Here is a 144,179-nt window from a genome sequence, read left to right as displayed (position 1 = left end):
CAACATGTCCGAGACCGTATTAGTAAACACAAATCCACTATTAGGTGTAAACAGATGATGCTCCCTATCCCGTATCATTTCATTACATATGGTCACACGATCGCGCAATTGAAGTACCAGATACTGGAACATGTACCCATACCTAGAAGGGGTGGTAACAGAATACGTACCCTAAAGGAAAGGGAATCCTATTGGATATTTACCCTGAATACGCTGGAACCAAGAGGTCTTAATAGGGAACACGATATGTGCATTTAATGAAGTTTACTGTTCGATAGTTTACGTTACCTTGAATATTTATTATATTAATTGAGTTTGGTCGACTTTAGTTGCTTTTCAGCCTCTGAGTGGTCATCTACAATATGATTGTCAAAAACCCAGTATAAGGATAAGTGAGAATATCATTCTACTACACATAGTGACATGTATTTCTCCCTAAATTGTTTTTTCTTTGTTCCAGGCTCCACCTCCTACTTGATTTCTTCACCGTCCTTGCACCAATCTTGTGTCATCATCACAACTACGCTCAGCTTTAAGGGACCATCACCAAGATTCTCTGTTATTGTGCACTCTGTATAATGTCGTCTTTTGGTATGTTTTACTGACTTGTGCTCTGTACCTGGCTCATGCGTTGGTGTAGATGGCCCGACACTGCGCATTTGCCATGCGCAATTCACAGGCCAGCACACCGTAATCCTTTATATTAGGATCTCACACATTCACATATCTAGTTGTTAGACTTTGCATGTCATTTCCTCTGTCCTGTTTTGTGCCACTCTGGCGCACTGTGCCAATGAATGGGCGCTGTGTGCTTGCTGGGCACAGCTATTCAGCATTTTCACCTTGCTGTCACTCACTTTGGCCTGTGTTCCGTGCTGGGCGCGCGTGCTGGGCCACTAGGTGGCGCTGTGCGCGCTCTCGGTGCGATTCACAGGCCAATCCCTGGTTCCCACACACTTACACACCTCCCCTGTCACATCTTCTCCCATTGGGCTGATGCTTCGCTTCGGGCGCATGCGCGGTGCGGCGCGCCGCACTGCGCATGCGCGGCGTGCGCTCCACCGGCCCACACTGCGTTCCACCATCCAGGAAGCAGGATGGTGGACGCTGCACTGCTCCCACTATATAAGGACACACCACCACCGCACAGTGCACGTCTCCCTGGGGCCCATACCCTATATCACCAACGCAAGGTATGTGTACGTCTTTTCCTGAGCCTTTAACATGATGGAACAGCATTATTTATGCACTCTCCATATTTGTATTTAGATACGTGACACCATATATGGCTCAATAGCTCTTCCCTGCTTCTAATACCTTGAATACCTCAGGTATGTGTCTATATCAGCCCACCATTTTTGTCACGTATACTATTTGATACTTAAATGTATACATTTTCCATAGGGTCTCTTTGAGAACCCCACAAGGAGTCCTCTTTGTTATATGATCCCATACATGTTCACCTTTTTGGAACAATATTAAGGTAATTTGGGTACTTTTTTATCCTACAACATGTACCTTATACTGGTTTTTCCTATTCTACTTGTAACTCCTGATTTTCACATATTATGTCCATAGCACTGATGTTACCCTGAGGCCGTTGTGAATTCCTCAGTGCAAGTATTAGTATACTATCTCTGCATTTTTCAGGTAGTTTTTGCCTTCTTACCATATGTTATGTAATACACAGAAGTCATTGTATATGTGTCTTCTCCCTACTTTATGCGGTAATGCAAGTATATGTGACTCTCTTGCTCAGAATATTCCCCTTCTTCTGAGGCAACTGAGGAACCATCAGTGAAGGAAACACGAAACTTTCCCTGATGCTCTCAGGTATCTACCTTTGACAGCGAAATAGTTTATCCAGGTATACTACTCTCCTTCAGGATGCATTAGTTCACTTTAATCATATGGTTAAAATAATCTATATATTATTTTAATGCGCATATCTATATCCACTTGCATTTAGAATTATCTATATCCCATTCCCTCTGAAAAGGGTCACCACTACTGATCATCAATTTGCTCCAGTGCATAAGGTATAAATGGGGAAAGACACATCTGTAGACAGTTATTGCCGAAGAATGAAACTCTTCTTATCTGCATGGTTATATGTCATGTACACGATACTTATCTGTTTTTGTCTCCCACATAGGATCACATCTTTATCCATCTCTTTGATTGCATTATGATGTCTTCATAGTCTTGAATATATACCATACAGTTGATCATTTAGGTGGGTCACTACTGCCCTCATTTGCCGAATGATAAGTGTACCTTTCATGAGCTTTTGTTCCTTTATTAGGTTTCTATTTTCACTGTTTTTCAGCACATGGATTTTATAAGTATATGTATGTCTTTATTTGGTTATGTGCTATCATGATGTTATCAGAGACTGCTGTTATAATGAATGCCATAATCATGTTTTGTTTTCATGCACTAATGGTGCGTATGTTTTTGTTACATTAGATAAATTTGTCCTTGATAAAGACCTCAAATGGTCGAAACGTTGGATGGATGAATTATCATCAACTTCTTTTTTGATCTATGCACAAAATAAAACCATTTAAGCATTTCAAGATTTTCTCCTCTTCATATTGTCTCCAAGTGTGCCAGAATTATTTTCTATTAGACTTGCTGCTTTTTCTGAGCACCTAAATTTAACGCTGTGAGCCAGGAATAATCGTTTTGCAGTCCATGTGTGGGGAGGCAGGGTCGGTGAGGTTCAGGGTTGCAGGGACAGCGCGGTGCGGTGCCGGATGGCACGGGTGTACTCACTCAGCAAAAGATGCACAAAGTCTCAGGTAAACCAAACGGCTGGATGGACGGGTCCCGCAGCCGGCTACAGTGTCTCTCCCCGGACAGGTGATGGTGGCTGTCTCTCCCTGCACCTTTGTGTACTGAGTTGACTCCAATGGCTTCCCAACAGTAGTCCGCTCCCCGGTGTATAGATACCGGAGGAGCACGTTTTGCCCGCAGGCGCTGGTCCTTGGATTTCTAGCTGGTGGCGGTGGCTGTGTATCCTCACGGTGTGAGTGGTTGCCTTCAATCAGGACTTGGTTGTTAGGGAACCCCGGGGGTTCCTGTCACATGCGGATTTGACTATTGACGGCGGCTCCAAGCCTGGTCGGGTCCGATGGCCCTGCCTGTGTGCTTAGCTTCACTCCGTTCCTGGGTCCGGTACCGGTGGGCCACCACCCAGCCCCGGTCCTTACGGCTCTGCGGAGTTCCGCCAACTCCTGCAGACGGCCACCACCATCTGCCAACCTTGCTGTCAGTGCCTGGGCTCCTACCCAGACACCTGCAGTACGTGACCTCTCACTGTCACCTCCTGAACTGAACTCCTCCAAACTCTAACTAACTGCTTTTCCCGCCTCCAGGCCTGTGAACTCCTCGGTGGGTGGGGCCAACTGCCTGGCTCCGCCCCAACTGGTGTGGACATCAGGCCGTGGAGGGAGGCAACAAGGGTTTTGTGTCTGACTAATGTAACTGTCTGGGGGTGGGGGTGTGGGGGTGTTTTGTCTGTGGCTACCTGGCTAGTCCAGGGTGCCACACCTGCCCTCCATGTGTAGTGAAGGGTCTGTAACTCTCTACCTGCCCTCCATGTGTAGTTTGGGGCCCCTCACTCTCTACCTACTCTCCATGTCTAGTAATGGCTCTGTTATGCTCTACCTGCCCTCCATGTGTAGTGAACAGTCTGTCACTCTGGACGTACCCTCCATGTGTAGTGAAGGGTCTGTCGCTCTGGACTTACCCTTCATGTGTAGTTCGGGTCCCCTCACTCTCTACCTGCTCTCCATGTCTAGTATGTGCTCTGTTATACTCTATCTGTCCTCCATGAATATTTTGTGGTCTTGTCACTCTCTACCTGCCCTCCTTGAGTAGTGCGGAGTCTGTCACTTGCTTAGTGTCCCCCATGTCTATGGCATAGTCTGTAATTCTCTTCCTAACCTCTTATGTATGGCAGGATCTGTCATTCTCCTCCTAGCCTCCATGTATAGTGTGGGGTCTGTCACTTTGTACCTGACTTCCATGTGCAGTGTGTAGTCTGTCACTCTCTACCTCCTCTCCATGTGCGGTGTGGGGTCTTTCACTCTCTACGTACCCTCCATGTGAAATTTGGGGATTGTCACTTTACTTGCTCTACATGTTTAGTGTGGGCTCTGTCACTCTCTACCTATCCTCAATGTGTAATTTACTTGTGACTTCATGTAAAGTATTAGCCCTGTTACTCTCTACCAGCCCTCTATGTGTAATGTGGGGTCTGTCACTCTCCACCTGACCTCCATGTGTATTATGGTGTCTGTCGCCCTCTTCCTGCCCTCAATGTGTAGGATTAGTATCTGGCAATATCCAGCATCCCTCCATGTGTAGTTTAGGGTCTGTTCCTTTCTACCTGATATCCATGTGTAGTGTGGAGTCAGTCACTCTCTATCTGCTCTCCATGTGTATGGCAAGGTTTGACACTCTTTCTGCCTATAATGTGTAGTGTTGGAGTCTATCAATCTCCAGCATCCCTCTATTTCTATTGTGGGGTATAGCACTCTCTACCTGCTTTCCATGTGTACAATGAGGTCTGTCACTTTCTTCCTGATCTCCAGGTGTACAGCAGGGTCTGTCACACTCTACCTGCTTTCCTTGGGTCTGTTATTCTTTTCCTGCCCTCCATGTGTATTGTCGGGTCACCTTCCCCCACCTCTCCATGTAGTGTGGGGTCTTTCAATCTATATCTGCTCTCTATGTACAGAATGGGACCTGTCACTCTCTATTGATTTGTCGCGGGCGGGGGCGCAGACCATGTCAGGGGGGGCTACTCGAGGCGCTCGGATCCAGGATCGTGGCTGTGGCTCTAGTGGCAGCCGGATCCGGGGCTCGTGCAGCAGCCCGTCGCCCACAACTTAATAAAGGGGGTATTTACAGGCGAAGAGTTTGTCAGTGACACCACCCGTGGGTTGCAGTGATAGTTTGGTGACACCCCTGCTGCCTTGGTATGGGGGCATCTGGGGCTGATGGAGCGGGGCAGCAGGATGGTATCCCCTCCACGGGTACGGGAGGTGTTGTCCCGGGGCCCAGGTGTAGATGGTGTGCAGTGCTGGTGCGCCATCTGCAGGCTGGACCAGATGACACCAGTGTACTCATTATTCAGAACTAAATCACTCAAACACCAAGTAGTAAACAAAGTGCCGGATACCGGTAGCCTCCGGAGTGGTGTGCTCGGGTCCCACACACCGGTTGACAGGACAGGGGCCCTTCCTCCTGCACTTCAGTGTTTTGTCTTGTGTGTTGACTAGTCTGCATGAAACGGGAAAGGTCCGCTCCTGGTGTCTTTGCTGTGGGAGCTGTTGCCCGCGAGATCTGACCCTTGGGATTTTTGCAGGCACTTGCAGACGCCCTATCCCACGCGTTGTGCTTCCGTCTCGCTCGATCTAGGCTCACTGGTGGGACAAGACGTGGAATCTTATCCCCTGCTGGCTAATTGACAAGTGCCTTGAAGCTGTCCTCGCCCTAGGGTCCAGGCACCCCGACTGTGCACGGCCTCCGGACCAGATTCCTGCTGTCAGCACCGGCAGGCTACAACCCTGCCATGGTCCACTTAAGGTCTCCCGTGACCGGATCTCCGTCACCTGTGGTCCTGATCTGCCGTCTGCCAACTAGTCAGCTCAGGTAGTCCGGTAGTCCGGGAGCTATAACCCCCGACTACCACTTCACTCGTCACACTTCCTCTGTCAGCACTAAACTGTTGTGTTCCCTCCCCTGAGACCTCAGGACCCATAGGTGGGCATCACCATCTGCCTGGCCCCGCCCACTGGTGTGTCCCTATTGTACTGGGGGGGTGACTAGGCTTTGTGGCTGGTGTTTGTACCTGTGTGTGGGGTTGTTGGTAGGACAAGGAGGTGGGGATCCTGCATCTAGAAGATGGATGCAGTCTCCCGTGACAAACTAGTTTTGCCAGGGCGTCACAAATCCTCCATATGTAATGTGGAGTCAGTCACTTTCTATCTGCCTTCCATGTGTGGCGTGGTCTGTTACCCTCTATCTGCCCTCAATGTGTACAGTGAGTTCTATCGCTCTCTACCTCCTCTCCATATGTACAGCAAGGCCTGACACTCTCTTTTTGTCCTTAATGTGTAGTTCGAGGGTTTATCAATCTCCAGCATTCTTCCATTTGCAGTGTGAGGTCTGTCACTCTTTACTTGCTCTCTATGTGTAGTATGGGGTCTATCACTCTCTACCTACTCCCCATGTGTAGTATGGGGTCTGTTACTCTCTACCTACTCCCCATGTGTAATATGGGGTCTTTCACTCTCTCTACCTGATCTCCATGTGTAGTATGGGGTCTGTCATGCTCTAACTACTCTCCATGTGTAGTTTGGGTCTATCACTCTCTACCTACTCCACATGTGTAGTTTGGGGTCTGCCACTCTCTACCTGCTCTCCATGTGTAGTCTGGCGTTTGTCACTCTTCCTGCCCTCCACATGTAGTGAGAAGTCTGCCACTTTCTACCGTTTGTCCATGTATATGCAGAAAAAGCAGAGAGGATATTTCAGCTCACCGTATCAGCTGATTACTTCCTGGTCCTGTTCATCAGCATGGATCGTGTGACGCCCTGGACCCCCAGGGGTCACAGTACAGTAAAGGGGGCTTTACACGCTACGACATCGCTAATGCGGAGTCGTTGGGGTCACGGATTTTGTGACGCACATCCGGCCGCATTAGCGATGTTGTTGCGTGTGACACCGATGAGCGATTCTGCCTCATCGCAAAAACGTGCAAAATCGCTCATCGGTGACACGAGGGTCCATTCTCGATTATCGTTACTGCAGCAGTAACGAAGTTGTTCGTCGCTCCTCCGGCAGCACACATCGCTATGTGTGACGCCGCAGGAACGAGGAAGCTCTCCTACCTGCCTCCCGGCTGCTATGCGAAGGGAAGGAGGTGGGCGGGATGTTACCTCCCGCTCATCTCCGCCCCTCCGCTTCTATTGGGCGGCAGATCAGTGACGCAGCTGTGACGTCGCTGTGACGCTGAACGAACCGCCCCCTTAGAAAGGAGGCGGTTCGACGGTCACAGCGACGTCGCCGGGCGGGTAAGTATGTGTGACGGCTCTGGGCGATGTTGTGCAACACGGGCAGCGATTTGCCGTGTCGCACGACCGATGGGGGTGGGTGCCCACGCTAGTGATATCGGGACCGATATCGCAGAGTGTAAAGTAGCCTTAACACCACACACAGACACCCCTTCCCCTGGGTAGGTGACACCAGTCAAACAGAAATCCTTGTTGCCACCCTCCAGGCTTGATGTCCACACCAGGTGGGGCGGAGCCAGGCGGTTGACCCCACCCACCGAGGAGTTCACAGGCCTGGAGGTGGGAAAAGTAGTCAGTTTTAGTTGAGTTCAGGAGTTGAGAGTGGAAGTGAGAGGAGTAAAAACTGTGTGTGTCTGGGTTGGAGCCCAGGCACGATCAGGAAGGTCGGCAGACGGTGGTGGCCATCTACAGGAGTTGGTGGAGGTCAGCGGGACCGTAGGACCGGGGTCGGGCGGTGGCCCGCCGGTACCGAACCGGGGAGCAGATTGAAGCCAAGCACCAAGGCAGGGTACTCAGACCCCGACTAGGCTAGGAGCCGCCGTAAAGGTCAAATTATCTGATTGCGGTCTGGACCTCAAAGGTTCATTCCCACCCAATTCCCATCAGAAGGCAACAGCCCAACCCATCCGGATAAGAGCCACTGCCAAGGGCCAGAGATCCAAGGGCCAGCGCCTGCGGGCAACCGGGCTCTCCCGACACGTACACGCCGGGGAGCGGACTACCCGTGGGAAGCCATAGGAGTCAAATACACATACACAGGTGCAGGAAAACGACAGCCACCATCAACCCATCCGGGGAGACTGAGAACACCGCAGCCGGCTGTGGGCCCCGTCCATCTAGCCGTTTGGTTTACTAGACACTCTGTCCTTCTGTGTTTGAGTGAGTACAACAGTGCCATCCGGCACCGCGCTGCACCGCAACGTTGCACCCGTGCCCACGCTGCCTCCCCGCATCGGCACCTGCACCTATACCCTCCTCCCTACTCCCCAACCGGGGCCCCGGGACCAACAGCCCCTACCCACGGAGGGGTCATCACCTCAGCTGCTCTCCACCATCGCTCCCGGGATCCCCCTTCACCAGCAGCGGTGGTGCCCACCATCACCACAACCCATGGCTGGCGTCACGACCGACATCCCACCACAAACCTCCCCTTTTCACTCGTGGGCGAGGAGGTGCCGCTCGAGCCCCGGGTCCGGCCCCGTGCTCGAGCCACCGAGGAGCAGAAGCACTGGACCCGAGCGCCAGCAATTCCCAGACAAGCGGCGTTCCCACTCCTCCGCCCGCGACAATGGCACCTTGGCAGAGCGCGGACAATGAAACAAACATGAGGAATCCAGTGATGCAAGGTCTGGTAACATGCAAAAAAACAGATTTAGAAAAAATAAATAAAAATATCACATTTATTGCAAAAAATTAAACTGTTGTTTACATGGCAATATGACAGGTGTAAAAATACCGTGATAGAAAAAGGAACGCGTTTCGGCTATGCCTTAATCATGGTTCCTGGTCCTGCATCGCTGGGGTTCCTCGTGTTTTTTTGTTGCCCATGTATGATGTAACTTCTGTCATCCTCTACCTGCTTTCCCTGTGTTGTGTGGGGTATGTGACTCTGGTCCTGTTCTCCATTTGTAGTGCGGATCTTGTCATCCCTACTTGTCTTCACATCCAGAAAATTGAAAAAAGTTCTTCAACATTGGTGGTGGTGGTGGTTGAAATATTGAAAGGCAGTATATTGTGTCATACGGGACACCCTGTGCCACCGGACAGTAGAGAAACCATGTGCATGAAGTCTACGGCAAAGCGTCGATGTATCAATCTTATATTTTTTTTCTTCCCTTTTGCACTGAAAACTGCTTTATGAAGAACTAGATAACAGGGGCGGACATGTCATTGGTGTAACCCGTAAAGCTGCACGGGGCCAAAAAGGTAAGAGGGCCCATTTCTACCTTCAAAATAAGTGGAATTGTGCATTATGAGGAGCCATTGGACTGCAAAGGGCCCATTTATTATTCTTGCACAGAGGTTATTTTCTGTCTGTGTGTGTCAGTGCTAGATAATACTGTAAAAGCTGAATATCAAGAGTATAGGCTATGCTTACATATCACAAAAGGGATCATACAACCTGACGTACTGAGATAAAACCTCTAAATTCTCCTGTGCTACACTGTAACAAGCATCATAATAATGGAGGTGAAGAAAAGGGAAAATAAAGGGTATTTAGAGTTATGTAAAATAGATTTGATGGAGTTGCTAATAGCAGGACGTCTTAACAGAATTAGGGGCCTCTGGACAAATCGGCGTGCTAATAAATTTTATTAAATTACTTTTAATAAAAAGTAAATGGATGATGGTATTAAACATAAATTTATTTTGTAGGCACTTTAAGGAAACTGATGTTAAAACATTAAAAGCATACTGTACAGCTTGTGAGACGGAGGGAGCTGGAATCTTATGTGGCCTCTGCTAGCTAAGATAAAAATCTCTTCTTTTTCAGGCTATATTTTGCTAGTTTTATGGGCGAAGGAGGCAGCGCACTACTAGGTCACCAGCATGAAAATGCTCCCTTACACATGGCCTTTCTTTTGTTGTAAAGTTGTCTGAAAGTATAGATACACTTTAACATACACAGATTAGCATAGGCCCCTATGTTTATGGTACCCCCTGCAAGTGCTGATCAGTCCCATGCACTAAGTCCCATGCTCTCTTATTGCTACAGTAATGAAATTTTGCATCCTAATTTTAGTTGTATTGTTTTACTTATCACTCTATAACATTTTTGCAAAATACTTTTCTTCTTGTAATATCTATGAGTCAACAAATTTTACGTATAGAGTTAAGTATTAATGTATGATGAATTGAAAGAATAGAGCCTGAAAGGGAGTTTTCTTTTTCACCTTTCTGTATGTCTCTGCATTTTGCTGTTAGACTGTTGTGACTGGTTTTGACTCAATTTATTTATTCATTTATTAATTGAGGAGGTGTACGGTCGCAACACAGGTACTCCAATGGAGATGAAGAATCAGGAATGATATTTCCAGAGGGTATCCTGTGTGTCAATAATTTTGGAGGTTGGGGTAGATCTGTAAAGGGGCAGGAAGGAGAAGAAGAGGTGAATGCTGAATGTGTGCCGCCCCCGTGCCAGCAGCCGGGCTGCTCGGATCCGGATCCGCGGTGGCTCGAGGGTCGCCGGACCCGGGGGTTGTGCAGCCACTCAAATGAAGAGGGGTATTTACAGGGGATGTATCAGAGTTCATGACGCCACCCATGGTATGTGGTAATTAGGAGTACCACCGCTGCAGTTGGGAGTACCCGGGGATGATGGAATGGGGCAGCCAGGTGTTGTGACCCTCCATGGGTAGAGGGAATACCCTGGGGCTCGGTGATGGAAGGGGAATGCCGTTGGATGCAAAGGGGTTACTTGCATACTCACTCAGTCCATTAAGCTGACACCGACAACTGGACAAACCAAAGTTCTGGATACCGCTGCCGCTCAGGGGAGCTTAGTTCGAGTCTCGTCCCCAATGGGGCTGCCTGGTGATCCGTGACCTTCCTCCTGGCACTAAGTTTACTTCTCTGTTGGTCCCTGTAGTATGAAACCTGCTGGGTCCCGCTCCCCACTATGGCTAAGTAAGGGAGCTTGCTCTCAGAGTTCACGCTTGGGATTTTCTGGACCGTTTTGAGTGGAAAGTCCTATCCCCCTCGTTGCACTAGTACCCCAATTTTGGAGCGGGTGGAGAGCGGATCTTGAAGGCTCCGTTCTCCTCAGGTAAATTGTTGGGTTGCCTGAAGCTACTCCCTAGGGTCCACGTACCCCGTCGAGCCTTGGTTCCAGCCCGGTGATGGTGCAAGGCCGCCGGCTGTCCTCCTCGACAGATCCGTGCGCCTTACCACGATCCCCTGCAACCGGGGGTCCAGCTCCTCTAGGCCCAGACCACTGTCTGCCACCTAGATTGCTTCCCAGGAGCCCTGCTCCTGACCTCCTCTCACTTTCGCTTCTCAGACCCAACTCTTTCCTTCTGACACTTCTGACCTCTCCTTTCCAACCACCCAGGTGGGTGACTCTATTCCACTCAAGCCGTCCACTGGTGTGTTTGGTGGGTGTGGTGCAGGGTGTATCTAGGATTTGATTAACTGATGTAGGCAACACCATATAGTTAGGGACCCTAAACCAAGAAGGAGGTGGATACTGCACGTGAGGGCAGATTGTGCAATACTCTATGACGACCTGATAGTCCAGGGGCATCACAAATGCAAGGGGACAATATGAGGAGAAGTAGAAATGTGTGAGAAGACAGTATTGGGAGGAGTGATCTGTGAAGAGACATTATAGGGAGGTGGAATGTGTGAGGAGACAGTATTGTGTGAGGTGATGTGTGAAGAAACAATATGGGGAATGGGGACTCTTTGCGGAGACATTTAGTGCCTTGCGAAAGTATTCAGCTCCCTTGAATTTTTCAACCTTTTCCCACATTTCAGGCTTCAAACATAAAGATAAAAATTTTCATGTTAAGGTGAAGAATCAACAACAAGTGAGAAACAATTGTGAATTTGAACGAAATTTATTGCTTATTTTAAACATTTTTTTAATAAATAAATAACTGAAAAGTGGGGCGTGCAATATTATTCGTCCCCTTTAAGTTAATACTTTATAGCGCCACCTTTTGCGGCGATTACAGCTTTAAGTCGCTTGGGGTATGTGTCTATCACTTTTGCACATCGAGAGACTGAAATTCTTGCCCATTCTTCCTTTACAAACAGCTCGAGTTGAGTGAGGTTGGATGGAGAGCGTTTGTGAACAGCAGTTTTCAGCTCTTTCCACAGATTCTCGATTGAATTCAGGTCTGCACTTTGACTTGGCCATTCTAACACCTGGATATGTTTATTTGTGAACCATTCCATTGTAAATTTTGCTTTATGTTTGGGATCCTTGTTTTGTTGGAAAACAAATCACCGTCCCAGTCTCTGGTCTTTTGCAGACTCCAACAGGTTTTCTTCAAGAATGGTCCTGAATTTGGCTCCATCCATCTTCCCATCAATATTAACCATCTTCCCTGTCCCTGCTGAAGAAAAGCAGGCCCAAACCATGATGCTGCCACCACCATGTTTGACAGTGGGGATGGTGTGTTCAGGGTGATGAGCTGTGTTGCTTTTACACCAAACATATCGTTTGGCATTGTGCTCAAATAGTTCGATTTTGGTTTCATCTGACCAGGGCACCTTCTTCCACATGTTTGGTGTGTCTCCCAGGTGGTTTGTGGCAAACTTTAAACAACACTTTTTATGAGAAATGGTTTTCTCCTTGCCACTCTTCCATAAAGGCCAGATTTGTGCAGTTTACGACTGATTGCTGTCCAATGGACAGACTCTCCCACCTCAGCTGTAGATCTCTGCAGTTCATCCATAGTGATCATGAGCCTCTTGGCTGCATCTCTGATCAGTCTTTTCCTTGTTTGAGATGAAAGTTTGGATGGACGGCCGGGTCTTGGTAGATTTGCAATCGTATGAGACTCCTTCCATTTCAATATGATCGCTTGCACAATCCTCTTTGTGATGTTTAAAGTTTTGGAGATTTTTTTTTAACCAAATCTGGCTTTAAACTTCTCCACAACATTATCACGGACCTGCCCATTGTGTTCCGTGGTCTTCATGATGCTATCAGCGCTTTAAACAGAACACTGAGACTATCACAGAGCAGGTGCATACAGAGACTTGATTACACACAGGTGGCTTATATTTATCATCATCAGTCATTTAGGACAACATTGGATCATACAAAGATGATCCTCAATGAACTGGAGTGAGTTTGCTGCACTGAAAGTAAAGGGATGAATAATATTGCACGCCCCACTTTTCAGTTATTTATTTTTTTAAAAAAGTTTAAAATAAGCAATAACTTTTGTTCAACTTCACAATTGTGTCTCACTTGTTGTTGATTCTTCACCATAACATTAAAATTTTTAATTTTATGTTTGAAGCCTGAAATGTGGGAAAAGGTTGAAAAATTCAAGGGAGCCGAATACTTTCACAAGGCACTGTACATTCCTGACACATCCCCCAATCTATCTGTGCAGTATATATATACATGGCCGGCTTTAGGCATGTGCGACTTGTGCGGTCGCACAGGGCGCCAATGGCCATGCTTCTGGGGGGACGCCGCAGAGAGGTAAGAAGTAAATTTCCTGCTTCCTCCGGTCCCAGCACTGCATTTTTATTGTAACTGCGCGGGCAGAAGGCTTTAATGGGAGGAGCCGCAGGGAGACCTTTTGTGTGAAGCTAAACGTACTGTCTCCAGCGGCGCCTCTCCATCCCTTTCTTGAAGCCTGGCAACCGGGCGCCCGCACGTGCATACAAACGGTGTGATTGGCGCGAAGACATAAAGATGAGTTTCATCTACTGCCCCTGCTCCAATCAGTGAACGTGCACATCCAGTCGCTCTCCCGCCTAGCTCCACGGGCTCACCTCATCTCACATCCCCAGACCTCCACAGCAGAGAGAAGATCATGCCCTGTATGTGACCGCAGCGCAGGTGCAGTTTATTGCAGGCAGTCCTACCAGGTGTAGAATTGGCACGGTAGCTGTCTGTGCAGACGGGCGGCTGGGTGCCTGCCTCTCTGTGCGGGCGGCCGACTGCCTGCCTCTCCGTGCGGGTGGTCGGCCGGTTGCCTGTGTCTCTGTGCGTCTGGCCAGCTGCCTGCCTTTGTGCGGGCGGCCGGCTGCTTGCCTCTGTGCGGGCGGCCGGCTGCTTGCCTCTGTGCGGGCGGCCGGCTGCCTGCCTCTGTGCGGGCAGTTGGGTGCCTGCGCCTCTATGTGGGTGGGTGGGTGCCTGCGCCTCTGTGTGGGCGGACGGGTGCCTGCACCTCTGTACGGGCGGGCGGGTGCATGTGCCTCTGTGCGGGCCTCTGCCGGCTGCCTGCCTCTGAGCGGGCAGCCGGGTGCCTGCGCCTCTGTGCGGGTGGCCGGCTGCCTGCGCCTCTGTGCGGGTAGCGGGGTGCCTGCGCCTTTTTGCGGGCGGTCAGGTTCCTGCGCCTCTGTGTGGATGGCCAGCTGCCTGCCTCTGTGTGGGCCTCTGACGGCTGGATATCTGTCTGTGCGGTAGTGATGTGTCGGTCACGAACGATCCGACACAAAGATCCGGCTCCCTGCTGTGACCGACAGGAGCTGGATCAGCAGTGTGAGCCACTAAAATCTGTTAACGGCTCTTTTCGCTGGTGAAACCACGCCCACCCGCAGCTAGACTCTGCCTACTTAGCAATCTAATTGGTCACTTGTAAGTGGGTGGGGCTTAGCCACGGGTGGGTGGGTTTTGGCAGCGTTACTATAATCTTAAATATGTGTTCACTTGGGGTGAACATATATTTAATAAGGAGCCGAGAACGATCTGAAAGATCTGTCTCTTTTTGGTGAGCGGAGCCATGGGAACCGGATCACCAAAAAGAGCTGGACTGCCCATCACTACTGTGCGGGCAGCGGTGGCTATGTGGAGCAGGGCAGTGTGGCTGATGTCCCAGATGCTCTGGGTTCAAATGATGGCGTCCGGGGCGGCGCGTGTGCAGATGGAGCCCTCAGCTCAAGATGTTGTCAGAGCCGCCCTGGATGCTATTTGTTTGAAGCCCGCACCGCTGACAGAGCATCTGGGAGACCTGCCGCACCGGCCTGCTCCACACTGCCAGCACAGCATCCGCTGCCAGCACATCCCCCACTGCTGCCAGCACAGCCCCACTGCTGCCAGCACAGCCCACACTGTTCACACCGCAGTGCCTGCCTCCTGTTATTCTGCTCCCCATCCAGTAAGACAACAATGGAGTACAAGACGGACCCCATTTTTTTTACCTTTTTTATCTATAAATATGGGGTGCATCTTATAATACGGTACATCTTATCAAACAAAAAATATGGTATGTTCTATTGTTACCATCAAGGATATGTGATTGTGTTCCTGGAGTGGGCATCATTTTCATGCAAGGGGTGTTGTGTGTGTGTGTGTGTGTGTGTGTGTGTGTGTGTGCGTGCGTGTGTCCTTACATAGCAGTATATTAATATGCACCCATTATTGTAAAATGGCACCTCCTTGAAGCATAACCACATACACCCTTTGTAATAAAATGATGCCCCACTTCAGTCCATAAAAGGGAACTCCACTACTTGGACAACCCCTTCTCATTCCCCTTGTTTGCCCCAGAAAAATAATGAAAGCTATACGCCCTCCGGTGCAGCATCGGTTCCAGCGATGTCTAAAACTGCACTCCAGGGGCATCTGTGACATTGTTATGAGACACAAGCCCCAAAAGTAATCAGCGCCGGCTTTCTTCCTTCTTCCTTTCGGCAGAAATTCAGTGTAGCGCTGACATCCTGCTCAAATGTCTGAAGGCGGAGAGAGAGACACTGGGCGCTGTTTGGTCAAGGGGCCTCATGGAACGCAGCTTTAGACATCGCTGGAACCGAGGCCATACCGGAGGGGAGTGTAGCTTTATTTTTTTTTCTGGGGCAAACAAGGGGAATGAGAAGGGGTTGTTGACATCCCTTTTATGGATTGAATAGGGGCATCATTTTATTACAAAGGGTGTATATGGTTATGCTTCAGCAAATGGAATGAATAGGGGTTGTCAAATTTAGTGGACAGCCCTTTTAAAGGGGCTGTTCTTTTAGTAAATGTCTAGCCTAAGGTGTAGGTTATTCTAAAGAAATTATTATGCTGTTACGCAAACACAGTAACAAAAAAAAGAAAACTGGGAAAAATCACTCCAAAAATGTTTTTTAGTCTTACTGAAAACACAAAAATTGAATAAAAAGCCAACAAAAGTCATATGTGAAGAAATAAGCCCTAAAAGCTCTTTTGAACAAAAAAATGAAAAAAGTTACAGCTCTCAGAATATGGCGATGCAAAAAGAAATTAATTTTTGTAAAATATTGCTTTTAGTGTGCAAAAGTCGCAAAGTAAAAAAAATTATATAAATCTGGTATAGTGTAATCGTTCTGACCAGGAGAATAAATCAGTCATCACTTTTATCGCATGGTGAGCTGAGCAAAAAAGTGAAAAGAATAAGCGAATAGCTGGTTTTCCCTCATTTTGCTTCTGAAAAATCTGAATAAATAGCAATTAAGAAATGTTATGTACCCTATAATAGTACCAAAAATCCTTCAGCTTATTGTGCAAAAAAATAAGCTTCCACACAGCCCTGTTCGCTCCAAAAAGAAAAAAGTTACAATTCTCACAATATGGCGATGAAAAAACTTTTTTTTTATAAAAAAAAAGCGTTTTCACTGTGTGATAGAAGCTGAACAATATACAGTCATATGAAAAAGTTTGGGCACCCCTATTAATGTTAACCTTTTTTCTTTATAACAATTTGGGTTTTTGCAACAGCTATTTCAGTTTCATATATGTAATAACTGATGGACTGAGTAATATTTCTGGATTGAAATGAGGTTTATTGTACTAATAGAAAATGTGCAATCCGCATTTAACAAAATTTGACCGGTGCAAAAGTATGGGCACCCTTATCAATTTCTTGATTTGAATACTCCTAACTACTTTTTACTGACTTACTGAAGCACTAAATTGGTTTTGTAACCTCATTGAGCTTTGAACTTCATAGGCAGGTGTATCCAATCATGAGAAAAGGTATTTAAGGTGGCCACTTGCAAGTTGTTCTCCTATTTGAATCTCCTATGAAGAGTGGCATCATGGGCTCCTCAAAACAACTCTCAAATGATCTGAAAACAAAGATTATTCAACATAGTTGTTCAGGGGAAGGATACAAAAAGTTGTCTCAGAGATTTAAACTGTCAGTTTCCACTGTGAGGAACATAGTAAAGAAATGGAAGAACACAGGTACAGTTCTTGTTAAGCCCAGAAGTGGCAGGCCAGGAAAAATATCAGAAAGGCAGAGAAGAAGAATGGTGAGAACAGTCAAGGACAATCCACAGACCACCTCCAAAGACCTGCAGCTTCATCTTGCTGCAGATGGTGTCAATGTGCTTCGGTCAACAATACAGCGCACATTGCACAAGGAGAAGCTGTATGGGAGAGTGATGCAAAAGAAGCCGTTTCTGCAAGCACGCCATAAACAGAGTCGCCTGAGGTATGCAAAAGCACATTTGGTCAAGCCAGTTACATTTTGGAAGAAGGTCCTGTGGACTGATGAAACAAAGATTGAGTTGTTTGGTCATACAAAAAGGCGTTATGCATGGAGGCAAAAAACATGGCATTCCAAGAAAAGCACTTGCTACCCACAGTAAAATTTGGTGGAGGTTCCATCATGCTTTGGGGCTGTGTGGCCAATGCCGGCACCGGGAATCTTGTTAAAGTTGAGGGTCGCATGGATTCAACTCAGTATCAGCAGATTCTTGACAATAATGTGCAAGAATCAGTGACGAAGTTGAAGTTACGCAGGGGATGGATATTTCAGCAAGACAATGATCCAAAACACCGCTCCAAATATTCTCAGGCATTCATGCAGAGGAACAATTACAATGTTCTGAAATGGCCATCCCAGTCCCCAGACCTGAATATCATTGAACATCTGTGGGATGATTTGAAGCGTGCTTTCCATGCTCGGCGACCATCAAACTTAACTGAACTGGAATTGTTTTGTAAACAGGAATTGTCAAATATACTTTCATCCAGGATTCAGGAACTCATTAAAAGCTACAGGAAGTGACTAGAGGCTGTTATTTTTGCAAAAGGAGGATCTACAAAAATATCATTGTCACTTTTATATTGAGGTGCCCATACTTTTGCACTGGTCAAATTTTGTTTAAATGCTCCGTCATTTTCTGTTTCTTCTCAAGTCTATAATGGAGTGGTATATGATATGATACGAGATGTGCACTGGTCAATTATTTATATATGTCTATGCAATGACTGTATTATGTGTCCTTTAAGGATATAGAGCGAGTGGCTTCTTCCAATTTTAGCCGCCCCAATAATGAGAAGGTTACTTCTTTTAGCCGTTTCATGATATAATCAGCCAATGGTATTGGATGCACCAAGCTAAAATCTCTATTGGATTTTTATAGCGGTTGGAGGCTCCTCTTTTTTGTCAGCCATATATATATATATATATATATATATATATATATAGAGAGAGAGAGAGAGAGAGAGAGAGAGAGAGAGAGAGAGACCCCCTTTCCAGGACTTCCCATTTTTCTTGTGTTGGTTGCCTGGGCCCCCCATTAACGTGTGGGTTTTCACCCATTATAACATCTAGCACTATCATATTTTAATTTTGAAAAATTGGATATATTTTTAGAAATTTGTACTCAATAAAGTGGATATTTTTATAATAAGCCCTAAATGCTCCATCATTTTCTGTCTCTTCTCAAGTTATTGCATAGACACCAGAAATGAAGCCAGTAATAACGGCGCATACATATAGACTTTCAGGATGTTTTTTGCAAATGATTTTTTCATTTTTTTTAAATAACTAAATTGTAGTATGCTTAGGGTGAGGCTTTTTTTGTCATTTTACTGTACACGAAAAAAACAAACGCAGCAGAAAAGCAATATAACTGGGCACCGAGGTCTTGTGATCTGCAGCCAATCAGCGGCTGCTTCACTATCCCTCTTTCAAAACTGTAATCCAGAAGAAATGAGAGCTGCTGCTGTTTTATGACTTCCTCTAGATGTCAGTTTTATCTAAAGGACGAGAGAGTAAACCAGCTGCTGATTGGCTGCAGGTCGACTGTGACATGGTCTGGGGGAACCACAGGTTAATTTGGCACAGGGCGCCATTTAGCCTAAGGCCAGTTCTGTATATATATATATATATATATATACTAGAAGGTGACCCGATTCTACGCATCGGGTATTCTAGAAATTACGTATTGTGTAGTTCATGTATGATTTTTGTTAAATATATATATATATATAGATGTTGTTGTGTGTAGTTACCAAGTGTTTAAGTGTTTATGTAGGGCGCTGTACATGTTCTGGGTGTGGTGGGGGGTGAGAGCGGTGTTGTATGTGTGTTGCGTGTGTTGCGTTGTTTGTGGAGCGCTGTGTGTCTCTAGCGTTGTGTCTGTGTGTGTTGCGCGGTTTGTGTGGGTGTGGTGTGTTTTGGGGGGAGGTATGTTTTGTGCAATGTGTGTTTCGTGCGGTATGTGCGTATATTTATGTATGCCGCGGTGTTTGTGTGTTGGGTGTTGTGTGTGTGCAGCGTTGTCTGTGTGTGTGGGTGTCTGTGTATGGCGGTGTTTGTGGTTCCCAGTGTGTGTGTGGTGTGTTGTGTGTGTGTGTGTGTTGGGGGGAGGTGTGCACCTCCCATCGTGCTCCATCCCCCATGCTGCGCACCCCCCATCCTGCCCCATCCCCCATGCTGCGCACCCCCCATCGTGCTCCATCCCCCATGCTGCCCACCCCCCATCGTGCTCCATCCCCTATGCTGCGCATTCCCCATCGTGCTCCATCCCCCATGCTGCGCACCCACCATCGTGCTCCATCCCCCATGCTGCGCACTCCCCATCGTGCTCCATCCCCCATGCTGCGCACTCCCCATCGTGCTCCATCCTCCATGCTGCGCACTCCCCATCGTGCTCCATCCCCCATGCTGCGCACTCCCCATCGTAATATACATCCCCCATGCTGCGCACTCCCCATCGTGCTATATCCCCCATGCTGCGCCCCCCCATCGTGCTCCATCCGCCATGCTGCGCACTCCCCATCGTGCTACATCCCCCATGCTGCGCACTTCCCATCGTGCTACATCCCCCATGCTGCACACTCCCCATCGTGCTACATCCCCCATGCTGCGCACTCCCCATCGTGCTACATCCCCCATGCTGCGCACCCCCCATCGTGCTACATCCCCCATCGTGCTACATCCCCCATGCTATAATAGTTATCCTATTATACTCAGAGAGGAGTATAATAGGAGGACTATAATAGGAGGAGTAGTCCTGGGGGAGAGGAGTATAATGCCGGCTCCCTGCACATATGTACCGGGAGCTGGTGTACGCTGGTAACTATGATACACATCGGGTAACTAAGGGACCTTAGTTACCCGATGTGTATAATGGTTACCAGCGTTCACGGGCTCCGTCAAGATCCCAGCATCGCAAGGTTATGTCTGGTGCTGCTGGGATCGTGACGGAGCCGGTGTACACTGGTAACTATGATACACATCGGGTAACCAAGGGACCTTAGTTACCCGATGTGTATAATGGTTACCAGCGTTCACTGGCTCCGTCAAGATCCCAGCAGCGCAAGGTTATGTCTGGCGCTGCTGGAATCGTGACTGACCCGGTGTACACTGGTAACTATGATACACATCGGGTAACCAAGGGACCTTAGTTACCCGATGTGTATAATGGTTACCAGCGTTCACCAGCTCCGTCACGATCCCAGCAGCGCAAGGTTATGTCTGGTGATGCGTGCTGAGGGCCGGGGCGAGCAGCCAATCCATGCGGAGGGCGGGGCCAGGCCGAGGCGAGCGACCAATCCGTGGGGGGCGGAGCCGAGGCGAGGCGAGCGGCCAATCCGTGCGGGGGGGCGGGGCCATGGCGAGCCCAGCGGCCAATCAGCTTTGTGTCACCGTAAGGACACAATTTTGGAGCAAGACAGACAGACAGACAGAATAAGGCAATTATATATATAGATATATATATATATATATATATATATAGGTTGTCCACAGTAATGTCTGAATGTATACTGTATATTGGCCCCAGTAATGTAAAAGCAGTATATGTGAAGCATCACTTAAATTAAATGGAACAATCTCACCTCTTATTTATGGTGACTTGACATGATCCCCCATCTCACTAATACTGGAAACAAAGTATGTGGGGGGCTTTCAAATACTTCAGCCACCCATTACACCAAGGTGCAGCAGTCTTTGATGGCATGCTATGAGATACTCCTGACACGTTTTATCAGTGGACTCATTAGTGGAGCAGGAGGGAGGCCAAGAGGCTTAAACAACACTGTTTTTGTTGCACTCTAATAGCAGCATCTATACTTAACAAAAAGCACCTCTGTGTTCAGCTTTGTTGTGTCTGTTTTATGACCAAGAACTTTCTTAGATATTATTTACCCTACGAAAGGAGTTTTAATTCTGATCTACCCTGCTGCTATATGATAACCCATTGTTTGGTAGTACTTGTGTGGCGCCCTGGACAAGCCAGGTCGTCACAGAACAACACCAACACACCCCACACCCCGGTTAGGCACACCTAAGCCAAACACAAAATCCTTGTTGCCTCCCTCCATGGGCTGATGTCCACACCAGGGGGTGGGCCAGGCGGTTGGCCGCGCCCACTGAGGAGTTCACAGTCCTGGAGGCGGGAAAACAGATGAGTTCGGGAGTTGAGAGTTGGAAGTGGAAGTGAGAGGAAGTAAAGTGGTAGAGGAGCAGTCTGAAATCGGCCCGGGTGTATGGCCCGGACGGTACAGCAAGGTTGGCAGACGGTGGTGACCGTCTGCAGGAGAGGCCGATTGGAGTGAGCCGTAAGGACCGTGGACGGGCGGTGGCCCGGCGGTACCGGACCGGTGAACAAAGAGAAGCCAGCACCATCCGGCAGGGCTTACGGACCCCGACAAAGCTAGGAGTCGCCGTTGAATTTGTCAAATCCGTTAGCGAAGGGAGCCTCCTGAGTTTCCCAGCAGTCAAGTCCCGATAGAAGGTGACAGCTCAAACCGTGAAGGGAAACACAGTCACCGCCAAGGCTAAAGTTCCCAGGGCCAGAGCCTGCAGGCAAAAGGGGCTCCTCCAGCACCCATGCAAGCTGGGGAGCGGGTTACCGGTGGGAACCCATTGGAACCGTAAACACTACCCAGGTGCAGGGAAAGGCAGTCACCATCAACCTACCGGGAGCAGAAACCACCACAGCCGTCAGTGGGTCCCGTCCATCCAGCCGTGTGTTTTACCAAGAACTGTGTCTTCGTGATTGGCTGAGTGAGTACTACCGTGCCGTGTGGCACAGCGCTGCCCCCGCGACCCTGCACCTCACCAGGCCCCGCAACCCGCCTGCCATCCATCCCTACACCTCACCGGGTCCCGGGACAACCAACCCCCCTACCCACGGAGGGGAGAACCAACATCCAAACTGCTCCCTGTCATCGCTCCCGGGATCCCCGTCCAGAGTAGCGGTGGTGTCACAACCTCACCACAACCGTGGGTGGCGTCACAGACAATATAAATCCCCAAAACCAATCCCCTATTCACTCACGGGCGAGGAGCGCTGCTCGAGTCCCCGGGATCCGGTCCACCGCTCGAGCCACCACCGAGCAGCAGGAACAGTAGCAGCAGCCGGACCCGAGCAGTGGGAGAGCGTAGCGTCCCCTCCTCCGCCCGCGACAACTTGGTGTTACGAACAGGATCTTACCGCTCTGCCATCTGGTAGAGGTGCGCCTTGTGACCGCCGGAGGTGTCCGGCAGAAAAATTCCCGCTCGAGCGTCTCCTCGAGCAGTGGAGGCGCGAAGGCCTAAACCCCGCCCCTGTAGAGGAGGAGCCAGAAAGAGACTAAGGGGGACGGAAACAAGATGTCTGCTCCCGACGGAGCCGCTGGAGGAGCGGTGGTCGCAGCCGCATGTCACTAGCGCTGCAGCATGCTGGGACGCCAGGACTCTGCTGAAACATGTTCCTGGATCCAGAAGTAAGATGTGCCAGGAGCTCCTGGCCCAAGTCTACTTCATGCTGGTGAAGTGGACGTCGGAGATGAAGGGCCTGGCCACAACCGTTTGGGCATCCGAAGTGGAGGTAGTCTCAGAGGAGCGGGTAAGCGACCCACGCCCCTATGTTCCCGAGGGATCGGTCAATACGGCTGAGGGGCCCGGCCTGCTGCCGTCCACCACGCTACCTCCCTCACTGCCCATGCCCGCGGCCAATGCCCCGACCGACCCGTTACCCCTGCCACCGGTAGCGGAGCCCGCAGCATCTGTGGGAGAGGGCCCAGACCTGCAGCCCCCGGGCCCTACCTTTACCACCGCCCTGGCACCCGTCCTGGCTTCCATCCCGGCCGCAACGGAGGCGACCCTTGCCCAGAAGCCAGCACCGCAAGTCCCGCTGACCGCTCCCAGACACCCGGCCTCGGCTGAGGCACGGCGGGGATGCAGTTGCTAGGAGGCAGGGCAGGCCATGTCACAGCGGGGTCCCTCGCTGCTGAAGGTACCGGTCGTAGCCAGCACAGAGGGCCTCTGGCTGGGCCCATCCCACACACCGCCTGAATTGGAGCAAGCAGAAAGTGCTCCGCACCGGGAGCGGCAGCAAAGGCAGCTGCGCCGCGGGATTGCTGAGTAAGAAAAGTTAAAGCATGGTAGCGGTTCCTGGTTACCTTGATGTAGGTCCCCATTGTAACTCTACTGACGTTCCAGACGGCCCTCAAGGCTAAGGAGTCCGGTTGGAGGAGCAGTCGTACCCGCATCATCGGCAGCTGAAAATGGAGTCCTGTGGGACAGTGTCACCCCTGTGTGAGGGTGGCGTTGGGGGCTCGTGCTGTTCGATGGTGGACTGTGGGAAAGCTGCAGGAGGAAGCTGTACCGGAGCCAAGTGCTGTGGATGGCCCCTGGGACCCAGCTGACAGTCCCCGTCGGGACTCTACGGCAAGTCTCCGTTGGGACCCTACAGTTTTGTTTGTGGTAGCCAATTGGCTACGAAGCACTGTTGTCCCTGTGGGGACTGTTTGCAACCATGCGTAGATACTGCTACGGACAAGCCCGGGAACTTGCAGGGCAACCATGAACTTGTGGTATGTAAATAAAAATATTTGTTGGCTAAAACTGTGACCGCCTCCAGAGAGGCAGATTGGAGGAAGGGCCTGCAGTGGAGTAGGCTGGGGCCCAGCCACCACCGGAACCGGTGGTGATCCTCCGGGGGTTCAGGGGTCCCCGAGGACGCGGGTCCCCTGAAAGGGACAGAACCCGCTCGGGCAACTTGGTGCTGGACTGGGGTCAAAGGGTGCTGCCCATTTGCTTAGGGGCAGCATCAGGGCCAGGTTGTTTGGGTGGGAGAGAGCGGAATCCGTAACCGTTATTTATTAAAATGTTAGTAACGCTTAAGTATGTGCCTCCCGTTATGGGAAGATTGAAGAATGCATATGTTTTTACATGTTTACCATTTTATCTTTTTGCAGTTAACAAAAATAAAACCGGTGATGGACGGGCAGCCCGCGGACGGTCTGCATTTTACTAAGGGGGAATGTGGCGCCCTGGACAAGCCAAGTCGTCACAGAACAACACCAACACACCCCACACCCCGGTTAGGCACACCTAAGCCAAACACAAAATCCTTGTTGCCTCCCTCCACGGGCTGATGTCCACACCAGGGGGAGGGCCAGGCGGTTGGCCCCGCCCACCGAGGAGTTTACAGTCCTGGAGGTGGGAAAACAGATGAGTTCGGGAGTTGAGAGTTGGAAGTGGAAGTGAGAGGAAGTAAAGTGGTAGAGGAGCAGTCTGAAGTCGGCCCGGGTGTGTGGCCCGGACGGTACAGCAAGGTTGGCAGGCGGTGGTGACCGTCTGCAGGAGAGGCCGATTGGAGTGAGCCGTAAGGACCGTGGACGGGCGGTGGCCCGGCGGTACCGGACCGGTGAACAAAGAGAAGCCAGCACCATCCGGCAGGGCTTACGGACCCCGACAAAGCTAGGAGTCGCCGTTGAATTTGTCAAATCCGTTAGCGAAGGGAGCCTCCTGAGTTTCCCAGCAGTCAAGTCCCGATAGAAGGTGACAGCTCAAACCGTGAAGGGAAACACAGTCACCGCCAAGGCTAAAGTTCCCAGGGCCAGAGCCTGCAGGCAAAAGGGGCTCCTCCAGCACCCATGCAAGCTGGGGAGCGGGTTACCGGTGGGAACCCATTGGAACCGTAAACACTACCCAGGTGCAGGGAAAGGCAGTCACCATCAACCTACCGGGAGCAGAAACCACCACAGCCGTCAGTGGGTCCCATCCATCCAGCCGTGTGTTTTACCAAGAACTGTGTCTTCGTGATTGGCTGAGTGAGTACTACCGTGCCGTGTGGCACAGCGCTGCCCCCGCGACCCTGCACATCACCAGGCCCCGCAACCCGCCTGCCATCCATCCCTACACCTCACCGGGTCCCGGGACAACCAACCCCCCTACCCACGGAGGGGAGAACCAACATCCAAACTGCTCCCTGTCATCGCTCCCGGGATCCCCGTCCAGAGTAGCGGTGGTGTCACAACCTCACCACAACCGTGGGTGGCGTCACGGACAATATAAATCCCCAAAACCAATCCCCTATTCACTCACGGGCGAGGAGCGCTGCTCGAGTCCCCGGGATCCGGTCCACCGCTCGAGCCACCACCGAGCAGCAGGAACAGTAGCAGCAGCCGGACCCGAGCAGTGGGAGAGCGTAGCGTCCCCTCCTCCGCCCGCGACAACTTGGTGTTACGAACAGGATCTTACCGCTCTGCCATCTGGTAGAGGTGCGCCTTGTGACCGCCGGAGGTGTCCGGCAGAAAAATTCCCGCTCGAGCGTCTCCTCGAGCAGTGGAGGCGCGAAGGCCTAAACCCCGCCCCTGTAGAGGAGGAGCCAGAAAGAGACTAAGGGGGACGGAAACAAGATGTCTGCTCCCGACGGAGCCGCTGGAGGAGCGGTGGTCGCAGCCGCATGTCACTAGCGCTGCAGCATGCTGGGACGCCAGGACTCTGCTGAAACATGTTCCTGGATCCAGAAGTAAGATGTGCCAGGAGCTCCTGGCCCAAGTCTACTTCATGCTGGCGAAGTGGACGTCGGAGATGAAGGGCATGGCCACAACCGTTTGGGCATCCGAAGTGGAGGTAGTCTCAGAGGAGCGGGTAAGCGACCCACGCCCCTATGTCCCCGAGGGATCGGTCAATACGGCTGAGGGGCCCGGCCTGCTGCCGTCCACCACGCTACCTCCCTCACTGCCCATGCCCGCGGCCAATGCCCCGACCGACCCGTTACCCCTGCCACCGGTAGCGGAGCCCGCAGCATCTGTGGGAGAGGGCCCAGACCTGCAGCCCCCGGGCCCTACCTTTACCACCGCCCTGGCACCCGTCCTGGCTTCCATCCCGGCCGCAACGGAGGCGACCCTTGCCCAGAAGCCAGCACCGCAAGTCCCGCTGACCGCTCCCAGACACCCGGCCTCGGCTGAGGCACGGCGGGGATGCAGTTGCTAGGAGGCAGGGCAGGCCATGTCACAGCGGGGTCCCTCGTTGCTGAAGGTACCGGTCGTAGCCAGCACAGAGGGCCTCTGGCTGGGCCCATCCCAAACACCGCCTGAACCGGAGCAAGCAGAAAGTGCTCCGCACCGGGAGCGGCAGCAAAGGCAGCTGCGCCGCGGGATTGCTGAGTAAGAAAAGTTAAAGCATGGTAGCGGTTCCTGGTTACCTTGATGTAGGTCCCCATTGTAACTCTACTGACGTTCCAGACGGCCCTCAAGGCTAAGGAGTCCGGTTGGAGGAGCAGTCGTACCCGCATCATCGGCAGCTGAAAATGGAGTCCTGTGGGACAGTGTCACCCCTGTGTGAGGGTGGCGTTGGGGGCTCGTGCTGTTCGATGGTGGACTGTGGGAAAGCTGCAGGAGGAAGCTGTACCGGAGCCAAGTGCTGTGGATGGCCCCTGGGACCCAGCTGACAGTCCCCGTCGGGACTCTACGGCAAGTCTCCGTTGGGACCCTACAGTTTTGTTTGTGGTAGCCAATTGGCTACGAAGCACTGTTGTCCCTGTGGGGACTGTTTGCAACCATGCGTAGATACTGCTACGGACAAGCCCGGGAACTTGCAGGGCAACCATGAACTTGTGGTATGTAAATAAAAATATTTGTTGGCTAAAACTGTGACCGCCTCCAGAGAGGCAGATTGGAGGAAGGGCCTGCAGTGGAGTAGGCTGGGGCCCAGCCACCACCGGAACCGGTGGTGATCCTCCGGGGGTTCAGGGGTCCCCGAGGACGCGGGTCCCCTGAAAGGGACAGAACCCGCTCGGGCAACTTGGTGCTGGACTGGGGTCAAAGGGTGCTGCCCATTTGCTTAGGGGCAGCATCAGGGCCAGGTTGTTTGGGTGGGAGAGAGCGGAATCCGTAACCGTTATTTATTAAAATGTTAGTAACGTTTAAGTATGTGCCTCCCGTTATGGGAAGATTGAAGAATGCATATGTTTTTACATGTTTACCATTTTATCTTTTTGCAGTTAACAAAAATAAAACCGGTGATGGACGGGCAGCCCGCGGACGGTCTGCATTTTACTAAGGGGGAATGTGGCGCCCTGGACAAGCCAAGTCGTCACAGAACAACACCAACACACCCCACACCCCGGTTAGGCACACCTAAGCCAAACACAAAATCCTTGTTGCCTCCCTCCACGGGCTGATGTCCACACCAGGGGGAGGGCCAGGCGGTTGGCCCCGCCCACCGAGGAGTTTACAGTCCTGGAGGTGGGAAAACAGATGAGTTCGGGAGTTGAGAGTTGGAAGTGGAAGTGAGAGGAAGTAAAGTGGTAGAGGAGCAGTCTGAAGTCGGCCCGGGTGTGTGGCCCGGACGGTACAGCAAGGTTGGCAGGCGGTGGTGACCGTCTGCAGGAGAGGCCGATTGGAGTGAGCCGTAAGGACCGTGGACGGGCGGTGGCCCGGCGGTACCGGACCGGTGAACAAAGAGAAGCCAGCACCATCCGGCAGGGCTTACGGACCCCGAGAAGGCTAGGAGTCGCCGTTGAATTTGTCAAATCCGTTAGCGAAGGGAGCCTCCTGGGTTTCCCAGCAGTCAAGTCCCGATAGAAGGTGACAGCTCAAACCGTGAAGGGAAACACAGTCACCGCCAAGGCTAAAGTTCCCAGGGCCAGAGCCTGCGGGCAAAAGGGGCTCCTCCAGCACCCATCCAAGCTGGGGAGTGGGTTACCGGTGGGAACCCATTGGAACCGTAAACACTACCCAGGTGCAGGTAAAGGCAGTCACCATCAACCTACCGGGAGCAGAAACCACCACAGCCGTCAGTGGGTCCCGTCCATCCAGCCGTCTGTTTTACCAAGAACTGTGTCTTCGTGATTGGCTGAGTGAGTATTACCGTGCCGTGTGGCACAGCGCTGCCCCCGCGACCCTGCACCTCACCAGGCCCCGCAACCCGCCTGCCATCCATGCCTACCCCTCACCGGGCCCCGGGACAACCAACCCCCCTACCCACGGAGGGGAGAACCAACATCCAAGCTGCTCCCTGTCATCGCTCCCGGGATCCCCGTCCAGAGCAGCAGTGGTGTCACAACCTCACCACAACCGTGTGTGGCGTCACAGACAATATAAATCCCCAAAACCAATCTCCTTTTCACTCACGGGCGAGGAGCGCCGCTCGAGGCCCCGGGATCCGGTCCACCGCTCGAGCTACCACCGAGCAGCAGCAACAGTAGCAGCAGCCGGACCCGAGCAGTGGGAGAGCGTAGCGTCCCTTCCTCTGCCCACGACACTTGATGTACTCTTTTTGTTTGCTGTGCACAATTTCAGATAGTATATAGTATATAGACATACACATATACCTTTCAATACCTTCCAGATGGAGACTCTAGTTGTCTTGAAAGCGCACAGAACATTTCCTTCTTCCCTGTTATGCGGAAAATATTTCTGAGTGAAGGCATTGTAATATTTCATCCTAATTGACATTAACTCTGCCAAAATAAAACTGTTCTGCACAATGTAGTTGTTGTGTAATTATATAAAGAAAAAGCTTTCACTTGTCATGAAAACAATAGTCTGTGGGGAAAGTACAAGTAGAAAAAAAGGTATGTTTAATTAATCCTTTCCGAATCCTCCCTGTGTGACGGTTGACTGTTTACATAATAACCAGGTTCATCTTCTCAGTCCAAATTTGTGAAGCTGCATTGAAGACAAAAGAGGTTTCTACCTATCTTGACCAATCAAAGCCGGGTTCTGCTTAATTTTCAGGGATCTCCTGGACCAAACAAGGTGATATAGAAGTTAGTTTTTGGATGTTGTTTCATACTAGTTGCTTTATACAAACATGTAACTGCCAGTTAGAGGTTATTTGTCTATTATTTTACTGTAATTTTCAAGATTTCATGATGTCTCCTGCTGATGAAGATTATTATTCATTAGGAATGTAATCTGTGCAGTCATACAGCATTTTTATCCCATCCATGCAGATTGGGTCAACATTCATGTCTTCATCTGAAGGTCGTGGCCATTGGGAACCAATATATTTTGGATAGCACTATTGTGAAAACATTGTATGATGTTTGCCTCATTGAATGACACTATTTAGGCCACTGTGCAGCAGTGTTATTGATCATTTAACACTATTGTTTGGTAAACATGCTGCATTATTCTGGCAGTTATGTGTTATATGGTATGTTTTTATGTGCACTGTAGGACGGTACAGCCTGTATGAAAGGAATATCTGGTACAGCAAAGAATACCATGTATCACAAAGGCAGCCCTGTTCTTATGGCTCCTGACTTCCATGGGCAATAGACACAGTCAGTAATACGTTCTTTTGTATTCAGATGACCCCCACAAGAACAAGCTTCCATAATTGAAAGTTCGATAAAGGACAGCGTATGAGTCTATGAATGACTTTACCCAGCAGGTGAGTGCACTTGTGACTGTAAGAGACACTGAAAAACATTCAGTTATACATGGAAGAAATAAATGAATGAATTCATGAGTAAATACAGTGTATGTTCATAGATCAGAATACGTGCTGCAGAACAAGGCTTAATAATTTCATAGAGCCATAAAATCTACGTTTTGTATTTTATAGTAAAATATGTGAATTTACTATTTTATAAGTTTTCATTGGCGAGCTATAAATGGATACTTGCCAAAGTTAGGGCATCGTTTTACTTTAGTTCTATATAAATATAAAAATATATGATCATATTGATATCAAAATGTCTTATTATTGTTGTTATTATTATTATTATTATTATATTTTAGTATGTTAATTTATTGGGCTTTTCAGTTTGTAAAGAATGGTTCAGAAAACCTTTGTTTAACGGAGTTTTCTCAAATTCTTTTCTGGGAAAAATTGCAAAGTGATTGTAAAAAACAAGCAACCTTACATTTCAGCCCTGATAATAAATGTTTTCTGTCTTTAAAAATTAAAAAAAATATAATTTTATACTTTACTGTTTGTTTCGTAAGTTTGCCGGCTACCTCTACAGTGTATTAGTGGTGGTAGGTCTCTTAGGCAACAAGATGTAAGCAAAACCCAAGCACTCAAATGACAAAAAGAGGGATAGTTTATGCAAGTGTTTTTTATTGACAAACTGCAAAAAAACATGTGAACCCAACAGAAGCAACACCGATGTTTCGGTTGTGACACCTTTATCAAGGTTGTTGCTTAGTGGAAAGATGCTATGAATCACGGGTCACCTGCAAAACCATCACTGAAGTTTAGATTGAGGGTATCACATTTTGCAGTAAATGTCAAAGGAGTGATGCACCACCATTGCTGTTCCAGCTCATTCAGGACCCCCACCAGGCGTCTTCTCCCCTTTCCCTCCGCTCTGTCACAGCCTCCCATCACTCCATTGACATTTACTGCAAAATGTGTTGCTTCTGTTGGGTTCACATGTTTTTTTGCAGTTTGTCAATAAAATATACTTGCATAAACTATTCCTTTTTTTGTCATTCGAGTGCTTGGGTTTTGCTTACATTTTATACTACTATTTACCAAGAGCACCTAGTCTATAGTTGCTGAGACAGACTTTATCCCTTGTATCTTAGCCAACAAGTGCTTAAGAGTAGAGATGAACGATTTCATTGAGGTTCGGTTCACCGGCAGCAAACGAGCCTAGCTCCACAGGCTGCAGCTTGACCCGAACCCCGGATCAAGTCACTGATTGACAGTTTTAGTCTCCGCTTACATGCAGGCAGTCATAAACAGATCACTTCCGATGGAGGTGGGCTGGTTTTTTCAAGCTTATTTATTATTTTTTTTTTTGTTGCACACTACGTCCGATCACCGTTGTTACCCCTAGTGTGCGCCGGTCTAACATTGCACACGGCTCACACAGGGCTGAACACCAAATGTACATGAGCCCAGCTTTGTTCGTGTGAGTTTTAAAGCGCACAATCCACGGACCTGAACCTTGATTTTAAATTTGGTGTTCAGTTCGAAAACAACCTCAGATTCGCTCATCTCTACTTATGAGCCGGCAAGTGCTGCACTGAAACTGAACAAAGTGGTACATCTGATCAGCGTCAGATTTCCTGCCCTCTACCGATGCTGCAGAGGCATAGCTTCTTCTGTTAGCAGCAAGGGACAACACATGGCTCAGACAAGTGCCTTGTCTATTCCTCGTGTCCAAAATGTCAATCTTCAGGAGCTCACTGCAATTACTAGCAAACTAGTCAAAAGGTGGGAGAAATTTGTGCTCCTGAAGATAAAAGATTAGATAACCCCTTCAAAAAGAATTCTACTTTCTACAAACTTTGCATAAGTAAAGAATATAAGAAACTTTCTAATATGTTTTAAAAGCAAAACTGCTCAACAATGTCTGTCTCAAGACAAGGCAGACTGCCAGCACAGTGAGGTGTCAATATAAACCTTCCATTATACTCTATTACAGTGGAGGGAGGGAGAGGAGCAGAATGGAAAACCAGTCAGACGGAGACACCAAAATATAGTGCCAAGCTTTATATCAAGTGTTTTCATCCAAGAGCCGTATTCCCACCTACACTGCTCACTACTGCTCTCTAATGTACTTTTTACCTTTACTACATCTATTCTTTCCTACTAATCAATTAATAGCAGGAATCCCTATTTGTGTCCTGAATTTTATATGGAATATCTCACCAGTTCGTTTTTTCTCACCAGCTCAGAGTTAATCTATATATATAATTGCCTTATTCTGTCTGTCGTCTGTCTGTCTGTCTGTCTGTCTGTCTGTCTTGCTCCAAAATTGTGTCCTTACGGTGACACAAAACTGATTGGCCGCTGGGCTCGCCATGGCCCCGCCCCCCCGCACGGATTGGCCGCTCGCCCAGGCTGCGCCCCCACACGGATTGGCCGGCCACTCGCCCAGGCTCCGCACCCCCACAGATTGGCCTCTCGCCCCGGCACCCTGCAGGCATTGGCAACTCGGCCACGCCCCGCCCCCCTCACGCAATGTACGCTAGCTCTGGCCCCGCCCCCCCACGCATTCCCCGAACCGACACGGTCACGGAGCCACGACTCCCAGGTGAGTACTGTACCCCCGGGAGCCCACATCAGCGTATGCCGCCAAACCAGCCGACACATACCCTCGCATTGCTGGGGCTGGCCGGCGTATGCTGGTGTGGGCTCCCGTGCGAGCGGGGGACGAGATACGCTGGTAACCATGGTAGCATAGTTACCAGCACATCAAGGTCCTGCAGCGGCGGAACATACACACACGCACACACATAACAGCACACACACACACACACACATCAGATCACACTCACTCTCACACACACCTCACACACACATCACATCGCATCCACACACTCACAACATCCTGGGATATCGCTTGCTTCTCGGCGGCGATACTGTGCTGTGAGCTTCCAGGACCTGCCGGAGGATCACATGGCCAGAAGCATGTGGTATCTCCGGATGTTGTGAGTGTGAGCGCGTATGTGTAATATCGTCAATGTGTGTGTGCGTGAGTGTATGCGATCAGGTGTGTGTGAGTGTATGCGATCGGGTGTGTGTGTGTGTGTGTGAGTGTATGCGATCGGATCTATGAGTGTCGGCAGAGGAGCACGGCGTGCTGGAGGAGGCTGGGAGGAGAGAGGCTGATCCTGGGATAGGCTGGGATGGGGAGGCTGAGAGAAGAGAGGCTGATGCTGGGGGAGGCTGAGGCTGGGGTAGGCTGGGAGGAGAGAGGCTGATGCTGGGGGACCGAAAAGGCTGATGCTGGGAGGAGAGAGGCTGATACTGGGGGAGGCTGAGGCTGCGGTAGGCTGGGAGGAGAGAGGCTGATGCTGGGAGGAGAGAGGCTGATGCTGGGAGGAGAGAGGCTGATGCTGGGGGAGGCTGAGGCTGGGGTAGGCTGGGAGGAGAGAGGCTGATGCTGGGAAGAGAGAGGCTGATGCTGGGAGGAGAGAGGCTGATGCTGGGGGAGGCTGATGCTGGGGGAGGCTGAGGCTGGGGTAGGCTGGGAGGAGAGAGGCTGATGCTGGGGACAGAAAAGGCTGATGCTGGGAGGAGAGAGGCTAATGCTGGGAGGAGAGAGGCTGATGCTGGGAGGAGAGAGGCTGATGCTGGGAGGAGAGAGGCTGATGCTAGGGACAGAAAAGGCTGATGCTGGGAGGAGAGAGGCTGATGCTGGGGACAGAAAAGGCTGATGCTGGGAGGAGAGAGGCTGATGCTGGGATGAGAGAGGCTGATGCTGGGGACAGAGAGGCTGATGCTGGGGACAGAGAGGCTGATGCTGGGAGGAGAGAGGCTGATGCTGCGGGTAGAGAGGCTGATGCTGGCAGGAGAGAGGCTGATGCTGGGAGGAGAGAGGCTGATGCTGGGAGGAGAGAGGCTGATGCTGGGGGAGGCTGAGGCTGGGGTAGGCTGGGAGGAGAGAGGCTGATGCTGGGAGGAGAGAGGCTGATGCTAGGGACAGAAAAGGCTGATGCTGGGAGGAGAGAGGCTGATACTGGGGACAGAAAAGGCTGATGCTGGGAGGAGAGAGGCTGATGCTGGGATGAGAGAGGCTGATGCTGGGAGAAGAGAGGCTGATGCTGCGGGTAGAGAGGCTGATGCTGGGAGGAGAGAGGCTGATGCTAGGGACAGAAAAGGCTGATGCTGGGAGGAGAGAGGCTGATGCTGGGGACAGAAAAGGCTGATGCTGGGAGGAGAGAGGCTGATGCTGGGATGAGAGAGGCTGATGCTGGGGACAGAGAGGCTGATGCTGGGGACAGAGAGGCTGATGCTGGGAGGAGAGAGGCTGATGCTGCGGGTAGAGAGGCTGATGCTGGGAGGAGAGAGGCTGATGCTGGGAGGAGAGAGGCTGATGCTGGGAGGAGAGAGGCTGATGCTGGGGGAGGCTGAGGCTGGGGTAGGCTGGGAGGAGAGAGGCTGATGCTGGGAGGAGAGAGGCTGATGCTGGGAGGAGAGAGGCTAATGCTAGGGACAGAAAAGGCTGATGCTGGGAGGAGAGAGGCTGATACTGGGGACAGAAAAGGCTGATGCTGGGAGGAGAGAGGCTGATGCTGGGATGAGAGAGGCTGATGCTGGGAGAAGAGAGGCTGATGCTGCGGGTAGAGAGGCTGATGCTGGGAGGAGAGAGGCTGATGCTGCGGGCAGAGAGGCTGATGCTACGGGTAGAGAGGCTGATGCTGGTGCAGCATGGGGGATGGAGCACGATGGGGGGTGCGCAGCATGGGGAATGGAGCACGTTTGGGAGTGCGCAGCATGGCGGATGGACCACGTTTGGGAGTGCGCAGCATGGCGGATGGAGCACGTTTGGGAGTGCGCAGCATGGCGGATGGACCACGTTTGGGAGTGCGCAGCATGGCGGATGGAGCACGTTTGGGAGTGCGCAGCATGGCGGATGGACCACGTTTGGGAGTGTGCAGCATGGCGGATGGAGCACGTTTGGGAGTGCGCAGCATGGCGGATGGAGCACGTTTGGGAGTGCGCAGCATAGGGGATGCAGCACGATGGGGAGTACGGAGTATGGCGGATGGAGCACGATTGGGAGTGCGCAGCATGGCGGATGGACCACGTTTGGGAGTGCGCAGCATGGCGGATGGAGCACGTTTGGGAGTGCGCAGCATGGCGGATGGAGCACGTTTGGGAGTGCGCAGCATGGGAGATGGAGCACGATGGGGGTGCGCAGCATAGGGGATGGAGCACGATGGGGAGTGCGCTGCATGGGGGATGGAGCACGATGGGGAGTGCGGAGTATGGCGGATGGAGCACGTTTGGGAGTGCGCAGCATGGCGGATGGAGCACGTTTGGGAGTGCACAGCATGGCGGATGGAGCACGTTTGGGAGTGCGCAGCATGGCGGATGGAGCACGTTTGGGAGTGCGCAGCATGGGAGATGGAGCACGATGGGGGGTGCGCAGCATAGGGGATGGAGCACGATGGGGAGTGCGCTGCCTGGGGGATGGAGCACGATGGGGAGTGTGCTGCATGGGCGATGGAGCACGATGGGAAGTGCACACCTTCCCCCAACACACAAACACACGCGCGCGCGCACTGCACAACACACCACACACACACACTGGGAACCACAAACAACTGCCCTACACAGACACCCACACACACAGACAACGCTGCACACACACAACACCCAACACACAAACACCGCGGCACACACAAATATCCGCACATACCGCACAACACACATTGCACAAAACATACCTCCCCCCAAAACACACCACACACACACAAACCGCGCAACACACACACACACAACGCTACAGACACACAGCGCTCCACAAACAACGCAGCACACGCAACACACATACAACACCACTCTCACCCCCCGTCACACCCAGACAACACCCAGAACATGTACAGCGCCCTACACAAACACTTGGTAACTACACACAACAACATCTATATATATATATATATATATATATATATATATAACAAAAATCATACATGAATTACACAATACGTAAATTCTAGAATACCCGATGCGTAGAATCGGGCCACCTTCTAGTTACAAATAAACACCTAGAGCCTGCCGAGAGAAAGATTGGGAAATGCCAGATGTAAGTCATTGGTAACCAAAGATAGTTTTAATCCTCATGTACTCAGGGACCGCTTATTCTAAGAAATTACCTTTATAAGGGGACTATTATAATTCAGCAGGTTTTTGCGATGTAATATGGGAGCACTATGATTAAGAGCAGAGAACCTGATTCCAAAAATTTGTCACTTACTGGACTGCTTGGTGCAGTTTTTGTAAAACCCCTGCTAAATCTGTATACCGTAGGCCTCCAACACACATTCGTTAAAAACGTGCGTATTTTGTCCGTTTCCGTATATACTGCAAACACGGACAAACGTGCACCAATGTTAATCTGTTTGTGGTCAAACTTGCGTTTTTCATCATGTCCGTGTGTCCGTGTCCGTAATCCGTATGTGTTTCCATTTTTAACGGCAGCATGTCCGTTTCCTGCACGGAACACGCACACACGGACACCCTGAAAGTCAATGGTTTGGTGCACACAAGCACGTGACATGGATGCATCTCTGTATGCTCCGTGAACGTTTTGTGCTTTTTTGTAGTGATGTCGGCTATTCTTTCTTTTTCTGTCTATGTCGGTCAATCTCCCTTAGTCCGTCGGTCGGTCTCTCTCTGTCTGTCTTGTCTGTCTCTCTCTCTGTCTTGTATGTCCCTCTCTCTGTCTGTCAGTCTCCCCCCTCTCTCATACTTACCGATCCCCGATCACCGGTGCGGCGATGCACGGTGTTCCCACTGCTCCGGCGGCTTTTACTATTTTGAAAAAGCCGGCCACTCATTAATCAATCTCGTATTCCCTGCTTTCCACACCCACCGGCGCCTATGATTGGTTGCAGTTAGACACGCCCACACGCTGAGTGACAGCTGTCTCACTGCAACCAATCACAGCCACCGGTGGGCGGGTCTATACTGTGCAGTAAAAAAATAAATAAATAATTAAAAAAAACGACGTGCGGTCCCCCCCCATTTTGATACCAGCCAGGGTAAAGCCACACGGCTGAAGGCTGGTATTCTCAGGATGGGAAGCTCCACGTTATGGGGAGCCCCCCAGCCTAACAATATCAGCCAGCAGCCGCCCAGAAATGCGTCAGTCCCGGGACTTTACCTGGCTCATCCTAAATTGTCCTGGTGTGGTGGCAAACAGGGTAATAAGGAGTTAATGGCAGCAGTCCATAGCTGCCAATAAGTCCTAAATTAATCATGGCAGGCGTCTCACCGAGATACCTTCCATGATTAATCTGTAAGTTACAGTAAATAAACACACACAACGAAAAATCCTTTATTTGAAATAATAAACACTAAAAAAATCCCTCGTTCACCAATTTATTATGCCCCAAATACCGATCCATGTCCGGCGTAATCCATGGAGGTCCCGCGTCGCTTCCAGCTCTGCTACATGAAGGTGACAGGAGCGGCAGAAGAACCTCCTGCCAGATCCACACAGCAACTGAGCTGAGCCGCGCGATCAGCTGTGCTGTCACTCAGGTAACTCGCGGCCACCGCTGGATCCTCCAACTGTGACAGTAAGTCGCCCGAATGACAGCGATGAAGTCACAGGTGAGTTGCGGTCACGGGGAGTGGACTCAAGCTAGCCGCAGGTAACTTGAGTGACAGCAGCGGTAATTGCGCTGCTCACTTCAGTCACTCAGGGGATCACCGGTCACCGCTGAGTCCTTCACGGGTGACCGCTAATCAGGATGCGACACAGACACAGCCGCGGAATGACAATGAAGTCGGGTGAAGTTCACCCGAGTTCCTTCTCAGCGTGCAACTCTGTCTGCTGTCAGCGGGTAATCAAACACAACATTTTACATTAAACACGGAACATTTCACACGGAAAAAACATTCACACGTCAGTTACAAATCACACGCACACACGGCATTACACACGCACACACGACTAGCATACGCCGGTCATACAAAGGCCACACGGACCATAAAAACGGACAAAAAAAACGGATCACGGACCTGAAAAACGGCCCGTATTACACGTGCGTGGTTTTAACGGATGTGTGTCGGAGGCCGTAGATGTAGTAGTGCTATGACTGCTGAGCTATGCATAGCCCCACCCACACCTCTGACTGGCAACTTCCTGTGTACATTGTACATTATCAGAAAGCTGCCAATCATCGGTGGGAGCGGGGTTGCACAGATTACCTGGGCTTTCTGACACACCAAGTCCTGCAGTGATAATCTCCCGCTAATAAAACGCTGATTATGATGGAGACTACAGGAAGCTTACAATAGTCACACATCACTGGAATCAGCAACTCCACCTCTTCATTCAAAAACCTGCTGAAAGATTCCTTTTAAAGGTTATGCACACTTTTTACATGGAAAAAAATGAGGTTTTACTTATATTAATGGGCACTTTTAGTTCAAAAACATTGCACTAAGGGGTACTTTGCATGCTGCGACATCGCTAGCCGATTGTAACGATGCCTAGCATGATAGTCCCCCCCTGTCGCAGATGTGATATCTTGTGATAGCTGCCGTAGCGATAATGTTCGCTTCATACGCACTTACCTGCCCTGCGACGTCGCTCTGGCCACGACCCGCCTCCTTCCTAAGGGGGCGGGTCATGCGGCGTCACAGCAACGTCACACGGCAGGCGGCCAATAGAAGCGGAGGGGCGGAGATGATTGGGATGTAAACATCCCGCCCACCTCCTTCCTGTCTCATTGCAGGCAGGACGCAGGTAAGGAGATGTTCCTCGCTCCTGCGGCTTCATACACAGCGATGTGTGCTGCCACAGGAACGAGGAACAACATCTTACCTGTTGCTGCAGCGAAATTATGGAACTGACCGACACTACACAGATCCCCGATTTTCGATGCTTTTGCGATCGTTTATCAGTGGTTCTAGGCTTTACACGTTGCGACGTCGTTACCGGTGCCGGATGTGCGTCACTTTCGTTTTGACCCCGACGAGATCGCAGTAGCAATGTCGCAACGTCCAAAGTACCCCTAAGTTTCAGTTTGCAATCTGCTATCTCTTTCATCCATTTTCAGACCCTTGATATGCAGTGTGAAGCCTGATCTAAGTTTCAGAACTTTCTCTTGTAGGAGTACTCCTCTGAGTAATGTAGGCTGGATGTGAAATTTGTGTATCCAGTCTGCTTCTAGTTTCACTAGGTGATATATCAGCACAGGTTTTATACAATATGTATTGCACTTCAATTGCTTTTGTCCTTGTTATTACTTTTTCTTTGCCAATCTAGAAACAGTTTTAATAAAGACTATTTAGAAGGTTGCCTAACTTTGCATTTACTGATCAAACAGACAATAAAATATAGCAAACATTGTGTGGCGCCCCTGACCTGGTCAGGCGCCACTGAGTACTACACCCATGCTGGGATAGTACTTCCAGGTAAATCCAAAGGCCTGAATAGAGTGTGTATGCACAGACACATAGCAACCAGGTCTCCCACACCTTAGACGCTCATTAAACCTGCAGTGGCGGTCACCCATAACCCTGACCGCAAACCGTGAGTGGCGTCACGACTCCCATGTAAATAAACCTGACATACCTGTGGCCAGAGATACCAAAGTGGTGACCCTGTGGCATCCCCTGAGGTGGAGTGGTGTCCCTGGGCCAACCGCTGAAAGTGGGCGACACATTTCTGGCGTCACGAACAGGATCAAGGACTAGACCTGTTTAGACAAGTGACAGTGCGCCTTAGCGGTCCGATCAGAAAATTTGAACCGCCGCCATTTTGTTGCTGTTAAAAGCGCGCAATTTAAGAAGCTGCAGCCCGCGCAGAAGAAAAGGTAACCACCCACGAAGAGGAGTGGCTGTCCCAGCTTGGAGGGGGCACTCTGACGGAGTGAACAGAGAAGATGAGGGCGGATCTGTCCCCGGACTGCGGGGACGTCCCAGTCCAAAGGGAGGAGAACAACCAGAAATGAAAATATGACTGCAGCATGACCAGAACCTGATGAGCAACGACAGAGATAAGATGGCATCTGCAGGAGGTGACCAGGGAGAGCAGGGTTGGACCAGGCCCATGACTGCAGAGGAGTTGGAGGCAGAAGTGGGAAGAATTGCCGACGGTATGGAAGAGCAGAGCAGGCAAGAGATAGTCGCTTGGAAGAAAAAGATGATAATGGCAATTAGAAACCTGCGGTTGTCGGTGCAGTGAAGCCCACCTGGAGGCACCGCCCACGCTCAACTGGCGTCGTCGTCGGTAGTGGTGACCATGCTGCGGGATATCTCCAGTGCGGATTTGAGTGAGTGCAAAACCGCCCCTGTTCCACCTGGAATGCTGACCCCACCTGCATTAGTATCGGACGCCGGTGCGATGCCTGATGCGATGCCTGATGCGATGCCTGATGCGACGCCTGATGTGATGCCTGATGCGATGCCTGATGCAATGCCTGGTGCAATGCCTGATGCGATGTCCAGTGCGATATCCAGTGCAGTGCCCGATGCGACATCTGGTGAGATGTCCGGTGTGATGCCCGATGCGACGTCTGGTGAGATGTCCGGTGTGACGCCTGATGCGACGTCCCGTGCGACCCCCGATGCAACACCAGATGCGACACCCACGGCCAGACCAGACCAGGCCGCAACGCCTCCTGTCCTAGTTGCCCGACCAGAGGTGGTCACAGCGCCCAAGTTGCTTACTGAGGAACCAGCACCTGCGCTCCGACCTGAAGTAGACACAGTACCCCCTCAGCCAGAGAGAGAATCGAAGCCTTTGCCCTGGGCTGACCTGTTTGCCAAGTGCCTGGGCCACAAGCTGTCATCCCGACCAGAAGCGGTCACAGCACCCTCTCCGCTGGAGAGGGATTCCTCATCCTACCTGGCAACTGAAGGCTCATCCCCAGAGCTGCTACCCAACCGACCGGATGAGGTCGCAGCACCCTTTGAGAGAAAGGGAGGCCCTGAGGTCACGCTGCTGTTCCCCTAATGACCGGAAGAGGTCGCAGCACCCCCTGCCAGGGAGGAAAACCTGGTTGCATATAGCCCTGGCATGTATGTGACCTGGTTACCTGCTGATGACCAGGTGATGGCAATGCGGAGACCAGCCCGCAGAGAGCGGTGGTGAAAATGTCTTTGAGGAGAACCTGTTTAGTTAGAGAATGTTTAACATGTTGAAAGTTAAAGTAACGTTAAAGAGATTGTGCCCGCAAGGACTGTTGCGAGAATCTTTTATTCCTTAGCACCAGGTTATGTGCACTTTAAAAATGGACCACAGGCTATGAACTGGCTATAGCCACAAACTCTCACATTGTAAAAAGTTACCTCAGTGGTACCAACCCTCAGAGTGTGCCTGTTCATGGGGCCTGGCTCTGCAACACCAAGGGAGCACGCCTGTTTATGGGGCCTACCCTACACCACCCTCCTCAGGAGAAGAAGATTGGAGGAAAGGTCTGGGATACAGATGGCCCAGACCTGGTCACCAAAGGGACCGATGACCTGCCTCCTGGAAGTTTCTGGGTGGGACCAGGACTTGTGGGTGGTGGGTGGTGGTGGAATGGTACCTGGTATGTTTTAAATGTAAATATATCCCCTGTGTGGGAAAAGTTTGTATTTAATCTTTTATTGTCTTTGCAGCCCGAGGACGAGCTGTTGATAACCAAGGGGCAATGTGGCACCCCTGACCTGGTCAGGCGCCACTGAGTACTGCACCCATGCTGGGATAGTACTTCCAGGTAAATCCAAAGGCCAGAATAGGGTGTGTACGCACAGAGACATAGCAACCAGGTCTCCCACATCTTAGAGGGGACCCTTGGGCAGACCCAAGAGGGGGTTTTCCTCCACATCTCATCTAGGGGTGTAGGGGAGGGGCTGGAAGCTAAGGTGGCATTGGCTGTAAGGAACTTAGGAGGAGTTAGTCAGTCTGGTAGCAGAAGGCGCAAAAGGAGGGTTGCTGAAGGAGAGATGTGCGCTTACACGCTAGTCAGACCCTGCACGTGTAGTAGCCGTTGGCGGGGAAGAACGGTTACCAGCAAATCTGACAGAAAAACGCTGAGGAAGTCAGCTAGTCGTGTATGGAGACTCTGGTGACTAGGCATCCACGGGGAACAGGTTCCTAGAGTAGACTTCCATTTACTGATCTGCTAAACCTGCAGGTGGGGGGAAGCACAGGTCCCACACCAAACAGCTAGAGTCCAAGCCTCAGCAGCAACGAGGGGGCCCATAAGGAGGATCGAGCCTGGAGCCATCTTCCTTGGTTCACGCTGCCGGCAAATGGGCCAAAAAGGGGAGAAAAGGCAGTAGCGACTTCCCTGGATGAATCCCATGGAACTTCAAGTCAGGGGTTATCCGAAACAAAAAGTTTTAGGAAGGCGAGTTAACAGTTACCCTTAGACCAGCCTAAAGGATACCTGATTCCACCTAGTTTATCTCAGCATCGCCCGGGTTACCTCACAAAAACATCTGAAAGTGAGTAAACAAGTTGAAAGACTTCCTGGACTGCGACTGAGTTATTCTGGGACCTGTTGTTCCATACACCCGAGCCCCTGGGGCCAGCCTCACTCACGGGAGGCCACACCACCAGACTGCAGACTCCATCAGCCCCAGACGCTCGTTAAACCTGCAGTGGCGGTCACCCATAACCGTGACTGCAAACCGTGAGTGGCTTCACGACTCCCATGTAAATAAACCTGACATACCTGTGGCCAGAGATACCAAAGTGGCGACCCTGTGGCGTCCCCTGAGGTGGAGTGGTGTCCCTGGGCCGACCGCTGCAGGTGGGCAACACATTTCCATTGAGGATAAAAATGAACAACAAATAAAATTCTGTGCTAAGGTTTATACAGTTTGTCATATTAGGAATTTCTGAGTTAACGAGGAGATCTCATTTTGGGACCTCCAACAAATAGCATGACTGGAAATCAAACGCGAAGGGCATCTCTGTACCTTTAGGTCCCAGCATGTCTATGGCTCACATATTTGAATTGGCACCATGTAATATTCCATGTAATGTTTCATTTTTTCATACTGGGACAGGATACAAAATATTGACAAGCACCTTCTCGCAAGGTGAAACAAATGTACAGGTGCTGGTTGATGTGACTGCATTGCACTACCATACAAATAAACAAGCAAATACAGCTGATCACTGAGCACATTAAGGTACACTGCAAGTAAAAGGGTAACAATGTTTTGAATTTTTTACTTTCAGGCTCTATATCTCACCATCTACTACAGCTTTCAGCATGAGACTACCTATTGTATTGACAATAATCTTGGCCATCTCACACATACATTTGACTTGCAACTATTTAGCATGTGATTAGTTATCCAGATTTCTCTCATGTCACTGTTTTGCTCTGAAAAATTTTAATTTGTATTTTGTTAGTATTTTGTAAATCTGCATAAGGCTTTATCACTGTCTGAACATGTCTGGGCATGCTCTTGATCACATTCAACCATATATTGACCAAAATTTGATCCCAAGTCTCTTCCCAATGTTGGTGCATACTGGTAGTCTTACTTGAGTATGTATACAGCTTTTTATTCAACTCTACTGACAAATGTTTGATTGGGTTAAGGTCTAGCAACTATGAAGGCCAATCCAGCACCTCTACTTCATTGTCATTGACACATTTCTTCTCCAATCTTGACCTATGCTTTGCATCGTTGTCCTGCAGGAACACTATGGGGTACTTTACACGCTGTGACATCGCATCCAAAATATCGTCGGGGTCACGTTGTTAGCGACGCACATTCAGCGCCGGTAGTGACATTGCAGCGTGTAAATCCTTTGTGCGACGATAAACGATCGCAAATGCGTCGAAAATCGGTGATCTGTGTAGCGTCGGTCATTTTCAGAATATCGGGTCAACCGCAGGTACGATGTTGTTTGTCGTTCCTGCAGGTCCACATATCGCTGTGTGTAAACCCGCAGGAGCGACAAACATCTCCTTACCTGTGTCTCGACGGCAATGCAGAAGGGAGAAGGTGGGCGGGATGTTATGTCCCGCTCATCTCCGCCCCTCCGCTTCTATTGGCCGGCCGATTAGTGACGTCGTGGTGACATCGCTGTGACGCCGAACGCACCTCCCCCTTGAAGGAGGGATATTTTGGCGGTCACAGCGACGTCGCCGTCCAGATATGTGCGTGTGCAGCTGCCGTAGCGATAATGTTCGCTACGGCAGCAATCACCACATATCGCATGTGCGACGGGGGCGGGTACTAGCCGATGCTAGCGAAGTCGCAATGTGTAAAGTACCCTTATGTCTTTCTTTTCTTACCCATAGTACTTGAGTGTACAAAGTAACTTGTCTTGTAGGATTCTGACATATAGCTCAGCATTGAGACCACCATTTATCCTGGTCAAGTGTCCAATGCCTTTGGCTGTGAAAGCCCCATGTCCTCAGGCTTTCTCCACTGAACTTGACAGTTACTTCAATTTCATGATCCGTTACCCTCTTTTTCCCTTGTTGTTTCCAGTCTCACTTTCATCTATAAGATCCTATTTTAGTGACCATTGTCTCATCACTCCAAATCACCCATTTCCAATTTTCTACTGTCACTTGTGGAACTTCTTTGCAAACTCAAGCCAATGCTTGGTATGATGATATTGATGTCATGATATTGGTATGACATGATATTGATGTTGAGACTTCTTCACTTTTTTGGGCAATCATTCCAAACCTGTGCACTATGAGTAGTGCAATGCTTGCATGGACATTTATTACCTCACTATTCTGAAGCATATGAGCCACCTCCACTGCCAGAAGTGATAGACCTTCTAATTAGCTCACTTGTTACTCACTTATTAGCTCACTTTTTCCTGACATTCACCTCTTGGCTTTTAAATGGATGAACAGACTTAATGTCATATTCTTCTAACTATCATGGTAATAATATGATGCATGTTGACAATTTTCTTGGCCAGGAGACTGCTATAATGGAGCTGGATGATGCTGTTTCTCTTTTCTTTGGAAATATTCTACATGGCTGCTCCTCGATTCGAACCAGTGACCTTTTGCTTGTGAATCAACCTAATAAATTATTGAGCTATTTGGGAATATAAAAGCAGGTTGTAATTTGTAGTATAGAAGAAGAATTATTTTTTTCAAACACCAGGAGCAAAACAGTAACAATGCAGTGACATGACAAGAATCTGTATAACTAATCATATGCTGAATAGTTGCAAGCCACATTTATGGATGAAATGGCCAAAAAGATTGTCTATAAATTAAGGTAGTCTCATGCTTAAAGTAGTGGATGGTGAGATGTGGAGACAGAAAGTCACAAGTTCAAAACATTGTTACCCTTTTGCTCATCATTGTATATGTGAACATTGATTTTATGAATTTTGAATTGCATTACTGATATATAAACTGTACTTAAAACATTGAGTTACTAAGTGCACACTTTGATCAAACTGTATGTACCCATCTACTAGATGCAGTGCAACCTCTTGGATAAAATCCTAGACTCTCAGACATTTATCACCTGTTGAAGAGTGATAAATGGAATTTTTAGAAAACCTATTTCAAGTTGCTTTTCCACCCAGGGCAAATTTCTGGCAAACAGTGCAGCCTGCCAACTACTAAGAGTGTGCGATATACATACAGTAAGGATTCAGCTCTTGTGACACCCCAGGGCTGTGGGGTATTCGGTCCTGGGTGCAAGGTGCGCAGTGGTGGGGAACAGTCATGGTCGCGGCCGATGCAAGGTTCTGTGACCCTAGGGTTGGTCCGAATAAAAAAAAAAAAGGGGTAAAAATAAAAGAAATGGGAGAAATAAAAATAAAGAATTTTTCGAATTCGCCATGCGGCCAGGTTATTGAGGTCACCGCTGCAGGGTCTTGATGGGGCTGATGGAGTAGTGTGGCTTAGGTGTTTTGGGCCCTCTGCAAGCAGGGCTAGGCCCCAGCAGTGTATGATGGGGATTATAGTAGGGAACAGTCAGTGTATGTGTACAGAGGTAAACAGTCCACACCAGTATTGCAGTTTTAACTTGCCTTGTCTTTACTTGGTTTCAGTGTTTGGACCTGCTGGTGCCGGTTCCAGGTGTTCCCGCTTCCCTTGTTCTCCATGCCAGCTGTGACCTGGGTTGGCTGTCCTCTGTGCAAACTTGTTGATGGGCTCCCATGGCCTAGAGCTGCCTTGGGAACCCCTCTGTTTCTGTCCTGTGAGACTAGGTTCAAGACTTCCACAGGTGTCCTGCGGTCCCTGGAGTTTTCCACTTCCACAGGTAACCCACAGTCCCTGGAGTCCTGGTTCCTTACACGACAGTCCCTCACTCCTGTCACAGCTCTCTGTTGTTACTGCAGGTCTTTTCCTTTCTTGCTGTACTTTCACTCTTTCACTCCTCCGACTACTACTCCTTCACCTTCAACTCTCTCCTGCTACTTCTCACTTCACTCACTACTTCCTCCCGCCAACTTCCCAATTGACCACTGGCCCCTCCCCTTGCTGGGTCTCTCCCTACAGATTGGGTGGCAATCATCCAGTCAGTGACCATCCCTTTTACCTATTGCTAGGCAGTCTCCCAGTTTGGTGTTATGGTTGTGTGTGGCCTGAAGATGGTGGTGTGTTGACTGGCACGGATATTCCAGGGTTTGGGTTTCCACTTACATTTTGTGGCACCTGGTACTGCAGAGGTGCTACACTCTGCTAGCTTGTTTGCGTGGTCATCACATCAGCGCAAATATGAGATCTGCACATTTATTATTCAACACACTACACTGCTTGCCGCATGTTTGCCTTGGGAGTATAAAAAGCCCTTCAAGTGCCAATCTTTTTTTTTCCATCATCTTCCATACAGTATGTCACAACATCCTCACGTATGTAACCAAAGTTTGGTAGAAATAATGGGAATTCAACTTAATTTAATGCAGTCTATATGTCTCAGAGATCATTTTGTTTTACTTTTCATAACATTGTCAGACAGGGAAGCAAGGACATTGACCCTGCAATTAAAGAAATTGTGGTAACTCCAGCATTGGGAGGTGTCAACTAACAACTTTTTTTCTGAGTTGTCTGCTTTCGATCAATTGCCAGATATATCTAAAGTTGGCAAAATAACACATCTAATTATATTACCAAAATCATTTTAGAAGTGCTCACTTTGTTTACAAGCAACCAGTATGTGACCCTTGCAGCCAATTAGTGGGCTTAGAGGTCACTTGCTGCAGTCCTGACATTAGTGCTTGGAGACATGACGGGAGGTGCCAGTAGTCTGGCATGTAGCTGCTGAGTATCTGATTGGCCGCAACTGACAAATTTTCGTATGTTAGTAAAAAAGGCCAGGAGAACTGCCTGAGGTCTGCACTGTCATCAAGGAAAAGAAGCTCTTAAAAGATTTTTTTTTTGTTGTTCATTTCTCAGATCTGCACCTGTCTTTTTTTCTCAAACAAGATAGCGCCTTCAACTGTTTTGCAAGAATTTGGCAAGCTAATTCCTTTTTAATCTCTTAAGCAAACAGTTATAGGTATTTTAAAATTTCCATTGGAAGGAAACATAAATCAGGAAATAAATTCCAATCTAAACTGCTCAGTTATCATAGGAACAATGTGTCCTCAAACAAAGTTATAACACTCACATTCCAAGCTGGTGCATGCCAAAAACAGCTATGACCATAGATTTGGAAATGACACAAATTTTGTTTTTCAATGTTTGTTGCTTCAGTGCTTTTAGATCTTGTTGTCAGATGTTTCTATGGTTACTAAAGTAAAATTATCAGTGTCACAAACCCGGGCCAGGGGGTCACTTAGACTACACGGTCGTGACCCTGTCAATCTGTGATAAAACTGCACCTCTCAGCCCCACCCTGACATCTCTAATATCTGACATCTCTAATACGTCAGGACCACGTGAGATGACCTTGTCACTTCCACCAACACGCAAAGTTCCGCACCCCCAAGTGGTACATAAGATCCGCTTGACACAATGCAGCACTGACACGTCCTGTTCCCGTGGGCATAGGGAGGCACGGGCAGTGGAACCGAGTCAGCCTCCAGCGTGGCACCCAGCTTTCCCACAACCCTGACTGGCCGACAGGAACTTCCCACTAACCCTAGTGTAACAGAAATCTGCTGGTCTGGTACAGTGCAGTAGACTACCAAAAGTTCTTCATTGGATATAGCTTTGGTCTGTTAGCAGGACTATATCGAGCCAGAAACCAACCCCAGGTAGCATATAAAACTAAGCTGAGCTCACAAACATGGGATTCAGAAATCGAGATAAAAGAAACAGCTCAAGATTAAATTATATATTTAATCATCTTATGGGCACACTAGATACTGCAATATATACAAGATGGAATTTACAGAATATGTATGTCAGAATACATTTACAGGTAAGTTATGGATCACAAGCAGATCTCAGTTGTATCATTTACCTTATTCCCTAGCTGACACGAGGGGGACGCTGTGTAGCCACACGTTTCCAGGATCTTCTCCCATGTGTATCACATGGGACCACCTGAAGAAGAACAACCCAAAATGTCCGGACTGTGGTTATCAATCTCGCTACATTCCATGTCCCCTCCCACCTGTGACCTCAGAATGGGCTGGCCTTCTACTTATCCAGGGAAAGCATGAATTTTAGTTTTCCCTCAAAACTCTGCCCCTGAGCTTCTTACATGAACAATATGACCATTATAATTCTCTTTATTAATTGATCTATCCATAGGCAGTAAATATGATATGTATGTGTGCTTCCTTTGAGGTGTTATTAATTATTGAGGGCTACGCACGTCGCACAATTTTCCAGAAATATGTGTTACATGTATCTGGCCATCAGGAATTTGAAAATATACCTGTCTTGTTTCTGGAACCGAGTCACCCCCCCAATAATGTAACTCTTCTAGCGGCTCCGAAGCATCTGGAGTGAATCCATAGAAGATAGGTTATAAATAGAGTTGAGCGCGGTTCGCGGTTCGAGGTTCTCCAGTTCGAGGCTCGAGTGATTTTGGGGGCTGTTCTAGATCGAACTAGAAATCAAGCTTTTTTGCTAAAGCTCGATAGTTCTAGATACGTTCGAGAACGGTTCTAGCAGCAAAAAAAACAGCTAATTCCTAGCTGGCTTTCCGCTGTAATAGTGTAAGTCACTCTGTGACTCACACTATTATGACATTTCAGTGTATAGTGTGCGGGAACAGCGCATTCAGATCACTGCTGTTTGGATAATGACGATCGCCATTTTTTTTTTTTCCTTGTCTTCCTTACCTAAGCGCGCGCGTGTAGTGGGGAGGGCCAGCATGTCAGCCAATCCCAGACACACACACAGCTAAGTGGACTTTTAGCCAGAGAAGCAACGGCATAAGTGATAGGATGTCCATGTCACATGTCCCTGCATTATAAAACCGGACATTTTCATCCAGCACGCCATAATCTGCCTTCTGCGTCCTTGGTGTCAGACATCACTGGCGCAGCTCCTATCGCCGATACTGCTGTATACGCTCCATACACAGCGCTGTACAGCATAGGGATAGCACTTTCTATCAGTCCTTTTAAGGGCTCATACCGGCAGGGTCAGAGCCATAGGTGACAGGTCCTGAAAACAGAGTGTAACAGCTACACAAGATGACAGCGTCTGTGTAGCTAAGGTCAGGGATTTCCTCGCTGCATTTCCCCATTAGAAGGGATAGAAACGGAGGCTTCCTTTCCTCTACCCAGAGACCCACAACAATGGCACTGTACCCTCCTGCCCTTTGCACACTCCAACTCATTGTTACTAAGCCATTATACTAGCAAACACTGAGTGTACTTAGTGGCATCCTTAACGTGGCTGTTGGACTGCTGTAATGCCCCAGTAATGCAAAGATATTTGCAGCACGTCTGCCTGCATTGCACACTCAAACTCATTGTAGCTAAGCCATTATACTAGCAAACACTGAGTGAACTTAGTGGCATCCTAAACGTGGCTATTGGACTTCTGTATAGTCCCACTAGGGCAAAGATATTTGCAGCACCTCTGCCTGCATTGCACACTCAAACTCATTGTTACTAATCCATTATACTAGCAAACACTGAGTGAACCTAGTGGCATCCTAAACGTGGCTATTGGACTTCTGTATAGTCCCACTAGGGCAAAGATATTTGCAGCACCTCTGCCTGCATTGCACACTCAAACTCATTGTTACTAAGCCATTATACTAGCAAACACTGAGTGTACTTAGTGGCATCCTTAACGTGGCTGTTGGACTGCTGTATTGCCCCAGTAGTGAAAAGATATTTGCAGCATGTCTGCCTGCATTGCACACTCAAACTCATTGTAGCTAAGCCATTATACTAGCAAACACTGAGTGAACCTAGTGGCATCCTAAACATGGCTATTGGACTTCTGTATAGTCCCACTAGTGCAAATATATTTGCAGCACGTCTGCCTGCATTGCACACTCAAACTCATTGTTACTAAGCCATTATACTAGCAAACACTGATTGAACCTAGTGGCATCCTAAACGTAGCTATTGGACTTCTGTATAGTCCCACTAGTGCAAAGATATTTGCAGCACCTCTGCCTGCATTGCACACTCCAACTCATTGTTACTAAGCCATTATACTAGCAAACACTGAGTGAACCTAGTGGCATCCTAAACGTGGCTATTGGACTTCTGTATAGTCCCACTAGTGCAAAGATATTTGCAGCACCTCTGCCTGCATTGCACACTCAAACTCATTGTAGCTAAGCCATTATACTAGCAAACACTGAGTGTACTTAGTGGCATCCTTAACGTGGCTGTTGGACTGCTGTATTTCCCCAGTAGTGCAAAGATATTTGCAGCACGTCAGCCTGCATTGCACACTCAAACTCATTGTAGCTAAGCCATTATACTAGCAAACACTGAGTGAACCTAGTGGCATCCTAAACGTGGCTATTGGACTTCTGTATAGTCCCACTAGTGCAAATATATTTGCAGCACGTCTGCCTGCATTGCACACTCCAACTCATTGTTACTAAGCCATTATACTAGCAAACACTGAGTGAACCTAGTGGCATCCTAAACGTGGCTATTGGACTTCTGTATAGTCCCACTAGTGCAAAGATATTTGCAGCACCTCTGCCTGCATTGCACACTCAAACTCATTGTTACTAAGCCATTATACTAGCAAACACTGAGTGAACCTAGTGGCATACTAAACGTGGCTTGTGGACTTCTGTATTGTCCCACCAGTGCAAAGATATTTGCAGCACGTCTGCCTGCATTGCACACTCAAACTCATTGTAGCTAAGCCATTATACTAGCAAACACTGAGTGAACCTAGTGGCATCCTAAATGTGGCTATTGGACTTCTGTATAGTCCCACTAGTGCAAAGATATTTGCAGCACCTCTGCCTGCATTGCACACTCAAACTCATTGTTACTAAGCCATTATACTAGCAAACACTGAGTGAACCTAGTGGCATCCTAAACGTGGCTATTGGACTTCTGTATAGTCCCACTAGTGCAAAGATATTTGCAGCACCTCTGCCTGCATTGCACACTCAAACTCATTGTTACTTACTAAGACGTTATAATACCAAAAATAGAGTAAACTTAGTGGCATACAAGAAGTGGCTGTTGTACTCCATTAGTGCCCCACTGGTGCCAAGCTATTTCTAGCACCTGTGCAGGACACCCTCCTGCTCTGTTTTTAATAAGCTATAATGATAGCAAAAAATACTGCCATTTAGTGGCATCATAGAACTGGCTGTTGTATTCCATTAGTGCCCCACTGGTGCCAAGCTATTTCTAGCACCTGTGCAGGACACCCTCCTGCTCTGTTTTTAATAAGCTATAATGATAGCAAAAAATACTGCCATTTAGTGGCATCATAGAACTGGCTGTTGTATTCCATTAGTGCCCCACTGGTGCCAAGCTATTTCTAGCACCTCTGCATTACACCCTCCTGCTCTGTTTTTAATAAGCTATAATGATAGCAAAAATACTGCCATTTAGTGGCATCATAGAACTGGCTGTTGTATTCCATTAGTGCCCCACTGGTGCCAAGCTATTTCTAGCACCTGTGCAGGACACCCTTCTGCTCTGTTTTTAATAAGCTATAATGATAGCAAAAAATACTGCCATTTAGTGGCATCATAGAACTGGCTGTTGTATTCCATTAGTACCCCACTGGTGCAAATCTATGTGCAGCACCTGTGCAGTACACCCTCCTGCTCTGTTTTTAATAAGCTATAATGATAGCAAAAAATACTGCCATTTAGTGGCATACAAAAAGTGGCTGTTGGAGTCCTTTATTGTGCCACTTGTGCCAAGCAATCTCAAGCACCTCTGCATTCTACCCTCATGCACATTTAGCTATGCTAATTTTATAGCAAACTCAGGGAATTCCTTGCTGCATTTGATCATTAGGAGGGATAGAAAGTGAGGCTTCTTTTACTGTCCTGGTACCCACAGAACACGGCCACTGTACCCATCTGTCCACTTTTGCCACGCTATTTAATTTGCCCAAAGAGCTGACTCTTTTTCTGCCATCCTAAAATTGTCTGGAATACTAAGTTAGTGTTCCTTTGCTGCCAAGCAAGGTACAACACATGTGCATTCTACACTCCTTTCCATTTCTGGAATGCAATTATTAACTGCAGGTAGTCCAGCCAATCTGTGACGAAGGTGCAGGTGTGGATATAATGTAGCCTGCATTCAATGATGGTTCTCTCGATGTCTGACAGCTCAACAATACCTTCTGTTTCCACTTCTAAAACAAGTGATGACCTGCCAATCACACTCCCTGTTGCGGGTAAAGGAGTGGAAGTTCAGTGTGAAAAACCATGTGTGACTGCTGTCCCCACAGTCACAGAGGATGAAGAGCACGCAGATGCACTTGATGAGGCAGGCGGTGGTTGCACAGGCACACTAGGCCGCATTGTAGCACAGTGAAATTCACATTGCGACTTATGCTTCATTTTAAGTTGTGTACAGGGTGGGCTCCCCAGTATGCAGCAAAACCAGGCAAAAGGAAAAGGACTCTAGGCAGTTGGGTTGATAAAGAATTGTTTAACTTTACCAAAACAAACAATAAGAACCATGCATACAATTTAAACAATTGAACAATCTATTCTGTTGCCTACTACCTGCTAATCCCTCTGTGTAGCAGTATTTGTGTGTTTGTGCGTGTGTGTGTGTGTGTGTGTGTTTGAACACGACTTACCAGTGGCGCATTACAAGAGCTTCCAAGTTATCTACCTAAACATAGTCAAAACACATTACCCCCCCTGAATACCCAAGTTAGCTGAAGCCTCACAGATAATGCAGATGATAACAGTGTGAATGCAAACCACACAGCTCTGCAACACAGTCATGGAAATCTTGAAAAGCAACAGTCAATGCAAACATGTGTCGCTGTCCCTCTATGATTTAAACTGTACGTGACAATTTGACAGTCGGCCTAACCAGAACAGATATGTGTTTTGCTAATAAAACAAAGTGTTGCGTGCCCGCATTATTGTCTGGGCACAGCCTACCGTACCCGGGTACTCTGATGTCCAGTTGCCAGAAATACAGACTTTACGCTCCTCTCATGGTAAACAGTATAGACAGCACTGTAAGAATGTTGGTCTGTGGCACAGGATGCTGCTCACTGGCATTACGGGGCTCATCATCAAAGTACAACATGACTCCCCTCACAATTGAACGAAGTGTTTCCGCGGTGGCTCCTTGCTGTAACACACACCTTTAGCTTTTCCTTCTGTTCATAGACAGCATCTCCAAGTCCACATCCGAAGAGCAATTTGATATTGCTATAGTGACCAAACAGAGGCAGATCCAAAAAAACAGCGGCCCTTTGTGTGTAGTCTACAACAATGCATGCAATGGCAAATAAGCATGTTGCATTGACAGTGGCTAAAGCTGAGCAATACACCTTCACGCTATCAATTCATATCCATGTGACACTTCATGGAGGAACTACTCAAAGGTGTGAGTTTTTGCCTTCTACTTACAGATTGTTGACAAATCTTACAGATTCCATGACTTGGGTGATCCTTTGCGATGTCCAAAAATTCACAGGCTAGGCAAGGCTTACAGCCCATGCGACCTGCATAGCCAACACGACTTCTGCTCAGAGTCAAAGTTGTGGTCCAGGATTCAGTTGTTGACGTGCGTCCAGTACTTTGTCTATGGCCAGGAAGACGCAACGTAACCTCGTCGTCAGTAGCATCCTCCTTCACCTCCTCTGCTGACCTCATCGACTGGCTGACTTTGGTTTGACAGTAAGTGTGGTCTCCAACCTCATCAATAACCCTGTGTGTTTTCATTCCCCTCGTCCTGAGTCCTCCGAGACAACCTCTTCCTGCCCTGACCGAATAGTAAAGTTGTCATTCCAATCAGGTATCTGTGCTCCTCATCATGTTCCCCATTGTCTCCACCAGGAGGATTTACTTTTTGGAAATGAGGGTGTAGATTAGGCTCAGCACCTTCTTCATCGGGGCCTGGATCCCACTCACAAAGCTTATGGCCATCTGCGCAGATCATTTCCCCTGTCTCATGGAACTCGTTTCTTACCAGAGAGATAATTTAGAAGTACAAACTTGAGAAAATTATAATTAAACTCCTAAAATTGTCAATTTTTATTTACTAACATTTTAAAAAGGGAAAATCCCAACATCAAATATAATACAATACATATATCAATACCAGGAGAAAGTACAGGGGAGGGGCCTAGCCCTTAATAAACCCTATAGCTTGCCCCTTCCTTGCCGCGGAGGTCGGCGCCCTAAAGGCCTGCGCAGTTGGCGCCCCCGCTCAACGAAGACTATCCCTCCGGGCCCTAGATGCCCCTAACAGATGAGGTGATAGTACTATGAGGAATGATTTCCAATATTTGAACCAACAATAATATCTCAAATATGCATAAAAATGTACACACCGTCACCAATATAATTAAATTAGAGACAATGATAGGGTACAATGACCCAGAAAAAAACCATTCATAGGTCACTAATGGTTCAAAACACAAACCGCCCGACGCGTTTCCCCTCATCTATATGAGGTTCTTCAGGGGTAGAAAATCTAGTCAGTTCAAAGTTAACACGATAGACAATTAGATGTTGGTAGTCCTATATCATACTGAGAGCTAGTTGTCCCCAGAACATATACAGTCCCAATAAATGTAAATTAGAACCTAATGACTCACACCCATCAGGTCAAAAAAATCATCAACAAGGGTGTTCAATTGCATATATAATGCTGGAATCAGGGGCAAAAAGCAAATTATTCAGATACATATCATTAGCTACTTAGCTTAAGCCTCAGTGTGCAATAGATAAGGACAGTCTTCACTGGACTCCCTAAATGGAAAGCAGGTCCATAATCCCCATATCAGCAGCAGATAAACTCCTCAGTTTGCCATCCTCCGGTCTAGAAGCAATCAGAGTGCTGTGGTACAACTTCAGTAGGGGAGAAAAGAGCCCACATATTGCTCACCTATTTATAACCCAAACCCCTTCTCACCTGTGATAAGGCCAGTGGTTAACCCCTTCTAGCTTGCTCACTGGGGGCACATGCTCAGGCGGACCACACAGAGTCTAAACGCCATACTTCCGCATCTCCACGTGCCGCGGTCACGTGATCGGGATTCCCCGATGACGTCAACCCGCGCACGCGCCGCAGCCTCCGCCCATTGCCAGGCACTAGACTAAACAGACTGAATGCGGTCACGTGAGCGGAGAACCCAGTGACGCGCACCCGCGCACGCGCACCACACGCGTCCCACACTGGAACGCTAATAGTGGAAGCCCAGAGGGACAATTGAAAAATCTGCACCACCAATTACGCCCCCTCCCCTCTCAGATCAACAGAGAGAGGAGAGAGGAGCATCGTTGTTAAATCTTTAGATAAAAAGCGGTGCTAGGAAAAATATGATCAGTATATAATAAAGATAATAACTCAGATCAACCATTATAGAGGGGATACAGGAATTAAGGTGAAATATTGGAAAATAGTTTTTTTCCTTTTGTGTAAATTAGAGTCCCTTTCCCATTAAAGGTGACTAAGATAAAAAGACAAATATCAAAAATTATAAACCTAATGTTAGGTGAATAGTAGAAGCCAAATCCTTTGCGGAATAATAGGCATAGCAGGAAAGGGGGGCTAGACAGAATAGGGCAGATCTACGGGCAATGGAAGCAAGGAGAAATCTACCAGAAATTATGGGACTTATGGGCATGCAAAGCGGAAGGTGTTATAAAAAACATCCAAAATGTAGCTGTTCATTAAGTCCAGACGGACTCACAGTGCAGAGTCTGTGAATCCAGCGGGCCTCCTTCTGCAGGATGAGTCTGTCCCAGTTCCCGCCCCTATCCGGCGGTGGGACCACCTCGATGGCATTAAAGGTAAAGCCATCCAATCCACCTCCATGCTCCATCCTAACATGCCTTGATATTGGAGTATCCCTGGCATTCCTTATATCTCCGATATGGTCTCCTATCCGTTTCTTAAACTCGCGCTTCGTTTTCCCTACATATTCCTTCCCACAATCACACCTAAACCGGTAGATCACACCCACCGTGGTGCAGTTGGCAAATTGTCTATTGAAGTATGTTCGCCCTGTTACTTCACTGAGGAACCGATCCCCCCGTTCGACAAATCTACAAAAAATGCATCTCCCACACCTAAACGTGCCCACTTTTCTGGTGTCCAGCCAGGTTGATCCAGACGGGGAGCCATAATTGCTATGGACCAACCTGTCTCTGATGGTTCTACCTCGTCTGAATGTGATAGAGGGGGAGGGGGGTATAGAGTCTGCAAGAACCGGATCTGCCTTCAGGATATCCCAATACTTTCCAAGAATCCTACGAACATCCTCAGACCGATCATCAAAATCCCCGATAATTCTCGTCACTTGTGTGGTATCCCTAGTCTTTGTCTGCAAGGTGGTACTTCTCGGTGTCATAACCGCGTTTTTATATGCCGCACTTAGTACCTGTTCAGGGTAACCCCTGTGAAGGAACCTCCTCTTAAGATCGTTCGCTTGATGGAAAAAATCGGTATTGGAGGAACAATTCCTTCTCATCCGAAGGTATTGCCCTCTCGGTATTCCTCTCCTAAGACTCAGGGGATGATGACTCTGCCAATGGAGAAAGCTATTGGTTGACGTGGGTTTGCGAAAAGTCCTAGTCTGGATCTTACCCTCGACATCCCTAAAGATTGATATGTCCAAAAAGTCAATCTTATCCTTTTGAAAATCTGATGTGAACCTCAAACCCAAATTGTTCTTGTTTAGATCTTCCACGAATCTCCTAAACTGTGCTTCTCCACCCGACCACAGTACCAGCACGTCATCAATAAAGCGCCCCCAGAATGTTATATGGGGGCTCCACCAGGACGCTTCCTCTCCAAACACGATGGTGTCCTCCCACCAGCCCAGGTAAAGGTTAGCGTAAGTGGGAGCACATGGGCTCCCCATCGCTGTACCCCTGAGCTGGTGGAAAAATTTCCCATCGAATCTGAACACATTATGTTTAAGGATAAAGTCCAAGGTGGCTATGATGAACTGATTATGTGCAGAGAACTGTGTACCCCTTGTACTGAGGAAGTACTCCACCGCAGTGACACCTAGATCATGCGGGATGCAGCTATAGAGGGTCTCAACATCAATTGAGGCAAAAGAGATGTTATCCTCTATAGCTACATCCTCCAATTTCAAAAGCAGATCCGAAGTGTCACGCAAGTATGAAGGTAGCGCTGTGACAAAACCTCTCAAAACCCTATCAACATAAATGCTGCTATTTTGTGTAAAGGAGTCGACCCCCGACACTATAGGGCGCCCACGTAGGGGTCAACCCCCTTATGCACCTTGGGTAGGGAGTAAAAAACCGGCAAAACCGGAAATTTAGAATACATAAAGTCCATTTCGTTTTTTGAAATCAGTCTACGAGACTGAGCTTCTTCAAGTAATGAATGAAGTTTCTGATTAAACCCTGCAGTTGGATCTCTTTTAATGACTCCATACGTATCCTTATTATCCAAGATGTCACAGCACATCCTTCTATACTGGCTATGAGTCATGACCACCAGGTTTCCACCCTTGTCAGATGGCTTTATGACGATTGCATCATCCTTCATTAGGGTTTCCAACGCCTCCCTCTCCTCACCCCTCAGATTGCTCCTAGGGGTCCAACCTCTTTTCTTAAGTAGGCTAAGTTCGTCCGTCACCAATTTAGTGAATATATCAATACTATTCACCTCAGAACTTGGTGGCATTTTTTGACTTTTAGGTCTTAAGTCTGTGAAAGGACCATGTCCCGGGACTGCAAGACTCTCGCTCCAAAGGTCACTTAGAATCCTAAAGTCCGGGAGATCCTCCTCAGATATCCCCAGTCTCAGGCATTCCTGTTTATCATGACATTTAAAGAAACGCCTCCACTTAAGTTTCCGTGAAAAGAGGTTAATATCTTTTATCCACCCAAACTCATCAAATGAGTTCGTGGGGACGAACGAAAGCCCCCTAGATAGAACTTGGCGCTCAAAGAGGGTAAGGCAGCGAGGGGTCAAATTAATAATGCAATCGTCATCTCTATGGTTCATCTGTGGTTTACTCTTGCAGAGTTGTTCCTTAGATTGTAAACATTCTGATGAGTTCTCTGCTCTAAAAAAGAGGGAGCAGGCGCACCCGAGGCCAAAGATGTAGAGGAGGAGGTATGAGGGAAAGGTGAGGAGTCCACTCTTTGTCCTGTGTTCTTTCTTGTGAACTTTCCCCATCTTCCCTTTTTCGAGGTACCACTATTTTGATAGCTAGATTTAAGTCTGGCCCCCCTCTCAATATCTGCAGATGTCGTATCAGACGTCTCAGTGTCGGACGTGTCTGTATCCGATGTAGAGCTGTCTCTTGGAGTCTCAACAGGGTCCCCCTGGAGCACAGGGTAGACCCTCCCTTCCCTAAACTCCAGTAAATCCCTGCTGAACTGCTTTTGCTTGCGATCCTTGATAGAATTCTGAAATTTATCTATCGCAAACTGCAAAGCAGCTTCCTTTCTTGCGAAGTCTGTATCGGTTTTAAACTTAAGAGCCTCCTCAGTTAGTGTGGTTAACCTCCTTGACGTATAATCAAATATATTCCTCTCCTCCTTTAGGAGTACACCCATCAACCGCAGAGAACTCTCCGTCAGTTCCCTCTCCCAGGCTATCACCAGTTCCGGGGATCTAGACCGTTTAGAAGGGGTAAGATTAATTCTTAACCCCCTGGGGACAATTTTGTTTTTAATGTAGTTCTCCAGGGACTGTATCTCCCACCAAGATTTTAAATTATCCTTATAACAGCCCGTGAGTTCTTGGAAGATGTTCCTAATATTTGAGGTTCTTGGCGTATCAATACTAGTCACACAGTCAGAAAAGGCATCCCTTGCCTCCAATGCCCATTGCTCCCGATTCACAGGCCCTGTGACTAGTATTGATACGCCAAGAACCTCAAATATTAGGAACATCTTCCAAGAACTCACGGGCTGTTATAAGGATAATTTAAAATCTTGGTGGGAGATACAGTCCCTGGAGAACTACATTAAAAACAAAATTGTCCCCAGGGGGTTAAGAATTAATCCTACCCCTTCTAAACGGTCTAGATCCCCGGAACTGGTGATAGCCTGGGAGAGGGAACTGACGGAGAGTTCTCTGCGGTTGATGGGTGTACTCCTAAAGGAGGAGAGGAATATATTTGATTATACGTCAAGGAGGTTAACCACACTAACTGAGGAGGCTCTTAAGTTTAAAACCGATACAGACTTCGCAAGAAAGGAAGCTGCTTTGCAGTTTGCGATAGATAAATTTCAGAATTCTATCAAGGATCGCAAGCAAAAGCAGTTCAGCAGGGATTTACTGGAGTTTAGGGAAGGGAGGGTCTACCCTGTGCTCCAGGGGGACCCTGTTGAGACTCCAAGAGACAGCTCTACATCGGATACAGACACGTCCGACACTGAGAAGTCTGATACGACATCTGCAGATATTGAGAGGGGGGCCAGACTTAAATCTAGCTATCAAAATAGTGGTACCTCGAAAAAGGGAAGATGGGGAAAGTTCACAAGAAAGAACACAGGACAAAGAGTGGACTCCTCACCTTTCCCTCATACCTCCTCCTCTACATCTTTGGCCTCGGGTGCGCCTGCTCCCTCTTTTTTAGAGCAGAGAACTCATCAGAATGTTTACAATCTAAGGAACAACTCTGCAAGAGTAAACCACAGATGAACCATAGAGATGACGATTGCATTATTAATTTGACCCCTCGCTGCCTTACCCTCTTTGAGCGCCAAGTTCTATCTAGGGGGCTTTCGTTCGTCCCCACGAACTCATTTGATGAGTTTGGGTGGATAAAAGATATTAACCTCTTTTCACGGAAACTTAAGTGGAGGCGTTTCTTTAAATGTCATGATAAACAGGAATGCCTGAGACTGGGGATATCTGAGGAGGATCTCCCGGACTTTAGGATTCTAAGTGACCTTTGGAGCGAGAGTCTTGCAGTCCCGGGACATGGTCCTTTCACAGACTTAAGACCTAAAAGTCAAAAAATGCCACCAAGTTCTGAGGTGAATAGTATTGATATATTCACTAAATTGGTGACGGACGAACTTAGCCTACTTAAGAAAAGAGGTTGGACCCCTAGGAGCAATCTGAGGGGTGAGGAGAGGGAGGCGTTGGAAACCCTAATGAAGGATGATGCAATCGTCATAAAGCCATCTGACAAGGGTGGAAACCTGGTGGTCATGACTCATAGCCAGTATAGAAGGATGTGCTGTGACATCTTGGATAATAAGGATACGTATGGAGTCATTAAAAGAGATCCAACTGCAGGGTTTAATCAGAAACTTCATTCATTACTTGAAGAAGCTCAGTCTCGTAGACTGATTTCAAAAAACGAAATGGACTTTATGTATTCTAAATTTCCGGTTTTGCCGGTTTTTTACTCCCTACCCAAGGTGCATAAGGGGGTTGACCCCCTACGTGGGCGCCCTATAGTGTCGGGGGTCGACTCCTTTACACAAAATAGCAGCATTTATGTTGATAGGGTTTTGAGAGGTTTTGTCACAGCGCTACCTTCATACTTGCGTGACACTTCGGATCTGCTTTTGAAATTGGAGGATGTAGCTATAGAGGATAACATCTCTTTTGCCTCAATTGATGTTGAGACCCTCTATAGCTGCATCCCGCATGATCTAGGTGTCACTGCGGTGGAGTACTTCCTCAGTACAAGGGGTACACAGTTCTCTGCACATAATCAGTTCATCATAGCCACCTTGGACTTTATCCTTAAACATAATGTGTTCAGATTCGATGGGAAATTTTTCCACCAGCTCAGGGGTACAGCGATGGGGAGCCCATGTGCTCCCACTTACGCTAACCTTTACCTGGGCTGGTGGGAGGACACCATCGTGTTTGGAGAGGAAGCGTCCTGGTGGAGCCCCCATATAACATTCTGGGGGCGCTTTATTGATGACGTGCTGGTACTGTGGTCGGGTGGAGAAGCACAGTTTAGGAGATTCGTGGAAGATCTAAACAAGAACAATTTGGGTTTGAGGTTCACATCAGATTTTCAAAAGGATAAGATTGACTTTTTGGACATATCAATCTTTAGGGATGTCGAGGGTAAGATCCAGACTAGGACTTTTCGCAAACCCACGTCAACCAATAGCTTTCTCCATTGGCAGAGTCATCATCCCCTGAGTCTTAGGAGAGGAATACCGAGAGGGCAATACCTTCGGATGAGAAGGAATTGTTCCTCCAATACCGATTTTTTCCATCAAGCGAACGATCTTAAGAGGAGGTTCCTTCACAGGGGTTACCCTGAACAGGTACTAAGTGCGGCATATAAAAACGCGGTTATGACACCGAGAAGTACCACCTTGCAGACAAAGACTAGGGATACCACACAAGTGACGAGAATTATCGGGGATTTTGATGATCGGTCTGAGGATGTTCGTAGGATTCTTGGAAAGTATTGGGATATCCTGAAGGCAGATCCGGTTCTTGCAGACTCTATACCCCCCTCCCCCTCTATCACATTCAGACGAGGTAGAACCATCAGAGACAGGTTGGTCCATAGCAATTATGGCTCCCCGTCTGGATCAACCTGGCTGGACACCAGAAAAGTGGGCACGTTTAGGTGTGGGAGATGCATTTTTTGTAGATTTGTCGAACGGGGGGATCGGTTCCTCAGTGAAGTAACAGGGCGAACATACTTCAATAGACAATTTGCCAACTGCACCACGGTGGGTGTGATCTACCGGTTTAGGTGTGATTGTGGGAAGGAATATGTAGGGAAAACGAAGCGCGAGTTTAAGAAACGGATAGGAGACCATATCGGAGATATAAGGAATGCCAGGGATACTCCAATATCAAGGCATGTTAGGATGGAGCATGGAGGTGGATTGGATGGCTTTACCTTTAATGCCATCGAGGTGGTCCCACCGCCGGATAGGGGCGGGAACTGGGACAGACTCATCCTGCAGAAGGAGGCCCGCTGGATTCACAGACTCTGCACTGTGAGTCCGTCTGGACTTAATGAACAGCTACATTTTGGATGTTTTTTATAACACCTTCCGCTTTGCATGCCCATAAGTCCCATAATTTCTGGTAGATTTCTCCTTGCTTCCATTGCCCGTAGATCTGCCCTATTCTGTCTAGCCCCCCTTTCCTGCTATGCCTATTATTCCGCAAAGGATTTGGCTTCTACTATTCACCTAACATTAGGTTTATAATTTTTGATATTTGTCTTTTTATCTTAGTCACCTTTAATGGGAAAGGGACTCTAATTTACACAAAAGGAAAAAAACTATTTTCCAATATTTCACCTTAATTCCTGTATCCCCTCTATAATGGTTGATCTGAGTTATTATCTTTATTATATACTGATCATATTTTTCCTAGCACCGCTTTTTATCTAAAGATTTAACAACGATGCTCCTCTCTCCTCTCTCTGTTGATCTGAGAGGGGAGGGGGCGTAATTGGTGGTGCAGATTTTTCAATTGTCCCTCTGGGCTTCCACTATTAGCGTTCCAGTGTGGGACGCGTGTGGTGCGCGTGCGCGGGTGCGCGTCACTGGGTTCTCCGCTCACGTGACCGCATTCAGTCTGTTTAGTCTAGTGCCTGGCAATGGGCGGAGGCTGCGGCGCGTGCGCGGGTTGACGTCATCGGGGAATCCCGATCACGTGACCGCGGCACGTGGAGATGCGGAAGTATGGCGTTTAGACTCTGTGTGGTCCGCCTGAGCATGTGCCCCCAGTGAGCAAGCTAGAAGGGGTTAACCACTGGCCTTATCACAGGTGAGAAGGGGTTTGGGTTATAAATAGGTGAGCAATATGTGGGCTCTTTTCTCCCCTACTGAAGTTGTACCACAGCACTCTGATTGCTTCTAGACCGGAGGATGGCAAACTGAGGAGTTTATCTGCTGCTGATATGGGGATTATGGACCTGCTTTCCATTTAGGGAGTCCAGTGAAGACTGTCCTTATCTATTGCACACTGAGGCTTAAGCTAAGTAGCTAATGATATGTATCTGAATAATTTGCTTTTTGCCCCTGATTCCAGCATTATATATGCAATTGAACACCCTTGTTGATGATTTTTTTGACCTGATGGGTGTGAGTCATTAGGTTCTAATTTACATTTATTGGGACTGTATATGTTCTGGGGACAACTAGCTCTCAGTATGATATAGGACTACCAACATCTAATTGTCTATCGTGTTAACTTTGAACTGACTAGATTTTCTACCCCTGAAGAACCTCATATAGATGAGGGGAAACGCGTCGGGCGGTTTGTGTTTTGAACCATTAGTGACCTATGAATGGTTTTTTTCTGGGTCATTGTACCCTATCATTGTCTCTAATTTAATTATATTGGTGACGGTGTGTACATTTTTATGCATATTTGAGATATTATTGTTGGTTCAAATATTGGAAATCATTCCTCATAGTACTATCACCTCATCTGTTAGGGGCATCTAGGGCCCGGAGGGATAGTCTTCGTTGAGCGGGGGCGCCAACTGCGCAGGCCTTTAGGGCGCCGACCTCCGCGGCAAGGAAGGGGCAAGCTATAGGGTTTATTAAGGGCTAGGCCCCTCCCCTGTACTTTCTCCTGGTATTGATATATGTATTGTATTATATTTGATGTTGGGATTTTCCCTTTTTAAAATGTTAGTAAATAAAAATTGACAATTTTAGGAGTTTAATTATAATTTTCTCATGGAACTCGCTACCTCAACACGTCAGATTATCTGCTACACCCGCAAGCTTCAAACTGAATCTGAAAACTCATCTGTTCAGAAATGACTATAACCTTCAATGACACCACCACCATATGTACTTGACGCTCAACCTACACCACTCCTACTGTCTCCTCCCAAAAATCCTTTAGAATGTAATCCCGCAAGGGCAGGGCCCTCTTCCCTCTGTACCAGTCTGTCTATAGTTACTTGTATATGTATTCTGTATGTAACCCCCTTCTCATGTACAGCACCATGGAATCAATGGGGCTCTATAAATCAATAATAATAAAAATAATAATAACTTCCTTGTCTGTACTCATTGCAGCTTTGGAGCAGAACTCTGATTCCCAGGCTATAGTGCGACTGAACAGCTATGCAAACTCAACCATCTCTGTTACCCCATACTCAGCAGGGCTGGTGGAAACTTGAGAGCTGTTAGGAAGCAAGTGCGATTGGATGGACACCACAGAGAAATGGAGTATTTGGGATCTTGAAATTTGGGTGGAGGAGAGGCCACTTTATGGAGCACTTCAGATCCATTGAAGCAGCTGCTGTTTTGGCCTCATCTACATTTGTTAGCGATGGTTGTGTCCGTGAAAAAAAGGATCATATTAGATTATCCATGGGAAGAAGTACACCTGTTCTTTTGGATGGTATTTGTTGTTACAAAACCTGTAACCTGAAGCCTGCTGCGGTTTCATTTGCGCCCAGGCGTCAACTGCAATTTAGGGCTGTGCCTTGGGTTGTCCAGCTGGCTGCTTTCTCCTCCACGTCTAAGTGTGGAGAGGCAGCTAGTGCGCATGCGTGTGCCGATTTACCCCAGCCGCAGCCTAACTACAGTGTTTCGCCTAGTGAGTATGCTCAGCCTGACTGTGCCATTGCTGAGGCTAAAGCGGGCTTTACACGCTACGACATCGCTAATGCAGAGTCGTTGGGGTCACGGAATTCGTGACGCACATCCGGCCGCATTAGCGATGCCGTTGCGTGTGACACCGATAAGCGATTTTGCATCGTTGCAAAAACGTGCAAAATCGCTAATCGGCGACATGGGGGTCCATTCTCAAATCTCGTTACTGCAGCAGTAACGAGGTTGTTCCTCGTTCCTGCGGCAGCACACATCGCTGCGTGTGACGCCGCAGGAATGAGGAAGCTCCCCTTACCTGCCTCCCGGCCGCTATGAGGAAGGAAGAAGGTGGGCGGGATGTTACGTCCCGCTCAGCTCCGCCCCTCCGCTGCTATTGGGCGGCGCTTCAGTGACGTCGCTGTGACGCCGCACGGACTGCCCCCTTAGAAAGGAGGCGGTTCGCCCGTCACAGCGACGTCGCCGGACAGGTATGTATGTGTGACGGCTGTTGTGCGACACGGGCAGCGATTTGCCCGTGTCGCGCAACAGATGGGGGCGGGTACCCACACTAGCGATATCGGGACCGATATCGCAGTGTGTAAAGTAACCTTAAGTCTTCATTTCGGGATACAGCGCATGCTCCCACACTTAGTGCGAAAAGCCTCTTTGCACAGGTACTTGCACTCCGTGCCGGGTCTAGGTCCTGTGTTGTGCCTAGACACCATAAAGCTGATAGTCTTTTTTCAGACACTGTATTTCATGCTACTGAGCATGCTCAGGCACTTACTGCATCAGAGACTATGTCCGGTAATGAACTCTTTGGCCCTGCCCCTGATGTGGGGGTCCCATATAGACCACAGGGCATCAGGTGTCCTGACGATGTGGCCAGGCCACTCCCAAATGGTTTGCAGAGGCCCGCCCCTATGACTTGTCACCGCATTATTGATGGTCAGACGATGACTGGTGAGGTGTTTGGGTCATGGCAGCCATGAGGTCATCATTGAAGTTGCGGTTCCAAATAGGACGCTAGTTATGCCACTCATGACGTGTCACTCTGCTTTTGTCTCCAGGAGGTGCATTGTGGTTCACCCTGGTTTGGGGCGGACCCAGGTTATAAAAGGGGCTGGAGCCAACAAGGAGGTGCGCAGTCTTCTATTATGCTCCGAAAGAGCACACCACCATGTGTTGAACCCATTGCGGCTTTAAGCCAGAGGTAGGCAGGGATAGGGTGTCGATGCAGGCCACCACCACAGTTGGTAACGCAGAACGGTTAAGACCAGCTCCTGTCCTACCAGTCATGCTTGTGCAGCCCAGTGGCATTAACAGGCCTGCTGCTGCTGATGCACCTGCTGTCCACAGGTGTGGCCCCTACGCACACGGTCAGCGTACTCAATGGCCCCTGTGTTGTTAACAGGGAGTTCCTGGGCTGGGTGGGAGTGTGGACCCTGTGACACTAACAGGGCTCCCAGTCTCCAGATCCGAATGGCGTCTAACTCGGTTCAGGCTACTATTAGTTTCATAGCCACACAGCTCTGTATCCTCCACCAAACCTTCCAGTTGCCAACCTCTCCTTTTCCATCTGGGAGCACGGTAGACACTGACTGCTGATGGGGATATATACCTTTCTCTTTCTTTTCTTAATAATTTTCAGTATATAGCGGTAACACAGTATATACCACCTTATCCAAATCTGCCAGTCCCACTGTAACAGATGGTGTTTCTTCAGCAAATGTTACTGTTGCTTAACCACCAAATCCACGGACAAAAACTTTTTTCCCCTTTCCAACACACCTGTTCCCCTTTCCACCAGCATCTGTCCTTTTTCAACTCATTTTGGTATATGACCAAAAGTGCAACTCTGCAAGGACACCATACTCAATGCCATCTCAGCACAGCAGCCAGCCCTCGGTCCCTCAGATGTGGACAAGTAAAAGACCATTTCCTCCTATCCATGACAAAGCGTTGAGATTCACTCTGTGCAGCACTGGTGTTTAGTGGAAAAGCAGATCTAAGATTGCGTACCACCTTCTGCAGATACTCCTGTATACGTGCGTCCATTTCTATGGCAGGAATTATTTTGCCAAATTTTGTCTTGTACCGGGGATCTAACAGTGTGGCAACCCAGTAGTCAGGATTACTTTGAATTCGTACAATCCGAGGGTCCTGTTGTAGGTAGTGCAGCAAGAAGGCGCTCATGTGTCTTGTGCATCCAGGAGGACCAAGTCCTTGGTGTGTTGGTGGCAGAGAGGTGAGAATCATGCCTCCTTCCTCTGCCCTCTCCCCATAACCTCGCACAACCGAAATGTGAGCAAGCTCTTACTCATCTGCTGAGTCTTCCATGCCCATCGCCAGTTCGTCCTCCATTTCTTCATGGGCTCCTGCACCTTCCTCAACACTTTTTGCTGATACTATGCGCCCTTGTTAATCCCTCTCCCTCACCATGACTGCCGCCTAGGTGCCGCTGACCATCTGGACCTCGTAGATCTTGTTATCCCTTCCGCATATGACTCCTCCTGTACTTCCTCCCCTTCCTCTTGTCCCAACACCTGACTCCGAATAATAATTACAGTGTGCTCCATCATGTAGATGACCAGAATTGTCACGCTGAGAATGGCATCGCCAGTGCTAAACATCTTCGTCGACATTTGTAAACTGTGTAGAAGGGTGCATAGGTCCTTGATCTGACACCACTCCAGCAGCGTGATCTGCACCACCTCTGGATCAAGTTAGCCCAGTGTATACGTCATACAGTATTTCAGCAGGGCTCTGCGGTGCTGCCACAGACGCTGAAACATGTGCAGATTCAAATTCCTGCGTGTCCGCACATCGCATTTCAGGCGTTTAACCACCAGACCTAAAGACTTCTGTAGCGACGAAAGTTGTTGAGCTGCTGTGTGCGCACGATGGAAGTGAGCACATAGCGATCGTGCCCGCTACACAAGGCCATGTAGGCCGGGATGGTGTTTTAAAAATTGCTGGAGAATTAGGTTCAACACGTGAGCCATACAAGGCACGTGTGTCACATTGCCCTGACGATGGCCCGCAGCCAGGTTTGCATCATTGCCGCACACGGCTGTTAAGTCACCAACGGAGTCCGCTCCGTCAATTTGTACTCCGGTCGCCAGGTGACAACGTGTTCCTTTCATGCATAGTGCTGATGATGGGAGAGGAGTCGATGCCAGCGGCGCAGGTGGACGCAGGTTATGCTCACCCACTGGGCTGCATTACCTTGACAGATGCAGAATCTCTGGCTGAATGTAGCTGGTGGGTATCTCACAGATGAAGTACCATCATTCAGCTACAACCAATGGGAAGGCACCACACCCTTTTTTATGCCCATCCTGTCTGCAGACCACTGCCAGACATAGCTATGAACCTCTGGTTACTTTTACCCCCAGTTCAGTTTTATGATTTTGTGTGCTTGTTACCTGACTACTTTTCCTGCTTGCTGTTTATGTACCTTGTTGGCCGATCCGCATTGCACCTCTGCTTGTTTTCTGATTAAGTCCTGGCCGTCCCATTCTGTTCCTGTTCCTCAATTAATGTTTTGACCCTGCCTGACTACTATTCTCTGGAATTGCAGCCTTCCACAGGTATTGATCACCTTGGGCCCTGTGTAATTCCTTATCCCTGTATAGGGGTTAAAGGGTTTCAGGGTTCTAGGGGTCCTGCTTGGTGAGTGGCTTCCCTCTAGCCTATCATTTACAGCCCATCTGAGTGTGTGGATCAAGGAAGGCGTTACACCGTGCTCTCTGCAGAAGGCCATGTGGGCCAGGATAGTGCTTTAAAAATTGCTGGACAACCAGGTTCAACACGTGAGCCACACAAGGCACGTGTGTCACATTGTCACAGTGAAGGGCCGCACCCATGTTTGCATCATTGTCGCACCCGGCCTTCCATGGCTGCTGGTTGAGTGGAGACAACCATTGATGAAACTCGGTCTCCAGAGCTAACCGTCCACAACTTCTCAGTGGTGTGACTCACATTTCCCATACATTTCAAAGTAAACCTTTGACCGCCTGATGGCATTGAGCTCTGCTGCCAGCATAGTAAGGAGGTGTGTGGTATTCCTTGTGCGCAGTTACAAGGAAAGGTGGCCTGACCACACAGGGTTTGGGCCAAGGTGGAGGACCCACACGAGGTTGAAGAGGCAGAAGCAGTGTATTAACTTCTACATACAGAAGAAGGATTGACACAACTCGTGGGGACGGCAAGACTTGTACAGCAGACCCTTCTCCATCTCTCCCCACAGTAACCCATTGCCCAGTCAGCGACATGTAACGCCCCTGTCCATGCTTACTGGGCCAATTATCTGTGGTGAAATGCACCCTGTCACACAGAGTTTCTCAAGGAATCAGTGATGTTTAGTGCAACATGCTGGTGTAGCGCGTGCATGCCTTTGTTGGAGAAGAAGTGGCGCCTGGGCATCGGCTCTTGGGGCACTGCGATGGGCATAAGGTCTCGAAAATCCTCGGTTAAAAAGGTTGGAAAGGCAGCATTTTGGTAGCCAACAGTTTCCAGATGCTGAAAGTCAACCTCTAAGCCATGTCATGGCCTTCTAAAAGCATTTAAAACACAGCGAGGGGACTCCAACAACAGTCTCCCTCGTTTCCACTAACTGGGCCACACACATCCCACTTGACTGGCATCAGTTGACCCCCATTTTCAAGCTTACAAAGATGCTTTGCATGAAGCACTATCAAAAATACGCGTGCCTTTCGCCTCCCCTGAATGACCCAGGGGAACAAAAGTCCTCTGAGAGCCATGACTTGTTCATCTTGGTTCTTTTTTCAAAAGCGAGGGGACTCCAACCACAGTCTCCCTCGTTTCCACTAACTGGGCCACACACACCCCACTTGACTAGCGTCAGTTGACCCCCATTTTCAAGCTTACAAAGATGCTTTGCATGAAGCACTCTCAAAAATACGCGTGCCTTTCGCCTCCCCTGGATGACCCAGGGGAAGAAAAGTCCTCTGAGAGCCATGTCCACATTGTCAGTGGACAGACACGTGTGCTTATCTGCCAGCAGACCCCCAGCAGCACTGAAGACAGGTTCCGAGAGAACGCTGGCTGCAGGACACGACAAGATCCCCAAGGCGTACGTGGCAAGTTCAGGCAATTTATCCAGATTGGAAGCCTAAAATGAGCAGGGCTCAAGTTGCACAGTAATGGCATTGACATTTCCTTGCATATACTCATATATCTGTGTGTCCTCCTCTTTTTCCTTGTCCTGCTCTTTTGTTTTCGCATGAGTATATGTCCTTGTCACTTTCCCATGTGTTTGTATTGTGTTGTGAGTTGTTTGTCACCTTTTGGACACCTTTGAGGGTGTTTTCTAGGTGTTTTTATGTGTTTGTGAATGCCTGCCATTGTTTCCTATGCGGTTCGAGTTCGTTTCGTCGAACGTTCGACGAACCGAACTCGAACGGGACCTCCGTTCGGCGAACCGACCTCGAGCCGAACCGGGACCGGTTCGCTCATCTCTAGTTATAAACCTGGAGTTCACCTCCCACCTCCAGTGCAGGACAATCCACTCCGCAGGGGGTGTGCTGTCTCAGGAACTGTCCCACTTGAATTTTGACACCTTGAGTTCTAGCAGAGCTGCAAGGTGTCAGCTGTCTATTTCTCTTGAGGAAAAGTGGGTTTTTTTTCATTGCTTTTCTTTAACACCAAACCAGCCTCCATTAACAGTTGACTCACTGTGCTTGCTGATGCACTGACACCTGCCTGATGCCATTCCATTCCTTAGTAAGCACTGCACTGTTGATGAATAGTAATGGACGAACTCCCCGATGTTTGGGATTGTGAGCCTTGCCCAAACATTTTGTAAAGTTCGTGTTCGGGGTCAGCGATAACGCGAACTTGTGTCCGAACTCCGAACTTGGATTTTACAGTTATGTGATGGGTCGGGGGGGCTGTAAAATAAAGAGTATAGTTAATAATAAACATTGTCATTATATTTACAGGTCCTGTGACACGTCCGGCAGACTCTGTTTCCCAGCTGCTTTTGCTTCCAGGTCCGATCATTGCTGTGCCCACGGGTAACCACCACTGATTACAGGACCTTCCATGACGTCATAGCCATGTGACCAGTCAGTTGTGAATGTTGTATTACCTCGTGAGTTACAGACTGGTCACATGGCTATGATGTCATAAAAGGTCCTATAGTCAGTTGAGGTACCCAGGGCCACAACTGACCGGCCTCAGCTATGTACTCGGGTGAAGTTTCGGACAGCTCTCAGCTGAGTCTGTGTGAGCAGACCTGTGTTTGTCTTCTGCAGACTTGTGTTTGTCTTCTCGCACAGATGTAGCAGAGCTGAAGATGCTTGTCCACCTTTTGACTACATCGGAGATTTTTTGGGGTAATATAGATGAAGTCCTAAATGTCTTCTGTTTTATTTCTAATAAAATATTTTTTTCTCTGTGTTGTTTTATTTCACTGTTAAAATAACAGACAATTGTCACAGAGTGGGTGTCTGTGATTGGATTCTGGAGTAACTTGAAACCAGCCCATCTAGAATGTATGGGCAGAGTCAAGGTTACTGCAACAGCCAATCACAGACGCCCATTCTGCGTGACAGTGTCTGAGATTGGCTGTTGGGTACCTCACACATATAGTAGTGTAAAAATAAATAATTAATTTTAAAAAAATGACGTAGTGCTCCACAGTATTTTTGATTCTCAGCACAGATAAAGCAGGCTACGGGCTGTCACCCCCATCTGCCTGGCTTTACTTTGGCTGGCATTAAAAATACAGGAAGCCCATTAAATTTGTTTTAATTATTTAAAAAAAATGAGTGGGCTCCTGCCGTATTTTGATCACTAGTCAGGTAAAACCAGGCAGCTGGTGGCTTGGATTCTCAGCTTGGTAAGGCCCAAGCATTCTGGGCTCCGCAGTCTGCAGCTGCCCCTTGAAATAGTGCATTGTTTCTTAGCACCATTTTTAGGTGCTTTACCCGGCTCATCCAGCGGCCCTGATGGCGATGGCATACTGGGTAATAAAGGGGTTAATACCAGCTTTGTATTTTCAGCTGATACTAAGCCTGAAGTTCATGGTGTCATGCCAAATTAGATGTGGCCATCATGAATTTCTAGTAAACAGTAAACAAAAAAAACCACATAGATTTTTTTTATTGCAAATAAAGCAAAACAAACATTTAGAGACTCCATTTTTATTATAAAAAAATCCTTAGTCTGAGGTAGTCCACGGGTAGAGCAATCTTAGCTCTGCTTCATTGCTCTGTGCAGACAAGTGTCTCTACAGAGCAAGAAGCAGGCTGACACTGAGGGTATGATTCCACTTGGGTATGACTCGTGGGAGTCTCGTATTGCATCACCCAGAACATCACACACTCTCCTGACAGGAGCACCTCAGTTGCATGGGAATACATGCAGCTGCCCACTCCTGTCAGGAGATTGTGCGCCGTGCCGGGTAATACCGATGCGAAACTCGCACAGTGACAAAGTTCAATTGAGTCCATGAGCCATATACTTGGGTGAACCCTGATGTCACCGTGAACATGGCCGAAAATAGCTAAAGACTGCCGTGTGACAGCAGTACAGTGAATAGCACCGAAAGTTTATGATCAGACCCGGAAGCAGAAGCGGCCGGGAGACAGTGGCCAAGCGGGTCTGCAGGACATGTCGCGGGAGAGGTAAGTAATAATGTTTTTTAATAATGTGCTTGTTTTAACAGCCCCTGAACCCGAACTGGACTTGAACTGTAACACAAGCTTCCCAGGAACGCTCGTGTTTGGGATTGTGTGCACGAACACCATCTGTTTGGTACGGACCCCGAACTTTACAGTTCGGGTTCGCACATCACTATTGATGAACCAATCTAATAGCTGAATTTTCTTTATGGGACAGTCGTGGCACTTTCAGGACTTTCTTTAGTGCCCTGAAGCTTTCTCCACAGCATTTAAACATCTCTTTTAAAGTTATGATAACCCAATACATGGTTAGAGATAATGATGCAGGCAACGATGTCCTCGCATGTAAAGCCCATGCAAACCATTGATGACTGCATACTTTTCCTTATAGGTAACCATGGTTAACAAAAGAACACAATTTTTTTAATTAGCAACCCCCTTTTACAACTGTATGCTTTAATAATTCTATCAGATAACAGTGTTATCAGCTACTTTGTCCTCCTTAACACCTTTTTCTGAGTTAATGAGAAGATTACTTAAATGATATAAGCAGGTCATTTAGTTTTAATGTTGAAAATCAGTGGAAGTGGGGGTTTTGAGATTTTTAATTTTCATGACAAGCAGTTTTTTGCAAATCATCTCATCACTCTTCCTAACAATGTAGATTTAATGTAAAATGTTGCTCCAAAACTTGAAGCAGCAGACTGTGAAAAACAAATTTTTTGTCTGTTTCAAAACTTTTATCAATGACTGTGCTGCTTCTGATAAAATTCTTTAAAAGATTAGAGACTTCATCATTCAGGTCCATTTATCTTGATGAATACTCTGAGGCAAACGTCTGTCAAATGCATCTTCTGACCAGTGGCATAACTTGAAGTCTGTAGACCCTAGTGCAGAGTCGTCAACAGGACTCCCAACTATCACGGGCCTTTAAATATATTGATTTTCTTATATGGGCTAAAGTGATATTTTAGTCTTCCTAGGCTTCAGGGCCTGGGTGCTCAGAATACCTTTTTTATGACTTTACTAAAATGTAGCCTGTTGACAAAAATATTTTCGACTTAACTTTTTGACTTTATAGACAATGTACAAGGGGCTGCTGATAAGTCTTTGGCTTTGTGATCTTTTTTTTTTTTTCGATGGTGAAGAATGTTACATCACATGAAAGCCTTATGTGTCTAATATATGTTTTCAAAATGTTGTATTTGTTGCTAATGGCAACAGTGTTCTACACACGTGGGAAAACAAAATGGTGGCGTCTAATGCGATATTCACAGCAACTGAGAGCAGAGGAGTGATAAAATTCTTGTTTCTGCAGTGTCACAGACATTGGGGGATCAATTCCCTTCATATTCCACACTTATGTTGTGCACATTCTCATACTGCAGAATTGACGAATTTCAGCTAAAGCAATAGCAGACATCATGGGGATTTCCCGTGAACGTGTTTGTGTCATCATCCATGAACATTTGGACATGAGGAAGCTATCAGCAAAGTGGGTCACCAAATGTTTGATAACAGTCCAGAGAAGCATGCGAGTGAAAACTTCCCCGTCCATTTGTCAGCATTTCCGGACTGATAAGAACTTCCTGGATTGACTGGTCACTATGGTTGAGACCTGGATTTATTTGTACGACCTCAAAAAAAAGAAGCAGTCAAAAGAGTGTGGGTCACAGTGATTCTCCTCAAGAGGTTTAGGGTCCAAAAATCAGCCACTATATTCTGGGATAAGGAGGACGTGCTGCTAGTGTACTACCTTCCAAAGGGTTTCACCATCAATGCAAGGTATTACATTGAACCATTGGACCAAATGAAGGCAGCTGTGAAGACCAAAAGGTACGGCAAGCTGTCCAAATTAATATTATCCCTGCCAGGCAACACCTCCGCTCGCACTGCACATGCGACCACGGCAAAACGGGCAGAGCTGGGCTTCCAGTTAGTTGATCACCCAAATTATTCACCAGATATAGCTCCCTCTGACTATCATCCAAACCTGAGGAAACACCTCAAGGGTACCAAATTTCGCACCATTTCTGATGCCATGGCTGCTACAGATGCCTTGTTTGAGGCTCAACCGAAATCTTTCTTTTTGCTAGTGTTAAGGAGGGGACGATTAGATATAAAATAGTATAGTACCAATCATCACCCGAAGTCTGCTGGGCAGGTATTAAAGCCACTATGGGACAGGAGAACGAAATACAGCAACTCAGGAGAACCCAAAGGAAACAAAAGGGATGTTTAAGGGGACAACCCAACGTGTAGCGTGTCCCTGTTAACCTCACAGGTACAAGAGTAATGGTCATGTGTGTAGGGACATGTCAAAACCAAAAGGAATCGCAACAGGTATTGGTCACATGTGTAGGAACCCGTCAGACCGAGAGGTAACCCAGTTAACGTCCCTGGGAAACCTAGGATGTTACTGCTGAACTGGTCACGTGCGTACAGGGGCATGTCAGACCGTGTACAGGTACAAAGGAATCAGTCCCGTGCATAGAGGGCAAATCAGACCAAGTAGGCTACCTGGTTAGCTTCACTAGGTACCCACGGCTGACACACACAGACGTCTGCCACTGACACTGTAGACTGGTCACGTGCGTAGAGGGCACATCAGACCATGTGGACCCTGACCCTCACCATGCCAAAACACAGTTGTACCAAGCTACGAATAACTGGTGTCGGCGCCTAGCCCTAAAACACATACACGCTGGTAGGACAACGGTTGACCCCCACTGTACCTAGGTACGGATGTGCACAGATACGAATACCTTGCACCGACCCCTAACCCTGAAGTAGTCACTGTCCTTATCCATACACACACCTGCCACAAGCACTGCAGGAAAATGGCGCTGGAACCCAATCACTATAACAGCCAGGATAGCAGCCTTAGCTGTCAGCATGCAGTATGACAATCGCGAGCCAATGGGCGGAGCTACAGACCTTTTATGACAGCCTATTTAGCCCAGGCCACATGGCATGTGGTAATGGCATCGGCTGCAGCCATGCAGAGGCTGCCACGTCATTGCTGATGTCATGATGACCAATCAGCGGCTGCCACTTCATCACTGATGTCACTGATGACGAATCAGTGGCTGCCTTGCCATTGATGACATCACACACATGCTCAATATGGCTGCATGAGCACTTAGGCTCAGGATGGTACAAAACTCTAGCCACCTAATGCCTCAAGTGACGGGCAGGTGGAGCCGCGGAGTTGACTGACCCCAATGTGGGATTCAATGATGGGACTGGACCGGTTTGAGGCACAACAGAACCCCGAATCGTAACAGCTAGTCTTACAGAACTTGTTGACATCAGTATGTGGAAAAAATGTAAAGTTTCATCATCCGATCTCGCTTCTTTCTGGGTAAAGCCAAAGACTTATCAGCAGCCCCTCGTATTGTTAATCTTGTAAAAACGAATTATTTTAATATAAGATTAGTGGTAATTTACAAAATACTAATAAAATAAAAAATGTAATTTAGATTTTTAGGAGCAAAACAGTAACAATGCAGTGACCTGACAACAATCTGCATAGCTAATCATATGGTAAATAGTTTCAAGTAAAATTTATGTATGAGATAACCAAGATCATTGTCTATAAAATGAAAGTAGTTTCACACTCAAAGATGTAGTGGATGGTGTAATATGGTGCCTGAAAGTCAAAAGTTTAACACATTTTTACTAGAGATGAGCGAACCCATGGAAGTTTGGTTTGGCGGGCTCAGTTGGAGTTTAGATAAAGATAAAGTTCAGTTTGGAACCCGGACTTCACCTGAACCCCAATGGAAGTCACTAATTGGGCAGTTTGGGTCTCCACCCACATGCAGCCAGCCATAAAAAGATCACTTCCCGGGGTGGGGGTAAGATTTTTCCATTTTTTCTTGTTTTTTGCACAGTACATCTGTTCATGCTGTTGTTACCCCCAGTACGTACTATTTAATCAAATCAAGTGGCTCAAACTAGGCTGAGTACCAAGCACACTCGAGTATAGGGATGCTCTTGCCTGAGTGGTTTGCGTATGTAAAGCTCCCATACTCTGTAGTTTGTTTTTTTTTGTAAAGTCTGTGTTTGGCACAAACATCGAGCACCGAACCTTGGGTTCTCTCATCTCTCACTGTTACACTTTTGCTTGTCACTATATACACTGCAAATTGAGACAGAAGGCAGCAAAAATTCAAAGTAGTACTTATCTAAATAATTAGTAAGGAAAAACAGGTAAAAGCTAGAACATGTGTTAAACCTTAGATTCCTCAAAGTATCCACTTTTTATTGATGACAGCGTTCGACTGGGTTCACATGTCCTGTAGTCATCTGTTATCATGGATCCGTATAGAGATCAGTTTGCAAAAAATGTATGCAAACACAACTTTTGCCCAATGCTAAATAACGGATGTCAGTTGGATCCATTTTTAAAATGTGGAGCTATGGATAAGAGATCACTTAACGGATTGCTATTTATTGTCCATTTGTAATGTATCCGTTAAGAAAACAATGGATCCGGTACAAATGCAAGTACAATTGATGTCTAGATAGCAATCCATTAACGGATCCGTTGTCCATAGACTCTCATGTTAAAAAAAACTGATTTGGCAGAAATCAGTTTCCCAACTGATGATTCCTAATGGATGACTACAGGACATGTGAACTTAGCCTTACACAACCTTGGCATTCTCTCAAAAAGCTTTATCAGATTAACAGCCGGCTTCATAACAGTCATGAAGGAGTTCCCAGAGGTGCTGAGCCCTTGTTGGCACTTTGCCTCCACTCTGTGGTACAACTTATCCCAAATCATTTACATTGATTTGTGGTTGAGTGATTGTGGAGGACATATCAACTGACACAGCATTCTATCTTCTTGGTCACATATACTGGCATGCAAAAGTTCGTGCACCTCTGGTCAAAATGAATGTTATTGTGAACAGTTAAACAAGTTTAAGATGAAACGATCTCAGAAAGGCATAAAATTAAAAATTGCCCATTTTCCTTTAAATTTTAGGCAAAATAAAATAATATATATTTTAATCTTTTACATTTTCAAATTAAAAAAAGTAAAATCTGCCAATGAAAATGTTTGGGCACAATGCATAGTTAGTACCTAGTAGCACCCCCTTTGGTAAGTATCACAGCTTGTAAACACTTTATTTAGTCAGTCAAGAGTCTTTGAATTCTTGTTTGTTTCTTCCAGTTCTGTGAGATTCCTAGGTCTTCTTGCATGCACTGCTATTTTGAGGTCTGTCTAGCCACAGATTTTCAATCATGTTCTGATCAGGAGACTGTGAGCTTGTGCCATTTGAGGTACTGTAGTCTATTGTGGATTTTGAAGTGTGTTTAGGATCATTGTCCATTTGTCGAAGCCATCCTTTTTTCAGCTTTTATACAGATGGTGTTATGCTTGCATCAAGAATTTGTTCAAATTTCATTGAATCCATTATTCCCTCTACCTGTGAACTGTTCCCTGTGCCACTAGCTGCAACACAATTTTAAAGCATGATTGATCCACCTCCATGCTTAATGGTTGGTGAGATGTTCTTTTCCTGAAATTCTGTGACCTTTTTTCTCCCCACATACTATTGATCATTGTGACCAACGAGTTATATTTTAACCTCATCAGTCTACAGGACTTGTTTCCAAAATGTATCAGCCTTGTTTAGATGTTCTTTTGCATACTTCTGATGCTGAATTTTATGGTGAGGAAAAAGTAGAGTTTTTTTTCTATTGACTCTTCCTTGAAGGCAATATTTATGGAGGCATCTATTAAGAGTAGAACAGTGTACCACAACTCCAAAGTCTGCTAAAGAGGCAAATCATAACCCCGCTTGACTGCAAAAGTCCTTCAGGAGTATTTAGTAATCATATGAGCAGCTCTCACAGAAATTTTGTTTGGTCTTCCAGACCTTAACTTGACCTCTACTATTCCTGTTAACTGTCATTTTTTCATTACATTTGGAATTAAGGAAAAGGCAGCTTGAAAACACTATGCTAACATCTTATAGCATCCTCCTGCTTTGTGGGCTTCCACCATTTTAATTTACAAAGTGTGAGGAAGCTCCTTAGAAGAACCCATAGCAGCTGGTTTTTGGCACAAGTTTAGAGGAGGCTGGATTTTTACAAAGCTGAGAAATTTGCATAACGTGGCACTTTCCTACCATAACAATGATAGTGAACAAGCCATAACCCTAACAGGCTAATTAAGATCTGAAACCTTGGTCAAAGTTACCTGAACACACAAATCTCCATGGGAACCTTTGCTTCTACCCATTTAGGGGGACCACATTGGGGGGGGGGCACATGCCGTTTTTTTAGTTATTTATTTCAATAATAATAATAAAAATAATTAAAAAAAAAAAAAGAAAAAGCTGCATGCGGTTCTTCTTATTTTGATACACAGGCAAGCTAAGCACATGGCTGGGGGCTGCAGCCTGTACCTGTATCTGGGCTGGGTATCATAATATGGGGGATCCTACGCCAATTTATTTATTTAAATATATACCATGATGGATGTGCATATTGTCTGTGATTGGAAGCAGTCAGCTGTCACCCAGGGTGTTGGCGCATCTGACTGCAACGAATCACAGACACTGGTGGTTGGGAAAGCAGTGCATATGCATGAAGGTAAATGAGCGGCCCTGGAAGTGAATCAGCACCCAGGAAGCAGTTACAGCCGCGCCGGAGCTTTTGTAAGTACAGCCTGCTTGCTCCTATACCTCAATCCCTTCTACCACCATTTTTAAGCGCCGGATTCTGGTCTTCATAGACTTATATGGGGACTGGAATCCAGCCAGTTAACCGGGATCAATTCCGGGCTGGAACCGGATTTCTTTTAATCCAGTTAGGTGTGCCAGTCCTAGTTTTCTGCAAGTCCGCCCATCACTATTTAGCATAGAAGTGAGAGATGGACTCTTGGCATCCACCCATTTCCTACTTTGTTCCATTTCTGTTAAAGCAGAGGACAACAGCAGTATCATGCTATCAGTCCAACATTGCTGTTCCTATACTGACAGAGAAATCTGCTTGCATGAACCTGGCCAAATGCTGTATTCACACCCCGTGTGTTATGGTGGGAGTAGGGACCACAATGCACACATAGACCATGGGACTCCTGACCCTAATTTAACAACCTTATATATCCCTAAGAGGCTTATTTAAGTGGAGTGAGGAGAACTAGGGCCAGTCTATGAATCACAGATTATGACATACAGATTTGTGAATGTGGCATTATAGTCGCGACACAGTGTCTTATAATAAGCCATGCACTCATTCAAATGTTCATTTATGTACTGATATGTCTATGTAACACTCAGTATTTGTGTTTTTTAAGTAGTTGATACTTTAATTCCTGTCTATTAAAATAGATTGAGTTCTCCGTTAATTCTTTATTCAGTGTAACTCCAATTATTTTTAAGCTGATAATAAATTCTCTAGGCAGCTCTCATTAGTATAATCTTTCCAATATAAATCCAGAAAGGTCAAACTAGTAGAAAAGGCACTAACTGAGAGACAAATGCATTCATTAAGATAATAATAATAATAATAATAATTTATTCATTTATATAGCGCTATTAATTCCATAGTGCTTTACATACATTGGGAATGCTGTCCCCATTGGGGCTCACAATCTAAATTCCCTATCTGTATGTCTTTGGAGTGTGGGAGGAAACCGGAGTACCCGGAGGAAACCCACGCAAACATGGGGAGAACATACAAACTCCTTTAAGATTAGATTATTTAATTATTTATTATTTTGATGTGGTGAGGTGGATTTGCTAAGTTGTTGGTAAGTGATTAGTAAAGACTGAAGATGTTGATGCAAGAAAGTCAGACAGCACATGGACACTGATGCCCAGTAGGGATGGATACACAGGACAGTAAGTGCATCAGTGGAGCTAAAAGTATTAGATGCTGGAGAACTAAATTTTTGTATAGTGCACAGGACAACAGGATTGAGATGAAAAGGAGACACTTATGTTGCAGAAGTGTCGAGGGCGGGGAGGACGCTAACGCTCGGGTCCGGCGCTGCTACGGCTGCTGCTCGAGCGGTGGGCCGGATCCAGGGACTCGAGCGGCGCTCCTCGCCCGTGAGTGAAAAGGGATGGTTGGTTTGGGGGATTTAGTCGTGGTGAAGATCGGCACCACCGCTGCTGGTGACGGGGATCCCGGGAGCGATGGTAGGGAGCAGCTGGGATGTTGTTTTCCCCCTCCGTGGGTAGGGGTCGGTGGTCCCGGGGCCCGGTGGTGAGACGGGGAAGCAGGGTTGTTGAAGTGCAGGGTTGCAGGGGCAGTGTGGCGCGGTGCCGGATGGCACGGGTGTACTCACTCAGCAAGAGATGCACAAAGTCCTCGGTAAACCAAACGGCTGGATGGACAGGTCCCGCAGCCGGCTGTAGTGTCTCTCCCCGGACAGGTGATGGCGGCTGTCTTTCCCTGCACCTTTGTGTACTTGTTTGACTACGATGGATCCCCAATGGTAGTCCGCTCCCCGGTGTATGGATGCCGGAGGAGCCCGTTTGCCCGCAGGCGCTGGCTCTTGGGTCTCTAGCCTTAGGCGGTAGCTGTATACCCTCACAGTGTGGGCGGTTGCCTTCCATCGGGTCTTTGGCTGTTAGGAAACCCCTGGGGTTCCTGTCACACTTGGATTTGACTGTTGACGGCGACTCCAAGCCTAGTCGGGGTCCGATGGCCCTGCCTGTGTGTGCTGGCTTCACTTCGCTCCCCGGTCAGTACCGGCGGGCCGTCGCCCGTCCCCGGTCCTACGGTACCGCGTCGATCCACCACTCCTGCAGACGGCCACCACCGTCTGCCAACCTTGCTGTCAGTGCCTGGGCCACAAACCCAGACACTCTTCACTTCGACCTCCTGAGCTGATCTCTCCAACTCAACTGTAACTTTTCCCGCCTCCAGGCCTGTGAATTCCTCGGTGGGTGGGGCCAACCGCTTGGCTCCGCCTCACCTGGTGTGGACATCAGACCCTTGAGGGAGGCAACAAGGGTTTTGTGTTTGGCTAATGTTACTGTCTAGTGGGGGTGGGGGTGTGTGAGTGTTACCTGTGACGACCTGGCTAGTCCAGGGCGCCACAGAAGTACAGGAAGCACCCAGGAACAGTAGAGTTTATTAGGCAGACAGGCACCTTGCTGAAGAAGTGCAAGTAGCACACACAGGAATAGTACAGTTTAAGGAGTTTACCCATGAATAACGTTTATTTCAAAGTTGATTTTAATCAATAGATCTTATAATAATAATTTATACAATTGAATGTGTTTAAAAAAAATATTCATGTACTGAGATAATCTTATATATGTGTACCTGCTATGTTATTGCCATGTCTGACCATACAGGAACATGATCTGATCATACCACATCTCCTGATCTGGGAAGGAAGCATAAGAGAGAATACAGTTAGCACGGCATGGGGTCATATCTGATTCTTTTTGTGAGATAAAGCATTTCTTTGTCTGTTTTTTTTTTTTAATATTTTACCTCATAGAAAGAATAATTTGTGATCCCAAGCTGTAATGTTTGTATACTTTATTACTTCTTCCCTGGTCCAGGAGATGATCAGACCATGTCCCTGTACGGTCAGAAACAGCCATTACACAGTACAAAGCAGGGATATACAGTGCCTACAAGTAGTCTTCAACCCCCTGCAGATTTAGCAGGTTTGATAAGATGCAAATAAGTTAGAGCCTTCAAACTTCAAACAAGAGCAGGATTTATTAACAGATGCATAAATCTTACAAACCAACAAGTTATGTTGCTCAGTTAAATTTTAATAAATTTTCAACATAAAAGTGTGGGTCAATTATTATTCAACCCCTAGGTTTAATATTTTGTGGAATAACCCTTGTTTGCAATTACAGCTAATAATCGTCTTTTATAAGACCTGATCAGGCCGGCACAGGTCTCTGGAGCTATCTTGGCCCACTCCTCCATGCAGATTTTCTCCAAGTTATCTAGGTTCTTTGGGTGTCTCATGTGGACTTTAATCTTGAGCTCCTTCCACAAGTTTTCAATTGGGTTAAGGTCAGGAGACTGACTAGGCCACTGCAACACCTTGATTTTTTCCCTCTTGAACCAAGCCTTGGTTTTCTTGGCTGTGTGCTTTGGGTCGTTGTCTTGTTGGAAGATGAAATGACGACCCATCTTAAGATCCTTGATGGAGGAACGGAGGTTCTTGGCCAAAATCTCCAGGTAGGCCGTGCTATCCATCTTCCCATGGATGCGGACCAGATGGCCAGGCCCCTTGGCTGAGAAACAGCCCCACAGCATGATGCTGCCACCACCATGCTTGACTGTAGGGATGGTATTCTTGGGGTCGTATGCAGTGCCATCCAGTCTCCAAACGTCACGTGTGTGGTTGGCACCAAAGATCTCGATCTTGGTCTCATCAGACCAGAGAACCTTGAACCAGTCTGTCTCAGAGTCCTCCAAGTGATCATGAGCAAACTGTAGACGAGTCTTGACATGACGCTTTGAAAGTAAAGGTATCTTACGGGCTCGTCTGGAATGGAGACCATTGCGGTGGAGTACGTTACTTATGGTATTGACTGAAACCAATGTCCCCACTGCCATGAGATCTTCCCGGAGCTCCTTCCTTGTTGTCCTTGGGTTAGCCTTGACTCTTCGGACAAGCCTGGCCTCGGCACTGGTGGAAACTTTCAAAGGCTGTCCAGGCCGTGGAAGGCTAACAGTAGTTCCATAAGCCTTCCACTTCCGGATGATGCTCCCAACAGTGGAGACAGGTAGGCCCAACTCCTTGGAAAGGGTTTTGTACCCCTTGCCAGTCTTGTGACCCTCCATGATCTTGTCTCTGATGGCCTTGGAATGCTCCTTTGTCTTTCCCATGTTGACCAAGTATGAGTGCTGTTCACAAGTTTGGGGAGGGTCTTAATTAGTCAGAAAAGGCTGGAAAAAGAGATAATTAATCCAAACATGTGAAGCTCATTGTTCTTTGTGCCTGAAATACTTCTTAATACTTTAGGGGAACCAAACAGAATTCTGGTGGAATGAGGGGTTGAATAATAAATGACCCTCTGAATAAACATTTCACAATTTAAAAAAAAAAAGAAATAACATTCTTTTTTGCTGCAGTGCATTTCACACTTCCAGGCTGATCTACAGTCCAAATGTCACAATGCCAAGTTAATTCCGAATGTGTAAACCTGCTAAATCTGCAGGGGGTTGAATACTACTTGTAGGCACTGTATATATAAGATTATCTTAACACAGGAGCATTTTTTTTAAATGCAACCAACTGTATAAATTATTATTATTCTAAGATTTATTGATTAAAATCAACTTTAAAATGAATATTGGTTGTGATAAAACCCCTTTAAGCAAAGTTGGGTAGGCAGTCAGGACCTTGTGGCAGGAGTACAGGTAGCACATAACAATAACAGAGATGAGTTGAATAGCAGGTAAACTGATTCAGCAAAATTGAGACTTCACTTACCACCGTGGAATAGCAGAGGCAAGTAGATTGACAGTTACCCCAATTCAGCAGAGATGAGGGTGAAACCAGCATCAGGAACAGCAGGGTTGAGTTGATAGTAGTAGTTACTAATATCTGTTTCCTGAAGGTCATTTTTATATTACAGTTATACATTTTGCCACCTTCTCTCAGTGAAGCACTAGGGAAGCACTTGCTACTATTTGTCTAAATTTTCAAACAATAGTTTGAATGTTGATTCAATTTGTTCAGCACATAAGATCAAAAGAGAAAAGTTTCTCTTTTTATCAGATTGTCTTATGCATTATGCCTTTTTTGCTTCCAGTGGGTTATTGGGGGGGGGAGAGGTACATTTCTAAAGTTTATCTATTTCCCCTAATGTTTTTTTCAGTTTCTTTCCTATCCCTTAGTTGAACTTGATGAACATATCTGTTCTTTTACCTGCACTAATTATACAACTAAATAGCTATGTAGCACTACAAAGGAAAAAGTTAAAGGGAACCTTTCACCAGCTTTTACCAATTTATACTAAAGACACCACCTTTAACTAGTCTATTAATGCAGTCCATCAACCACTATCAAAAGATCCCAACTCCAGAAGCATATCCCAAAATATACCTTTTTTTAAGTCTCTTACACGTATGCAAATCAGCATGGATGTCCTTGGTTGGGGTTGGCACAACCTCTATCAGCAAATGTTCTGTCCTACCTTAATTGATATGGATATCCTAAGTCATGCATAGATCCCTGTGGATCTTGCGCCTGTGGAGTTGAAGCACAAGCCTTTCCATGCACACTTTGTTCTGCCATACTAATTGTGGACCAAAATTTTATTTTAGGTTTATCCGTTTTCAGTGAGCAATTCTAATTTGAGGGATTTAATGCATGTGTCTATACCATGATACCTACTAAGGGTAGATCAAAGTCTTATAATGGGCCATTGTCTAATAACTGTAAGAGATGTTGGTGTCAGTACATGCGCATTATAGGACTTTGCTCTGCCCCTAATAGGGCAGAGTAAAGTGCACCTGTGCAGGTGTATACTTTCACTGAACAGGTTAAAGATTTGCAGGGATCTATGGATTACTGAGAATGTATCCTCCATATCAATCAAGGCAGAAGGACTGTGATTCTGCTGATAGAGCCAGATCCACGACTACCCTTTTGACCAGACCATGCATTGGCATTAAAGTATGGTGCAGGAGACTCTTAAAATGTATGTTTTGGGATATGCAGGTGGAGTTGTGGGCTTATGGAGCACCCCACAGGGCCTGGGAAATACTTGTCACCGGGCCGGTGGAGGGTCAGGGGGTTGTCACGGGTGGATCTGCCTGGTTTCATGACCCCGAGGCGTGAAAAGGGAAAGTGGATGATGTGGAGAAGGATGGTGGGATGATGAGGATCAAGGGGTAGTAGTTGTCTTGTGATGCCACCTGTGGTACGTGGCCAGAAATTGGCCGCCGCTACGGGTGCTGTCCTCTGAGGCAGATGGTGTCGCAGCCGAGATGGTGCAGCTCCCCACAGGTAGAGCTAAGCCCCAAGGAGGATGATAGTGACCGTTGGCGCCGGAGCATGGGGCACCGGCGCCAGCAATGAAGGATTGACTCAGTAGCTGCGGTTCAAGGTTTTTACTCACTGTCCAGTTGTCACCCTTAGAGTGCTGGTCTCTGCCGTGATGGGCCCCAGCCGATGTCGGATAATTGGAAGGTCACTGCCGGTGTTGTGGATTGTGGGCCCTTCCTTCTTGCACTTTCTGTGTGGATCCCCATGACCTAAAGTGTTTGGGGACCCCTGTTTGGTATTAAGATACCCATCCCATCTGCAGGCAGCGTGAGTCCGTTTGGGCCTTGACTGTAATCACGACTCTGGGCTCTATCTTGCTACTGTGCTCCGGGATCTTGTGGTGGCCAGAGGGACTTGAAATCCCCCTGTCCGTCAGATTCTGGTGGCACGACTTGAGATATATGCCACCCTAGGGCTCCGTACCCTGTGCTACGCCAGTCCCGAGGGAGCAACTAAGCTTTCCCCTCGGCGACCGTATTTGCTTCTGTGTCCCACAGATTCCATGGGTAAGCTCGCTTGCTACCTTCCCCAACCTGTGTCAGGGGACGACTCTCTTGTGCAGTGACCTCCTCCCTCTCCCCTAGTGACTGCCCCTCCCATCCCCGAGTTCCTGTCACTAGTGGGTGGATGCCCCTGTGTTTGGTGGCAACCTTAAGACCCGACCCTAGCCCTTTCCCCAGTGGGGAGGGCAACCTACTGTGTATTTATGGAATGTTTGGATGTGGAACCGGCACCTACCTCCTCAATACCCGGGATGAGTACTGCACCTTAAGTGAGGTGCAGTACCCTGTGGCGATTAAAGCCTCACAGGTGCCACACTTATATATAGGATTATGGACAGCAGTAGTTATAAAATAGTTAAAAAGTATATAGGCACATAATGGACAGGTGTGAAAATAACTTAAATCTCTACCATATGCCTTTATTAATACGTCTACTGAATATGAAATCAAAATTAAAACATATTATATTGTCCTTATTCATCAAAAAATAGTAGAGACAATGACACAGGACAAAGTTGTATTTATCAAAAACCTAAAAAAAACGAATTGTTCCATGAAGTTTTGTACAAGTTTTGCCAACTCTCAAGACAATGTTGGGCTCTGTTCAGGTTTCTCTGGTGTCTGAGATCAAAATAGGCAGACTCAGGCATTGACCTGCTGTGTGCTGATTCATAGGCCCAATGCCAAGACCTTAGAGCAGTTGTTTATATGTGAGATTGGCAAACTTCATGGAGTCCCCGATATTATTGTCTCTGATAGAAGAACTAAGTTTATTGACAACTTTTGGAGAGCTTTCTGCTCTCAGTTAGGGATGAACCCCTTCACGAGTTTTGACGGATATATCCGTCAGGGTGCCCTGGTACTTAAAGACTCATGACGGATATATCTGTCATGGCGAAATTGTGGCCCTGGAGCCCCGGTGACCACGATCGGTTTTCAAAAACTGTAGATTCAGGAAGGTGAGGACCTGTACCTGACCTCAGGAGGGGTAGTGTCTCCTCCCCGGACCTACGGAGGCTGTGATTGGCTGACAAATGCCGCTCAGCCAATCACAGCCAGTGTAATGTTTCAACCATTGAAAATGGTTGAAACATTGAAATCCAGCTATGATCAGTGCAGCTATAGCGATTATCATTGGCTGGAGCTGGGTGACCTTTGCTGCACTCTCTCCCAGCTCTGATTGGAGAGATCGGCCTTATGACTGATCTCTCCAATCACCGTGTATCTGGGGCCGGTGATCTCTAGGTGATCGCTCACCTCAGCTTCTCCGTCCGTGGAAGCTGAGGAGAGCGATCCCTGTGGGTGACCATCGGTAAGTCACTGCCCCCGATCCACCGCTGTCCCCTATCATCTACTGCTGCAGCCACTTCCCCAGATCATCCGCTGCCCTCTGCAGTGCCCCTGCACCTCCATCTGCTGTGCCCCTGCACCTCCATCTGCTGTGCCCCTGCACCTCTATCTGCTGCGCCCCTGCATCGCCGCTTCTCTGCTCCTTCTGCTGCCCCCCTGCATCTGCCACTGCCCCCCTGCATCACCAACTGCCTCCCTGCATCTGCTGCCGCCCTCCCCCATCAGCCACTGCCCCCCTGCATCAGCCACTGCCCTCCTGCATCTGTTGCCGCCCTCCCCCATCAGCCACTACCCCCCTGCATCTGCTGCCACCCTCCCCATCAGCCACTGCCCCCTGCATCTGCCACTGCCCCCCTGCATCAGCCACTGCCTCCCTGCATTTGTCACCGCCCTCCCCCAGCAGCCACTGCCCCCTGCATCAGCCACTGCCCTCCTGCATCTGTTGCCGCCCTCCCCCATCAGCCACTACCCCCCTGCATCTGCTACCCGCCCTCCCCCATAAGCCACTACCCCCCTGCATCTGCTGCCGCCCTCCCCCATCAGCCACTTCCCCCTTGCAACAGCCACTGCCCCTTGCATCTGCCGCCATCCTTCCCCATCAGCCACTGCCCCCCTGCATCTGCCCCTGCCCTCCCCCATCAGCCACTGCCCCCTGCATCTGCCACCACACTCCCCCATCTACCACCGCCCTCACTCATCAGCCGCTGCGCTCCTGAAGCGGCCACCACATTCCCCCATCAGCCGCTGCACCCCTCCCCGATATGCTAGCTGCACTCTCCCATCCTCTTCATCTGCTGCCCCCTCTCCCACCTCTCCCCCTCTCGAATCTGCTGCCTCCTCCATCTGCTGCAATCCTGCTGCCTAGATCCATGCTGTAAGGTAGCTATCCCCAATTTCACCTTCCACTCCCCTTCCACCCTCCCCCCATGCACCGCCGCTTCTGCATCTGCCGCGCCCTCTCCCATCCTCCATCCATCTTTTTTTCCATTCCACCTAGTCCTCCCCTTTTGCAACACATTCGTGCGTGCGTCCTGATTTTTTTTCTGTAAACTAAGAAAGAAATACAAATAAACTTAGTTTAGGGCCAGTAAAATGATACTGTAGTAATCGTCAACTACAGTATTTTTACTGAATATTGTAGGGGTCAGCCCAGTGTCACACGTGAGAGCGATGCACTTGTCTCACATCGCCTCATCTGGCACGGTCGCTTTCTTCCAGACAGGAGGGTACAGCTGTGCCGGATGATGCGATGCGAGATTCGTACATCGCTCTCACGTGTGGCACTTGCCTTATTGTCAGTTGCAGGCGCTCATTTTATTCTTTTTTTTTTTCTGACGTCCGTATTTTTTATTTCGCCAAACTAATATTTTTGTGTATGTTGGGGGGGGTTGTCTAGTTTCCAAAATGGGGTCACATGTGGGGGACCTTCACTGTTTCGGCACATCAGGGGGATCTCCAAACGCAACATGGCGCGGCTAACAATTCCAGCTAATTTTCCATTTAAAAAGTCAAATGATGCTCCTTTCCTTTGGAGCCCTGCCGTTTGCCCAAACCATGCTTTTCTACCACATATGAGGTACCAGCGTACTCAGGACAAGTTGCCCAACAAATTTTGCAGTCCATTTTATCCTGTTACCCCTGGAAAAATTAAAAAATTGAGCCTAAAATAACATTTTTGTGGCAAAAAAGAAGTACAATTTTGTTTTTATGGCTCAATGTATGAAGCATATGAGGGTTCAAAGTGCTCATTACCCATCTAGATTTATGCCATGGGGGGGTCTAGTTTCCAAAATGGGGTCACATGTGGAGGAGCTCCAATGCTTAAGCACCTCAGGGGGTCTCCAAACGCAACATGGCATCCCCTAATAATTCTAACCAATTTTGCTGTGAAATAGCGCTCCTTCTCTTCCGAGCCCTGCCGTGTGCCCAAACAATTACTTTACACCACATATGAGGCATCTGTATACTCTGCAGAAATTGCACAATACATTTTATGGTGCATTTTTTCCTAATACCCTTGTGGAAAAAAAAAGCTACCTGGTTGAAATAACAATTTCGTGGTAAACAAAAAAATACATTTTCACGGCTGAACATTATAAACATTTGTGAACCCTCCAGAGGTTTAAAGTGTTCACTAATCATCTAGATAAATTCCATGGGGGGTCTAGTTTCCAAAATGGGGTCAATTGTTGGGGGGCTCCATTGTTTAGGCACCTCAGGGGGTCTCCAAACACAACAGGGCATTCGTTAACAATTCCAGACAATTTTGCGTTTGAAAAGTCAAATGACGCTCCTTGCCTTCAGAGCCCTGCTGTGTGCCCAAACATTTGATTTCCAGCACATATGAAGTATCTGTGTACTCAGGAGAAAATGCACAATACATTTTATGGTGCAATTTTTCCTAATACCTTTGTGGGAAAAAAAGCTACCTGGTTGAAATAACAATTTCGTGGTAAAAAAAAAAATATATTTTCACGGCTGAACATTATAAACTTTTGTGAACCCTCCAGGGGTTCAAAGTGTTCACTAATCATCTAGATAAATTCCATGGGGGTTCTACTTTCCAAATTTGGGTCACTTGTTGGGGAGCTCTATTGTTTAGGAACCTCAGGGGGTCTCCAAACACAACAGGGCATTCGTTAACAATTCCAGACAATTTTGCGTTTGAAAAGTCAAATGACGCTCCTTGCCTTCAGAGCCCTGCTGTGTGCCCAAACATTTGATTTCCAGCACATATGAAGTATCTGTGTACTCAGGAGAAAATGCACAATATATTTTATGGTGCAATTTTTCCTAATACCCTTGTGGAAAAAAAAAGCTACCTGGTTGAAGTAACAATTTTGTGGTAATTTTTTTATTTTTATTTTCACGGCTCAAAGTCATTGACTTTTGTGAAGCCCCCAGAGCTTCAAAGTGCTCTCTAAACATCTAGATAAATTCCATGAGGGGTCTAGTTTCCAAAATGGGGTCACTTGTGGGGGATATCCATTGTTTAGGCACCTCAGGGGGTCTCCAAACGCAACATTGCATCCGCTAATTATTCCAGGAAATTTTGCTTTCAAAAATTCAAATGATGCTCCTTCCCTTCTGAGCTCTGCCGTGCACCCAAACAATTGATTTCCACCACATATGAGATATCGGTGTACTCAGGAGAAATTTCACAATTAATTTTATGTTGCTTTTTTTCCTGATACCCTTGTGAACATGCTAAATTTTATGGCTAAAGTAACATTTTTGTATAAAAAGTAAAATTTTCATTTTTTCCCTCCATATTGCTTTTGTTGCTGTGAAGCTCCTAAAGGGTTAATACAATTCTAATATGTAGTTTTCAGCAGTGTGAGGGGTGCAGATTTTAGAATGGGGTCACTTTTGGGTATTTTCTGTAACCTAGGCCTCTTAAAGTCACTCCAAATGTGATGTGGTACCTAAATTTTTTTTTTTGTAAATTTTGTTGGAAAAATGAAAATTTGCTGATGAACTTTGAACCTTTCTAACTTCCTAACAAAAAAAAAGTTTGTTTCGAAAATTGCCCTGGTGTAAAGTAGACAAGTAGGAAATGTTATTTAGAAACTATTTTGTGTGACATACAGTACAGACTAAAAGTTTGAACACACCTTCTCATTCAAAGAGTTTTCTTTATTTTCATGACTCTGAATTTTGTAGATTCACATTGAAGGCATCAAAACTATGAATTAACACATGTGGAATGAAATACTTAACAAAAAAGTGTGAAACAACTGAAAATATTTCTTATATTCTAGGTTCTTCAAAGTAGTCACCTTTTGCTTTGATTAGTGCTTTCCACACTCTTAGCATTCTCTTGATGAGCTACTAGAGGTAGTCACCGGAAATGGTCTTCCAACAGTCTTGAAGGAGTTCCCAGAGATGATTAGCACTTGTTGGCCCTTTTGCCTTCACTCTGCGGTACAGCTCACCGCAAACCATCTCGATTGGGTTCAGGTCTGGTGACTGTGGAGGCCAGGTCATCTGGCGTAGCACCCCATCACTCTCCTTCTTAGTCAAATAGCCCTTACACAGCCTGGAGGTGTGTTTGGGGTCATTGTCCTGTTGAAAAATAAATAATGGTCCAACTAAACGCAAATCGGATGGAATAGCATGCCACTGCAAGATGCTATGGTAACCATGCTGGTTCAGAATGCCTTCATTTTTTAATAAATCCCCAACAGTGTCACCAGAAAAGCACCCCCACACCATCACTCCTCCTCCTCCATGCTTCACGGTGGGTACCAGGCATGTAGAGTCCATCCGTTCACCTCTTCTGCGTCACACAAAGACACAGTGGTTGGATCCAAAGATCTCAAATTTGGACTCATCAGACCAAAGCACAGATTTCCACTGATCTAATGTCCATTATTTGTGTTCTTTAGCCCAAACAAGTCTCTTCTGCTTGTTGCCTGTCCTTAGCAGTGGTTTCCTGGCAGCTATTTTACCATGAAGGCCTGCTGCACAAAGTCTCCTCTTAACAGTTGTTCTAGAGATGTGTCTGCTGCTAGAACTCTATGTGGCATTGACCTGGTCTCTAATCTGAGCTGCTGATAACCTGCGATTTCTGAGGCTGGTGACTCGAATAAACTTATCCTTCGCAGCAGAGGTGACTCTTGGTTTTCCTTTCCTGGAGCGATCCTTATGTGAGCCAGTTTCTTTGTAGCGTTTGATGGTTTTTGCCACTGCCCTTGGGGACACTTTCAAATTTTTCCCAATTTTTTGGACTGACTGACCTTTATTTCTTAAAGTAATGATGGACTCTCATTTTTCTTTACTTAGAATTTGTATTATGGCAAGAAAAAAGCAGCTAACAGTTTATTCAGGTGAACTACCAGCTGTGTATCCACCAGACTTCTGCACAATACAACTGATGGTCCCAACCCCATTTATAAGGCAAGAAATCCCACTTATTAAACGTGACAGGGCACACCTGTGAAGTGAAAACCATTTCCGGTGACTACCTCTTGAAGCTCATCAAGAGAATGCTAAGAGTGTGCAAAGCAGTAATCAAAGCAAAAGGTGGCTACTTTGAAAAACTTAGAATATAAGACATATTATGAGTTGTTTCACACTTTTTTGTTAAGTATTTCATTCCACAAGTGTTAATTCACAGTTTTGATGCCTTTAGTGTGAACCTTCAATTTTCTGAGTCATGAAAATAAAAACAGCTCTTTGAATGAGAAGATGTGTCCAAACTTTTGGTCTGTACTGTATCTCTCAGATTTATGGGCACAAAAATTCAAAATTTTCAAAATTTTCGCCAAATTTCCAAAATGTTCACAAATAAACGCAAAACATATCGTCCTAAATTTACCACTGACATGAAGTACAATATGTCACGAAAAAACAGTGTTAGAATCGCCAGGATCTGTTGAAGCGTTCCAGAGTTATAACCTCATAAATTGACTGGTCAAAATTGCAAAACATGGCCTGGTCTTTAAGGTGAAAACAGGCTGGGGGCTGAAGGGGTTAAACTATCTAATTCGTCGGTGTTCCACCCTCAGTCTAATGGGCACACAGAACACATGATTCAGAATTTGGAGCAGTATTTGCATTGTTTTGTTTTTGATAATCAGGAAGAGTGGTCCATGTTCCTTCCTCTGGCCATATTTGTAATCAATAATCGTATTGCCTGGTATATCTCATTTTTTTGTGTCTATGTTCGTCATCCCTATTTCTGTATATTTCCGGAGAGGCACTCAGCAGGGGTACCTGAGGAGGACAAATTGGTCTCAGATTATCATCTATATGGTAGAGGGCTCATCAGCATTTGCAAGGCATGTGTTCTAAGTATAAATGTGAAGTTGACTGTAGACGTGTGCCTGGTCCAGAGTCAGACCGGTGTGTGGGTGATCTGGTGTGGTTGTCTACAATAAATATTAACCTTAAGGCAACTTTACTGACGTTAGGACTAGAGATGAGCGAACCGGTCCCGGTTCGGCTCGAGGTCAGTTCGCCGAACGGAGGTCCCGTTCGAGTTCGGCTCGTCGAACGTTCGACGAACCGAACTCGAACTGCATAGGAAACAATGGCAGGCAATCACAAACACAGAAAAACACCTAGAAAACACCCTCAAAGGTGTCCAAAAGGTGACAAACAACTCACAACACAACACAAACACATGGGAAAGTGACAAGGACATATACTCATGCGAAAACAAAACAGCTGGACAAGGAAAAAGAGGAGGACACACAGATATATGAGTATATGCAAGGAAACATCGATTCCATTATTGTGCAACTTGAGCCCTGCTCATTTTAGGCTTCCAATCTTGATAAATTGCCTGAGCTCGCCACGTACGCCTTGGGGATCTTGTCGTGTCCTGCAGCCAGCGTTCTCTTGGAACCTGTCTTCAGTGCTGCTGGGGGTCTGCTGGCAGATAAGCACATGTGTCTGTCCACTGACAATGTGGACATGGCTCTCAGAGGACTTTTCTTCCCCTGGGTCAGCCAGGGGACGGGAAAGGCACGCGTATTTTTGAGAGTGCTTCATGCCAAGCATCTTTTTCTTTTTCAAAAGGGAAGGTCAACTGATGCCAGTCAAGTGGGGTGTGTGTGGCCCAGTTAGTGGAAACGAGGGAGACTGTGGTTGGAGTCCCCTCGCTGTGTTTCTAAAAGAACCAAGATGAACAAGTCATGGCTCTCAGAGGACTTTTCTTCCCCTGGGTCAGCCAGGGGATGGGAAAGGCACGCGTATTTTTGAGAGTGCTTCATGCAAAGCATCTTTTTCATCTTGAAAATGGGGGTCAACTGATGCCAGTCAAGTGGGGTGTGTGTGGCCCAATTAGTGGAAACGAGGGAGACTGTGGTTGGAGTCCCCTCGCTGTGTTTCTAAAAGAACCAAGATGAAAAAGTCATGGCTCTCAGAGGACTTTTCTTCCCCTGGGTCAGCCAGGTGACGGGAAAGGCACGCGTATTTTTGAGAGTGCTTCATGCAAAGCATCTTTTTCATCTTGAAAATGGGGGTCAACTGATGCCAGTCAAGTGGGGTGTGTGTGGCCCAGTTAGTGGAAACGAGGGAGACTGTGGTTGGAGTCCCCTCGCTGTGTTTCTAAAAGAACCAAGATGAACAAGTCATGGCTCTCAGAGGACTTTTCTTCCCCTGGGTCAGCCAGGGGACGGGAAAGGCACGGGTATTTTTGAGAGTGCTTCATGCAAAGCATCTTTTTCATCTTGAAAATGGGGGTCAACTGATGCCAGTCAAGTGGGGTGTGTGTGGCCCAATTAGTGGAAACGAGGGAGCCTGTGGTTGGAGTCCCCTCGCTGTGTTTCTAAAAGAACCAAGATAAACAAGTCATGGCTCTCAGAGGACTTTTCTTCCCCTGGGTCAGCCAGGGGACGGGAAAGGCACGCGTATTTTTGAGAGTGCTTCATGCAAAGCATCTTTTTCATCTTGAAAATGGGGGTCAACTGATGCCAGTCAAGTGGGGTGTGTGTGGCCCAGTTAGTGGAAACGAGGGAGACTGTGGTTGGAGTCCCCTCGCTGTGTTTCTAAAAGAACCAAGATGAACAAGTCATGGCTCTCAGAGGACTTTTCTTCCCCTGGGTCAGCCAGGGGACGGGAAAGGCACGCGTATTTTTGAGAGTGCTTCATGCAAAGCATCTTTTTCATCTTGAAAATGGGGGTCAACTGATGCCAGTCAAGTGGGGTGTGTGTGGCCCAATTAGTGGAAACGAGGGAGACTGTGGTTGGAGTCCCCTCGCTGTGTTTCTAAAAGAACCAAGATGAACAAGTCATGGCTCTCAGAGGACTTTTCTTCCCCTGGGTCAGCCAGGGGACGGGAAAGGCACACGTATTTTTGAGAGTGCTTCATGCAAAGCATCTTTTTCATCTTGAAAATGGGGGTCAACTGATGCCAGTCAAGTGGGGTGTGTTTTGCCCAGTTAGTGGAAACGAGGGAGACTGTGGTTGGAGTCCCCTCGCTGTGTTTCTAAAAGAACCAAGATGAACAAGTCATGGCTCTCAGAGGACTTTTCTTCCCTTGGGTCAGCCAGGGGACGGGAAAGGCACGCGTATTTTTGAGAGTGCTTCATGCAAAGTATCTTTTTCATCTTGAAAATGGGGGTCAACTGATGCCAGTCAAGTGGGGTGTGTGTGGCCCAATTAGTGGAAACGAGGGAGACTGTGGTTGTAGTCCCCTCGCTGTGTTTCTAAAAGAACCAAGATGAACAAGTCATGGCTCTCAGAGGACTTTTCTTCCCCTGGGTCAGCCAGGGGACGGGAAAGGCACGCGTATTTTTGAGAGTGCTTCATGCAAAGCATCTTTTTCATCTTGAAAATGGGGGTCAACTGATGCCAGTCAAGTGGGGTGTGTGTGGCCCAGTTAGTGGAAACGAGGGAGACTGTGGTTGGAGTCCCCTCGCTGTGTTTCTAAAAGAACCAAGATGAACAAGTCATGGCTCTCAGAGGACTTTTCTTCCCCTGGGTCAGCCAGGGGACGGGAAAGGCACGCGTATTTTTGAGAGTGCTTCATGCAAAGCATCTTTTTCATCTTGAAAATGGGGGTCAACTGATGCCAGTCAAGTGGGGTGTGTGTGGCCCAGTTAGTGGAAACGAGGGAGACTGTGGTTGGAGTCCCCTCGCTGTGTTTTACATGCTTTTAGAAGGGCATGACATGGCTTGGAGGTTGACTTTCAGCATCTGCAAACTGTTGGCTACCAAAATGCTGCCTTTCCAACACCTGTGGTTATAGACAATGAGGAACATACTGATGAAGATGAGACGCAGATACCCAATTGGGATGACAACTTAAATATTCGGTCAGGGCAAGAAGAGGCTCGGTCTGAGGGGGAGGGGAGTGCAAACACAACAATTGATGATGAAGTTCTAGATCCCACCTACTGTCAACCCACAGTCAGACACTCGAGGAGGTCAACAGAGGCGGTGGAGGAGGATGCAACCGACGACGAAGTTACCTTGCGCCTTCCTGGACAGAGTCGGAGCACTGGTAGCACGTCTACAACTGCATCCTCAGCCACCACTCTGCCTCTGAGCATTATTCGGGGTGGATCAACAGGTCGCATGGCCTCTAAGCCTTGCCTAGCCTGGTCCTTTTTTGACATAGAAAAAGATCGCCCAAATTATGTGATCTGTAAAATTTGTCATGGTTCTCTTAGTAGAGGTCAAAACCTCAGCAGTTTGACAACTTCTTCCATGAATCGTCACATGAATAAATATCATATGGCCCGGTGGGCTCACCGTGCTGCAATGCGGCCTAGCGGAGCGAACCATCCACCGCCTGCCCCTTCCAGTGCATCCGCGCGCTCGTCATCTTCTAGGACTGTGGGGACAGCTGTCACACCTGTTTTTCCACCCACAACTTCCACCACTGTAACCTCAACAGGCAGTTTGCTTGGTAGGTCGTCAGTTGGTTTGGAAGGGGAAACAAGTGAGTGTGTACAGCTCTCTCAGACATCGATAGCACCAACGTTGGATGAAGGCAACATCATGTCTCCGCCTGCACTTTCCTCACAAACCTGCATTTTTCCAGGGACACCCTACTCAACACCGTCTACACACAGCAGCCAGATCTCTGTCCCTCAGATGTGGTCAAATAAAAGGCCACTTCCTGCGACCCATGACAAAGCTAAGAGGTTGACTCTATCCCTCTGTAAGCTGTTGGCTTCCGAAATGCTGCCTTTCCGTCTAGTGGACACACAGGATTTTAGAGACCTTATGTCTGTCGCTGTGATCCAGTACAAGATGCCCAATCACCACTGCTTCTCCAAGAAAAGCATGCCCGCGCTACACCAGCATGTCGCACACAACATCACCACTTCCTTGAGAAACTCTGTGTGCGACAGGGTGCATTTTAACACAGATACTTGGACCAGTAAGCATAGACAGGGTCATTACATGTCACTGACTGGGCACTGGCAAACTATGGTGAGAGATGGAGAAGCGTCTGCTAATACACTGCTTCTGCCTCTTCAACCTCGTGTGGGTCCTCCACCTTGGCGCAAACCCTGTGTGGTCAGGCCACCCTTCCCTGTAACTGCGCACAAGGACTACCACACACCTCCTTACTATGCTGGCAGCAGAGCTCAATGCCATCAGGCGGTCAAAGTTTTACTTTGAAATGTATGGGAAATGTGAGTCACACCGCTGAGAAGTTGTGGACGGTTAGCTCTGGATACCGAGTTTCATCAATGGTTGTCTCCACTCAACCAGCAGCCAGGGAAGGCTGGGTGCGACAATGATGCAAACATGGGTGCGGCCCTTCGCTGTGACAATGTGACACACATGGCTTGTGTGGTTCACGTGTTGAACCTGGTTGTCCAGCAATTTTTAAAGCACTATCCTGGCCCACATGGCCTTCTGCAGAGAGCACGGTGTAACGCCTTCCTTGATCCACACACTCAGATGGGCTGTTAATGATAGGCTAGAGGGAAGCCACTCACCAAGCAGGACCCCTAGAACCCTGAAACCCTTTAACCCCTATACAGGGATTAGGAATTGCACAGGGCCCAAGGTGATTAATACCTGTGGAAGGCTGCAGTTCCAGAGAATAGTAGTCAGGCAGGGTCAAAACATTAATTGAGGAACAGGAACAGAATTGGACGGCCAGGACTTAATCAGAAAACAAGCATAGGTGAAATGCGGATCGGCCAACAAGGTACATAAACAGCAAGCAGGAAAAGTAGTCAGGTAACAAGCACACAAAATCATAAAACTGAACTGGGGGTAAAAGTAACCAGAGGTCATAGCTATGTCTGGCAGTGGTCTGCAGACAGGATGGGCATAAAAAAGGGTGTGGTGTCTTCCCATTGGTTGTAGCTGAATGATGGTATTTCATCTGTGAGATACCCACCAGCTAATACCCGCCAGGTAATGCAGCCCAGTGGGTGAGCATAACCTGCGTCCACCTGCGCCGCTGGCATCGACTCCTCTCCCATCATCAGCACTATTCATGAAAGGAACACGTTGTCACCTGGCGACCGGAGTACAAATTGACGGAGCGGACTCCGTTGGTGACTTAACAGCCGTGTGCGGCAATGATGCAAACCTGGCTGCGGGCCATCGTCAGGGCAATGTGACACACGTGCCTTGTATGGCTCACGTGTTGAACCTAATTCTCCAGCAATTTTTAAAACACCATCCCGGCCTACATGGCCTTGTGCAGCGTGCACGCTCGCTATGTGCTCACTTCCATCGTGCGCACACAGCAACTCAACAACTTTCGTCGCTACAGAAGTCTTTAGGTCTGGTGGTTAAACGCCTGAAATGCGATGTGCCCACACGCAGGAATTTGAATCTGCACATGTTGCAGCGTTTGTGGCAGCACCGCCGAACCCTGCTGCAATACGTTATGACATATAGCCTGGGATAACTTGATCCAGAGGTGGTGCAGATCACGCTGCTGGAGTGGTGTCAGATCAAGGACCTATGCACCCTGCTACACAGTTTACAAATGTCGACGAAGATGTTTAGCACTGGCAATGTCATTCTCAGCGTGACAATTCTGGTCATCTACATGATGGAGCGCACTGTAATTATTATTCGGAGTCAGGTGTTGGGACAAGAGGAAGGGGAGGAAGTACAGGAGGAGTCATATGCGGAAGGGATAACAAGATCTACGAGGTCCAGATGGTCAGCGGCACCTATGCGGCAGTCATGGTGAGGGAGAGGGATTAACAAGGGCGCATAGTATCAGCAAAAAGTGTTGAGGAAGGTGCAGGAGCCCATGAAGAAATGGAGGACGAACTGGCGATGGGCATGGAAGACTCAGCAGATGAGTGAGAGCTTGCTCACATTTCGGTTGTGCGAGGTTGTGGGGAGAGGGCAGAGGAAGGAGGCACGATTCTCACCTCTCTGCCACCAACACACCAAGGACTTGGTCCTCCTGGATGCACAAGACACATGAGCGGCTTCTTGCTGCACTACCTACAACATGACCCTCGGATTGTACGAATTCAAAGTAATCCAGAATACTGGGTTGCCACACTGTTACATCCCCGGTACAAGACAACATTTGGCAAAATAATTCCTGCCATAGAAATGGACGCACGTATACAGGAGTATCTGCAGAATGTGGTACGCAATCTTAGATCTACTTTTCCACTAAACACCAGTGCTGCACAGAGTGAATCTCAACGCTTTGTCATGGATATGAGGAAATGGTCTTTTACTTGTCCACATCGGAGGGACCCAGGGATGGCTGCTGTGCTGAGATGGCGTTGAGTACGGTGTCCCTGCAGAGTTGCACTTTTGGTCATATACCAAAATGAGTTGAAAAAGGACAGATGCTGGTGGAAAGGGGAACAGGTGTGTTGGAAAGGGGAAAAAAGTTTTTGTCCGTGGATTTGGTGGTTAAGCAACAGTAACATTTGCTGAAGAAACACCATCTGTTACAGTGGGACTGGCAGATTTGGATAAAGTGGTATATACTATGTTACCGCTATATAACGAAAATTAATAAGAAAAGAAAGAGAAAGGTATATATCCCCATCAGCAGTCAGTGTCCACCGTGCTCCCAGTTGGAAAAGGAGAGGTTGGCAACTGGAAGGTTTGGTGGAGGATACAGAGATGTGTGGCTATGAAACTAATAGTAGCCTGAACCGAGTTAGACGCCATTCGGATCTGGAGACTGTGAGCCCTGTTAGCGTCACAGGGTCCACATGCCCACCCAGCCCTGGAACTCCCTGTTAACAACACAGGGGCCATTGAGTACGCTGACCGTGTGCGTAGGGGCACACCTGTGGACAGCAGGCGCATCAGCAGCAGCAGGCCTGTTAATGCCACTGGGCTGCACAAGCAGGACTGGTAGGACAGGAGCTGGTCTTAACCGTTCTGCGTTACCAACTGTGGTGGTGGCCTGCATCGACACCCTATCCCTGCCTACCTCTGGCCTAAAGCCGCAATGGGTTCAACACATGGAGGTGTGCTCTTTCAGAGCATAATAGAAGACTGCGCACCTCCTTGTTGGCTCCAGACCCTTTTATAACCTGGGTCCGCCCCAAACCAGGGTGAACCACAATGCACCTCCTGGAGACAAAAGTAGAGTGACACGTCATGAGTGGCATAACTAGCGTCCTATTTGGAACCGCAACTTCAATGATGACCTCATGGCTGCCATGACCAAAACACCTCACCAGTCATCGTCTGACCATCAATAATGCGGTGAAAAGTCATAGGGGTGGGCCTCTGCAAGCCATTTGGGAGGACACCTGATGCCCTGTGGTCTATATGTGCCCCCCCACATCAGGGGCAGGGCCAAAGAGTTCATTACCGGACCTAGTCTCTGATGCAGTAAGTGCCTGAGCATGCTCAGTAGCATGAAATAAAGTCTCTGAAAAAAGACTATCAGCTTTAGCATGGTGTCTAGGCACAAAACAGGACTTAGACCCGGCACGGAATGCAAGCACCTTTGCAAAGAGGCTTTTCACACTTAGTGTGGGAGCATGCGCTGTATCCCGAAATGAAGACTTAGCGTCAGGAATAACACAGTCAGGCTGAGCATACTCACTAGGCGAAAAACTGTAATTAGGCTGCAGCTGGGGTAAATCGGCACACGCATGCGCACTAGCTGCCTCTCCACACTTAGACGTGGAGGGGAAATTGCTCTTGGAGATGCTGTCTATGAACAGAAGGAAAAGCTAAAGGAAGCCTGACTTTCTATCCCTCCGAATTATCAAATGCAGCAATGAATTCCATGAGTTTGCTATAACATTAGCGTAGCAAAATGTGCATGAGGGTGTCATGTAGAGGTGCTAGAAATAGCTTGTCACCAGTGGGGCACTAATGGAATATAACAGCCAGTTCTATGATGCCACTAAATGGCAGTATTTTTGCTATCATTATAGCTTATTAAAAACAGAGCAGGAGGGTGTCATGCAGAGGTGCTAGAAATAGCTTGGCACCAGTGGGGCACTAATGGAATACAACAGCCAGTTCTATGATGCCACTAAATGGCAGTATTTTTTGCTATCATTATAGCTTATTAAAAACAGAGCAGGAGGGTGTCATGCAGAGGTGCTGCACATAGATTTGCACTAGTGTGACTAGACAAAAGTCCAATAGCCACGTTTAGGATGCCACTAGGTACACTGACTGTTTGCTAGCATAATGGCTTAGTTAAAAAGAGTTGGAGTGTGCAATGCAGGCAGACGTGCTGCAAATATCTTTACAATAGTGTGAATAGACAAAAGTACAATAGCCACGTTTAGGATGCCACTAGGTACACTGATTGTTTGCTAGTATAATGGCTTAGTTAAAAAAAGTTGGAGTGTGCAATGCAGGCAGACGTGCTGCAAATATCTTTACAATAGTGTGAATAGACAGAAGTCCAATAGCCACGTTTAGGATGCCACTAGGTACACTGACTGTTTGCTAGCATAATGGCTTAGTTAAAAAGAGTTGGAGTGTGCAATGCAGGCAGACGTGCTCAAAATATCTTTACAATAGTGTGAATAGACAAAAGTACAATAGCCACTTCTTGTATGCCACTAGGTACACTGACTGTTTGCTAGTATAATGGCTTAGTTAAAAAAAGTTGGAGTGTGCAATGCAGGCAGACGTGCTGCAAATATCTTTACAATAGTGTGAATAGACAAAAGTCCAATAGCCACGTTTAGGATGCCACTAGGTACACTGACTGTTTGCTAGCATAATGGCTTAGTTAAAAAGAGTTTGAGTGTGCAATGCAGGCAGACATGCTGCAAATATCTTTACAATAGTGTGAATAGACAAAAGTCCAATAGCCACGTTTAGGATGCCACTAGGTACACTGACTGTTTGCTAGCATAATGGCTTAGTTAAAAAGAGTTTGAGTGTGCAATGCAGGCAGACGTGCTGCAAATATCTTTACAATAGTGTGAATAGACAAAAGTCCAATAGCCACGTTTAGGATGCCACTAGGTACACTGACTGTTTGCTAGCATAATGGCTTAGTTAAAAAGAGTTGGAGTGTGCAATGCAGGCAGACGTGCTGCAAATATCTTTACAATAGTGTGAATAGACAAAAGTACAATAGCCACATTTAGGATGCCACTAGGTACACTGACTGTTTGCTAGTATAATGGCTTAGTTAAAAAAAGTTGGAGTGTGCAATGCAGGCAGACGTGCTGCAAATATCTTTACAATAGTGTGAATAGACAAAAGTACAATAGCCACTTCTTGTATGCCACTAGGTACACTGACTGTTTGCTAGTATAATGGCTTAGTTAAAAAAATTGGAGTGTGCAATGCAGGCAGACGTGCTGCAAATATCTTTACAATAGTGTGAATAGACAAAAGTCCAATAGCCACGTTTAGGATGCCACTAGGTACACTGACTGTTTGCTAGCATAATGGCTTAGTTAAAAAGAGTTTGAGTGTGCAATGCAGGCAGACATGCTGCAAATATCTTTACAATAGTGTGAATAGACAAAAGTCCAATAGCCACGTTTAGGATGCCACTAGGTACACTGACTGTTTGCTAGCATAATGGCTTAGTTAAAAAGAGTTTGAGTGTGCAATGCAGGCAGACGTGCTGCAAATATCTTTACAATAGTGTGAATAGACAAAAGTCCAATAGCCACGTTTAGGATGCCACTAGGTACACTGACTGTTTGCTAGTATAATGGCTTAGTTAAAAAAAGTTGGAGTGTGCAATGCAGGCAGACGTGCTGCAAATATCTTTACAATAGTGTGAATAGACAAAAGTCCAATAGCCACGTTTAGGATGCCACTAGGTACACTGACTGTTTGCTAGTATAATGGCTTAGTTAAAAAGAGTTGGAGTGTGCAATGCAGGCAGACGTGCTGCAAATATCTTTGCACTACTGTGACTACACAAAAGTTCAATAGCCACGTTTAAGATGCCACTAGGTACACTGACAGTTTGCTAGTATTATGGCTTAGTTAAAAAGAGTTGGAGTGTGCAATGCAGGCAGACGTGATGCAAATATCTTTGCAATAGTGTGACTAGACAAAAGTCCAATAGCCATGTTTAGGATGCCACTAGGTACACTGACTGTTTGCTAGTATAATGGCTTAGTTAAAAAGAGTTGGAGTGTGCAATGCAGGCAGACGTGCTGCAAATATCTTTGCACAACTGTGACTACACAAAAGTCCAATAGCCACGTTTAGGATGCCACTAGGTACACTGACTGTTTGCTAGCATAATGGCTTAGTTAAAAAGAGTTTGAGTGTGCAATGCAGGCAGAGGTGCTGCAAATATCTTTGCAATAGTGTGACTAGACAAAAGTACAATAGCCACGTTTAGGATGCCACTAGGTACACTGACTGTTTGCTAGTATAATGGCTTAGTTAAAAAGAGTTGGAGTGTGCAATGCAGGCAGACGTGCTCTGCAAATGTCTTTGCACTAGTGGGACTATAGCAAAGTCCAATAGCCACGTTTAGGATGCCACTAGGTACACTGAGTGTTTGCTAGTATAATGGCTTAGTTAAAAAAAGTTGGAGTGTGCAATGCAGGCAGACGTGCTGCAAATATCTTTACAATAGTGTGAATAGACAAAAGTACAATAGCCACATTTAGGATGCCACTAGGTACACTGACTGTTTGCTAGTATAATGGCTTAGTTACAAAAAGTTGGAGTGTGCAATGCAGGCAGACGTGCTGCAAATATCTTTACAATAGTGTGAATAGACAAAAGTACAATAGCCACGTTTAGGATGCCACTAGGTACACTGACTGTTTGCTAGTATAATGGCTTAGTTAAAAAAAGTTGGAGTGTGCAATGCAGGCAGACGTGCTGCAAATATCTTTACAATAGTGTGAATAGACAAAATTCCAATAGCCACGTTTAGGATGCCACTAGGTACACTGACTGTTTGCTAGCATAATGGCTTAGTTAAAAAGAGTTGGAGTGTGCAATGCAGGCAGACGTGCTGAAAATATCTTTACAATAGTGTGAATAGACAAAAGTACAATAGCCACTTCTTGTATGCCACTAGATACACTGACTGTTTGCTAGTATAATGGCTTAGTTAAAAAAAGTTGGAGTGGGCAATGCAGGCAGACGTGCTGCAAATATCTTTACATTAGTGTGAATAGACAAAAGTCCAATAGCCACTTCTTGTATGCCACTAGGTACACTGACTGTTTGCTAGTATAATGGCTTAGTTAAAAAAAGTTGAAGTGTGCAATGCAGGCAGACGTGCTGCAAATATCTTTACAATAGTGTGAATAGACAAAAGTCCAATAGCCACGTTTAGGATGCCACTAGGTACACTGACTGCTTGCTAGTATAATGGCTTAGTTAAAAAGAGTTGGAGTGTGCAATGCAGGCAGACGTGCTGCAAATATCTTTACAATAGTGTGAATAGACAAAAGTACAATAGCCACGTTTAGGATGCCACTAGGTACACTGACTGTTTGCTAGTATAATGGCTTAGTTAAAAAAAGTTGGAGTGTGCAATGCAGGCAGACATGCTGCAAATATCTTTACAATAGAGTGAATAGACAAAAGTACAATAGCCACGTTTAGGATGCCACTAGCTACACTGACTGTTTGCTAGCATAATGGCTTAGTTAAAAAGAGTTTGAGTGTGCAATGCAGGCAGACGTGCTGCAAATATCTTTACAATAGTGTGAATAGACAAAAGTACAATAGCCACATTTAGGATGCCACTAGGTACACTGACTGTTTGCTAGTATAATGGCTTAGTTAAAAAAAGTTGGAGTGTGCAATGAAGGCAGACGTGCTGCAAATATCTTTACAATAGTGTGAATAGACAAAAGTCCAATAGCCACGTTTAGGATGCCACTAGGTACACTGACTGTTTGCTAGCATAATGGCTTAGTTAAAAAGAGTTTGAGTGTGCAATGCAGGCAGACGTGCTGCAAATATCTTTACAATAGTGTGAATAGACAAAAGTACAATAGCCACGTTTAGGATGCCACTAGGTACACTGACTGTTTGCTAGTATAATGGTTTAGTTAAAAAAAGTTGGAGTGTGCAATGCAGGCAGACGTGCTGCAAATATCTTTACAATAATGTGAATAGACAAAAGTCCAATAGCCACGTTTAGGATGCCACTAGGTACACTGACTGTTTGCTAGTATGATGGCTTAGTTAAAAAAAGTTGGAGTGTGCAATGCAGGCAGACATGCTGCAAATATATTTACAATAGTGTGAATAGACAAAAGTACAATAGCCACATTTAGGATGCCACTAGGTACACTGACTGTTTGCTAGTATAATGGCTTAGTTAAAAAAAGTTGGAGTGTGCAATGCAGGCAGACGTGCTGCAAATATCTTTACAATAGTGTGAATAGACAAAAGTACAATAGCCACGTTTAGGATGCCACTAGGTACACTGACTGTTTGCTAGTATAATGGCTTAGTTAAAAAAAGTTGGAGTGTGCAATGCAGGCAGACGTGCTGCAAATATCTTTACAATAGTGTGAATAGACAAAAGTCCAGTAGCCACGTTTAGGATGGCACTAGGTACACTGACTGTTTGCTAGTATAATGGCTTAGTTAAAAAAAGTTGGAGTGTGCAATGCAGGCAGACGTGCTGCAAATATCTTTACAATAGTGTGAATAGACAAAAGTACAATAGCCACGTTTAGGATGCCACTAGGTACACTGACTGTTTGCTAGCATAATGGCTTAGTTAAAAAGAGTTTGAGTGTGCAATGCAGGCAGATGTGCTGCAAATATCTTTACAATAGTGTGAATAGACAAAAGTACAATAGCCACGTTTAGGATGCCACTAGGTACACTGACTGTTTGCTAGCATAATGGCTTAGTTAAAAAGAGTTGGAGTGTGCAATGCAGGCAGACGTGCTGAAAATATCTTTACAATAGTGTGAATAGACAAAAGTACAATAGCCACTTCTTGTATGCCACTAGATACACTGACTGTTTGCTAGTATAATGGCTTAGTTAAAAAAAGTTGGAGTGTGCAATGCAGGCAGACGTGCTGCAAATATCTTTACAATAGTGTGAATAGACAAAAGTCCAATAGCCACGTTTAGGATGCCACTAGGTACAATGACTGTTTGCTAGCATAATGGCTTAGTTAAAAAGAGTTTGAGTGTGCAATGCAGGCAGACGTGCTGCAAATATCTTTACAATAGTGTGAATAGACAAAAGTACAATAGCCACGTTTAGGATGCCACTAGGTACACTGACTGTTTGCTAGTATAATGGCTTAGTTAAAAAAAGTTGGAGTGTGCAATGCAGGCAGACGTGCTGCAAATATCTTTACAATAGTGTGAATAGACAAAAGTACAATAGCCACGTTTAGGATGCCACTAGGTACACTGACTGTTTGCTAGTATAATGGCTTAGTTAAAAAAAGTTGGAGTGTGCAATGCAGGCAGACATGCTGCAAATATCTTTACAATAGTGTGAATAGACAAAAGTACAATAGCCACGTTTAGGATGCCACTAGCTACACTGACTGTTTGCTAGCATAATGGCTTAGTTAAAAAGAGTTTGAGTGTGCAATGCAGGCAGACGTGCTGCAAATATCTTTACAATAGTGTGAATAGACAAAAGTACAATAGCCACATTTAGGATGCCACTAGGTACACTGACTGTTTGCTAGTATAATGGCTTAGTTAAAAAAAGTTGGAGTGTGCAATGCAGGCAGACGTGCTGCAAATATCTTTACAATAGTGTGAATAGACAAAAGTACAATAGCCACGTTTAGGATGCCACTAGGTATACTGACTGTTTGCTAGCATAATGGCTTAGTTAAAAAGAGTTTGAGTGTGCAATGCAGGCAGACGTGCTGCAAATATCTTTACAATAGTGTGAATAGACAAAAGTACAATAGCCACATTTAGGATGCCACTAGGTACACTGACTGTTTGCTAGTATAATGGCTTAGTTAAAAAAAGTTGGAGTGTGCAATGCAGGCAGACGTGCTGCAAATATCTTTACAATAGTGTGAATAGACAAAAGTCCAATAGCCACGTTTAGGATGCCACTAGGTACACTGACTGTTTGCTAGTATAATGGTTTAGTTAAAAAAAGTTGGAGTGTGCAATGCAGGCAGACGTGCTGCAAATATCTTTACAATAATGTGAATAGACAAAAGTACAATAGCCACGTTTAGGATGCCACTAGGTACACTGACTGTTTGCTAGTATGATGGCTTAGTTAAAAAAAGTTGGAGTGTGCAATGCAGGCAGACATGCTGCAAATATCTTTACAATAGTGTGAATAGACAAAAGTACAATAGCCACATTTAGGATGCCACTAGGTACACTGACTGTTTGCTAGTATAATGGCTTAGTTAAAAAAAGTTGGAGTGTGCAATGCAGGCAGACGTGCTGCAAATATCTTTACAATAGTGTGAATAGACAAAAGTACAATAGCCACGTTTAGGATGCCACTAGGTACACTGACTGTTTGCTAGTATAATGGCTTAGTTAAAAAAAGTTGGAGTGCGCAATGCAGGCAGACGTGCTGCAAATATCTTTACAATAGTGTGAATAGACAAAAGTCCAATAGCCACGTTTAGGATGCCACTAGGTACACTGACTGTTTGCTAGTATAATGGCTTAGTTAAAAAAAGTTGGAGTGTGCAATGCAAGCAGACGTGCTGCAAATATCTTTACAATAGTGTGAATAGACAAAAGTACAATAGCCACGTTTAGGATGCCACTAGGTACACTGACTGTTTGCTAGCATAATGGCTTAGTTAAAAAGAGTTTGAGTGTGCAATGCAGGCAGACGTGCTGCAAATATCTTTACAATAGTGTGAATAGACAAAAGTACAATAGCCACGTTTAGGATGCCACTAGGTACACTGACTGTTTGCTAGTATAATGGCTTAGTTAAAAAAAGTTGGAGTGTGCAATGCAGGCAGACGTGCTGCAAATATCTTTACAATAGTGTGAATAGACAAAAGTACAATAGTCACGTTTAGGATGCCACTAGGTACACTGACTGTTTGCTAGTATAATGGCTTAGTTAAAAAGAGTTGGAGTGTGCAATGCAGGCAGACGTGATGAAAATATCTTTGCAATAGTGTGTATAGACAAAAGTCCAATAGCCACGTTTAGGATGCCACTAGGTACACTGACTGTTTGCTAGTATAATGGCTTAGTTAAAAAGTTGGAGTGTGCAATGCAGGCAGACGTGCTGCAAATATCTTTGCACTACTGTGACTACACAAAAGTCCAATAGCCACGTTTAGGATGCCACTAGGTACACTGACTGTTTGCTAGTATAATGGCTTAGTTAAAAAGAGTTGGAGTGTGCAATGCAGGCAGACGTGATGCAAATATCTTTGCAATAGTGTGACTAGACAAAAGTCCAATAGCCACGTTTAGGATGCCACTAGGTACACTGACTGTTTGCTAGTATAATGGCTTAGTTAAAAAGAGTTGGAGTGTGCAATGCAGGCAGACGTGCTGCAAATATCTTTGCACTACTGTGACTACACAAAAGTCCAATAGCCACGTTTAGGATGCCACTAGGTACACTGACTGTTTGCTAGCATAATGGCTTAGTTAAAATGAGTTTGAGTGTGCAATGCAGGCAGAGGTGCTGCAAATATCTTTGCAATAGTGTGACTAGACAAAAGTACAATAGCCACGTTTAGGATGCCACTAGGTACACTGACTGTTTGCTAGTATAATGGCTTAGTTAAAAAGAGTTGGAGTGTGCAATGCAGGCAGACGTGCTCTGCAAATGTCTTTGCACTAGTGGGACTATAGCAAAGTCCAATAGCCACGTTTAGGATGCCACTAGATACACTGAGTGTTTGCTAGTATAATGGCTTAGTTATAATGAGTTGGAGTGTGCAGAGGACAGGAGGGTACAGTGCCAGGATTGTGGGGCTCTGGGTAGAGGAATGGAAGCCTTCCTTTCTATTCCCTCCTAATGGTGAAATGCAGCGACGAAATCCCTGACCTTGGCTACACAGACGCTGTCTCTGTTTTCAGGACCTGTTACCTATGGCTCTCTGACCCTGCCGGTTTGAGCCCTTAAAAGGACTGATAGAAAGTGCTCTCCCTAAGCTGTCTAGCGCTGTGTATGGAGCGCATACAGCTGTATCGGCGATAGGACTCAGGAGGACGGAGCTGCGACAGTGATGTCTGACACCAAAGACGCAGAAGAGATAATGGCGTCCTGGAGGAAAATGTCCGGTTTTATAATGCAGGGACATGTGACATGGACATCCTATCACACATGCCGTTGCTTCTCTGGCTAAAAGTCCACTTAGCTGTGTGTGTGTCTGGGATTGGCTGACATGCTGGCCCGCCCCACTACACGCGCGCGCTTTGGAAAGGAAGACAAGGAAAAAAAAAAAAAAAATGGCGATCGTCATTATCCATTATAGAAACAGCAGTGATCTGAAGGCGCTGTTCACGCACACTATACACTGAAATGTCATAATAGTGTGATTCACAGAGTGACTTACACTATTACAGCGGAAACCAAGCTAGGAATTAGCTGTTTTTTTGCTCCTAGAACCGTTCTCGAACGTTTCTAGAACTATCGAGCTTTTGCAAAAAGCTCGAGTTCTAGTTCGATCTAGAACAGGCCCCAAAATCACTCGAGCCTAGAACTGGAGAACCTCGAACCACGAACCGCGCTCAACTCTAGTTAGGACCTTGGTTTATTGGCCTGTCCATAATCACGGCAGCCATTAATATAGTTGCTTTTCACGTGATATTAAAGTCATCTTACAAGAGTCATAATGTTTTCCATAGATCTCTATTAAAGAAATATATGGGTTCAGAAACTCCTCTTCGTTTACCTCTGCCTCCAGTCTTAGTCGATGGGTCATTAGAATTTCAGGTGTCCAAAATTGTTTATTCTCATTTTGCTCACTTATCTTTACAGTACTTGGTTCATTGGCAAGGGTATGGTCCCGAGGAGAGGACTTGGGTACCAGCTTCAGATATCCATGCTGAGCACCTGATTAGGGCACTCCATCATCTCCATCCTGAGAGAACAGGCCTAGAGGGTCTATAGGTACCTCTTAGAGGAAGGGGTACTGTCACACCGAGTTTTGCACAAACTTTGATGACTATCATGGCAGCATTGGGCTCTTTTAAGATTGCAGATTCCGACACTCTGCCTGATGGTTTCTTTGGTGTCTGGTATCAACACAGGCAGACTCAGCTGTCGACCTACTGTGTGCTAATTCATAGGCAGGCTATCAATCTTTTCTGGTCTGCTTACTCCTTTGGCAAGATGTTGTGGGGAGGCCAATCACATCTGCTCCCCTCCTATTTATGCTGGTTGAAACCTTCCACTCATGTCAGCTATAGTTTATTTTATGCTTGTCTGTGAGGTGAGGTGTCCCAGACTTACTGGTGAAAGTTGTGCTGATTGCTTGGTGTGGTTGTAGAGTTTACCCTTGTTGTTTTGTAGCTTCCATCCTGCTGTTGTTTTTCCTCCGGAACCTGTCATTGCTTTTACATTTGTGTGTATGCAGTGTGACAGAGTATTGGTTTTCCCCTCTCCGTATTTATCTGAGGATAACATAATACTCCAGTCTCGTCCCTTCCTGGAGGGAGTGGGAATCAGATCGGGACTGGTCAGGAGAAGGGCCAGGAAGGAGACTTAAAGGTACTTTACATGCTGCGATCTCGCTAGCGAGATCGCAAGCGATTGTACCCGCCCCCGTTGGTTGTGCGACACGGGCAAATCACTGCCTGCGCCACACAACCTCGCTTACCCCCGTCACATGCACTTACCTGCCCTGCGACATCGCTCTGGCCGGCGATCCGCCTCCTTTCTAAGGGGGAGGTTCGTGCGGCTTCATACCGACGTCACACGGCAGGCGTCCAATAGAAGCGGAGGGGCAGAGATGAGTGGGACGTAACATCACGCCCACCTCATTCCATCCGCATTGCCAGTGGAGGCAGGTAAGAAGATGTTCGTCGGTCCTGCGGTGTAACACACAGTGATGTGTGGTGCCGCAGGAACGAGGAACAACATCGCTAATAAGCAGAGAAAATTTTTAGTTTCAGGACGACCTCTCCGCAGCAAACGATTTTGAGCGCTTTTGCGATTGTTTAAGGTTGTTTTTACCCTACTTGTCACAAACTGCCATTGACTTTTGTGAAGCCCCCAGAGGTTCAAAGTGCTCTCTAAACATCTAGATAAATTCCATGAGGGGTCTAGTTTCCAAAATGGGGTCACTTGTGGGGGATATCCATTGTTTAGGCACCTCAGGGGGTCTCCAAACGCAACATTGCATCCGCTAATTATTCCAGGAAATTTTGCTTTCAAAAATTCAAATGATGCTCCTTCCCTTCTGAGCTCTGCCGTGCACCCAAACAATTGATTTCCACCACATATGAGATATCGGTGTACTCAGGAGAAATTTCACAATTAATTTTATGTTGCTTTTTTTCCTGATACCCTTGTGAACATGCTAAATTTTATGGCTAAAGTAACATTTTTGTATAAAAAGTAAAATTTTCATTTTTTCCCTCCATATTGCTTTGGTTGCTGTGAAGCTCCTAAAGGGGTAATACAATTCTTGGATGTAGTTTTCAGCAGTGTGAGGGGTGCAGATTTTAGAATGGGGTCACTTTTGGGTATTTTCTGTAACCTAGGCCTCTTAAAGTCACTCCAAATGTGATGTGGTACCTAAAAAATTTTTTTTGTAAATTTTGTTGGAAAAATGAAAATTTGCTGATGAACTTTGAACCCTTCTAACTTCCTAACAAAAAAAAAGTTTGTTTCGAAAATTGCCCTGGTGTAAAGTAGACATGTGGGAAATGTTATTTAGAAACTATTTTGTGTGACATACAGTACAGACTAAAAGTTTGGACACACCTTCTCATTCAAAGAGTTTTCTTTATTTTCATGACTCTGAATTTTGTAGATTCACATTGAAGGCATCAAAACTATGAATTAACACATGTGGAATGAAATACTTAACAAAAAAGTGTGAAACAACTGAAAATATTTCTTATATTCTAGGTTCTTCAAAGTAGTCACCTTTTGCTTTGATTAGTGCTTTCCACACTCTTAGCATTCTCTTGATGAGCTACTAGAGGTAGTCACCGGAAATGGTCTTCCAACAGTCTTGAAGGAGTTCCCAGAGATGATTAGCACTTGTTGGCCCTTTTGCCTTCACTCTGCGGTACAGCTCACCCCAAACCATCTCGATTGGGTTCAGGTCTGGTGACTGTGGAGGCCAGGTCATCTGGCGTAGCACCCCATCACTCTCCTTCTTAGTCAAATATCCCTTACACAGCCTGGAGGTGTGTTTGGGGTCATTGTCCTGTTGAAAAATAAATAATGGTCCAACTAAACGCAAATCGGATGGAATAGCATGCCCCTGCAAGATGCTGTGGTAACCATGCTGGTTCAGAATGCCTTCATTTTTTTATAAATCCCCAACAGTGTCACCAGCAAAGCACCCCCACACCATCACTCCTCCTCCTCCATGCTTCACGGTGGGTACCAGGCATGTAGAGTCCATCCGTTCACCTCTTCTGCGTCACACAAAGACACGGTGGTTGGATCCAAAGATCTCAAATTTGGACTCATCAGACCAAAGCACAGATTTCCACTGATCTAATGTCCATTATTTGTGTTCTTTAGCCCAAACAAGTCTCTTTTGCTTGTTGCCTGTCCTTAGCAGTGGTTTCCTGGCAGCAATTTTACCATGAAGGCCTGCTGCACAAAGTCTCCTCTTAACAGTTGTTCTAGAGATGTGTCTGCTGCTAGAACTCTATGTGGCATTGACCTGGTCTCTAATCTGAGCTGCTGATAACCTGCGATTTCTGAGGCTGGTGACTCGAATAAACTTATCCTTCGCAGCAGAGGTTACTCTTGGTTTTCCTTTCCTGGGGCGATCCTCATGTGAGCCAGTTTCTTTGTAGCGTTTGATGTTTTTTGCCACTGCACTTGGGGACACTTTCAAAGTTTTCCCAATTTTTTGGACTGACTGACCTTTATTTCTTAAAGTAATGATGGACTCTCGTTTTTCTTTACTTAGAATTTGTATTATGGCAAGAAAAAAGCAGCTAACAGTTTATTCAGGTGAACTATCAGCTGTGTATCCACCAGACTTCTGCACAATACAACTGATTGTCCCAACCCCATTTATAAGGCAAGAAATCCCACTTATTAAACGTGACAGGGCACACCTGTGAAGTGAAAACCATTTCCGGTGACAACCTCTTGAAGCTCATCAAGAGAATGCTAAGAGTGTGCAAAGCAGTAATCAAAGCAAAAGGTGGCTACTTTGAAAAACTTAGAATATAAGACATATTATGAGTTGTTTCACACTTTTTTGTTAAGTATTTCATTCCACAAGTGTTAATTCACAGTTTTGATGCCTTCAGTGTGAACCTTCAATTTTCTGAGTCATGAAAATAAAAACAGCTCTTTGAATGAGAAGGTGTGTCCAAACTTTTGGTCTGTACTGTATCTCTCAGATTTATGGGCACAAAAATTCAAAATTTTCAAAATTTTCGCCAAATTTCCAAAATGTTCACAAATAAACGCAAAACATATCGTCCTAAATTTACCACTGACATGAAGTACAATATGTCACGAAAAAACAGTGTTAGAATCGCCAGGATCTGTTGAAGCGTTCCAGAGTTATAACCTCATAAATTGACTGGTCAAAATTGCAAAACATGGCCTGGTCTTTAAGGTGAAAACAGGCTGGGGGCTGAAGGGGTTAAACTATCTAATTCGTCGGTGTTCCACCCTCAGTCTAATGGGCACACAGAACACATGATTCAGAATTTGGAGCAGTATTTGCATTGTTTTGTTTTTGATAATCAGGAAGAGTGGTCCATGTTCCTTCCTCTGGCCATATTTGTAATCAATAATCGTATTGCCTGGTATATCTCATTTTTTTGTGTCTATGTTCGTCATCCCTATTTCTGTATATTTCCGGAGAGGCACTCAGCAGGGGTACCTGAGGAGGACAAATTGGTCTCAGATTATCATCTATATGGTAGAGGGCTCATCAGCATTTGCAAGGCATGTGTTCTAAGTATAAATGTGCAGTTGACTGTAGACGTGTGCCTGGTCCAGAGTCAGACCGGTGTGTGGGTGATCTGGTGTGGTTGTCTACAATAAATATTAACCTTAAGGCAACTTTACTGACGTTAGGACCTTGGTTTATTGGCCTGTCCATAATCACCACAGCCATTAATATAGTTGCTTTTCACGTGATATTAAAGTCATCTTACAAGAGTCATAATGTTTTCCATAGATCTCTATTAAAGAAATATATGGGTTCAGAAACTCCTCTTCGTTTACCTCTGCCTCCAGTCTTAGTCGATGGGTCATTAGAATTTCAGGTGTCCAAAATTGTTTATTCTCATTTTGCTCACTTATCTTTACAGTACTTGGTTCATTGGCAAGGGTATGGTCCCGAGGAGAGGACTTGGGTACCAGCTTCAGATATCCATGCTGAGCACCTGATTAGGGCACTCCATCATCTCCATCCTGAGAGAACAGGCCTAGAGGGTCTATAGGTACCTCTTAGAGGAAGGGGTACTGTCACACCGAGTTTTGCACAAACTTTGATGACTATCATGGCAGCATTGGGTTCTTTTAAGATAGCAGATTCCGACACTCTGCCTGATGGTTTCTTTGGTGTCTGGTATCAACACAGGCAGACTCAGCTGTCGACCTACTGTGTGCTAATTCATAGGCAGGCTATCAATCTTTTCTGGTTTGCTTACTCCTTTGGCAAGATGTTGTGGGGAGGCCAATCACATCTGCTCCCCTCCTATTTATGCTGGTTGAAACCTTCCACTCATGTCAGCTATAGTTTATTTTATGCTTGTCTGTGAGGTGAGGTGTCCCAGACTTACTGGTGAAAGTTGTGCTGATTGCATGGTGTGGTTGTAGAGTTTACCCTTGTTGTTTTGTAGCTTCCTTCCTGCTGTTGTTTTTCCTCCTGAACCTGTTATTGCTTTTACATTTGTGTGTATGCAGTGTGACAGAGTTTTGGTTTTCCCCTCTCCGTATTTATCTGAGGATAACATAATACTCCAGTCTCGTCCCTTTCTAAAGGGGCGGTTCGTGCGGCTTCATACCGACGTCACACGGCAGGCGTCCAATAGAAGCGGAGGGGCAGAGATGAGTGGGATGTAACATCACGCCCACCTCCTTCCATCCGCATTGCCAGTGGAGGCAGGTAAGGAGATGTTCGTCGGTCCTGCAGTGTAACACACAGTGATGTGTGGTGCCGCAGGAACGAGGAACAACATCGCTAATAAGCAGAGAAAGATTTTTAGTTTCAGGACGACCTCTCCGCAGCAAACGATTTTGACCGCTTTTGCGATCGTTTAAGGTTGCTTTTACCCCACTTGTCACAAACTGCGATATCGTTAATGACGCCGGATGTGCGTCACAAACACCTTGACCCCGACGATAATTCATTAACGATATTGCAGCGTATAAAGCCCCCTTTAGCCTTTTCCACCATCAGGAGTATCCCTGAGGGTAGGGATAATATAAGGCACCCTAGCTTGAGAGACATCATAGGAGCCCCAGTTCCCCGCTATCCCATACTGTAGTCATCATGATACTAATATGACCTACAAAAACAGTTATTTATAAATATTGTTTAAAGGTATCCTAAAACGTAAGAAGTAAGAAATAAGGACCTGGATATCTTATCTTATGTCATTATGTTCATGTATTATGTGACTAATTGTACTGAATAAAGTCTAAGCCATAAATATTGTTCTCATCTTTTTACAGGGTCGTGGCAAATTTTAAGAAATTATAATGTCTGCTGTCCTGGAACCTTGGGTCATTGTTTTTCTCATCTTGTTCACAGTGTTAGCCATGTATTTCTTAGTATTGCTACCTTCAGGATTCCTCATTCTCTGGAGAAGGAAGCACATGCCGGTTATTTCTCTAAATGGGACTGTATAACAGAACTGAGCTGTAATACCACACAGCAATGGTGCATATATATATTTAGTACACCATTAATTGATTTATTGAATAGGATCCATATTATCATGAGTTCTATTTTTAAACCATGATCCCAAGTTTATCACTATAGCCTACATTTGATCATTTGTTACCAATTAAACCACAAATGACTATCCAAATGGACACAAATCTTTTTGTTTGAAAAAATTGTATACAAAGCTTTATTAATAATATTAATATTTGTGAAGACACATATTTAGACAGACAGTGTTAATAAAACAACATGTGCAATCACCATATTTAAAATCCAACAGGGCAGTGTGGTCTCACAATATCATCAACATGGGATGTTATAGAGCGGGTATGGTCACATATCATAGGCTCAATTATACATAATAATAATGGCATATGAGAATACAATTACAGTACAACCATGATTCTATATTGAATTTAAAGTGCATTGTTGGTGTAGCAGCTTAATCAATGTGGTCATAACTAAAAATGCAGTAGATATATAACTAGTGCTCCAAAAAATGTTGTGTTGAAATTAGATAAATGACCATTGGCAGCCTAAGAAAAAATCATGCAGTTGTATGGCACAAACTGCTGTAAATACACATACAAAGGGCAATATTTTACCTCGCAGGTACAATCAGTTGGACCAAGAGCAACAATTTGGATGAACTGCCACATATATAATCACATATACAGCCAAAATGGCAGACAATCAACGTTACATAATCATGCATTTAGATGACATTAGGCAGCACCAGCTATTAATTTATGCCATGAACACCAGGTTGTAAGGACTGACCAAGATCAATGCCCTGGGCTGTGCAAGAGATTGTTATCTATTAATACAGACCCGCTGTCGCCATTATGGTCCCGACCACACTGCCCTGCACCTCCATTCCCTGGAGAAGGAAGCACATGCCGGTTATTTCTCAAATAGCCCTTACAAAAGTGAGAGTTGTCCAGTGATATATATTATGGCTTGAGAAACACATTATTGAGAAATATTGACATGTAATTGAAGCAGGCCATCTTTTTGGTGCTCATAAAGTTCCCGTGGTGTCTCAGATTTTATTCTTGATAATTTCACAACTCCAAGATGAGTCAAGTCATGTTGCAGCATCCAGTTGGATTTTATTAAGACACTGTTCTCTCCTAAAAGTAATTTCAGACTTTTTTTTTCATTTGTTCAAAGTTGTGTTTAAACATTGTATAGTAAAGATTTATTATCCTAATATGTAAAAATAATAGAAGCCTGTAATGCAGAAACAGGTCTCTCCTCCAGGTCCAAGTAAAGGGCTTCTTTTTCACCAACTGCCCCATTTTGTATTGATACACATTTTGCCTAGCCTATTGTATACAACTGTCCATCTGATATAATTATCATATCCATGTTCCAATTATGTAATTATTCAATGTATTTATTGTGATATGTTAAGATACTGTACTTTTAATGCAGTTACTATGCTTTGCTAAGCTACTATAATAAAAAGTGTAGTGTATGTCCTGTGGCACCTATGTATCAGTGTCAAAAAACAAAATGATATACCAGCTACTTAAAAAAAGTGTACATTTTTAAGAACTGCGAACCTGTGTGTATATATATAGGTAGCCAGGCTAAAGGCCACTTTACATGCTGCGACATCGCTAGCGAAAGCACCCGCCCCCGTTGTTTGTGTGTCACAGGCAAATCGCTGCCCGTGGTGAACAATATCGCAGGTAAGCGTCACACGAACGTACCTTCCTAACGACGTCGCTGTGGCCGGCGAACAACCTCTTTTTTAAGGGGGCAGTTCGTGCGGCGTCACAGCTACATCACACAGCAGGCCACCAATAGAAGCGGAGGCGCGGAGAGCAGCCGCATTAATGACACGCCCACCTCGTTGCCGGAGGACGCAGGAACGCTGTTGTTCGTCGTTCCCGGGGTGTCACATGTAGCGATGTGTGCCGCCTCAGGAACCACGAACAACCTGCGTCCAGAACGAGCAACGACATTTGGGAAATGAACGACGTGTCAACGATCAATGATTTGGTGAGTTTTTCAGATCGTTAGCGGTCGCTGCTAAGTGTCACACGGAACGACGTTGCTAACGAGGCCGGATGTGCGTCACGAATTCCGTGACCCCAGCGATATCTCATTAGCGATGTCATTGCATGTAACGGGGCCTTAACAGCGATCACTCAAAAAAAAAGTATGAAATAAATGTTCATTACAAAATATATATATATAAACGTTCATTTTAAAAGAAGATGCCTCACAGTAGGGACACAAAGGGGACCTACTAACACTAGTGTAGTTATATTAACCCATTCCTGACCATAGACATACTGGTACATCCTATTTTGTGGTGTCTTCCCGACCTTACCGTACTGGTACATCCTGGCAATCAAGCATGCAACAGGAGCTGTGCATGTGCAATTGCCACCGGGAGCTTTGCTTACATGTCACCTGAGCCCCAGATGTACCTGCACCACCCTGGGATGTTAAACCCTCTAAATGCTGCAATCAATAGAGATCGCAGGATGTAGGTGGCTGGGAGAGGGAGTGCGCCCCCTCTCACACCTGATTAGGACCCTACCACAGAGTTCCACGGTAATTCCAGAGTTCGAGAATTGCCATGGTAATGCTAGGTGAATTGACAACCTCTTACTGTACCTGGCTATGGCAAGCCTCTGAGATGGTCTGAGAGACTTCTGTCAGTGTAACACATAATGTATGTATTATATTAAATGTAATACATTATTCCAGCAATCAGACTTAAAAAGGTTAATTCCTATATAATGACTATGTGCAAAAGTGAAAGAAAAGTGAAAGTTAAAAAAAATCAAAAAATAAAACAACAAAAAATGAAAAATATATTATACCAATAAATATATATTTATGTACACAAAAACAAAACTAAAAAACTACACATGTTTGGTATCTGGAACAACCAGATGTATAAAAGTGTCACACTAGTTAACCCCTTTAGTAAGCACCATAAAAATAAACAAAGCAAAAACTATATATTTTCATGACAGAGCAGACAAAAAAGTGAAATAAAATGCAATCAAAAAGTCATACATAAATAAAAATGTACGTCCCCTGACAAAGAAAGGCAAAACATGAGTTGGGGCGAGGAGGATGGACACTATAGCCATCCTACATGTAAGTTTGAGTAATTTCTGCATTTCTAACTATTGGGTGCCATAACATACTCTATACAAGAATATTTTCCTGATTTTATGTTGATAAGCACTAGTCGGATACCATTACCGCATGTCGAATTTGCACATTGTACTGACATATGCTGTATATTAATTAGTCCCCTTGCATGGGATGTTGAGTATATTAGTGGTTATGTCTCCCATTTAAACATTATAGCACTGGCTTTTTATCTTTTATCCCAGTATTTGAATTGTATTTGTTTTTCTTTTTCACTTGATGTAATTAATAAACATTATGCACGTATACACTCATTGTTGTGAGGCTTTTTTATGCCTTTTGTTTCTTAGTATAATTAATCATAAATAAAAAATTGATCACTGAAAATATCATCTTGTCTCACAGAAAACAAGCCACCATACAGCTCAGTAAGCAAAAAAATAAAAAAAAACTATAGCTCAGACTACAGCAATGCAAAAATTTTTGTTTTTTTTAAATTTGTTTTTATTGTGCAAAAGCGGCAAACCATAAAATAAAATCAATATAAGGCTATGTGCCCATGTCCAGTAATCATTTCCATTTTTGCATCAGTTTGGAAAATGCAGAAACATAGCTGTTAACGGGTCCATTGACTATAACGATGATGTATCCGTTAACGGATTGGTCAAAAGCTGTTATGCGTTAGGTTCAATCCGTTAGCCATCCATTGTTGATGATTGATGAAAAGTCCTCCTAACAGAACTTTTCTTGTGCGGATCCAAATACAGATCACTAAGGGATCCGTTAAATCATAATGGGAGTCTATGGTCAATGGATCCGTTAGTAAAGCATCCGTTCCACTATCAGTTAACACATCCATTGCCCATAAATGTTAGATAGATTAGAATAAAATAGATTAGAATACAATAAGATAGGATAGGATAAGATCGATAGACAGACAGACAGACAGATAGATGATAGATAGATAGATAGATACATAGATAGATGTACAACACATGTATAATGTTATGAGCACTGTATGGCATTATGTGACACTGTATGGCATTATGTGAGTACTGTATGCCATTATGTGACATTGTATGGCATTATGTGAGTACTGTATGGCATTATGTGAGTACTGTATGACATTATGTGAGTACTGTATGGCACTATGTGAGTACTATATGGCCTTATGTGAGTACTGTATGGCACTAAGTGAGCACTGTATGGCATTATGTGACACTGTATGTCACTATGTGAGTACTGTATGGCATTATGTGAGCACTGTATGGCATTATGTGACAGTGTATGGCATTATGTGAGTACTGTATGGCATTATGTGAGTACTGTACGACATTAAGTGAGTACTGTATGTCACTATGTGAGTACTGTATGGCATTATGTGAGCACTGTATGGCATTATGTGACACTGTATGGCATTATGTGAGTACTGTATGGCATTATGTGAGTACTGTACGACATTAAGTGAGTACTGTATGGCACTATGTGAGTACTGTATGGCATTATGTGAGTACTGCATGGCACTATGTGAGCACTGTATGGCATTAAGTAACACTGTATGTCACTATGTGAGTACTGTATGGCATTATGTGAGCACTGTATGGCAGTAAGTGAGCACTGTATGTCACTATGTGAGTACTGTATGGCATTATGTGAGCACTGTATGGCATTATGTGACACTGTATGGCATTATGTGAGTACTGTACGACATTAAGTGAGTACTGTATGGCACTATGTGAGTACTGTATGGCATTATGTGAGTACTGTATGGCACTATGTGAGCACTGTATGGCATTAAGTAACACTGTATGTCACTATGTGAGTACTGTATGGCATTATGTGAGCACTGTATGGCATTATGTGATACTGTATGGCATTATGTGAGCACTGTATGGCATTAAGTGACACTGTATGTCAATATGTGAGTACTGTATGGCATTATGTGAGCACTGTATGGCAGTAAGTGAGCACTGTATGGCATTATGTGATACTGTGTGGCATTATGTGAGTACTGTATGGCACTATGTGAGTACTGTATGGCACTAAGTGAGCACTGTATGGCATTATGTGACACTGTATGTCACTATATGAGTACTGTATGGCATTATGTGAGCACTGTATGGCATTATGTGACACTGTATGGCATTATGTGAGTACTGTATGGCACTAAGTGAGCACTGTATGGCATTATGTGACACTGTATGTCACTATGTGAGTACTGTATGGCATTATGTGAGCACTGTGTGGCATTATGTGATACTATATGGCATTATGTGATACTGTATGGCATTATGTGAGTACTGTATTGCACTATGTGACACATTTTTGCAGTGTGTAGCAGACCTTGATGTATTTTCTGCTCCTTGCTTCCCTGATTTGTGGATTGTTTCGCCACATACCTGTGTCCTAATCACTCTACAAGCGCTGCAGTCACTACAGGGGATTGTACCTGGGCGGACAGGTCCAGGACAAATATCACTGATATCACACTAATTATTCCTCGATTAATGACTCCGCGCCTCTCACCACACACACGCACACAATACAATGCACCCCCAATACCCCTCCCCACACACACACACACACATATACATACAATACAATGCACCCCCATTACCCTCACACACACACACACAGACACACCGACATACAATACAATGCACCCCCATTACTCCCCCCACACACACACAATACAATGCACCCCCGTTACCATTCCCCACACACACACAATACAATGCACCCCCATTACCCTCACACACACACACACACACATTACAAAGCACGGTCTATTACCCCACCCCCCCACACACAATACAATACAACCCCCATCACCCTCTACACACACACACAATACAATGCACCCCCATTACCCCTCCCCACATACACAATACAATGCACTCCCATTACCCTCACACACACACACACACATACACACAATACAATGCACGCTCCATTACCCCTCCCCCACACACAATACAAAACACCCCCATCACTCTCGTCACACACACACACAGACACACACACAATACAATGCACCCCCCATTACCTCTCCCCCACACACAATACAATGCACCCTCCATTACCCCTCCCCAGACATAATACAATGCACCCCCCATCACCCCTACACACACAAATTACACAACCCCATCACTACACACTCCTGCCTGCTCCCCTCCCTCGGAATGCAGTACTCCTCCTCTGCCTGTCACAAAGCTGTGTTCCTTCACAAATGTTCCCCATTGTGTCCTCAGCCCCTCCCACTCATCCCCATTAATTAAACCTGTCTCTTCGGCTCCTCCATGGAGAGCTTACCACTTCCTGATGTATCCTGTGTGGTTCCCGCAGCACTGTGATGATGTCAGCTAGGTTCTGATCTCATCATGTACTTTAGGCCATAATTGAGCTCATTCAGGAGAGAGCTTGTGTTGAACAATATATGTGTTATTTATTTAAGTTTGTATTCTTTTTGCTAAGCATCCATTGCATATAGTAAGCTGTTTGGTCATTCAAGGTGAATCTTGGGAAGGATCCTCCATTAATGTGCACTGTATTAATAATGGGGCCCGGGAATAGTCAGTTAGGCGTTAGAGTAAATTTATCTTAAGTTTGTAAACTGTTGTGCAGTACCGCGCCAGCGGCTTGTATTCCACACCCATCCAATTTTTTTCATATTTAATGGTATTAATAGGTAGTTGGCAGTTGGATTATCCAGTCATGCCTTTAGGTAACACATAGTGTATACAGTATATTGTAGTTGACACATAATGTAAGGCACCACACTGTATAGCACAAGGGACTCAGTTGCTGAGAGTGTCTGTGGATTTTCCCTAAGTGTTTTCCCCTGTTTTGGTTGCATTCATATCCAAATTTAGTAGAGTACTTTCATTAATTGATCTAGTTTTGGGGCCATTTATTTCCAGTTCGTGACTTTGCTGTATCCTAAAGAGCCCACTCCGATACACAGTTTATACCTTGGTGTAGTCGGCAGGATACACTGGCCATTTTGAACGAAAATGCGGTGGGAGTCAACTCACCGACATCAGCAACACTATTCCAGACCCAAGCACAGGCAAGCCATCTTGCCCTAATGTCATGAGCGCAATCTGCCATGTCACCCCAGGTAGGTTACTGTTATGATCTGGTAACCGTGAACGATCACAAAAAATCCCATTAATAAGGAAAAAAAAAACACAAGAGTAGTTGTAAACTGAGCTCACTGCAATCACCTATCTATCAGACAACACTAGAAGTAGCAATTTGATGTTCCTAACACACCTAGACACCTCGTCACTACCTGAGACACTTGCTACACCTCAAAGATAGAAATGAACCCTAACTTGCCTCAGAGCAATCCCCAAAGAAATAGCACGCCCCCAACATGCAACAACGGTGATGTAAGAAAACACAATACACAGATAGAAAATATAGATCAGCAAAGGTGAGGCCCGACTTACTAGCACAGGACATGACAGATAACTGATTGCGGCCAGCAAAAAACCTTGAAAAAATACCAATCTCCTGATAATAAAAAATACCGCACGGAGTCTCCCCCACTATATCAGGTACTCTTTTTCTTGACATTTTAAACAGAACTGCAGATATAATGGGAAGAAACTAAATCACAGAACAAGTAATTTTCTAAAGTGCAAATAATACAAAACTGACCAGGGAGCAAGCTCCCTTTCTTGCTGGAGGCACTTCCCTGCTCACAAAAGCAGAAAGACAGATCCTCACATACAAGAAACCAAACACAGAACCAAATGGAATATCCAGAAACACTCTTAAGTGCAAATCCAGCAATTAAGCACAGAAACAGTAAACGTATCTGGAGTACATTCAGGCACCAAATAAATGGGAAAATCAGAAGGGAAAACTCCCAGCCATCTTCAGAAGCAGGCATAAACATTTATTACTGGCGACTTCCAGGCACACAATGCTCTCCTAAATAAACTAGACTAATCTTCAATAGGATTTCCTGAATTCCTAATTAATTCCATCACCTGTCTGAATCACAGATTCCAACTCAGCTTCATTACCATTCCAGGCCATGAGAGGGAGCTCCACACCAGTGAATGTCAGAAGCAAAAACACAGGAATTGTCCTCCTGACCATAACCCTTCCACTTAACAAGGTACTGAAGCTTACTTCTGTTAAGGTGGGAATACAAAATTTTCTCTACTTCATACTCTAGATCCCCATCTACCAACACAGTATCAGGAGGCACCACCATGGGAACTGCTGGTTCCACATGTTTCTTCAACAAAGACTTATGAAAAACATTGTGAATTTTAAAAGACTCAGGAACAGCCAAACAAAAAGATATGGGATTAATAATCTCTGAAATCTTATAAGGCCCGATAAATCTTGGCTTAAATTTATGAGAAGAAACTCTCATAGGAATATTTTTGGAGAACAAACAAACCATGTCTCCCACTTTAAACCGGGGACCAAAAGTCCTACGCTGGTTGACAAACCTTTGGGCATTCTCCTGGGACTGAAACAATTTGTCCACTACCTGACCCCAAATCTGCTGCATTCTCTCCACCACAGAATCAACTCCGGGACAGGCCGAAGCCTCAACCCGCCCTGAAGAAAACCTGGGATGAAACCCAAAATTGCAGAAAAATGGAGACATCAAAGTAGCAGAGCTAGCCCTATTATTGAGAGCAAACTCTGCCAATGGCAAAAACGAAACCCAGTCATCTTGATCCACAGATACAAAACACCTTAAATAGGTTTTGCTCTCTCTGTCTGACCATTGGTCTGAGGATGAAACGCAGAAGAGAAAGACAACTCAATTCCTAATTTAGAACAAAATGCTCTCTAACATCTGGACACAAACTGAACTCCTCTGTCTGACACAATATTCTCAGGAATAAATGTAAACGAACCACTTGTTGAAAAAACAAGTGCACCAACTCTGATGAAGACGGCAACTTAGGCAATGGTACTAAATGGACCATCTTAGAAAATTGATCACAAATAACCCAAATAACCATCATTCTCTGAGAGACAGGAAGATCAGAAATAAAAATCCATAGCAATATGAGTCCAAGGTCTCTTAGGTACAAGCAATGACAATAACAACCAACTGGAATGTGAACAGCAAGGCTTGGTTCTAGAACAAATCCCACAAGATTACTCAAAACTCCTGACATCCCGAGACAAAGAAGGCCACCAAAATGACCTACTCACTAGATCCCTAGTACCGAAAATCGCAGGATGACCAGTCAAAAAGAAACGAATCTCGGACATAAGTCTACTCCTCCATTGATCAGGAACATACAGTTTCCCCACAGGACATCTCTCAGGTTTGTCCCCCTGAAATCTCTTAAGTGCTAACCTCAAATCGGGAGAAATGGCGGAGAAGACCACACCTTCATTCAGGATGGTAAACGGATCAGCAACATCAAGAGAATCAGCAAAGAAACTTCTAGAGAGGGCATCTGCTTTAACCCCTTCACCCCCGGCCACTAAAACACCCTAATGACCGGGCCATTTTTTGCAATTCTGACCAGTGTCACTTTGACAGGTTATAACTCTGGAACGCTTCAACGGATCCTGGCGATTCTGAGATTGTTTTTTCGTGACATATTGTACTTCGTGTCAGTGGTAAATTTAGGCCGATATTTTTTGTGCTTATTTGTGAAAATTTAGGAAATTTTGCGAAAATTTTGAAAATTTCGCAATTTTCAAACTTTGAAAATGTATACCCAATCTGAGAGATAGGTCACACAAAATAGTTACTAAATAACATTTCCCACTTGTCTACTTTACATCAGCGCAATTTTCGAAACAATTTTTTTTTTCGTTAGGAAGTTAGAACGGGTCAAAGGTCATCAGCAATTTCTCATTTTTCCAACAAAATTTACAAAATAATTTTTTTTAGGGACCACATCACATTTGAAGTGACTTTGAGAGAGCTAGGTGACAGAAAATACCCAAAAGTGACCCCATTCTAAAAACTGCACCCCTCACACTGCTCAAAACCACATCCAATAAGTTTATTAACCCTTTAGGTGCTTCATAGGAACCAAAGCAATGTGGAAGGAAAAAATGAAAATTTTACTTTTTAACACAAAAATGTTACTTTAGCCATAAAATTTTCATTTTTACAAGGGAGAAAAGAGAAAGTGCACAATACAATTTATTGTGCATGTTCTCCTGAGTACGCTGATACCCCATATGTGGTAAAAATCAATTGTTTGGGCGCACGGCAGAACTCGGAAGGGAAGGAGCGCCATTTGAATTTTTGAACGCAAAATTAGCTGCACTCATTAGCGGACGCCATGTCGGGTTTGAAGACCCCCTGAGGTGCCTAAACAATGGAGCTCCCCCACAAGTGACCCCATTTTGGAAACTAGAGCCCTCAAATAATTTTTTTAGATGTTTGGTGAGCACTTTGAACACCTGGGGGCTCCACAGAAGTTTATAGCGTTGAGCCGTGAAAAGAAAAAATTGTTTTTTTTACCACAAAATGGTTGCTTCAACTAGGTAGCTTTTTTTCACAAGGCTATCAGGAAAAAATGCACCATAAAATGTATTGTGCATTTTCTCCTGAGTACGCAGATACCTCATATGTGGTGGAAAGTAATTGTTTGGGCGCATGGCGGGGCTCAGAAGAGAAGGAGCGCCATTTGACAGCAAAATTGGTTGGAATCATTAGCGGACGCCATGTCACGTTTGGAGACCCCCTATGGTGCCTAAACAGTAGAGCTCCCCCACAAGTGACCCCATTTTGGAAACTAGAGCCCTCAAATAATTTTTCTAGATGTTTGGTGAGCACTTTTAACACCTGGGGCTTCACAGAAGTTTATAACGTTGAGCTGTGAAAAGAAAAATTATTTTTTTTACCACAAAACGGTTGCTTCAACTAGGTAGCTTTTTTTTTCACAAGGGTAACAGGAAAAAATGCACCATAAAATGTATTGTGCATTTTCTCCTGAGTACGCAGATACCTCATATGTGGTGGAAATCAAATGTTTGGACTTACGGCAGAGCTCTGAAGGCAAGGAGCGCCATTTGAATTTTTGAGTGCAAAATTAGCTGCACTCATTAGCGGACGCCATGTCGGGTTTGAAGACCCCCTGAGGTGCCTAAACAATGGAGCTCCGCCACATCAGGAAAAAATGCAGCAAAAAACGTATTGAGAAATTTTTCCTGAGTACGTAGATACCTCACATGTGGTGGAAAGTAATTGTTTGGGCAAATGGCGGGGCTCAGAAGAGAAGGAGCGCCATTTGACTTTTCAAACGCACAGACGCAGTGCACTGATCGTCCGCTGCAGGACGCACGGTTGGATGCGATACAAAAAGCGTCGGGGATATGTAAAAAAAAAAATTCACGCCAAAAATTGACCATGGACGCAGATCCGTTATGTGCATCCCTGATTAGCGCTCGGTGGGACGCACGGACGGATGGGATACAAAAAGCGTTGCGGATACGGAAAAAAGTCATGCCAAATATTGACCATGGATGCAGATCCGTTATGTGCATCCCTGATCAGCGCTTGGCGGGACGCACGGATGGATGCGATACAAAAAGCGTCGGGGATACGTAAAAAAAAAAGTCACGCCAAAAATTGACCATGGATGCAGATACGTTATCTGCATCCCTGATCAGCGCTTGGCGGGATGCACGGACGGATGCGATACAAAAAGCGTTGCGGATACGGAAAAAAGTCACGCCAAAAATTGAGCAAGGATGCAGATCCGTTATCTGCATCCCTGATCAGCGCTTGGCGGGACGCACGGACGGATGCGATACAAAAAGCGTTGGGGATACGGAAAAAAAGTACTGCCAAAAATTGAGCAGGGATGCAGATACGTTATCTGCATCCCTGATCAGCGCTCGGCGGGACGCACGGACGGATGCGATACAAAAAGCGTCGGGGGTACGGAAAAAAAAAATGTCACGCCAAAAATTGAGCAGGGATGCAGATACGTTATCTGCATCCCTGATCAGCACTTGGCGGGACGCACGGACGGATGAGGTGTAAAAATGGACAGGGGATACAGAAAAAAAAAAAAAGTTATACTCACAGTACCCAGAGGATCACTGACCAGAAGTGCTGCAGGAGGAACAGCTTTACAGGAGCAGCAGGCAAATCAGCAGAATGCCCAGGAAGGACCCAGCGATGGAGGCAGATGTGATCGGGCCGGTGAAGACAGGTAAGAGGACGTCGGGGGAGAGCAGAGGGGGAGAGGGGAGGGAGAGCAGATGGGGGGGGGGGGGCAGAGGGGGAGGGGGGAGAGCAGAGGGGGAGACCGGAGAGGGAGCTGCAGAAGCAGAATAGAGATAATGGGGGAGGCAGTCAGATCGCGGGGGGAGCAGATCGGGATGTCGGGGGGGCAGATCGCAGGGGGGCACGGGCAGGGGCTAACACGGGAGCGCGCAGGGGCACCACCGGAGCGCGCACGGGCTGCAAGGTGAGCACAGTACTCACGTGCAGCAGGAGCGGTGACCTCAGCTACGGCGGCGGCGGCAGCAGCGGCGGTGGCGTGGTACCACAAGTACCAGCCACTGCACGCTGCAGACATGTTGGGGGAGGGCTCGCAGGCCAGCACAGGCCTGGGGAGGCGGCCACCGGCAGATCAGACCGCCCCACTGCACACTGATTGGAGCGATTGCGCGTCATAGCACGATCGCTCCAATCAGTGCTGCAGGGGCTGGGGGCGACATGTTTGAGGTCCACCTATGATATGCTGCAGCAGCTGCGGCATCTTATAGCTGGATCTCACAGTATCGCACTAATTTGGGCATTATTTTTGCCGAAATTGGTGCAAACGATGTGGTTGGCGGTTCAGATTTGAACAGCCAATCACATCGATCGTCGATAGGGGGTGGCGATGCCGCCCCCCTGGGGTCAAGCAAAGGTCCCCTGCTGTAAGAAACAGCAGGGGACATAATTTGAAAGCCGTTGCTATGGCCACGGCAATCAAATGAAGTTTAGGCAGTAAAATTACGTCCCTGGTCGTTAAGTCACGTTAAAATAGGACGTAATTTTACTGCCCGCGGTCGTGAAGGGGTTAATATTCTTGATGCCCGGTAGAAAAGAGACCACAAAATCGAAACACGTAAAAAATAAAGCCCACCTGGCCTGCCTAGGATTCAATCTCTTGGTAGATTCAAGGTAGGTCAAATTCCTATGATCAGTGAGCACCACAATTTGAGATCTAGCCCCCTCCGACCAATGTCTCCATTCTTCAAAAGCCCACTTCATAGTTAATAATTCCCGATTACCCACATCATATTTTCGTTTAGATGGAGAAAATTTCTTGAGAAGAAGGCGCAAGGCTTCAGTTTGGAAGTTATAGGATCTCTTTGAGACAAAACAGCACCTGCTCCAATCTCTGAGGCATCTATCTCCACCTGAAATAGAAGAGAAACATCAGGTTGCTGCAGGAATGGGTCAGAAGTAAACCTCTTTTTAAGCTCCTGGAAGGCCATAATGGCCTCTGGGGTCCAATTCCCAACATCATCTCCCTTTTTGGTCAAATCCGTCAAAGGCTTAACAATAGTAGAGAAATTGCCTATAAATTTACAGTAGAAATTTGCAAAACCTAAACATTTCTGAAGGCAATTTCAAAGAAGTAGGCTGAAACCAGTGATAAATGGCCTGATCCTTGACCGGATCCATTTCAATAGAAGACGGGGACAAAATAAATCCCAAAAAGGAAATTTATTGTACGCCAAAGAGACATTTTGACCTCCTTAACGTACAATGCATTGTTCTTAAGAACCTGAAAAACAGTCCGACATTGCTCTGCATGAGAGTCCCAATCATCAGAAAAAAATCAAAATATCATCCAAATAGACGATAATAATAATGTTATTCATCTATATAGCGCTAATAATTCCACAGCGCTTTACATAAATTGGCAACACTGTCCCCACTGGGGCTCACAATCTAGAGTCCCTATCTGTATGTCTTTCAAGTGTGGGTGGAAACCAGAGGAAACCCATGCAAACATGGGGAGACCATACAAACTCCTTGCAGATGTTGGCCTTGGTGGGATTTGAACCCAGGACCCCAGCGCTGTAAGACTGCAGCGCTAACCACTGAGCCACCAAGCTGCTCAGAAATTTTGCAATCAATTCCTGGAAAATATGATTCATGAATGACTGGAAGACGGAGGGGGCATTAGTGAGCCCAAAAGGCATCACTAGATACTCAAAATGCCCCTCAGGGGTATTAAAAGCCGTCTTCCATTCATCCCCCTCCTTGATTCGAATGAGATTATACGCCCCCTTAAGATCAAGTTTAGTAAACCATTTAGCCCCCTTAACTCTGGAAAACAGATCTGATATCAGGGGCAAAGGATACTGATATCTAACAGTGATTTTATTAAGGAGGTGATAGTCATTACAAGGTCTCAATGACCCATCCTTCTTCGACACAAAGAAAAAAACGGCACCCAGGGGTGAAGATGATGGTCTAATATGACCTTTTTCCAATGACTCCTTAATAGAGCTGATCGAACGCCCAAAAATCCGGTACCGGCGGATCACTGCCAGATTTTAAAAAGAGTCCGATCCGCTCCAGAATCCAGTGCCCATATAAGTCAATGGAGAATGGAATCTGGAGGTTAAAAACGTTTGTAGAGGGGTTAGGGGGGTAGGAGTGAGTGCGGTGTACTCACCGAGGCGCTGTCATGGCGGCACACTCCTTTTGAGTCACACTATTCCCTTCCAGAGCCGACAATTCAATATTGATTGTTTTGCCCACCCACCGGAGCGCGTAATTGGTTGCAGCTAGATGCGCCCCTACCCTGAGTGGCAGCATGTCAGCTGACTACAACCAATCACAGGCGCCAGGATGGCCGGTGGGCGGGGAAAGCAGTGCAAGCGTCTACCGGTCAGCATGGTGGTAAAAAATAAACAATCGGCAGCACAGATATAGCTCTCGGCTGCAGCCCCAGCTGTCGGGCTGTATCTGTGCTGTGTATCCAGTCACACGTGTGAGGCTTTGCTGGGTGATGCCATGGCAGACTAGCGCGAGTCCCTCGCATGTGTGAATCCGGTGAAACCGCATGCGTCTTTTTTTTTTTTTTTTTAATTTAAATAAATAATTTAAAAAAACGATGTGCGGTTCCCCCTAATTTTCATCCCCAGCCATGATAGCGCCAGCTGGGGGCTGGTATTCCAGCCCGCAGCTACCCAGTATTGCCGCATCTGTTAGATATGACAACCCCGGTGTGATACCGGCTCCTCCCGGTAGTGTGATGCTTTGCCAATCGGGGTAATAGCAGGAGTTAATAACAGCACACAGCTGCTACTAAACCCTAGGTTTGTGATGGCACAGGTGTCTATGAGATACCTGCATCACACAAACCTGTAAATGAATGTAAAGAAACAAGACACAGAGAAAAATCCTTTATTTTAAATAAAATACAAACACCCTCTCCTTCACCTCTTTATTAACCCCCAACACAGCCCTCCAGGTTCGACGTAATCCACAGGAGGTCATACGCCACTTCAGCTCTGCTACATTTGAATATCACAAAGAGAGGCACGACCTACCGCTTTCTGTGAGCTCCAGAGAATGAATGAGCTGCGCATTGAGCGGTGATGTCACTCATGTCATTTCCGGTCAAAGCTGGAGGTTCCCACGGTCCTTCATCTGTGATCACAGGTAACCTGACCTCAGGTGGAGATCACTGAGTTCACAGACCTGCATCTCCTACCAAAATAAAAAATCACAGTTCTTTTGGCCAAGAGATGCAAATGTGGTGCTGAAATTTTTACACTATATTCTTGCATCCAATCTACACCTCCTGGCAAAAAAACGCGGTGTTTTGACGCATTTTTTTGCCGCGGTTTTTGCCGCAGTTATTTTTGCGAGATTTTTAACGTGGTTTTTTGCTAGGAGGTGCACATTTGGTGCTGGAGTCATCTGCACCAGCTTTCAGCACCAAATTTCCACTTGCGGGCAGAATTTTTTATTTTTATTTTTATTTTTGGGCCAAGGGATGCAAATTTGGTGCTGAAATTTTTACACCATATTCCTACATCCAATCTATACCTCCTGGCAAAATAAACGCGCTGTTTTGATGCTTTTTTTGCCGCGGTTATTTTTCCGTGATTTTTGTCGCATTTTTTTGCCAGGAGATGCCCATTTGGTGCTGAAATCGTCTGCATCAGGTTTCAGCACCAAATTTCCACCTGTTGGCAGGATTTTCTTTTTTTTAATTTAAATAAATAATTAAAAAAAAATCTGACATGCAGTTCCCCCCCAGTTTTCATCCCCAGCCATGATAATGCTGGCTGGGGGCTGGTATATTCTCAACCCGCAGCCGCCCGGTATTGTCGCATCTATTAGATGTGACAATCCCGGTGCAATACTGGCTCTTCTCGATTGCCCTGGAGCGGTGGCAATCGGGGTAATAGCAGGGGTTAATAGCGGCGCACAGCTGCTACTAAACCCTAGGTTTGTGATGGCACAGGCGTCTATCAGATACCAGCATCACACAAACCTGTAAATAACAGTAAATAAACAAGACACAGAGAAAAATCCTTTATTTGAAATAAAGTACAAAACGTGCCCTCCTTCATCACTTTATTAACCCTAACACAGCCCTGCAGCTCCACACGATGTCTCACGACGATATATCCAGCACTGCTACATCTCAGAGTGAGTAGCCATAGAGAAGACTACCAGCTCTGAACGTAGCCTATTACTGAGCCGCGATAAGCGATAACCGCAGCAGAGACTGTCACAGGATGGGGGGCGCGTCAGCCAGTAGCCAATCACAGAGGAGAGGATGGCCGGTGGGCGGGGAAAACACGGAAAGCTGTGTGATTGCGTGCACAGTACAGGAATAGAAAACGCGACCCGGAAGAATTGTGCCACCATGGCACCGAGTCTCGGTAAGTATGAAACTGACGCTTATTTGTGGTTTTATTTATTTTTACTTTATTTGCCAAATCCGGATCGTGCACCCGTAATCCCGCGCCCGGGTCCGGCACCTAGATATCATTGCAACCACGCGGATATGGACTTTTACAGTCCGGATCCGCTCAGCCCTACTCCTTAATATAAGGCATAGCATCAAGTTCAGGCACAGACAAATTGAAAATCCATGCCTTATTAAATTTGCAACATGGCACTGTCAATAGCACAATCACACTCCCTATGGGGAGGCAAAGAATCTTCCTCTCAAAGATAGAAATGAGGAACCCTAACTTGCCTCGGAGCAGTCCCCAAAGAAATAGCAAGTCCCCAACATGCAGCAACGGTGATGTAAGAAAACAAAATACACAGATAAAAAATATAGATCACAAACAGTAAACTTATCTGGATTAGATTCAGGAACCAAATAAATGGGAAAATCAGAAGGGAAAACTCCCAGCCATCTTCAGAAGCATGCAGGAACATTTATCACCAGCGCACACAATGCTCTCCTAAATAAACTAGGCTGATCTGCAATAGGATTTCCTGGATTCCCAATTAATTCCATCACCTGTCTGAATCACAGATTCCAATTCAGCTTCATTACCATTTCTGGTCACCAAAGGGAGCTCGACACCAGTACCCAATCGGATGACATTCACAACAGTACCCTTCCCTTGAGGAGGGGTCACCGAGCCCTCACCAAAGCCACCAGGTCTGACAGGATGGGCATGATGAAAAGCACAACCAATCTGTCAGCGTGAATGTCAGAAGCAAAAACACAGGAATTGTCCTCCTGACCATAACCCTTTCACTTAACAAGGTACTGAAGCTTACTTCAGTACCGACTCGGATGACAATCACAACAGGGTACATTTCAGTGTGGACTTTGTTCCCTCCCTTGGTTAGGTTTGATGGTAGCAACATCGGCCTTCAGGATTGGATGGACAGGGTTCGGAGTGCAGTAAAGATGTGTAACCTGACTCCAGAGTTACAGGCAGAAATAACTCTGAATGCCTAAAGCCCACTTTACACGCTTCAATATATCTCACAATCCGTCGTTGGGGTCAAGTTGTAAGTGACGCACATCCGGCATAGTTTGTGAGGTATCTGCGTGTGACATCTGCGTGCGATCAGGATTGAACGCAAAACCGTTGATCGCAAACACATCGTATCTTTGTCTAGAATTGAACGTTTTGTTGCACGAACCTAGTCAATTGAAACGTGTGACATCCCTCATACGATTTTGATGTCTGAGGCTATGTGCGCAGGTGTGCGCTCTGCACCGCAGCTTAAAAAAGGTCCGCTTCAGAGCGCAGCTGAAAAGCTGCGTTCTGAAGCGCCTCACAATGTCTGTCATTCACTAATCTCTGTCAGTCGGTCACTATCTCTGTCCCTCTCTCTCTGTCCATGTCAGTCTATCCCTCTTACCCCCTCTCTCATACTCACCGATCCCTGATTCCCGGCGCGGCGCTGCTCCGGCGGCTTTTACTATTTTGAAAAAGCCGGCCGCCCATTAAACAATCTCGTATTCCCTGCTTTCCACGCCCACCGGTGCCTATGATTGGTTACAGTGAGACACGCCCCTACGCTGAGTGACAGGTGTCTCACTGCACCCAATCACAGCAGCCGGTGGGCGTGTCTATACTTTGCAGTGAAATAAATAATTAAATAATTAAAAAAAAACGGCGTGTGGTCCCCCCCAATTTTAAAACCAGCCAGATAAAGCCATACGGCTGAAGGCTGGTATTCTCAGGATGGGGAGCCCCATGTTATGGGGAACCCCCCAGCCTAACAATATCAGCCAACAGCCGCCCAGAATTGCCGCATACATGTGTGAACATGTGTGAACGCCGTGCAGCGTCGGGGATCGGGGATCAGTGAGTATGAGAGAGGGCTGCTCAATTCAGTTACTCAGGAGTTTAGCAGTCACCAGTGCGCCCTTCACAGGTGACTGCTAATCAGGGCATGACAATGAAGTTCACCCAAGTTCATTCTGATCATGCGGCTCTTTCTGTGTCTGCTGTCATCTGCCATTCAGCTCTGCTACATGGCTGTCTGTGTCTGCTGTCAGCGGCCATGTAGCAGAGCTGAATGGCAGATGACATAGTAAAAACGCATCCCTACACATTACACACGCTTGGCAAGTCAGTAAATAAAAAAAAAAAAAGGTGCCCAATGCATACGTCACAGAACACATGATCTAAAGGATCGCACACAAAATTGATCAATTTAACATAGACTACTAACGCTCGTGTGACAGCAAATGAACGACCTACGTGCAATCTCATAAGATCCCGTATGCAACCTTGGCGTGTCACATCGCAAATGCGATTGTAAACTAATTGCAACGTGTAAAGCAGGCTTTAGAGCAGGGGTGGGGAACCTTTTTACTGCCGAGGCCATTTGGAAATTTCTTTCAACCTTCGGGGGCCGCACAAAATTATCAATGTGAAAATTACCTGGCTATATTTGGTCAAACAATTAACTCACCCGTACCGTGGTAGCTGCAGCAGTTCCACCCCTGGCGAGGATGGGGGTTTATTTATGAGCCCCACCTGGGAGTCGAGGCATTCTTCTCCCGGCAGGACGTGCACAGCTGACTGCCCCTGGGCCATCCGGAGCGTGACCTTTGTGCGGGAGAGTTGGTCATATATACCTGCCACCTGGGAGAGAGGGGCTGGTTTGCCCTGGATGTCCAGAGAAGGGTGAGCCCTGACAACTACGAGCAGCCACGGTCATCTCCTCCGCCATACAGTCCTAGGGCGGATCTGGAGGAAGCGAGTGGTGATGGTGATCCCCAGTAGTGGCAGCGGTCCGCCGTTCCAAGCAGTTGTCCCCCGTTGGGACCCTTAGCAGTGTGATTGAATGACTTGTAATGAACCGTGATCCTCACCTGATTGTCTGTGTGATTATTCCGGCCGCTGCCGGCAAGTTGTCCCCGGAGAGACCCTGTGTTTTACAACCTGCATGAGAGACTACACATGGACATGGCCGAGAACTGGCAGGCCACCCACGAACTTGTGGGCTTGTAAATAAGTTGAGGGGTGATTTTCCGTCGGAGCCGCCTCCGGAGAGGCAGATTGGAAGAAGGGCCCGCAGCAGAGCAGGCTGGGGCCCGGCCACCACCAGGACCGGTGGCCATCCTCTGGGGGTCAGGGGTCCCCCAAGGACGTGGGGTCCCCTGAAGTGACAGCCGGGTGCGAGTAACCGTACCTGTTCCCGCTCGGGCAGCCAGAACCTGGACTGGGGTCAAGGGGTGCTGCCCACTTCTTAGGGGCAGCATCAGGGATAGGTTGCTTGCTTGGGAGAGCGGAAGACATCCGTCCGTCCATCATTATTAAAAAAGTTTTGTTTATATGTGCAACGTTTGAAGTGTCCTAACAAAAATGCGTATGTTAAAATGTTTTACATGTTATTTATATCTTTTTACAGTTGAAAAATAAAACCAGTGATGGACGGGCAGCCCGCGGATGGTCTGCATTTCACCAAGGGGGAATGTGGCTCCCTGGCCTAGCCAGGTCATCACAGATAACACACAAACACCCCCACCCCCATTAGACAGGGACACCAGCCAAACACAAAACCCTTGTTGCCTCCCTCCAGGGTCTGATGTCCACACCAGGTGGGGCGGAGCTAAGCGGTTGGCTCCACCCATCGAGGAGTTCACAGGCCTGGAGGCGGGAAAAGTGACAGTGAGAGCAGTGGAGTTGAAGTGAGAGGAGTGAACACTTGGGTGTCTGGGTTTGTGGCCCAGGCACTGACAGCAAGGTTGGCAGACGGTGGTGGCCATCTGCAGGAGTGGTGGAGCAATGCGGAACCGTAGGACCGGGGATGAGCGACGGCCCGCCGGTACTGACCGGGGAGCGAAGTGAAGCCAGCACACACATGCAGGGCCATCGGACCCCGACCAGTCTTGGAGCCGCCGACAATAGTCAGATCCGAATGTGACTGGAACCCCAGGGGTTTCACAACAGCAAAAGTCCCGATTGAAGGCAACCGCCCACACCGTGAGGGTATACAGCTACCGCCTAAGGCTAGAGACCCAAGGGCCAGCGCCTGCGGGCAAACGAGCTCCTCCAGTACCCATACACCGGGGAGCAGAAGAAGAACATCAAGGTGCCGGGAAAGACAGCCACCATCACCTGTCCGGGGAGAGACACTGCAGCCTGCTGCAGGACCCGTCCATCCAGCCGTTTGGTTTACCGAGGACTTTGTACCTTTCTTGCTGAGTGAGTACACCTGTGCCATCCGGCACCGCGCCACGCTGCCCCTGCAACCCTGCACCTCACCGACCCTGCCTCCCCGTCACACCACCGGGCCCCGGGACCACTGACCCCTACCCACGGAGGGGGGAAACAACATCCCAGCTGCTCCCTACCATCGCTCCCGGGATCCCCGTCACCAGCAGCAGTGGTGCCCATCTTCACCACAACCCGTGGGTGGCGTCATGGACTAAATCCCACAAACCAACCACCCCTTTCACTCACGGGCGAGAAGCGCCGCTCGAGTCCCCGGTTCCGGCCCACCGCTCGAGCCACCGAGCAGCCATCGCAGCAGCGCCGGACTCGAGCGTTAGCTAGAGCGCAGCAGTGACGGCGTCCTCCCCGCCTGCGACATATGTCTATGGGCCTGTAGCAGAGCAGAGCGGTGTGTGTAAATTTGCATGTAATAGAGCCGTGTATGTCTATGGGTTTGTAGCGGAGCAGTGTGTTTCTATGGGCCTGTAGCTGAACTGTGTCTGTCTATGGGCATGTAGCAGAGCCGAGTGTGTCTATGGGCATGTAGCAAAACCGCATGTGCTTATGGGCAAGTAGCGGAGCCTCATGTGTCTATGGACATGTAGTAGAGTCGCATGTGTCTATGGGCATGTAGCAGAGCCACGTGTATCTATGTGCATATAGCAAAGCCGCATGTGTCTATGGGCAAGTAGCAGAGCCGCGTGTGTCTATGGGCATGTAGCGGAGCTGTGTGTGTCTATGGGCATGTAGGGGAGCCGCATGTGTCTATGGGCATGTAGCGGAGCCATGTATGTCTATGGGCATGTAGCGGAGCCGCGTGTGTATATAGGCATGTAGCGGAGCAACGTGTATCTATGGACATGTAGCAAAGCCACGTGTGTCTATGGGCATGTAGCAGAGTCGAGTGTGTCTATGGGCATATAGCGGATCTGTGTGTGTATATGGGCATGTAGCGGAGCCGCGTGTGTCTATGGGCATGTAGCAGAGCTGCATGTGTCTATGGGCATGTAGCAAAGCCGCATGTGTCTAACGGCAAATAGTGGAGCCGCTTGTGGCTGTGGGCATGTAGCGAAGTCATTGTATGTCTATGGGCATGTAGCAGAGCCATGTATGTCTATGGGCATGTAGTAGAGCCGTGTGTGTCTATGGGCATGTAGCAGAGCTGAGTGTGTCTATGGGCATATAGTGGAACCGTGTGTGTCCATGGGCATGCAGCAGAGCCGCATGTATCTATGGACATGTAGCAGAGCCATACGTGTCTATGGGTATGTAGCGAAGCCACGTGTCTATAGGCATGTAGCGGAGCTGCGTGTGTCTATGGGCATGTGTGGTGCCCCTGAGGCTTGAGTTGCCACAGGGTACTGCTTGTCCATTAAGATGTAGTACTCTTCCAGGGTAAGGAGAGGTCAATTGCTAGTGTTTCTCACATTCACACACCACAAACCGGTGCCTTCCCACTTGGGGATGGCTTGGGGTAGATAGGGGAGTGGCTATCACAAAGCATGGGACTTTCCTGGTCAGTGGGGCAACCACCTGGGGGGCGGGCACCACTTGGGGAAAAGTGGAGGAGCATCTTCATACATAGTCAGTTAGCCCTGGGCATAGCCACACACCTGGGACCTCGGTTCAATCTTCTTTTACTTCACACTTCTAGGAGCACCATAGGACCCATGGCTTGGAGCATACAGTTCAGCCCGGGTTCTCTATAGCTACACGGGATTCCAGGGTCTGTGGTGAGTGCAGTAAACACCTGCGGCCCATGCCATATTCCACATACACCAGGATTGGAGGGATCCCGACCAGAAAGGACTCACAGTGGGAACACCAGTGGTGACCTCAAATTGCTCGGGATCGGCTGAGGCCCATCACGGCGGTGACTGGCATCTTCCGGGTAAAACCAGGCCTGTAAGTAAAGAAAACCTTGAACCCGCAGAGACTGTGTCTGCCTGTCCTTGCCTGCGCCACCGCCCTTCACTTCAGCGCCCGCCATTACTACACCCCTCCTCCTCGGGGTCCGCTCCACCTGTGGAGAGCAGAAACATCTTAGCTGCTACTACCATCAGCCCCGAAGGACAGCAGCGGCGGCTATTCCCTGGCCGTGTACCACAGGTGGCGTCACGAATTCAAACCTCCATTATCACCACCCCCTCCTTTATTGCACACCTCGGGGCCATGGAACTGGGCGAAAGGGCTACCCTGTGACATCCCCGTGGGTGCTCCACATGCAGCGGAGACAAATGTTTATATGGGCATGTACCGGAGCCATGTATGTCTATGGGCATGTAGCGGAGCCGTGTATGTCTATGGACATGTAGCAGAGCCGTATATATATATGGGTATGTAGCAGAGCCGTGTGTGTATAATATATGCACTACAGTTCAAACGTTTGGGGTCTTTTGTCTTTCCATGAAAAATCATGCTTTTATTTATCAAATGAGTTGAATAATGAATAAAAAATATAGTTCAGACATTGACTAGGTTAGAAATAATGATTTTTACTTGAAATAATTTTCTCCTTCAAACTTTGCTTTCGTCACAGAATGCTCCTTTGCAGCAATAACAGCTTTGCAGACCTTTGGCATTCTAGCTATTAATTTGCTGAGGTAATCTGGAGATATTTCACCCCCTGCTTCCAGAAGCTCCTCCAAGAAGTAGGATTAGCTTGACTGGCACTTTTTGCATAGCATACAGTCAAGCTGCTCCCACAACAGCTCAATAGGGTTGAGATCTGGAGACTGGGCTGGCCATTCCATTACAGATAGAATACCAGCTGCCTGCGTCTTCTCTAAATAATTCCTCCATAATTTGGAGGTCTGCTTCGGGTCATTGTCCTTTTGTAGGATGAAATTGGCTCCAATCAAGCGCTGTCCACAGGGTATGACATGGCAATGCAAAATGGAGTGATAGCCTTGCTTAGTCAAAATCCCTTTTACCTTGTATAAATCTCCCACTTTACCAGCACCAAAGAAACCCAGACCATCACATTACCTCCACAATGCTTGACAGATGGCGCCAGGCACTCTTCCAGCATCTTTTCGGTAGTTCTGCGTCTCACAAATGTTCTTCTGTGTTATCCAAACATCTCAAACTTTGATTCGTCTGTCCATAACACTTTTTTACAATCTTCCTCTGTCCAATGTCTGTGATCTTTTTCCCATATTAATCTTTTCCTTTTATTAGCCAGTCTCAGATATGGCTTTTTCTTTGCCACTCTGCTCTGAGGGCCAGCATCCCAGAGTTGCCTCTTCACTGTAGACATTGGCACTGGCATTTTGCGGGTACTATTTAATGAAGCTGCCAGTTGAGGACCTGTGAGGCATTGATTTCTCAAACTAGAGACTCTAATGTACTTGTCTTGTTGCTCAGTTGCACTGCGGGGACTCCCATTTCTCTTTCTACTCTGATTAGAGCCTGTTTGTGCTCTCCTTTGAAGGGAGTAGTACACACACACCGTTGTTGGAAATCTTCAGTTTCTTGCCAATTTCTCATATGGAATATCTTTCTTTTCAAAGAACAAGAATAGACTGTTGAGTTTCACATGAATGTTCTCTTTTTTTATTGGCCATTTTGAGAGTTTAATGGAACCAACAAATGTAATGCTCCAGATTTTCAACTAGCTCAAAGGAAGGTCAGATTTACAGCTTCTCTAATCAGAAAAACTGTTTTCAGCTGTGCTAACATACTTGCATAAGGGTTTTCAAGGGATTTCTAAACATCCATTAGCCTTCTAACATAGTTAGCAAACACAATGCACCATTAGAACACTGGAGTGGTGGTTGTTGGAAATGTGCCTCTATACACCTATGTAGATATTGCATTAAAAACCAGACGTTTGAAGCTAGAATAGTCATTTACCACATTAACAATGTATAGAGTGTATTTCTGTTAATTTGATGTTAGCTTCATTGGAAAAAAAAGTGCTTTCCTTTCAAAAATAAGGAAATATCTACAGTCATGGCCAAAAGTTTTGAGAATGCTACAAATATTAATTTTTACAAAGTCTACTGCTTAAGTTTTTCTAATGGCAATTTGCATATACTCCAGAATGTCATAAAGAGTGATCAGCTTAACAGCAATTACTTGCAAAGTCAATATTGGCTAGGAAAATGAACTTTAACCCCCAAAACACATTTCAACATCATTGCATTCCTGCCTTAAAAGGAGCAGCTAACATTGTTTTAGTGATTGTTCCATTAACACAGGTGTGGGTGTTGATGAGGACAGGGCTGGCGATCAATCAGTCATGATTAAGTAAGAATGACACCACTGGACACTTTAAAAGGAGGCTGGTGCTTGGTATCATTGTTTCTCTTCAGTTAACCATGGTTATCTCTAAAGAAACACGTGCAGCCATCATTGCTCTGCACAAAAATGGCCTAACAGGGAAGAGTATCGCAGCTACAAAGATTGCACCTCAGTCAACAATCTATCGCATCATCAAGAACTTCAAGGAGAGAGCTTCCATTGTTGCCAAAAAGGCTCCAGGGCGCCCAAGAAGGACCAGCAAACACCAGGAACGTATCTTAAAACTGTTTCAGCTGCGGGATCGGACTGCCAGCAGTGCCGAGCTAGCTCAGCAATAGCAGCAGGCTGGTGTGAGTGCTTCTGCACGCACTGTGAGGCGGAGACTCTTTGAGCAAGGTCTGGTTTCAAGGAGGGCAGCAAAGAAGCCACTTCTCTACAGAAAAAACATCAGGAACCGACTGATATTCTGCAAAAGGTACAGTGAGTGGACTGCTGAGGACTGGGGTAAAGTCATTTTCTCAGATGAATCCCCTTTTCGATTGTTTGGGACATCTGGAAAACAGCTTATTAGGAGAAGAAGAGGTGAGCGATACCACAAGTCTTGTCTCATGCCAACTGTTAAGCATCCTGAAACGATTCATGTGTGGGGTTTAGAGATGAGCGAACCGGTCGCGGTTCAGCTCGAGGTCGGTTCGCCGAACGGAGGTCCCGTTCGAGTTCGGTTCGTCGAACGTTTGACGAACCGAACTCAAACCGCATAGGAAACAATGGCAGGCATTCACAAACACATAAAAACACCGAGAAAACACCCTCAAAGGTGTCCAAAAGGTGACAAACAACTCACAACACAACACAAACACATGGGAAAGTGACAAGAACAAATTCTCATGCGAAAACAAAAGAGCGTAACGAGGAAAAAGAGGACCAGACACAGTTATAGGCATGGCACGCCCTTCTAAAATCATGTAAAACCTCGCAAGGTGACTCCAAGCGGAGTCTCCCTTTTTTCCAAAAATTGTGCCCCACACACACCCACCCATTCAGTGGCAGCACTTGTGCCCTAGTTGTACACTTCACAGCTAGATTGGCATCAAGCACATTCAAAAATACGCCATTCTTAACCGTCCCCAGGATGACACCGGGGTAGGTAGCAAAGTCTTTGCTGAACCATGACTTGTTCATCTTACTCCTTTTAAAAAACAATGTAAGCAAGGGTTACTCCAAGCGGAGACTCCCTTTTTTCAAAAAATTGGGCCACACAGACACCCCATCAGTGGCAGCAATTGTGCCCTAGTTGCAAACAGGATGTTTTTATTTGCATCAAGCACATTCCAAATCCACAAGCATTTACTCTCACCAGGATGACACAGGGGTAGTAAATTCCTTGTGGATCCATGACTTGTTCATTTTGATGAACGTTAGTCTGTCCACATTGTCACTGGACAGACGTGTGCGCTTATCTGTCAGCACACACCCAGCAGCACTGAAGACACGTTCAGAGACAACGCTGGCAGCTGGACACGACAAAATCTCCAAGGCGTAAGTGGAGAGCTCTGGCCATTTTCCAAGATTTGAAGCCCAAAATGAGCAAGGCTACATTTGCAAAGTCATGGCATCGATGTTCATTTGGAGATACTCCTGTATCATCCTCTCCAGCCGTTGACTATGTGTTAGACTTGTTGTCTCTGTTGGCCTTGCAAAGGAGGGTCTAAAAAAATTATGAAAAGATTCCATAAAACTGCTGTTACCAGCACCAGATACAGTCCTACTGGTACGGGTAGACTGTTGAAGATGACGAGACCGTCCCATGTTTGTCAAGTTACAACTGGGAGATTCACTCCCTGCACCTGCACGGTTGTTTGGTGGAAAAGCCGAGCTAAGATCGAGTAACAGCTTCTGCTGATACTCCTGCATACGTGCGTCCCTTTCTATGGCTGGAATTATGTCACAAAATTTGGACTTGTACCGGGGATCTAATAGTGTGGCAAGCCAATAGTCATCATCACTTCTAATTTTGACAATACGAGGGTCATGTTGGAGGTAGTGCAGCAAGAAAGCACTCATGTGTCTTGCGCAGCCATGCGGACCAAGTCCACGCTGTGTTTGGGGCATAGAGGTGCTAACCGTTCTTTCTTCCTCTGACATCTCCCCCCAAACTCTTTCAACTGAAATTTGACCAAGGTCTCCCTCATCCGCTAAGTCTTCCATGTCCATGGACAGTTCGTCCTCCATTTCTTCATGTTCTCCTGCACCTTCCTCAACATTTCGCCTGCTACCATGCGCCCTTGTTGATCCCTGTCCCCCATGGTCCCATGCCTGCCGCGTTGGTGATGATGAACGTCTGGACCTTGGTGATGTTGTTGTGTCTTGCGCATATGAATCCTCCTGTAGTTCCTTCCCTTCCTGTTGTCCCACCCCCTGACTCCGAATAGTGTTTAGCGTGTGCTCCAGCATGTAAATGACTGGAATTGTCATGCTGATAATGGCATTGTCAGCGCTAAACATATTCGTCGCCATGTCGAAACTGTGCAGAAGGGTGCATAGGTCCTTGATCTGAGACCACTTCATCAGGGTGATCTGCCCCACCTCTGCATCTCGTTGGCCCAGGCTATACGTCATGACGTATTGCACCAGGGCTCGGCGATGCTGCCACAGTCGCTGTAACATGTGGAGAGTCGAATTCCAGCGTGTCGGCACATCGCATTTCAGGCGATGAACCGGCAGG

The 144,179-nt window shown here is 46.6% G+C and overlaps 1 long non-coding RNA gene across 1 annotated transcript; it reads left to right on the top strand.

The window, feature by feature from the left end:
• The first annotated feature begins 28,868 nt into the window (after positions 1-28,868).
• LOC142309848 (uncharacterized) lies at positions 28,869-119,383 on the top strand. Its single transcript, XR_012754013.1, has 3 exons — positions 28,869-28,953; positions 29,511-29,593; positions 115,741-119,383. It is a non-coding gene; the product is annotated as an uncharacterized LOC142309848 (long non-coding RNA).
• The last annotated feature ends 24,796 nt before the right edge of the window (positions 119,384-144,179 follow it).

The sequence above is a fragment of the Anomaloglossus baeobatrachus genome, chromosome 5 (genome assembly GCF_048569485.1).
Source record: "Anomaloglossus baeobatrachus isolate aAnoBae1 chromosome 5, aAnoBae1.hap1, whole genome shotgun sequence".
In the NCBI taxonomy this organism is placed as follows: Eukaryota; Metazoa; Chordata; class Amphibia; order Anura; family Aromobatidae; genus Anomaloglossus; species Anomaloglossus baeobatrachus.
The sequence above is the reverse complement of the archived record's forward strand: the minus strand, read 5'-3'. Positions and strand labels throughout refer to the sequence as shown.